The 104,255-nt window shown below is 35.6% G+C and overlaps 1 protein-coding gene across 2 annotated transcripts; it reads right to left on the bottom strand.

Annotated features, from left to right (window-relative positions):
* Positions 1-21,199: 21,199 nt before the first annotated feature.
* Positions 21,200-93,552, bottom strand: Alg-2 (Apoptosis-linked gene-2). 2 transcript variants are annotated; one of them, XM_090401180.1, is made up of 6 exons: positions 93,316-93,547; positions 85,156-85,217; positions 71,264-71,308; positions 57,796-57,954; positions 49,649-49,758; positions 21,200-22,994 (listed from the first exon to the last, which is right to left on the bottom strand). In XM_090401180.1, the coding sequence occupies exons 1-6, from the start codon at positions 93,372-93,374 to the stop codon at positions 22,893-22,895; spliced, it is 537 nt and encodes a 178-aa protein (XP_090257306.1). In that variant the 5' UTR covers positions 93,375-93,547; the 3' UTR covers positions 21,200-22,892. The 2 variants fall into 2 exon arrangements, with proteins under 2 accessions (XP_090257306.1, XP_090257307.1); XM_090401181.1 differs by lacking the exon at positions 49,649-49,758 and having other exon boundaries at positions 93,316-93,552.
* Positions 93,553-104,255: the final 10,703 nt, after the last annotated feature.

Here is a 104,255-nt window from a genome sequence, read left to right as displayed (position 1 = left end):
AGAAGAATGCCGTTTCATTCTCCAGAGGTAACAAGCGGGGCCAACAAAATTGGAAACATGAAAAATAAATTCAAAATTTTGCAGGAGAATAAAAAAAAATGATTTTTTTTTCTCATAAATGGTGTAATTTGAATAATTCATATTTCCCTGACAAGCTAAACTCAAAAGTCAATATAGCCAACATCAATGAAGTCCAAGTTGCAATTGGGTAACAATTATTATTATGATATAATAAAATAATAATTTAAAATTTCAATTGCCGTTCACCTTTCCATATGATGATAATATTTTGAGGAAGCATAACTATATTATTCTTCCTCAAAACCATTATAGGGTCGATTCTAATTAACGACTGGAGGGACGACCGTTTCTAGTATTTTATTTTATTTTTTGCAGCCAATTCCGAGGTAGTAGAACGGTCAAGTAGAAAAATCAACCGTAGAATTTACGCTCTTCAAAAATATGAGTTACAGTTTAGAATCAAGAAATGGCTATAATTGTCATTCGTACTCCCAGATGTCTTTAAAATCACTGGTTAGCCTTTGGTTAAACTATCGATCACGGCTAATGATGGATAGCTGCGATCTATCGATTTACAAACACTAATTAGGGCTAGGTGAGATGACATTTCTCCTTGTAACGAGACTAAGTGGAGGCGAGATCCGCCTAATCCCTTCGTAGAATAAAGAGGCACTACAAGAATTACATTATAGAGAATGTGCACATAACATTTTAGTATATGCAATATGGGTGACATGAATATATAATAATGTTCTAGGAAGAGAAGAGAAGAAAAAAAAAACTGAAACGATTCCTACCCCCCCCCCTTTTTTTTAACATTAGTTCCAGTGGCATGATACCGATAAGTAACTTCAATAAGCCTATTTTTGGTTAATGAGAGAACAATCGCCCTATGTTTGCTGTTTGGTGTCTCATTATGTAGGATAATGATGGATAAAAAACATAACATATAATAATAATAACTTGAGCTTCTGTACTCAATGTTGCCAAATAATCGTAATAGACTCTTAAGCGAAGTAGCATAGCCAGTCTCTGAGCATTCTAAAAATAAACGAATAAATCATCCAATGATTTTTTTTGTGTTAATGATTCTCATACAAGAATTACTAAAACAAAAATAAGACCTACCTTAATGTAAAATTGAATATTATCCATCCATCATACTTATTTAAGAGGGGTATTTTAATAATTAAATACTTAAAAATAGCGGTCCTTCTATCCATAAAAAACGTCCTGTTTTTTCTTTCTTCTGAATCTGGAGATTATATCGATCAACTGATTTCTACAAAAATTTTGAATAGTTATTTTATGTTCATCGCTGGTAAATTTATCACATTCTAACTAACAAAAAGGGGGATAGTGAGGATAGTCACTACTTCTGGGGACGCTGCTATAGATAGCATCATTCTATCGTTTCTTACCAAATTTGACAAATAATTGTTTGCTACACTGTTCACATTTCCCTGAAAATTTCAGGGAACTGTGAACAAACAAAACATGCCCGGACCAAAATGAAGATTGAGATTAGAAAGGAAAACATAAAATTATTATTATTATTTGATACCTCCAAAGAGTCCAAAGACTCATCGAGGGAGAGTGTGCCAACAGCATCGAACGATTGATCTCCTTCCAACTACTAACAGCGTTCAAACTTGATTAACTTTTTGCAAGCCATAAGTAGCAGAGGCTCTACCAATCGACCAACAAAATGTGACATAATCCTTTGCTGACTGTGTACACTCTATTTCTCTACTACATGCGATAAAACTCCAAGATCTTATTGCATGTAGAACAGAAAGAGAGTAAATGTAGGTGAAGACCATCGTGAACTTCTATTCTATCAAACCACAGTCCTGTGTTATAAAGAATGATATTACTACACGATGCTTAGATCTCCAAGCATGACCAGTGTTCTCTACTTGTGATGACGTATAATACTGGCATTTCCTGGAAAGGGAAAAAAACAGGCTCCAAACCCTTAGCATACTATACTTATCCACTTAAACATTACTTCTCACCTGATCAGCTGCTTGCCTGATATAAATTTCATATTCAACCAACCTTAGAGTACTGTTTTCACTTTTGATGTAGTGTATCAAAAACCTTCATGAAAAATGATTAATACTCTTCGGTTATGACATGATCGACACGCTCTCTCTCTCTCTCACTCACACACACAGACACACACACGCGCGCGCGCGCGCGCGCGCAATTACTTTTTAACGGGCCTTCTATCTTATCTATAGGTATTTTCACTGACACTCTTTTGCTGAATTTCAACAAAACTCCTCAGTATCATGACACTCCGAGCAAGCAATTTTATTTCAGCCTTTTATTTCAAAATTTAAAGAAAAAAATAACCGGAAAGTTATCCAAGGTATCCTTTGTTGGTACCATGGACGTCTGGACAGACATATATAATATTAATTTGGAGGAAACCCGTTAATAGAACGTAGTACTATCTTAATATTCTGTACAACCCCTGAGAGTATATTCCGGAATTTGATGATGATGATCAAAATAGAAATTGTGTAATTCATGACATAAAAACTTTCCTATCAATGTGTTAATTTAATTTTAATATAATACAGTTACAAAATTGCAGATTTCAAATGAGAAAAAAATCTTTTACTACACTGGTTTCCATAAATTAAGGAAATTAATGAACGAAGAGAAAAATCACGATAACTTGAAAACTATATGATGAAATTTTACTCAAATTCGATGAAAAGCAGTTAAATCAACAACAAATGTTCTGGAAAGTGAAGACAATGGTCAAAAAAGAGACGTCAAAATGAGATTGTCAAAGGGCTTTAATAAAGGACGCAGTCATCTCTCATAGCAATACAACGCTCATAACGGTGTTTCACATTGTTTGTAATGTTGTCCAGAGGGCCCAGTGCTAATGTCAATTATTGCTCCTGCAAAGTTCTCCTAAGTGCCTCAACGTTTTGGAATGAGAGTAGCAACCCATCTACCTAAAGCATGCAAGCCATGTTCAAAATAAGATTATGGTCATGAAACCCAGCTAACCAGTTTATACATACCATAGTCTCTACGAGCTTCGCTCGATGAGGACGAGCATTATCGTCATTTGGGATAAAAACGTTTTTCTATTACACTCGCATAGGGATGAATACATGTTCAGGACTTCATCTCTTTAAGCTGCAGCATTCATGTTTCCACTAGGAAGTGCAAATAAGTCTGTGTATCCACTCAAGGAGATGTGCTTCCTACAATCATTACACCATAAGTGTCGTTTTCGTAGATATTAAAGCTAATCAGGACTTGTCTATAAAAAAAAAACCGCCTCGCTAGGTCTTGGGTCCAGTTGACGAGGATCCAGGTCCATTTCAGACGTTCCATCCTGTGGTTATGGAGATATAAGCATGCAGACTAGCATTCGCCAAAGATACAAACCACCGTTGTGAAGTCTTCTGCACAGAGAAACTAGATACCAATATCACTGTAGCCGACACAAGACTACTGTACCTCGAATCAGAACATAGCCGATTCAGGATAGTACTCCTGTTTTGGCAGGCAGATAATCAGAAAGTTTGGTCATCCACTCTTGAGCCAGTGGCCTTCCGTCTTTGTATATCTGGGAAACTATTTGTGACTGCTGAAATTGGTTCCATTCTGTAAGCTACGGAATGACTGATATGCAACCATCGTGCTACCTCTGCCTTATTTTGGTCAGCCACTAGTCTTACCATGGCTCGTCACCTGAATTCATAGGTTAAATGATGTTTTGCAGCTATATATCCATGAATTCTACTATTACGAAATAAATTGTTCTCACTGCTTAGACAAAATTGCATTCTTCAAAATGCCCGCTTTTATGCTGTGGTTATTTGCATATAATGCTGAAAGCACCACTCATTTGAATAATATAACAAGCCTCACTTTGAACATAATGTTGCTGACTTGCATGTTTTTTTTTTCCTTTCTCCCTTGAGCTATCGCGGCTTTTCTTTTTGTTCCTTAATTTATGGAAACCAGTGTATATGGAATACTGCTCTTATTAATGAGTTTTCTTTTCTGATGCTATACGTAAAACTGATTTTGCACGCTCACTTACAGGTTGCTTCAATCGAATTTGTAACATCACTCTAACTTATACTTTCCTAAGAATTCTAGTTCACTGCGAAAATGAGAGAAGTACAGTTATATGGGATCAGAGGATCACTTATTTACGGATGGCTCTGCAAGTCAACAACAAATCTGAAAGTTGAACAACTTTCGATAAAATATAGATTATACTAGTTTCTTTCTTTTTTTTTTTTACTAGTTTCTTATGTTGCTTAATATCCCATGAGAAATGATTGCAGATTCAGATTAAAAATAGAGAGTAGTAGTAGGCCTCTATATGTTCCATTATTCAACCAATTTCGACTAAATTTTACACGGTTGTTTCCAACATTGCCAAGTCTTATTCCTACCATAGTTGGAATAATGGATTTTATGCTGTGGTCATTTGCCACAGCATAAAAACAGAAAAGAGTTTTGGGACAGAAAAAAGGCAATTTTTTTCTATGAATCATCTAAATTTTGATATTATGATGACTGCATTTATGCTTTGGAGGCCTGTGTAACTTAGTGGAAGTGACGCTTGCATCCTCTGTGGTAGGTCGCTCGGAAATAGACTTCATAAATTTAAGTCTAGTTGGCGAATGGAGGAACTTTTTCTAATCCTTTCTTCGACCGGTTCCCGGGTTAGTCGATTTCTGGCATGGTTAAGCAGCTTTTTCCTCCCAAAAACTTGGGTTTTTAGTTTGTAAACTCAAGAAAATCGACCGTAGAACCAACATTATTTCAGACAGTGACACATCCAGTTAGTGATAGGCACCAAGAGATGGCAGCACTTGTTTGCCAGTTTCTTCAGTTGCGGCTTATAATTACTGATAGTCATAGGCCAGCTATCTCTAATTGGCTACCATTGGAGACTGAACTGCCCACTCTGTCTCCAAAAGCTATAGAGTTAAAAGGCCTGTAAGAGAATAAAAAGCGTTAGCTGATTTTTTTATATTTTTACACTCAGTCAAAGTGGTGTTTACATTCCTCAGCGCTAAACGCCCGAAGAGAGTCGGGAATTCAATTCTAGTCGCCGATTAGAGGAACTATTATTATTCTTGATACCTCCAAGGAGTCCGAAGACTCATCGCGGGAGGACACCTACAACTGGCTCAACCACTACACCAAACCTCTACTACGAATCATCTCCATCAACGCAATCTACTGCCCACCGCCACCACCGCAACAGCTAGCATTTTTTTTTTTTTTGTCTTTAAATTGCGTGTGTTCTTTTTCTAAGCCTTTTTCGACAGGTTCTCAAATTAGTCGATCTCTGGCATGGGCAAGCGGATTTCTCCGGGGAAACTCCGGGTTTTCGTCCTGCATAAAATCGACCGTAGAACCCACACTATTTTCAAACATTAAAAATATTGTGTTAAGGTCAGGTACCATGAAATGGCAGAACTTGTTAGCCGTCTCTTCACTGCATGCTGCTTAATTAGTGATAGCCTTGAGCCAGCTATCTCTGATAGGCTGCCAAGGGAGACTGAACTGCCCCACTCAGTCTCCAAAAGTTAGATAGAGCTAAAATGGCCTTGTCAATTCCCTATACGAAAAAAAAAAGATAGATATAAAATGTATTTTTTGGAAACGTACAGGAAAACGAATTTTTTTTACACTTTTTTTTAAAGTAAATAATTTTAAATATGTTTTTTTAAGTGAATCATTTAAAAAATAGATGTCATTTTTTAAGTGAATCATTTAAAAAAATAGATATAAAATGTGTTTTTTGGAAACGTACAGGAAAATGAAATATACAAGGTGTCCCACAATAGAGATTGAACTGCCCACTCAGTCTCCAAAAGTTACATAGGACTAAAACGGCCTTGCCAATTCCCTATACAGAAAAAAAAAGCTAGATATAAAATGTATTTTTTGGAAACGTACAGGAAAAAGAATTTTTTTTACACTTTTTTTTAAGTGAATCATTTAAAAAAATAGATATTTTTAAAAAAAGTGAATCCTTTAAAAAAATTAGATATAAAATGTGTTTTTTGGAAAATGAAATACAAGGAAAATTGATATTTATCATGTTTAATGTGTTCTTCTTTATCTATGATCTCTTGTGCTTTTAAGCATCGAGATTTTGCCAAAGAGATTTCCATGCTCTCCTGTCCAAGGCTTGTTCTTTTGCTTCTTTCCAGTTAATTCTCTTCTTTTCCAATTTTTCTTTCATTTCCTTTTGCCAACCTTTCCTGAGCCTGCCTGTTTCTTTTTCCTATTTTCTGGCGTTCATATAGTTTTTTGCTATTCTTCCATTTGAATAAGATGTCCAACCCCTCATTTGGGTTTATGAATTGGTTCAGAGGTGCAACTTGAAGGTTGTCTCTTATAGTTTGATTTCCTATTCGGTCTATTTTTTTTTTTTTTTGTGCCACTTTCCTAAATATTTCCTTTCAATTTTTTGTAGTTTGTGTTTCCTGTTATTAAACAGCAAGGCTTGCAACTGTATGTTAATGTTGGTATAAACACTGAATGGTACACTGCCATTTTGGCATTCTGGGTAACCTCTTTATCTAGGAATGGGTCTTTCATTGCATAGAATAGCTTTATTCTCCCAGTTATCCTGTTGTTAATTTCTGTGTCTAGTCTACCATCTTTTTGCATATATGATCCCAAGTATTTAAAGGAGTGAACTAGTTCCAGTTGATGGTTCTCTATTCTTATTGTGTTTTGATTGGTTTCTAGATATGATCATTGTTTTAGTTTTATATTTATGATCACATTCCTTTCCTTTGTTTTTTCACACCAAATGTTAACGTTGTACTGCAAATCTTCAGCTGTATTTGCTAGAATCACTACATCATCTGCAAAAGCCATGTGTGAAATCCTGGAAATTTCTTTCAGTTTCCTATATCCTAGGTGGAACATTTTTGTTTCTGATGGCATTTCTCAAATTGTGCCTTTAAAATTTCATCCATTACTATAATGAAAAGAAGACTGAGGATACAGTCTTCTTTTCATATCTTGCCTCACTCCATTTGTTTCAAATTCTTTTGATCTATTATTACAGGTTCTTACATAATTTTTATTACTTTTGTAGAGGCTTTGTATGGCTACCCTTAAGTTATCTTGTACTTTGTTTTTCTTTAATGTTTGCAATATTAAATGTCTGGGAACTTGTTCAAAGGCCTTTTCGAAATCTATAAAACATGCATAGTTCTTTTCCATATTATAAATGTAAAGATTTCTAAATTATTTCATAATTTTATTTTCATCTCCTTTCAGAACATGTAAATCGCCATCACCAAATACAACTTTGAAGAGCTAAATACAGAAACTGCATCTCTTGCACAAAATTAGAAATTGTGCCTTCTAGTCCCCTTGCAAAGGCCATTAAACACAACTGTTATCCATTTGTGCTTCCACCTCTCTCATCCTGATGTCGCTCTGGCATCACAACTGCAACAATGCTTAAGATTTTAAAGCTTAGCTCTTGGCATCATTCTTCTTCAACTCCTGCACATGTGACCTCGAAAATTATAAGAAACAAAGCACATGCTTCCCTTGCCCATTTATCAGAAAGACATCAGAAGAACCAAAATATCAAAACATCTGGTCCTGATGGCATTTCTAAAATTGTGCTACAGAACTATCATCTGTTGCTGATCAGTTGGACAAGTGGTTAGCACATCCACTTTTCAACCAACAGGCTAGGTTCAAATCCTGCCATGAAATGTTTGTAACTGTCTTTAGGTGAGAGATGAATTTTTCATGTGCCCCACCTATTGGAGGATTATTGTGACTCCTGCTCATGAAAGGTAACTTTCATGAGCAGGAGTCACATTAAAAAAAAAAAAGGGAAAAAAAAAAGCAAGTCAATAACACAGTATGAAACTGGTTAATCTAACAGATGTCTTGACTGTATCCACTGCCTCTGGACATGTGCAATAAAATTTTTTGGAGAAACCTCTGCTGTTTGTTATTTCCAAGGCACTGACTAGTCCCTAGCACTTGGGACTGTGCAACAAATGTCTGCTCTTTGAAACGAGCAACCAGTCCCCCCACACATACACGTCTTTAATTGCATGTAGATGGCACATCTCTCTTCAGTCTTCTCTGCCAATGCAAGAGTGCCTGGAACTTTTGCTAGCCACAGAAATGAGGTCTCAGATTTCTACCCATCAAGCCCTAAACACTGATCTCAATGCAATTCTTCAATTAATGCAGTGATGTTAACTTTCACCTACAATGCTCCCAAACCACCATCCTGTCTTTTAAAAAAATGTAGTTTATCTCCCTTATGTTTGATAATACCTAGTTCACAACACTAAAAACTGTTTTGGACTGCCATTTACATTTTGAGACATTCAGCTAATTACTAATCCTTACATCACTATCTCAGTGGTTGTTCATTTTCATGAACTACTGAGATAGTGGTAGGGAAATACATTTGTGCCATGCTTAGAATAACTCAAGCCACTACCTAACATCCATGTACTGTCTAACTACTAGTTTGCCAACCCTGCTTCTCCCACTCCCCAATTCCATCTATCTCTTTGCTCTCTGGAACAGTTTCCTCATGGATTATTCCCCAAGGACAACAATGTTCAGCTATTTAATAAGAACAGAAATAGATGCCTTTTCTCTTAACTCTTGTTCATGCACTACACTAATTCACAACAGGGTTTGAAATCTATCACATATGGACTGATATATAACTCAATGAGCAACCACTTTTCCAAATATAAACTGTGGTCCAGGTTACTTTGCATATGCACAGTTAAAACTGAATTTGTAAGTTTCTTAAAATGCATAACAAATAAGTTGTTATAATTTTCAATTTATAAATTTTTATAAAATATATTACATAGATTTGTAAAATTTAAATTTGACATTTTTGAATTTTGAAGATAACTGTGTGTGAAAAATGTATCCTTCATATGGTTTTAAGATAAGTTTAATTATATAACTACAGTGATCTCTCAATACTCCATCTGTCAAATAGCCAATCTTTAAATGGGTCAGCACATTAACTGACTCCTAGAACAATCTTAAATGTACATTCAGTTATCCACTCTCAATTAGCTGGCCAAGGAATTGAAACATTTTAAGATCTTGAGCATTTGGTCATCAGAATAATCAACTCCTCCCAACTTGACCTCATCAGTAAAGAGAAATTTTAGATGATCTTAATACCTGAACCTCAATCCTTTATGAATATATTAGGCAACAAGGGTTTTTGATACCAAAGCCAGTGGTATCCCACTCCTAACAACTTTCCTGGTGTCTATCAATTAACTATTTTCTGACCGATCTCTCATTAAGTGATCATCAATACCTATTTCATGCATTTTGATCACTAGGCTCTTATGGTGGGAATGATATCAAAGCATTGCTAAAATTTCGACATTGTAAACACAAACTCTGAGTTGTGTTTACAATTTTTTGCTATATGACCCTTGAACTTCAACTTCCTGTCTACTGAAACTCCAACATCCCTTGCCTCATCAGTTTCTTTAAGCATAAGCAGAAATGACAGCTATTATCACATGCCCACAACAATTCCAGGGGTTCTGCATATTAGCACCACTCCTGATTACCCAACCTATCTTTGCATCATCAGCAAATAGCAGTATGTCACATGTCAAATCCTTCCCAATATCATTAATGTACAGACTGAATAACAGCGGACCAAGCACTGATCCTTATGGTACACCACTGGTTATTTTTTTTATTATTAATCTTTTTTACCGGTTATGGGCAGTACTACCCTTACATCAAGTCCAGACTTGATATAGGCCTTTACAAGTGTTTTACCCTATACCTGTTCTAGTTATCATTGTAGTTATTCTCTGGTAGAAATGCCATGTCACCAGTGTGCCCTGTAGGGCCCTCAAGGAAAGAACTTTTATATCCTTCTGCATAAGCCCAGTTGTTTAACTCCTTATAACTATCTGAGCTTCATACGGCATGTAAAGAGATGGTGGTGCTGGTAAAATTCGGAGTTACCTCATGCTCCTCCCGTATCTTACTAGCTAAATCTTGGTTATTCATATTTATATTTATAAATTTAGGGACACAAAAACACACGTTGAACAGATTATTTTATTAATTACTAATAAAATAAAACTTGACATTTCGACCCCTGTATTGAGGTCATCATCGGAAGAATACGAGTGTATAAGGAACCAAGCTACATGCTCATGCCCTGTATACCGATAAACTAAATCTACGTAGTTAATTAATCCTTTTCCCTAGCCTGACCTCTAGTGGAAAAATAATAATAATAATAGTAAAATTAAATAAATAAATACAACTACAATAAACTGCTAAAGTCCTCATGTATTAATATTCTTCTGGATTTCTACAGTTCTGATTGTTATATTTCTTTCAGTTGCTGTTGAATGTTACCGACACTTCACCAGGTTGTCTTCTTGTAGTGGGATTTAGTTTAGGTTGTAGATGGGTCCTCCACATTCTTGAAATGGTTAGGCCATCATTTTTGTTGAGATTTGGGTTGTGTTTGAGCATTTCACGACTTTAAATTTTCTCTCAAACCAGGTTTTGGTACGGTGTAGGGACTTGGTATTTTTCCAATCAATTCTGTGGTATGTTTGGAGTGCGTAGTCAGAAAGGCCGGTTTTTCCAAAATGGAGGTATTTAATGTGTCGTTTGTGTTCGTTTTGTCTGATTGGGATAGTTCGCCCTGTTTCCCCTGTGTATGATATGTTACATGTGCATTGTATTTTGTATACCTCTGGGTGAGCTAGGTGTGGAAGAGGATCTTTAGAAGAACTGAGTAGGTGTCTTAACTTATTTGGGGGTTTAAAGGTGGTTTTAATGTTGTATTTTCGTAGTGTTCTATTTTTTCAGAAATGCCTCTAACATAAGGAATGGCAATAGCATTCTTGAAATCTTTTTTGTTCTTAGTGGTATCTTTATGGAGGATCTTGTGAATAGTTTTTTTACTGTATCCATTTTTTATAAATGTTTGGTTGATGATCTCGTATTCCTGGTTTAGAGCTCTGTGTTCAAGGGTGCTTATGACACCTAGTTTTTGTGTTGGGTGGTGGTAAGAATTTTTGTGTATGTATTGGCCTGTGTGTGTAGGTTTGCGGTAAACTGAGAAGGAGAGACAGCCAGAGGGAAGACGTGTGACAAGTGTGTATAGGAAAGGAAGAAGTTGTTTTTTTCCATTTCAATGGTGAATTGGATATGTTTGTGTTGTTTAGGTGGCTAAGGAATGTATTTAGAGCTTCGCGGCTGTGGGGAGAAATGGCGAAAATATCGTCGACGTATCTGAGCCAAATTTTGGACTTTAGACATGCTGTCTCTAGAGCACGTTGCTCAAAGTCTTCCATATAAAAGTTAGCTATTGGGGGGGGGGAAGCGGTGAACCCATGGCTGTACCTTCTTTTTGAAGATAAAAATTGTTTTGCCATACGAAATATCCGGAGCGGAGTATGTGGGCAAAGAGGGCCGTGATGTCGTGTGGAAATATGTTCTGTAGGAGCAAGATAGTGTCACTGATTGGGACATTGGTGAAAAGGGAAGTTATGTCAAAGCTAATAAATCTTGGTCGTTGAGTGTAATGTTTTTAATTTTATTAATGAAATGTTGTGTATTTGTTATGTAGGAAGGGGACTGACCTACCAATTCCTTGAGTGTGGCGGCTAATTTTTTGGCTAAGTGATAATTTGGGCTGTCAATTCCTTCAACAATCGGACATAGTGGTGTGCCTGGTTTGTGTATTTTTGGCAGGCCATAAATTCTGGGCACACGGGCATAATAAGGTATTAATTTTTTTTGTTGTTTCTTCGGGCCATGTATGGACAGATTTGATTAATTCAGTTGTTTTCTTTTTGTTACGTTTTGTGGGGTTGTAGTTTACCATTCGGTAGGTGTTGTGATCCGATATCAAATGGCTCATTTTTTCAACGTATGTTGTACGGTCTAAAAGGACAGTGGCATTGCCTTTATTTGCTTTCGTGATTATAATGTCTAGGTTATTTTTTAAGGATTTAAGGGCTAGATTTTCGGTTTTGTTTAAGTTGGTGCTTAGTTTTTTGGCACACTTAAAAGAAATAAATCTTGGTTATTTTTATAGTAGTTCACTTTATTATTATGGCTATAGGCTAGTGGGCACCCTGTTCCCACCACCTGCACATCAACTACCCAAACGCCACCATCTCTTTTAATCACTAAGTCTGGCTTATGCAATCCTGCGGAGGTCCTATAATGTGGTTCCACCGCGGTGGAACCACATTATAGTTCCGCCGCGGTCACCCAACCTTTGTTCTTAAAGCAGTTGTTCAGACTGGAGACCACGGCATCATGCCCCTGCATGCGGATCCCATGGGTGTGGAAGCAACACTGGGCTATATGAGACAATGTCTCACTGTAGTGGCAGCGAGCCCTACAGTTGGAGTCGTCACTACCCCATCAAGCTGTGCGGGCTCAAGTAGGCAGGGCATTGATCCTCGTCCTGATAAGGTCAATATACTTGAACCAAGGGAGGAGTCTGGTGCCATCCCTTACCCAATCATGCTGGGGAGGCACCAGATATGACTCTTTTAAAGAAGCACCGTCTACAGAACAACAGAGATGCCCGCCTCTTGTGTTCTGCGGGTGATGACTCAATTAAGGTACCTGATAACGGGACTGGCCTTTAGCCCGCCTAAAGTCTTCTTGTATTAATGGGCTATAGAAAGCCTCTCTGCAGATAGGGGAAGAAGATAGTTCTAACTTCGCGATTCTTGACAGCTGCAGGTGTGGGATCAGCCATCTAAGTGATAGAACCCCCGAGCCCACCATCCTTCACCCTTGCATGGAAATATGGAGTAGGGGTGTCAGGTGGCAGTCGGAGCCATAATCACAAGGCTGAACAGATAGTCCTGTCCATTCGGGACAGTACCGAGATATATGTCCTACTAAGCACCAACTTGTGGTAAAAGCGGGGTGATAGTGGGAGAGGAGAAACAGTCTTTGCTGGGTTTCATTAAAAATTGTTCTAGATGAACTGGTTATGCTTAATGTTTTTATTATTGTTACCTCTTTTTACATATCTATAAAAGCTTTACAGATTAATCTTAGCATTCCTAGCTAGTTATAATTCAAATTTTGCTTTGTAATTTTTAATTAATATTTTAATTAATGCTAACTTTCTTTAAGAACTATTATTCATCCAAGCTGAACACCAGTTTATTATGACATTTATGCCTAGGGACAAATTTACTTCCTGATTACTGTCAGAGAAGGGTTCTCAGAGGTGATATCAAGTATACATAAAATGATTAATTAATATGCCTTTTGGAATATTAATTAATCTTACTGAATTTGTTTTTACTATTCTTGTCTTGTTTTCTGCTGTTGCTGAAATAAATAAACAAAATAGTAGTATGGTATGAATCTTGATTGAATTATAGTTTGGAGTTGCTTCTTAAATTATAACCAAGAGAGAATTTTTTTTTTTTTTTTTTTTTTGTAACAAACGTAAGACAATATGGAGAAATCCCTGATACAGAGGGAACATCCTGATCTTTTTTGTATCAGCTCACCCTCCTCTTCCCTATACACAACTCCCGGATCTCAAATCCCATCCATAATTTTACTAATGACAGTATTCTTCATTCCTTCATTTCATTTAACACCTTGTAATAATCAGATATTCAAAGCTCAATATCTTTCATAACCTTAAAACACTGATCTCCTTGCACTTCTACAAGTGGGGTGAGAACAATTTCAAAGTTACCACAAAGCAGTCTTATTTTCTTTCTCACATGAAAAACCTTACTTTATCTCTTACTTTTCGTAATATCAAGATCTCCAACCAAGACTGGATGATTATGTCAGCTCAGGAAGTACATTGCTAAAAGTGCTGGAACACTCCAGTATATATATATATAAACAACACAGACAGCATTCTATGATTTTAGAAATGTATAAAAGGGAATGTCACTAAGCAAGTTCACTTTGAATTTGTGGAAGAGATTAATGACAGAACAATAATCATGCAGTCATTAGAAACTAAGGCTATGAAACCAATGAATTATATCTGTTCTTCTGGTCAGTTTGGCTGTTTTGTGGGATGAAAAACAAAAGTATTCAGGAGAGCTTAAACTGCAAGCACTGGACTCTGGAGAACTTGGAAACAAGCATATTAAAGCAATGAATCTCACTGCAGTTGGTTTTCATCAGACAGTCATTGGATCTGGTAACAGCCAGTTGAATGTTAGGAGCCGGTGTAGCTCAGTGGATGTGGCGTTTGCACACCACGGCGCTTGACCGCACGAAGGAAGACTTGATTTCGAGTCAAGTCGGCAACTAGAAGAAATTTTTCTAAGCCTTTTTTCGACTGGTTCCCGAGTAAGTTGATCTCTGGCATGGACAAGCAGGTTTTTCGTTCCGTAAACTCAAGAAAATCGACCGTAGAACCCACACTATTTCAGACATTAAATATATATTGTGTTAGGGACCACGAGATGGCAGCACTTGTTGAGCCATTCTCTTCACTGCGTGCCGCTTAATTAGTGATAGCCTTGGGCCAGTTATCTCTGATTGGGTACCAGTGGAGATTGAACTGCCCACTCAGTCTCCAAAAGTTAGATAGGGCTAAAAATGGCCTCGCCTACTCCTTATATATATGGGAATAAAAAGGTGTTAGCTGATTTCTGATTTTGAATGTTAGAATTGCATTTATCTGGTTGTCAGAGACGGCGTGGGGAATTTTGGTGCCTATGTCCAGGAAAGAAAATTGCGGTATTCTAAAAAAAACTTGAAAAATCTCAATTTTTCACCCATGGCTGGGGCCACATTGGCCATAGCCTCACTATGCCTCTGCTGGTTGTATTGTCTTGACTTTGTAAAATATGGGGGGGGGAGGTGCGATTAAGTTCAACTAAACTATTTTCTCATTCTCCTCTTTCATTTTGTGGCAATCTGGAAGATTCTTCATATAGTGTTCCATGAATTACAACTGTCTCTCAAGAAAAACATCATTTCCAACTGCTTGTACATGCAATTAATATACAGTATATAATTCCACATAAGGTGCCAAGAGCAAAGCTACTCAATATGATCAATTATAAGGTATAAATGAGACATTATACAGCCTATAATTTAGCTCTAAGTCAGAAATTACAATTGAAGGATGCACAGGAAGATTGTTTAATGTAAAATCAGGTATATGATAAGGACACACACACACACAATCTTCACTGTTATTCGTCATCTACATTGGTGTTTTCCAAACTTTACACAGCAGAAGATTGGTTTGTTCAATTTTTTTTTTTTGTGGCCCATCATGTGTATGTATCACATGTTTGTATATATAACATGTCAGTTAAACACCGATATATAACATATCAGTTAAACACTGGACCCAAACTAATATGTATTTTCTGTATATGTATTCAGATTCTTTTAAAATTACTTCTTTATAGCTTGATTTTTCTTTATCGACCACTTACACTGCCATTGAATTTTCATGTTTTCAGAGGACCAGCAATTTTTTTTTTTTTTTTTTTCTATGACTGGTGCCCGGCTTCACACAATGGACAAAACATTAGACATACCTAACTGATAGCATGTCAGTCCTCCTCTAGTGCAAATAACAGCCTGTACTCTCCAAGGTATTGACTTCACAAGAGGCTGGAAGTAATTCCAGTCATGCCTGTTGCAGCACTGTCCACAACTGTACCTCAGATGTTGGTCCCAGATACATGGATCTGATGTCTTCCTCTACAGCATTCCAGAGAGAGAGAGAGAGAGATCAGATTTAAATCCAGGGACTTTGCGAACCACTGGATGGTCCCACACTCAGTTGAGTGTTCCTCTAGCCATGCCTGGGCGGTTGTGACCTGGTGGGGGTGGCATACTGTCCTTCTGAAACAGACTGGATTCTGCAGGATGAGCAAAGGCCATGAAAGTGTGTAGGTGATTAGCCAGCACATCTGGTAGCTTGCAGCATTTAAGATTTAAGGACCTCTTAAGACACACTAAGGCTCCCCAAACCATCACAGAGGCCACCACCTCCTTGAAAAGAGCTGACCTGGCATAATGTTTGGGGGGGGGGGGGAGGCATACTTGCACCTTCCTGTCAACTCAGTACAAATGATAACAGGATTCATCAGACCACATGACTCTGGTCCACTCTGCAGAAGTCCAGTTTTGATGGTCCCGACATCAGGCAAGGCACAACAACCAATGACAAGCTGTCAACAGTGGCACATGATTAGGGTGATGGCTATGAGGATATGGTATACCATTCACTAGATGCTGCTGCTTGGACCTCTGACAATGAAACTGGATATGATTTGTGCTGCTGTTGCCCTGAGGTTGGTCTGTACAAGCCTGAACAGTCTACATTGATCCTTGTCATCAATGCCGTGTGGTCAGCTCACTGAGTTCTGATACATCTATTGATGGTATACTCGCGGCAGACCCTTGATACAGTTGCCCTTGAGAATGACCCATCTGTCTTGCACTGATAATATGTCCACGATCAAAGTCACTAAGATTGCCAAATTTACCATGTTTACCAATTGTGATACACTGTTGGGAAGCCTGATGTTTGTCTATTTACCGCCTGCATTCAGTTTGGATAAGTTTCACCCTGCGCGGGGATTGCAGTGTTGACTTCCCATCATCCCTATCTCTAATGTTCTGCCCATTCAGCATACACCACAGTTTGGGAATGCTAATCTAAATGGATCACAAAGTAAATTATACTAGAAGAAATTATAGTTTTCTTTTATTCTTTTCTCAAGTATTAGCAAACAAGTTTCCATATGAAGATACCTTAAGTATAATTTACTTTCTAACCAAGCAAAAAAAATTTGTTACAACTATATCTCATCCATATTTTACCCCCCCCCCCAACCTGCCATGATGTCTATAGATGTCCAGCTAAATTGGGATACGATTCTGTAACACCTGTTGAATAACATGGATAAGAAGTGCAATTTGGTCTCACTATTTCATCCATCTCGGCCGGTAGGGAAGTTAATAATATAGCAATAATGCAACATTTTGATACCTGCATATAGAAAATATCACATCTCCATTAATTTAGCTGTCAGTATCTCCATAAGAATAGCGCCCACTGATAAGACTTCAATAAAGGCCAAAGTAGTCCAGGTAGTAATCCTTCCCATAATGCATAGCAATGTTTCCAAAAGGGAGAATGTTGGCATGCATTATGAGATAGTAATAAAGTCTCCCATATACTAACCATGTGTATCATGGGAGACTGAGGCAATACAGAAGTTATCACAACCCTTGTGATACACAGACATCCAGAATAAAATTTCTACTCTATTCCACACCACAAAGTAGTGACACAGTACAGAGGTTAAATTCACATTTCCCCATCTATTTGATTACTTGTTCGAGTAATAACATATAAAGCAATCTTAATGACTTGAAACACTCCAATTTTTGTTTCAAGTGAGTTCATACCAAACAATGGCACACTGCTGACAATGCATATAAATGATGCAGTTTTCAAATGGACATTAGGATGTTAGGATTAAACCATTTGTTTCCTCAGTCAAATCATTAAAGTACAAGATGAAAGGGAAAATGAAACAGAAGTTGAGAATGAATGCAGCCAAGAAAGAGGAGCAAGAGCTACATTTTTCTTTGAGTGGTGTGTGATTGGAATAGTTTGCTTTTAGACGGGGTGGTGAGTGTAAGTATTGTGAATGAATGTGGGTGATATGTAGCCTCCCTCAATGAGTTCTTGACTTCCAAGAGGTCTCTGATAACATCTTGCACAGTATGGATTCTCTAAAAGAATAGACAAATCGGAAACTTTTGCAAGAAACTAATTCAAATAGAATGAAATAAAATTTATATTTCATTTAATTAAATGCAAATTAAAGAAACTGTCATCATTTGGGTATTTGTAATCCTGATTCAATAATTCTGTTTTATATAACATTCCAACTTTCTCTTCTCCTGAAGAAATGATAGCTTAATTGATTCTTTACTTCACCATATTTTCTTGGTAACAGTCGTATCAGCTCTACACTTTAAGTGCTCTAATATAACAGCAATGTTTAGATTAGAAGTTTTTAGAATAGATCAGAACAAAATGTTTCTCATTAATATTTTATTTTTTAACAGTGTCTGTGAAGGCATTCTATTGATGCTCTGAATCTGCATGCTAGAATGCCTATTATATCAAATATTGATCTATCACTCAATAGGTCTGAACACACAATGCAGATTGTCATTGGTAAGTTATCATCTGAATTGTCGATAAGTCAGTATCTCCAAGATGACAATTCATGTGACAATATCACATGAATTGTCGTCTCAATATTATGGATGCAGTTTTAGGAGATAGGAACAATTACAAGAACTAGCCACGGTCACTTGAATGCAATATCAACCACTACAGGTTACTATCTGGCAAGATTGAACCTACAATGGGTATGAACTGTCTTTTGAGGTTGCTGTGGCCAGAGCAGAAAACATTTCCCACTGGACTATGGTAAGAAGGCTCAAATCAAACAGACTCTATGCAAGGAAGCTGTGGTGGTATGCATCCCATTAACCAAAAATCAACATAGACTTGTCAAAACTGATGCCATGAATGAGTGAATCGGAGCCCTGACAAATGTGGTACAGTTCTGTTCTCTGATGAGTCCTGTTTTAGCCTACAAACAGATTCTAAATAATGATTGATCTGGAGAGGATGGGTAATGCAGTACCAAATCTCCAGTATCAGAGAAAGGGACACTAAAGTTGAGGCAGTGGTGTTCTCATGTAGAGTGGAATAATGAGCAACAGTCCCATCCCTCTTCGTGTTTTTGATAAGGATACCATAATTGTGCAGAGGTATTGAGAACAGTGTACCCTATGTACAACTTTGTAAGGGTGCAGTTGTCCCAGATTATTTTCTTTTCATGAATGACAATGACACCGTTCAAGTACTGGAGTAATATCTTAAAATGGGAGATATTCAGTGGCTGTTGGCATGCAATGCATCACCCAAGGACATCAGTTTGAAGTTAGTGATTGTTCTGGCCATGGCAGTCATTGAATATCTCCCATTATGTTGCCACAGAAGCTCACAAACATCCTTATATCAAGCATGATCCACCATTTAGCTGTTAGAGGGATCATATGCTGTAATGATGCTATGTGACTGCATAACATATTGTGTCACTGTGTTGGCTTCAATGTGATATTTTTTTTATTTTTATTTTTTTAATTCTTACGAGGGTGGTCTGAAAAGTTCTCAGCCTAACAATGAAAAACAAATTTATAATTTCAAAATTATTTTTATTTTTCAACATAATCTCCCTTAAGACTAATACATTTATTTCAGCGATGCTCCACGCTATTATGCCATCCCTGTAGTGGTTCTCAGTAAGATCTGCAATATACCCCTCTACAGCTGCAATCACCTCTTGATTCTAGTCTCAGCAATTTCATGCACTTTGACTTGCACATCATCCAATACCATATCATGTACTTGATCAATGATTTCTAGTATTGTTACACTTTTTGGACGTCCTTCATGTGGATCATCTTCAAGGCTGGTACGGCCATGTTTAAACTCGGCAGCCCATTTCTTAATTGTTGAAAAATGAAGGAGAAGAGTGTCCATAAACTTTTATGAACTTAGAATGAATTTCTTTTGGCGTTAAACCTTCTTTTACAAAGAATTTTATAACCACACGATACTCAATTTTATCCATTGCAAGGGATACAGACAACACTTTTGCTTCAGACAGCTGTATAAAACAAACTACTTGATAGAATGACTTGCAATTTCGCATGGATGCTTATGACAGATGTACCAACTAAGAAAAAAAAATCTTGTCGATAGTGTTGCCATCTATGGTTGAGGCCAAGAGCTTTTCAGACCACCCTCATATATACTCTATGTAATGTGATGCGGAAATTTTTCAACGTTTTCCTTCCAAAAAGACTACCTTCTATGATAATGTCTATAAGTAAGGTATAATCATTGGCTTCATTCATTTGTTAAAAATATAAATTGGTTTCTGGAGCAAAATTGATGTAAATTTTTATGAATTGCTTAATCACCAGATATAAAACAAAGGCATTTGAAAAAAATGGTTTCTGCCTCTGTATCCACTGAGAACTGTATTTTCTGTCATACAAAAGGCAACAAACAGCATTTCAAACTCTTGATAAGTTCATATGTCATATCTAATAGTCCTGGCTACATGTGGGAGGTGTGTGTGTGTGTGTTCCCCCTTCTTAAAGGAGGAATCCAACATCATACAGTGCATTACATCCATGTTTTCACTGTTCTTGTAGAGATAAAAATGATAAGAACAATCAGTAAGTTTGTTTTTACTTTGTGCAAGAAGAAATTTTACAGTATTATCTATAAACAGATGTGGAACATTTTAGAAACAACAAGAAATTATCATTAAATAATAACGTACAATATTCAAAGAGAAAACTTTTCAAAACAGTACTTCAACATATCAAAAGTTGAATATCTTCAACAAGTTTTCATTACTGAATATCATTTTTTTCTGCAGGAAAACATCCAGATAAATGCATTTAGCATACATTAATAGGGAAGAACTGAATTCACATTTTCTTAGTCTATGAGATCTGATATTCATAAGAACAAGTACCAACATAAATTTAATAAAGCATCTGATACATACTGAAAAATTAAGAGGGACATGTCAAAATCTGAAAGAGTCAGATTATTTAAAGTGAGATATCTGATTTATTCCCTTGAAAATAATCAGAGTGAGTAAAACATTTTCAGAGATTCAGCAACATATTAAAAGAATAACTGCAGACACAATAATAATATATAAACTGTAAAGACAAGCTCAGATTACCATTCTGCAAGGATATATAAACTGTGTATTTTTGGGAAAATGGGAAATCATTATAATGCACCATCTTTAGAAGAATTTAGTAGTCCTCTAAATAGACCAGTGGCACTTCTCATTAGAAGTGAGCAAGTGAAAGCATATCATTAAGATGTCAGGACATACTGGGCCAAGTCACCAACTGCATTCATCATGAACTGTGTGATGGATTAAGAAGAGCTAAGAGGTGGATGGGGGAGGTGAGTGGTCCAACACTATACAGTGTATTACATCCACGTTTTCACTGTTCTTGTATTTATAGAGATAAAAATGAAGAGAACAAATCAGGGAGTTTGTTTTTACTTTGCGCAAGAAAAACATTTTACAGTATTATCTATAAACAGATATGCAATATTTCAGAAATAATAACATACAATATTCAAAGAGAACACTTTTCCAAACAGTACAGTATTCTCAAAAATTTGACATAATAGTTACTTGATTTTGAGTGCTATATAAGTCTATATTCTTAAAATGTGTTATGTGCAGATTTCACTAAACCTATCCTTTAAGACAAACCTAGCAGCCCATGAATGCAATACTGCACAGTACAGTCAATTCTCATTATAGCAAACTCATAAAAACTAACAGAATAATTTGTTATTTTGATTACAATGATGCTAGGCACTTTGGTTGGGGATTTTTGGTTGTTCGTTACAGCAAACAAGTTAACTAATAAGGTTTTTGCTATAGTGAGAGATGGCTATATGTGCTTTGCCTTCTGTATTTAGTTATAAATTACTTTCAAAATAACTTCATAATGGCAATTAAGATATTATTAACTCTTCAAAGGGGAAATAAGTTTGACAAAAATCAGTTATAATTTATGTTTTATAATGGAAAAAATATAAAACAATTTATGAAAGTGCTTTTAAATTTTTTAGACTTTTTTTTAGTCAAAGGACTGCTTGAATTTCTCAGTGTCATGCATTCATATGTTGAAAGATTTCTGCAATATTTGTGTAATGATTAAAAATAGAAAAGAAATGCAAGAAATTAGTGCAGGGATGCATGCAATCAGGATAAAGGCCAATGAATTTTAATGATCATCAATATAATTAAAGTATGTGTTATTATAATAAACTAAATTCAAGATATTGGAATAGAACAGAAGGAATGTAGTTCTGCACAGAGTATGAGTTAAAAAATATGCTCAATACAGAATCAAACTAAGTTACTGCACCATTTTCTTCCCAAACAGAAATAATTAATACAATAAAATAAAATAAAAAATCAAATTTAATTTGTAATAATCTTTCTTGCTCAGGCAATAAGCAAATTTATAACAGCCCCAACATCTTGATTTCTATTCCTTAATTCTCACGTTAAATGAAAATATGGAACCTTATATTCCTGATTAGCTGAGGTTCCATATTTTTATTTAACGTGAGAATTAAGGAATAGAAATCAAGATGTTGGGGCTGTTATAAATTTGCTTATTGCCTGAGCAAGAAAGATTATTACAAATTAAATTTGATTTTTTATTTTATTGTATTAATTATTTCTGTTGGGAAGAAAATGGTGCAGTAACTTAGTTTGATTCTGTATATAACTGATATCAATTATATCATTATATACATATATCTGTTGCTAGCCTATGTGTGTGCATATATTTTATGTTGTTAAAAAGAAAATTTCATTGAGATATCTTTACATAGAGTAGAAAATAAGATATACCTATTAATTTCATATGACAATCTTAAAGTACAAATCAGCTACAAAAACGAATGTAGCATTGTTTCTCTATAACAAGATTCAACAAAGTTTGATAAGTAACTTACTCATGAGTCACTATTAACAATAATATAAATCTTTAAGATTTAAATGTAACAAGGCATATTAAAACTGACAACTGTCAAGATTAGCAACTGTTGACTGTGACTATTGGCAATGAGCTGTGTCATCAGCAAATGTATATCATTTACTTTGGAAGGCAACAGAAGGAATGAGAAAGTAAAATTCAAGGTATGCTTATGCTTACATCCTTAAACTAAACACAAGAGTTAAAAATTCTTCATAAGATATTCGTATCCAGCCATCCTGATCTGTGTCATGATGCCTGAAAGCTGCTGTCAAGGTCTGAAAGAATATTATGTATAAAATTAATCCAATGCTTTTACAAAACTATCTTATATTATTATGCAGTAGTATATTCTCCATTATCCAAATGTGAATTATTCTTTAACTTACTGAGCATATGATTCATAACATTATGCACTATAAACATATACACAGAATATTTGCCTCATGAAAGCAGATATAGTCTTGTGTGGTTCATCCCCTGCAGCATAAACATGAGCACACAAGGAGCAGGATGTGTGAGAAGAGCACATTTTGAGGTCTTCTAGCTAAACGAAGAGTCTATACATTCCTGAGCACATCAATTTAGTGATTATATTAGTTTTTTCAGAGCATACACCTTAGGAAAATGTCTGAGAAATGGAAGAAAGTTGTGTTCATTATAAAACAAAAGCTTCAATTAATTGAAAATTTATAAAGGGAATCAGCAATAAAGCTTACAGAAAATATTGCAATGGGATCAAGCTGTTTACTACATAAACAAAATGTAAGTTGGAGGAATTCATAATACTGTAATAGTGGTAGGTTCTTCCAAATTAAAAAGTTCATAAAAATCATCTTATTAAAGCTTACATTTAGCTCTACTTCAATAGTTCAATTAAAAATGAGCAGAAGGAATACCTGTCTCTGGTCCAATGTATACATATAAAGTCATATTTCATAAAGCACTTAAACTAAAACACAACTTCTCTGTGTTATTTGGGCTCACCAGATTTAAGCAACAATAGGGTACTTGCAAACTTTCTGCATAAGGGAAATGGCTCAATGCTTGTGTAACAGAAGCTGATGTATTTTCCTTAAAATTTCAGAAACGTTTTGGAAGAAAATCTGCATTCTGATCAAATCTATAATGCAGATAAGATTATTCTTTAATATCGATCTTCCAATATAGGTATATTGGAAATTCTTGTCTACAAAAACTCTTTCACAAAAGAAAATCTACTCCAAGACAATAATTTAACATGTTCAGATTGGGACATGAAGAAATGTCTTGGACTGACTTTGTGGTGAGATGAGATGTTTCCTCTTGGATATCCTGTTTGCATATCAGCAGATGCACCACATATCATGATGAGTTCCTCAATTATAACCAACTGCGCTTGGGAGGAGAAGGAATGTGTTTGTTTCAGGATATATCAGAAAACGAAATTCCATATATGTTTGGTATATTTGAATCCATTATGGAAAAGGAACTGGAAGATAGAAACAACAAAGTGGTGTCTGCAATTGAGAAGACAGTGGGACAAACAGTCCCAGAGACCGAAAAGCCACAAGAAGAGGTGGATTTCACAAGAGACATTAAAGATAATTCACGAAGAAAGAGATTAGCAAAGATGCAATGTACAAAGTCAAGGGAGATGAGAGGTGGAAGAATCATCTGATCTCGCAATAGTATAAAACATGATGAAAGAGTTGGATTTCTTCTAAGTAAAAGAAGAAGAGAAGCATTGTTAAGATACAAACCAGTTAAGATACAAATACAGACAGAATAATAATGGCAAGATTTTCAGCAAGACCATTTAAATTCATGGCAATTCAGGTCTGTTCCTACTTCAGAAAGTACTGAAGATGAATACAGTTATTCTATAGCAACTTGAAAATAGCCTTGAAATCAGTACCAAAGAAAGATATACTGATTTTTAGATATAAGATATACTAATATTTTTTTTTATGTTTCGTAAATGAGTGTAAGGAATGCGAGTTGTGTCGGGAGTGAAAGAATGAAGAGACTGGGTGTTATGAATATAAGGCAGGATTGTGAAAGTGTAGTCTTAGCAGAAGCTTTGAATGATAGTGCCCAAAATATGAATGTGAGTTTGAAAGAAGTAACTGAAAGTAATAATGTGGATGATGAGATGCCAGTGTGGAAAGAAATTGCATGCTTACGTGGACTCCTTCACAAGACAAAATGTGACTCGAGTGACTGGAGAAATGATTGATGTGTGATACAGAAGGATAGAGAATGAAAGAAAGAGTGAATGGGAAAAGCAGAAAAGTGCAAGAAACTAGGAGAAAAGAGATATTATTATATGGTGATTCAATGACAAGAGGTATACTTAATGAGAAAGTGACAAAAGCATGTTTTCCACAGGTGAGAAGATGAAGGATGTTAGTGAAGCTATAACTATGCAGAAGAAAGAAGCGAACGAGTTAACTGTTTTGTCAGGTGCAAATGATTTGAAAGGTGAGAAATATGCAATGAGAAAAGATATGAAAGAGTTGTTAGAAGAAGCAAAAATGAAGAGTAAGAAAGTAAAGATTATGAGTCTGTTGCCTTGGTATGATATGACAAAACTCAGAAGAAGGGCCATGATTGCCAATGAGAAGAATGTGCAGGAGGAATGGTGTGCAGTTTATTGATGTACTGGGTGAGTTGGGTGGATGAAAGGCCTTATATATATTCCCAATGGTCTACATTTGAATGGTTGTGGAATTAGATGTTTGGAGAAAGTGTTGTTTAGTGAAAGTGTAGTAGTAGTGCAAAACCAAAAAATTAGAGATATTAGGGAGGATTAAATCAAGCACATGTCAGGCCACCCCTGTGATAAATGAGCGCATGCACAGTAATGATTATGCAATGGCAAATGGGATTTCATAGGTTTCCAATTTGAATGGGTTGGTAATGACATTACACACAGGGATGTTGAAATGCATGTACACGAATGCAAGAAGTATAAGGACAAAATAAACTTCAGGAGTTTTTGGCATTGGTCAGCTCAACTTGGCCAAAAATTAAAGGCATCAGTGAGACTTGGTTGAATGAAAGATAGAATGTAAGGGGTATTGCATTTTCAGGGAGGATAAAGGGAATAGGACAGGAGGTGAGATATTGTTAATGATAGCTGAAGAATTACAACCAACAAAATTAGAAGTTAAAGAAGATTTTAGGTCTGGGGAGATGGTTCATTTAAGGCTGTCTGGTGTGAGAGAGGCAAATAGGACAAAATATATTGTTGGGGTGCTGCTATAGACCGGGGGGGGGTCCACAGAAAGATCTAGATGCGTGTATCAGCAGATTAGCACAAGGAGTGTAGGCCAAACAATTATTATGGGAGACTTTAAGTAGGGAACATTGATTGGAGGGAGGAAAGGGGGCAATCAAGATGTAACTGGGATTCATACAGTAGCTAATGGATAATTACATGAAACAACATGTTACAGGGGAGATAAGGGGTTCCTGAGTGTTGGATGTTAACAGCATCAGAAGATATATCCATAACCAAGGTAGACACTCTACCTCCAATTGGAGAGAGTGACTATGTGGTCTTTCTTCTTCTGGGAAGTTGCCAAACATGTGGAATTATCTGTCAAGAAGATGTTTATGTTCAACTATAAGGCTAGTGATTATGAGAGACTCAGGAGTCATCTTGGAACAGTACTGTGGCTTGAGAAGATACAAAAAAAGAATGTCAGTAGAGCATGGCAAGTGGTCAGAGACTGCGTAAGAGTAGCAGTATCAAACTGCATACTCAAGGTCAAGAGGATAAACCAAGTTGGAATTAAGTGGACGAGTAGGGATATAAAGCAAGAGCTGCAAAAAAAGAAAACATTGTGGAGGGAATATAAAGAAAAAAAGCAACCAGCATACTCATGAGCAGTACAAAGTGCAAGCAAGATGTGTGACTAGTATAGTAAGAAAGGCCAAATCAAACTATAAGAGAGAATTAGCTAAACAGATCAAAGTAAACCCAAAAGATATTTTTTTGCTATGTAACAAGTAAGAGCAAAAATGATTATGGCAGGATGACTTTAAACAATACTCATGGTAGGAAGGTGACTAAGCCAAAAGAAATAGTTGAGTTTTTGAGTGATCATTTTGCAAAGGTATATCATCCAGGTGGAGATTTTACAGTTGCTGAGACACATATCAAAATAGGTAGATGGACAGGAGGTTTTCAGCATATTAAAAAAAATATTAATGCAAACACAGCAGTGGGACAGGATAGCATATCAGCCCATGTACTATGTGAACGTGCAAGAGAACTGGCATCGCCTCTGACGAAGTTGTTCAATCTAAGTCTCAGCTCTGGTAGGGTTCCAAGGGAGTAAAAAAAATGGAACTATCTTAAAGTAAGATAGTTCCTTTGCATAAAGGTGATTAAGATAGTTCCATTGCACAATTCCACATAGGCATAAAGGTGGCTCCAAGACAAAGGTAGCAAACTGCAGACCAATTAATATATCAAGAGTGGCTATTAAAGTATTGGAAAAGTTGGTGAAAGGTAAAATACAACAGTGGGTGGATAGGGATGTGATACTCTAATATTGGGCTGCATGGCTTAGTAAAAGGTAGGTCCTGTCTTAGTAATGTATTCACATTTTATAATAAAGTGCCAGCAGAATTGGATACAGGTAATGCTACACCATGATACTGCTCGACTTCGCTAAGGCATTTGACAGAATACCACATAGAAAACTATTACAAAAGCTTCAGCAAATGGGAATGGATATGAGACTAGCAGCATGGATAGGAGTGGCTGACAGACACCAGTGAGTAGTATATAGGGTGAAGTGGAATCTAAGAGAATGATGGTGACTAGTGGAATACCTCAGGATTTGGTACTAGGGCCACTACTCTTTAATTTGTACATCAATGACATAGGGAAAGATTTAAGAGAGGATATTCAGTTGTTTGCTGATGATGCAAAACTGGGTCGAGCAATAGTAGTTGATAAAGGTGATTTAAATATCCTGCAGGATGATTTAAATAAATTGGTATTGTGGGCAAAAGATAATATTGATTGTCAATTTAATGTTGCAAAATGTAAGGTTATGCATTCAGGTTAGAAAGGTTGCATATAGTGTATCAAAGGATTACTTGGATGTTGAAAAACATGCTAACAAGTAGAGATTGGAAAGTTATTACTCCTCTTTATAAGGCTATGATTCAGCAACATCTTGCCTACTGTGCACAGATTTGGTCACCCGGGGTTCTTGGGGGACCAGGAGGTGGTGAGAGGATTCAGAGACAAGTGACCTAGATGGTGACAGGTCTGTGGAATATTCCCCATGAGGATAGGTTGAAGATTTGTGGATTACAAAGTTTAGCTGATAGGCAGAAAAGAAGGGCATGATAGAAATTTGCAAGATATTAAAGAAATTTTATAAAATTGATGCAAGCGAAATTTCTCAATATATGACAAATAGTCAGAGAACTAGAGGCCATCCATGGAAGTTGTGTACAAATGTGGTTAGTAGGGGGTGTGCAGACCATTTTTTGCATGAAGAGTGGTGAGTAAGTGGAATAGACTGCCAGAATTAGCTGTGTGTTCCCTGATGGTGAATGGATTCAAGGAGAGGTATGATAGGATTTGTGTGTATAATGGTTAATTTGGGTCTCCCATGACGAGTCTCCAGACTCCATGGAGATGCCGTAAAATAATAATAATAATAATTATTATTATTGGAGGAGATTGAAATGTGAAGATTGGAAAGGACAATGAAGGATGGGAAAGAATGATGTGCAAATATGGATATGGAGAAAACAATCGAAGAGGAGAAAGAATGCTTGAATTTGCTATGAAGCATGACAAGGTAATTTGTAACACACATTTCCAGCAAAAAGACTACAGGAAGTGAACATGGCAGTAACCAGATGGAAGAATTACGAACATGCTAGACATGATACTCAGAAACAGAGATGGGCCACATCAGTTCAACAATGTTGAACATTTCAAAGAGCAGACATGGAATCGAATCATAGTGATTGTCAATATCAAGTTGAAACTCAAGTGAAGCGACAAGTAAAGGCATAGTTTCAAAATCAGAGAGATATGAAGACACTGAGTGAGGAAATTACAGGGAAAGTGTATAGGAAAAAGCTCAAGGAAGAACTAAAATCCATTATGGAAAAGGAACTGGATTACAGAAATAAAGTGACATCTGCAATCAAGAAAGCAGTGGAACAAACAGTCCCAGAGACAGAAAAAGCCAGAGAGATGGATCTTACAGGGATATGTTAAAGATAATTCAAAAAGCTCTAAAGATTAGGAGAGAGATCTCTGTGGAAATGGAAGAAGAATATACAGCAAAATGCAAGGGAATGAAGAAGGCATTAAGAGAGACAAATTAAAATGGCTTGAGGAACAGTGTAAGGATATCAATAAATATTTGGGTGAATAACACATAACAAGATAAGGATATAAGATGATCAGAAATGAAGTCCAAAGCAAAGAGCCAAAAATAAGCGGTCAAATCTTGATGAATATAGAAGAAATAGGAGAGAGAGATGAACAAGATACTGCTCAGAGTTATATAAGACACAGGGAGATGTTGAGGTCCACAAGAAGTTAATTGATGAATTGGGGGAAATATCCCCACCAAGCACAGATTAGAGAAAGAAAAATACTGAGGGACGAGGTTGTCAAGGCAGAAAACATCTGAAAAACTATAAAGCCCTGGGAATGATGAGATCATTGGAGAGATGTTGAAACTTGGTGATGAGGTGATAACAGACAAACTGTACCAGTTATTTAGCATGACATGAGAGGAAGACAAAACACCAAAAGAATGGACAAGATCAATCCTAATACCTATTCACAAAAAAAGGAAGTAAAATGAACTGCAAAAATTACAGACCAGTAGCTCTAACAGTGCTTATGATGATATTAACAGAAAGAAGAAAAAAAACTAATCAAAGAAAATCTAGAAGATGAGCAAGTAGGATTTAGAAGAGACAGAAGTACTGTGTGCCAAATACTACTGTTAAGATTAATAGTGGAAAAAGCTCTACGTAAAAATAAAAATGTTTATACTTGTTTTGTTGACTTTCAGAAAGCATTTGATAGTATAGATTAGAAAGTGGCATGGAGTGAACTCGAATCTTATGGGGTGGACAAGAATGTCATATGTCTTTTGCAGAACATCGATGACAATGCAGAGGCTGCTGTGAGAAAAACTGTGGAAAAATAGGAAGATGTTCCGGACAACAAGAGGCATGAGACAAGGAGACCCAATAGCCCCAAGCATCTTTATCTTGCTTTTAGAAAGAACAATGTATGTCATAAAGGATACATAAAGGGAATGTCAATACAAGGTACTAAAATAAACAACTTGCGATTAGCAGATGACAGTCATTATTGAAGAAGATGAGGAGGAGGAACTAGAAAGAACAGTGCTGAAGTTAAGAAGAAGGAAAGAGATATGGGCTGATAATGAATATGGATAAAACAAAAATAAACAAATATCAGGAGAGAAGAGGATGAAAAAAAGCAATTAAAAGTCTATGGACAAGAGCTGGAAGGGGTTAGAAACTTCAATACCTAGGGAACAACATAATGCATGATTTAGACTGTAAGAAAGAAATAAGATCCCAGATAACAAAAGCTAAAGTAAATCTACAGGCAATGGACAAGTAAATTAGTGAGTCTTCCCATAAAGCTGAGACTGCTAGAAAAATGCATATTCTCAAGTCTCTATGGTTGTGAGACAAGGGTAACAGTCAAAGACTATGAGATGAACATTGGTTTTCGAAAGAACATGTTATAGAAATATTCTTCAAATTGGATGGATACAAAAGGAAAAACTGTATCGCAAAGTAAACTGCAAAGAAAATCTAATGCAGAAAATAATTCAAAGGAAACCAAAGTTTTTTGGACATATCTGCAGAATGGATAACAGCAGAAAGATTAAAACCTTGGTGCTTGGTACACAAATGGTATAAATAGAAGATGGCACACAAGGCAGGAGTGTGTTGATGTTAAAGAGTGGTGTGGAAAGAGTTTGTAGGATTTGAGTCATCTTGCAGTAAACAGAGAAAAGTAGCAAAGGATGGTGAAACAGGCATTGGACCCATGGGAAATGATGATGATATTTACATTATTAAAAGGTGTAAATATGTGAATTAACATTAATGAGCATTAAGGAAATGATTAACAAATAAAGACGATTCTCATTATATGTGGGGGGTATGTTCTCGAGAATTGCCACATATATCAAAAACACAGAAAATGGAAGATAAGTCTTGCATGGGATAATAGAGGTTGCATTCCCAAAGGAGCGCAATTCCTATCTTTCAAGATTAATTTAACTGAAAATCCACTTATTTTTCATACATATTAAGTCAGAGTATTAAATAAAATATTTTCAGTATGTATAAAACAAATAGGGGTGGTGGTAGACAGACAGTTAAAGTTTAGAGGACATATTACTAAGGTAGCCCATAAGACTACTTTGGCTATTGAAGAACACATTAACAAGCACAGATAAGGAAATTGTTATTCCTCTTCATAAGGCCCTGATACACTCGCATCTGAATTACTGTGCTTAAGTCTGGTCCCCCCTAAGTTTCATGGGCTGAGGAAGAAGTGGAGAAGATTCAGAGGAGCGTGACCATGATGGTGAGTAGATTGAGGGTGTGTGTGAATTGCAGAAGTTGGTTGATAGGAGAAAAAGAAGGGGATATGATGGACACATTTAAGTTGCTTAAAACGTTTTATAGGATAGATGCAGGGGAAACATTTTGGCACTTGGCTAGAGGGACCAGAACAGGGGGTCATCCCTGGAAGTTGAATAAAGGTGTAGTTAGTAGGGGTTTGAGAACTAGATTTTTTGTTTGGAAAGTTGTCAATGAGTGGAATGGTTGCCAGAGTCAATTGTGAGTGCTTTGTCTGTTAATGGGTTCAAGGAGAAGTATGATAGATTGAGTCTCCCGTGATGAATCTTCGCACTCCAGGGAGGTGGCTGTATAATAATAATAATTATTAAAGGAGTTCTTTATTTTCAAGTTTAATAAATCATGCAACTCTTCCAAAAATATTCACTGAAAATCTGCAATGCTTTCCAAACAACAGGCAATCTTGCCCTTATGTAAGCGACTGCAGCTTTTCTGAGTGGTACACCATGATAGGTCATATTTTGTAGTTCCCAGAGGCATTAATTCCTACTACCAAAAGCAATGTAGCAGTCTTTCAATGTAGGTTAAACATGTGCTTTGATGTGTAACCTCCTTCTGCTATCTTTGCTCTGACAAGATCATTAAATTCTTCAGCAGCAACGTGATCTGCAGCTGCAGTATTGCCAATCATATTGAGATTGTGGAATGCACAATAACTCATAAGAGTCGCTATGCATCCACAGCAGTCAAACCACCTGCAACTTACAGCAGCAAGTGCCAGTTGCTTTTCATCTTTCATCAAATCTTCATGAAGGTAGTGTCCAATGTGTGTTGGTGTGCAGTAGACTGTTAGTTTGATATGTCCATCTGCTAGTTTCTTGATTAGGGTATCCAAAAATGGTAGTTGATTATCTTTTTCCAGTTTCCAGTTTTTGAAACTGGAAAAAGATAATCAACTGCCATTTTTGGATACCCTAATCAAGAAACTAGCAGCAAAAAAGCAGGAAGCTTGCAAGAGACCAAAAGGCATGGCTGCCATTTGGACAGACTGTTACGGCCAAGGCAATTGGCCATAACTCTTGCCCTACACTATTCCCACCTCTATCATACCCAGATGGCTCAATTGCAACATCACCCACAGAAAAAGCTAACCTCCTGGCTTCACACTTTGCCTCCAATGCACACATAACTGACAATGGCAAATGCCCTCCAGTCATTCCAACTGCCCAACATACAATGCCCCATGTATCCTTTTGCCAAAAAGATATCACAAACCTGTTGTCTAAATTAAACACAAAAAAGTCTCCTGGCCCTGATGGCATTCCTCCAATTATCCTGAAGGTCTGTGCACCAGAACTGACTCCTATCCTATGCCATCTGTACACACTCTCTCTTACTCCACTGGTGTGTGTGTGTGTATATATATATATATATATATATATATATATATATATATATATATATATATCCCAAAGCCTGGAAACTGGCCTATATTCAACCCCATTCCTAAAAAGGGTGACAAATCACTGCCATCTAACTACTGCCCTATCTCACTCACTTCAGTCCTATCTAAAGTAATGGAGAAAACCATCAATTTTCAACTCCAAATCTACCCTGAAGGTACTGGGCTATTAAGCGACTACCAGTATGGATTCATTCAACAGGAGATCTACTCCCATACATCACCCATCACTGGACAAACGCCATGGAGAAATTCAGTGAATCCCAAGTAGTTGCACTTGATATCTCTAAAGCCTTTGACCGAGTCTGGCTCAAAGGCTTACTAAGCAAACTCCCATCATTTGGACTGCCTCAGGACTCCTGCGGATGGATTGCAGCTTCCTGTCTAGACGCACACTATGTGTGATGGTAGATGGCTCCCTATCCTCTCACCATCCAACTAATGCTGGGGTCCCACAAGGTTCAGTTCTCTCACCGACCCTCTTCCTTCTATATATCAATGACCTACCTTAACCTCTAACCAAATACACAGTCTTGCAGATGACAGCACATTACATTCCTCCCTTTCCTTTGACAAACCCTACTCTACACAACTCACTTCAACCCACAGAACATCAACCACCACTGCCCTCAATTCCGACCTCCAAGCCATCTGCCAACGGGACTCAGATAACCTCGTCAACTTCAACGCTAGCAAAACCCAGTTCTGTCTTATTTCTCACAAAAAAGAACCATTTTCCCCTAGCATTGTTTTCAATAATGCTCAAATTCCCAGACAAGATGAAATTTCTCTTCTCGGAATTACCCTGACATCAAGCCTCTCCTGGCATAAACACATCACAATCATTGCATCCTCAGTTTGCAAAAAACTGGGTTTTCTCTTTCACTCAAGACGCTACTTCACCTCTAAACAGCTGTTAACATTATACAAGTCACAAATCCACCCAGCTATTGAATACTGCTCTCAAATCTGGAGTGAGGCTCCTAAAAGCTCCATTAAAATGCTTGACTCAATACAGAGGAGAGCAATTAGACTAATAAATGACCCATCACTCACCAACTCGCTTCCCCACTCTGTACTAAGCCCATTGAAACATGTACAGCTGCTGCCCAACATTCTTTCACAGTACACCTTGAAACCTACAGAACAAGTTTCTTTTCCTCCAAATCCATCCCTGCTACTGCGGTACTGTGGAACAGAAGAAAAAGAACTCTATGATGAACTTACTCATATATCAGAGACATTAATAAAAAATGGCTATCCAAGGAATTTAATCAACAAGATTCTTCATAGCAACCCCCACACAACAACAACAATCTACCATCACTCAATACAGATCATCCATAGTTATTCCTTATGCAGGTACAGTGTCAAAAAAGATCGCAGAACTTTTTAAGCCTTTCAACATCAGAGTTGCGTTCAAACTGGTTAGGACTGTCTGTCATGTTTTAAGATCGCCAAAAGACATTAATGCTTTTTTCAAACACCCTGGAGTGTACAACAACCCGTGTGTTTGTGGTCTAAACTATATAGGACAGACGTCAAGAAGCTTCGAAATCCGAAAAAAGAACATTTAGGAGATGTTAATAACAACAGAACAGAAATTCAGGTCTAGCCCATCATTTCACGATTACAAACCATACCATTGATTGAGACAGCAGCTCCATACCTTATCTAGAAGAAGACTTTCGTTGTAGAAATTTCAAGGAAGCCATAGTAATCCTCCGTTCTGGAGAAAATCTTAACAGAAACCAGGGAATGATAATGGCTGACATATGGAAAACCTTAATAAGATCGCTCAGTCTGCCAGAATTTAATTTCGTCAAAACTACAGAGCGTGCTCTAACAACAGTGACTAACACAACATGTTTCATGCGTGTAATGTTACGCATTCTGTTTTAATTTTTAATTTATATGATAATGTTACTCCATTTTCTCTTTACTAGCCACTTTCTCTTACCGTTTATAAGCCCTGAAGAAGCCGAACAGCCCCATTGGCGAAACTGGCATTAGATGTTTATAAATCAATGGTCAATTAAAGATCAATATATATTTCATTTTAATTATATTGTTTGAATGATCAAATATAATCTCAACAATAAACAGTGACTTTATACATTGGTAGCATCCAATGAACTAATAATGTCGATCAGGTGATTCATTCATCTAGGCATGGTAGGAATCTGTGTGGGTTGATGGAGCAGCTAATCATCTCATGCAATTTGTTGTGCTTGTTATTTGTATCTATTTTTTTTTTTTATTTATATTTCACTTTGTTTTCTAAGAATTTTCTTTTATCTACTAACAATCAGTATGACTTTATTTTTTTTTTTTACATAGTAATATATATATATAAATAATTTTTAATCATCAACAGAATTATCCGCTTGTTCATGAATTCTACCTTTGTCATGAGTCCTCCCCCCCCCACCTTTCTTTTTATCAGCAGCTCTATATGTTCAATGATAGATATCCTACATACGCTAGTATTTTGTTGGAGATCATCAGATGCAGTCCTCTCCTTATAAAATATAGGATTCAATATCAAAAAATAGCAAAACTTATCGGGTGAGAAAGCTGCCCTGCTTACCAACCAAAGGCTAAACAAGATCTAATGCAAATTTTAATTTATATTAAAAAAGTAATTAAGAAGACATGGCTGGTTGTGTATTTTTAGAAAGTAGACATGACAAGATATTCGTAGCCAAACTTGAATGAATGAATGACAGCGCCAAAACATAAGATAAGAGAAAGGTGTTGAAAAATGAAGCTCAGCTATGTACACTTAAATATGTATATTCAATAACAAAAAATGAAACTTGAATAAAACTGGTAAACAAAGGAGATGATCAAATCAAATCATTTCAGCACAGAAATATATGACTTCTGTATTAATTCAACATTAGTATCTTCCTGGGTCCAGCTTCCACTGACAAGACTTAATAAAAGTCAAAACCAGTCTGGGTAGTGACTTTTACAGACTTCACCATAACGCATGGCTGAAAGAAGTGTTTTTTTACATTTTGAGATACTAAGGCATTTCTTCATCATCATCATCAAATTCCTGCTATATACCCTCAAGGGGTGTACAGGATATGATAGTACTACATGAAAAATTTACATCATTACTAACTTCCTATCTACAATTTTCCTCCAAATCAGTCTGTTAAATGTCAAGACTCCAATATTATCAGGTCTTATATTTCTGTCTTCTAACACACTTTTTACTGTATCAATCAACCTATATCTTAGTCTTCCTCTGGGTCTTTTTCCTGCCAACTTGGTAGAACACTTGTTTTGCTAATCTTTCCTCTCCCATTCTGTGTAAGTGACCATATCACCTCAGATCAGCTCTGCTAATGCATTACTGGATGCTGACATTGTCAGCATCCAGTAATGCTCTCATGATATCCTCATTTTTAACATGATATTGCCATTGATGCCATCTGTTCATGCCCCTAATCTTTCTCAGGGCTCTCATATCTGCAGTCTCTAGTCTTTGGTCAAGTATTTTAGTTCTGAACCAGCTCTCAGATCCATAAGTTAAAATTGATTTGAACACTGTCTTGTATACACCTAATTTAGTGTTTTCACTAATTTCTCTCTTATTCCATATAAATTTATTCAGTTGACTTCCATACTAGCTTGGTTGATTCTGTTATCTATTTCCATATTTAATTTACCATCTTCACTAAAAATCGTGCCTAAGTATCTGAAATGTTTTATTTGTTCTATAATTTCTCCATTCACAATGCATTTGATATTTTCAATGTTTCTGCCTATTTTCATTGTCTTTTTAATGCTGACGCTCATACCATATCTATTACAACAGTTACTCAATTTAGTAATGGAATCTTGCAGACTTGTAGCGGATTTATTTATAAGTATAACATCTGCATAAAGCAAAGGGCTGACATTAACATCTCCAATTTTGATATCAGGTTTAATACCACTTTCCTTCATAATGCGATCATATAGATAATGAATAAGAGAGGGGATAATGTACATCCTTGTCTCACACCAGATTTAACATTAACGAAGGAAGTAACATTAACATTATTTCCTTCAATTCTAACTGCTGACTTACAACTCAAAGACTAAATATTACTTGATATTATTATTATTACACCTCTAGGGAGTCCAGACTCATCGAGGGAGAGCACCTAAACCACAACTCTCCATCTCCACCACATTCACCAACTACTTTCATCATCTATAACAGGAGTATCAAACTCAATTGGACCATGGGCCATTTGCTATAAACGTGTATCTCAAGTGGGCCACAAAAAATTTTTGACTAAAAAAACCTTCACTAATTAGAATCGAAAGGAAGTGAAAGAATAAGTATAAATAAATTGAAAAATTAATAATAAAAATTGTTTAAGTTAAGGGATATTACATCCCATATAGTTTCTTAGCCGAATAAGAAACTCAAAGAGTTTCATGCCGAATATAGTAAAAACTATATATATATAAAGTTCGGCGATTCCAAGCGTAAGCAAATACCTGGATACTGCAGCACTGATCCCAAAGGGTAGTGCAAGCTGGGGCAACTCGTGGTAGAGGTGGAGCAAGCTCCGATCACTATTCTTGATATTTGCCCATAATGTGAACTTAGCTCCTAGGAACTGTATTTTTGTTCACATTATGAGAGAAGGTCACTACCCAGACCGGTTTCGACCTTCATTGAGGTCTCATCAGTGAGTAGCCAGACCTAGTTAATATCAAGTTTGTAGCGAACAGAACTTGTACCCCTACTATGAGTATTGCCGTGAGGTGCTCTAATAAATTATTAGATATGTGAAGAGCCAAAGGCTTCAATTCGGCGACATATAACTTGTTTAAGTTAAGGGATATTACATCCCATATAGTTTCTTAGCCGAATAAGAAACTCAAAGAGCTTTGAGTTTCTTATTATATAATAATTTTTTAATTATTATATAATAAGATATATAAATATATATTTAAAATTATTAGATATAATAATTTTTTATATCTAATAATTTATTAGAGCACCTCACGGCAATACTCGTAGTAGGGGTACAAGTTCTGTTCGCTACAAACTTGATATTAACTAGGTCTGGCTACTCACTGATGAGACCTCAATAAAGGTCGAAACCGGTCTGGGTAGTGACCTTCTCTCATAATGTGAACAAAAATACAGTTCCTAGGAGCTAAGTTCACATTATGGGCAAATATCAAGAATAGTGATCGGAGCTCGCACCACCTCTACCACGAGTTGCCCCAGCTTGCACTACCCTTTGGGATCAGTGCTGCAGTATCCAGGTATTTGCTTACGCGTGGAATCGCCGAACTTTATATATATATAGTTTTTACTATATTCGGCATGAAACTCTTTGAGTTTCTTATTCGGCTAAGAAACTATATGGGATGTAATATCCCTTAACTTAAACAAGTTATATGTCGCCGAATTGAAGCCTTTGGCTCTTCACATATCTAATAATAAAAATTTTATTTATTCTAAGTTATTACAAGACATAAAAAATAGTTTAATGATTATGACAACTAAAAAAAATAAAGAATATTTTTATTATATTTATATTACGAGAATAAAAGGCGTTAGCTGGATTTTTAATTAATATTTACAATAGATGGCATTTAAACCAAATTAAACCAAAATTAATTTTATTGTTGCTTTGCATTTGAGTTAGTGGGCGCACTCACACACATCTAACTAAAAACAATAGTTTTTAGTTAGATACTGTGTTTGCCGGTGCAACATATGGTTTTGCTTGAGTCTAAACAGCATGGTTAATGTGGGATCACGCATGTGTGATCCCACATTAACCATGTGTGAATCCACATGGTTAATGTGGGATTGCACATGCGATTCATTAGTCAGTGCCGTGTTTATCCCAGTTGTTTCTAATTGCACTAAAGAAATTACACATGTTGAGAAATATATTACACAGACAGCAAATGTCTCTGTACTTTATTCAGTGGTACAATAAACTATGTGTTTTCTTGCATCTTCAATATAGTTGGGGAGGGCATGCTGTTTATCGCAGGGAGCAAGTTATCGTCCCAACTTGAAAGTGGTTAAACTTTATTTTAGTGTGATGTATATACAAAACCTTTTAATTTCTTTTTTTTTTCTCATAAAGTAAAATCAGGGGTGCGAGCGATACACGAGGGCAGGTTATATTCCAGTAAATACGGTATTTTTGTTTTATTATAAAAAGCAACCATCCTTTATTTTTCATCTTTCCTTGAGGTGTCGTAGGCCGCAAGAAATTGTCAAACAGGCTGCCAGTTTGACACCCCTGATCTATACCAATGCCATCTACCACCGACCACCACAAGTATTTTCACAGACAATCATAAACATCCATGCCCACAGCAGGATTCGAACTCGCAGCCTTTTTGGCTGGAGAGCGGATACGCTAACCATTCGGCCAACCAGGCAGGCAATATGCCCCATTAACACCATATAATTGCAGCGTTTGGAATAGCTTCTCTCTTGGCACCTTGTCATATGCCTTTTACAGATCAACAAAACTTAAATCCAGATCTTTGTTATATTACCATGATTTCTCAACTATCTGTCATAAAGTGAAAATCTGATCCTGACAGCCTCTATTTGGCCTGAATCCAGCTTGTTCTTCATCAATCTTCTTTTCCACAATCCTTCTCAACCGTTTCTCAAGTATGCTTACATATATCTTATCAGGAACACTCAGTAATGAAATGCCTCTGTAATTCTCACATTCAGTTTTATTTCCCTTTTAATATATGGGTATTATGAGAGCTCTACTCCAATCATCTGGAATTCGTCTCTCTGTCCAGGCCTTCTGAACAATGCAGTGCAGCCACAGTACAACTTTTATACCTCCATACTTCAGCATTTCTGGTTGAATATCATCTCTACTCCTGCTGCCTTTCCACATTTCAGGCTTTTGATGGCTTTTTCTACTTCAGGTATGGATATGTATTTCTGACTGCATGACTGGTCAGTGTTTTTTACCACTGTGCTGTCATCACTGCTTGTTTCATTTGGCAGTTTTTCAAAGTAATTACTCCATACTTCAAGGATATCTTTTTCTCCCGTTTTCATGTCACCTTTATCATCTCTAACTCCTTTTACAGCACTCTTTCCTCCATTTCTAAGCTTCTTCAACAAACTCCAGAATATTTTGCCACCTTCTTGATATTTATTTTCTATGTTCTTGCTAAAGTCCTCCCATGACTTTTGTTTAGCTAGTTTTGCACAGTGTTTAACTTTCTTACATGTCTCTGTATTCTCTATGAGCACAAGTTGACTTATTTGTCAGGAACTTTTGATATGCTTTCTTCTTTTCCTTCACTGTTTCTTTAACTTTCTGTGTCCACCATGGAGTTCTGATTTTTCTATCATTGCACACAACCTCACCACATGCCTCTTTGGTAGAATCAATCAGTGTGTTCTTCAGAGCTTGCCACCAAATCTCCAAAGTTTGGTTCCTGCTCACAAACTCTCATTTTTTCATGAATAATATTTGTGTATTTTAGTCTAGAGTTCACACCTGAGAGCTGCTCAACTTTTATTCTCTTTAAACCTTTCTTACATGTTCTTCTTTTTAATATGAAATTCAATTTTATCCTGCTCAAGACTAAATGGTGATCACTTCCAATTTCAAATCCTCTGTACACTCTGGTGTTCTGCACCAGTGAGGAAACATCACTATCAACAATAACATAGTCAATGAGACTTTTCTTATTCCTTGCCTCTTCGCTCTCCTTGTGAATTTGTGCACATTTTCATGTTGGAACATTGTGTTAGTAATAACCAGTCCATGTCCTGAGCAGAAATGCAACAGGTATTTGCCATTATTATTAGCTCTGCTCTTTTCTCCAAATTTTCCCAAAATATTTTTGTATATCTGACAATCATTTCCTACTCTGCTATTTAGATCCCCAACAAGGACCTTTTTGTTTTTCATTGTGTCTGTTGCTTTCTCTAAAGCCTCAAAAAATTCCTCCACTTCTACCTTAGTAGAACCTTCTGTGAGGCCATAGGAACAAATAAGTCTCATTGTCCAGTTCCCCATTCTCATATTTGTCCATATTACTCTACTTGAGACTGCCTGCCATTCTAGAAGATTAGCCTCGTATTTTGTGTTGAATACTATGGCTACTCCTTCTTTTCATTGACTGTCATTGCCTGAATATAACATTTTGTATTTATTGCTCAGAAAGATCTCACTAGTTTTTGTCTTTTTCGTTTTAGTCACGCCTATTATGTCAATCTGGTACATATCTAATTCCTCAGCTAGATCCATTTCTTTGCCATTCAGGCTTCTTATGTTGATAGCATCAATCTTGAACTTTGGTGATGCTGAGTTGGGGTAAGTTTTAGGATTTGTTCCAGTAGCTAACTTTTTGCTGTTTTCCCTGGTTCCCTGGTGAAATCAACAGGGACCTTGTTTAACTGGGCAACGCCCCAGCAGGTATGAAATTCTGTCATGTTGTACCATCATTTGAAAATTTGGTTTAAGCCAATAAGAATACAATTTGGTTGGCTAAATCCCAAATTGCCAGCCCATCCTCGTCCGTTCAGGATCCAGGTAGAGGCATTTCTTTCAATAATGAAATACTGCAAATTGCCATAATCAAAAGAATTCTAAAAATAGAGGAAAACTCAGGTAAAAAACTTTATTCTTGTTTTCATCAAAAGCTCATTTGATAAAAGAATCCTTGAAACCATTAGATAAAAAGGTGGAATTAATATGCTAAAAGGGTAATAACATTTCACATAGACCTACACAATGGTACATATTTGTGGATGATATTTTTGCAATTTGGAATGGCTATCTCTGAGTTACAGTAGTTTCTTTCCAAATTCAATTGCACTTTATCCCAGGAACCAAATCACTTTAGAAGTAGTAAATATCTAATTAGTCTTTTAGGCTTATAGATTTATATCTTCTAATTCTTTGTCGACTAGATGGTAGCTTACATTTTTCAGAAGACCCATTATATCCATGCTGAATCTCATTACCATTCCAAAAGACTGGAACTATTAAGACTTTAGCACATCATGCTCATTCTTTATGTTCTTCAGACAAACTTTTACAGAAAGAATTACAATTATTTCCACTTTTTTCTTTTTTTCATCTAATGGTTTTAAAGGATTCTTTCATCAAAAACCTTTTAACATTTATGATATCTCTACCTCGTCCAGTACAAAAGAAATAACTCTCTCATTCTTATTCCTTGTGCTTGGCATTACTGAATGCATAGTGAAAGTTTTAAAACCACTGAATACTTTTGTTGCCTTTCACCCCATCAGAAAAATCTTCTCCTAAGGAGAAGCTCTCACCTCTCAGTTATCCAGCCACACACCAGATTCCTTGCTCTTGTGGGTTATAATAATTTGGACAAACCAAAAGATCTGCTTTTATTCATCTAGAAGAACACGAGTCTTATATTAAATATAAATACTATTATTCTGAATAGTCTGGACTAGCAGAGCATACTATCGACACTAAACATAGTTTTTTGGAACAAGATAAGAGTCCTTCATTATAGTCATTTCTTCACAGAACATCTTCATAATGAAAAATGTGAAACTTTACTTCACTGTCCTAACTTAAATAGAGCCAATGGTCTACATTTATCCCCTTTATGGGAGATAATATTTTTTAAATCTGCTAATCTTTCCTAACTCTATTTTGTTTATGTATGTACTTATATAAGTTATTCTATTTTTAATAAGTTAGGAAATTATTGACCTTATTTAGTTATCTTACATTAGCTGCTAGGTTGGCGCTGCTTATAATTATCTGTTATTGTTTAATTACCATTTTATGTTTCAGTGCTGCCGATGCCTATGATAATAGTTTTTTTTATGTGAATATTTCTCTGTTTTTAGAATTCTGTAAGAGAAATATGTGACTTCTGCATTAATTCAGCCTTTGTATTTTCTTGGGTCTGGCTAATGCTTATGAGACCACAAACAGGTGGAAACATTCAAGCTACTTGCACACATACCATCCAATGGCAATTCATTCCAATCACGCACCACTCTTCTTCTCCATTCTACATGTTAGGCCTATTGGCCTGTTACAGAGCTATTTTCAGCCCTTATAAGTTGTACCCGTTCCAAGGATAAAGTGACTAGCCTTATGCCTCCCGGTATATTATATGACTGTAGCTGCGTGTGCTCATGGGGGCTGGTTTGCCTGCTCGCAGGAGGAAAAACTCCAGGTAAAGTGGTGAGGAAAAACCCTGCTGTCCATGCCCAAGACCAGTTAACTTGGCTATGTCTGAGAAAAATCCTTAAGCTTCTGATGTCAGCGACAGGAATCGAACCTAGGACACTTCTTTCCCAAGCATATGGTTGCGAAGCACATAGCCACTAGGCTAACCACGTGAATGCACCACTCTATGAAGGAAAAATCTAGCCTTAACCAGCTTCTTGATAGCATTCATTCTCAACTTCCATGGATGTCCTAGTGTCCTTTCCTCACCCTAAAGAAAATAAAAAATTCCATCTACTCAAATTCTGTATAACCCTTTCAGAAGTTTGTGAGTCTCAATCATATAACTCCTCTTGCTCTGGTTTGCTAGTTTCTGCAGCCTACAAATTCTGAATCTGTCTTCATAATCAGTATTCCACAATCCTGATATCATTTTTGACACTCTCTTTTGCACTCTCTCCATTGAATCAAAATCACCACAGAAACCAGGAAACCAGACCCGCATTCAATAGTCCAAGTGAGGTCTTATTAAGGCCTTGTAAAGAGGCGAAATGACTTCCTTATCTTTACATGTCAAGGTTTGTTTCAGCATTGTCTTTATTCTCTGAGTTGTACTTTTTTTCAATTTTTACTATATGATCCCTTGAACTTTGACTTCCTATCTAGTAAAACTGCAACACCCTAGCCTGATTAGTTTCTTCTAGCATAATCCCACATTAAATTACTAAATTTAATGTCAGATTAATATGGGATTAATTAATACATTAAATTAAGAAATATAAACCCGTTAGCACAGGAATATTTTAATATTTGCCAAATATTTCGGTCTGAAATTAACAGACTTATCCTCAGTGGCTTGATAGGAACAGTTTTCACAAGGTGGAATATAACAAATTGTCCATTCAAAAGTAGAATGAGCCGTGTGATGCTACATTGCTAAGCACTAAAGAGAGGTAAATTTCATCAGTGATGAATAAATTATAGGTATTAATTCATAATTACATATAATAATCTTAATTTATAAATTCAATTAAAGTTAACATTAGACTAATGTAGGAATTAGAAGGTCTCAATTAATTAAAAAAAAAACATTTGGAACATCTAGAAGATCCTTTTTTCATCTATATACCCTCAACCATCCTTTTGGGTTAGATATATAGATGACATTTTTTCAGTGGGGCCTCTCAACAGAGATTCCTTACCTTCCTTTTTTTAGCCAAAATCAATTCTCTACACCCTCGTATTAAGTTTACCATGGAGATTGAAAAAGACAACAAGTTATCCTTTTCAGACATCCTTCTCATCCACTCACATTCAGGTATTCTGACAACAACAATTTATAGAAAACATACTTTTACTAAACGTTACATTCTAAAACAATTTGCCCATCATCCTTATCAAAAAACAGGAATTATAAAATGTTTAATTTGACGAGCTAGAACTAATTGCTCAACTTCCTACAAATTACAGAAAGAACTTTCACAATATCAAACATCACATGAAATTAAATGGCTTCTCCAAAAAGACTACACAACATCTGTTCGATTCCTACAATCCTATCCAGAACAACAAAGAATCAATACATCGAGTTCCAATTCATATATTTCTGGAATCTCAGAACCAATTTCAAGAATTCTGAAGAAATATGATTTAACAGCCACTTATATGCCTATTAACAAAATATCCACATATTTCCCATCTTCTAAAGACAAACGCTCAACTATGTCGCTGCCTGGTGTATATCAAGTTCCTTGTAACTGCAATCTGTCGTACTTTGAACAAACCGGACGCTCTATAGAAAAAAGTATACAAGAACATCAACTGTACATTCTTCACAACAAATCCGATAAGTCTGGATTGGCACAGCATGGGATAGAGACAAGCCACAACATTTTCTGGTCTAGGAGACTCGTCTTCTACACAGATGTCGCTATAAATTCAAACGCCTATTCAAAGAGAGTGCTGAGGCCTTACTTTAACGCCCTAATTTGAATCGAAATGATTGCCTATCCTTGTCAAAAATATGGGAAAGTTTAATCCAGATAACACACTAGTTTTTTGTTGTTTTTTTAATTAATTGAGACCTTCTAATTCCTACATTAGTCTAATGCTATCTTTAATTGAATTTATAAATTAAGATTATTATATGAAATTGTGAATTAATACCTATAATTTATTCATCACTCTGATGAAATACCTCTCTTCTTTTTTTTTTTTTTGGTTTCTTTTTGTATTTTCTTATTATCTATTAATACCTCATTCTTGTGTTAATCGATTTACTTTAATTCTGACTTAGACTGACTACCCTGAAAATCCAATCTTAACACAAGCTATGGTGCTTGACTCAGAAGGCTATCTATCTACTTGGCTGAATACTAAGAGCAACCAAGTGTATTGAACTCTCGGACAAAGGGCCTATCTCCTTGTTGGAGACAAATCCTTTGTGATTACTGTCTGGAGTTGTTTCCCCATCAGATACTGGAAAATTAATTTGTTCCACTGTGCCAGCCAGTCTAAGTCAGAATTAAAGTAAATCGTTATTATCCTTACACTTATCCTTCAACACTTAATTATCTAAACTAATTATATTCAATGATGTTTGCATGGCCTATATATTCAAATATACTCCGCATTAGGTTCCGAATTTTATGAGCGATGAGTTGAATTTAGGCACAGGCTATTTTCAGGTTAAAACATAAAGAACGTTTTATTAAGATCATTAAATTGTAGATAGTTACATTCATTCTCACTATTAGATTAAAGTTATACTCAGGTGAGGAGCTATTATTGATATTTAGAACCTAATTGGAAATCTAACATAAGCTCCCTTTAAGACTCCACTCATTTGACAGTACACAATACATTTTTCAAAATTCTAATCTTCCCAATTTATCCTATCAAGATATGTTAAAAGCTACAAATCATGATTATCACACTATCTAATTCACAATCCGTGAAAAAGTTACCAATAGAGTTAAACCTTTACAGTTAACGCTAATCACATAAAGTTCCTTACTAGAATGTTCGTTCACACTTAAAACTTAACTGCAATTCACACTTATTTCACAGCATGCTTCTCTTTTAACATAAAGGTGAATAAAACATTACTTTACCAAGATAGTCCACGTTCTGCATACAGTGCTGGGTTCTCCTTCCTTGAAACTGGGTCTGGAACATCATAGAATTACCTTTACACATGTGGTCATACATGCCGTTCGTCTTGTCTGCCCCTTCAGCACGGCTGGTGATCTGTCCACGCTGGTCTGGTTCTGTTGCCGGTTGTCCTATTCCACATTGCTGTGTCAGCGGTCACGTATATGGGAACTACGGCTGCCAATGTTGAACATCTACGGGCTATCCTGGATCCATCACAAGGCGAGATAGAACCGCTCGTCCGAGAAGAGCAGGTCAATAATCCAAACAGTCAAGACACGAGTAAGGACAAAAAGACGACGATCAAAAAGCCTTCTGCAAGGGGGGCAAACCCTTTTTATTTCGCACCTTTAGCGCCCTCTTTTCTCTTACGAATCTTCGCCCGACACTCATCTTCCTTTCCCGCTAGTCCATCTGGGTCACCGCGTCTCCTTAGGTTTGTGTCTTCTGCGAATTCGAGCTTGAGCTGCTTTCTGATAATTTACATTGCTGCAAGCGTAACGCTTGCCCAAGCACCTTGAACCTTAGATTACATATGTTTCACATAGAACATATTATGGTCGTTACAACTTACTAAAACATAATTCTTCACACAGAATAATTGACATATCTGATTCGTGCTTTGTATCTTTACATAAATTATTCATTCTATATATTCTTTTCACAATCGGTTTCTACACTAAAGCTCAAGTATCTCTTAATCGTTTTCTTATTCTTGTTGAATTCTGAATAAATCAAATTAAAATTTAAAATTTTCCATTCAAGATTCAACACTTTAGTGCTTAGCAATGTAACATTACACAGCTCGTTCTATTTTTGAATGATCAATTGTTTGTATTCCACCTTGCAAAAACTGTTCCTATCAAGCCACTGTTATTAATGGTTTATACTCTAATCGTTTAGATTAACTTCTATTGTTTTATATCTTTCTCTTATCCTGCCGGCTGCGCCATTTGTTATAATGTTTCCTTATATCCTATCCTCGTTCTTATAGCAAGCTCACCACTAATCTTTACTTATTTTTCCTTTCTCTCTCACACATGTACATAACTCTTTTGTCCCTTATCAAACTAATATATTTCTTAGGATCTCTGCAGTCTTATTGGCCTCTCTATGCTCTAAACGTGAATTTATCACACAACAATCTGATGGAGTTCACCCTATAAGTATTAACACATTTATTTCTTTTGCTGCGCCAGCTAATACCTAGGATAGAAAGGATTCTTGCTCAGGGTGACCCCTTCAGAGAGATAACGATAATTTGATCAAGATTAATCTTATTCCTCCGCTTGCTTATTTCTTTCTCACAGTCGTGGCTCGCTTAATATATTTATTCTCATAGGTTTATCCCGCTTAGTTCATTGATGATTTTATGAGCGGTAGTTTTGAATTCATATAACATAAGCAGATCAGGCAAGTACATGAATGAAATAATTTAATGAGCTTCAAGGTGATACACAATAATACAATTTAAGCAGGTTAATATGGTAGCACTCAATTTAGTTCAAAGGCTCTAATTAATTTGTACTAATCACACATACTAAATTGCAAATAACACTCATACAATCATAAAGTATAAAATTCATAGGTCATCATCATGCCATTCTGATACACGTGGCCATCAGTTAACACAATAGCACAATTTACACATTAAGTTTAACATAATCAGATATCTACTCGGCCTCGTGGGCTAACAAATCTTAACACTGTTTCGGACCTATGCCTAGTTGTAGGCTACTCTTACAGTCCGTTAAGTTCAGTCCAATACATTCCTCACAAGGAATTCACACTCTTCTATAACTGGAATTAGTATTTTAAAAGTCTACATTACCATGTCTGTCCTTGAATTCTTAAAAGCTTGTTCCTGCCTTGTCTGGTCATCAAGGCCTTCAATATAGTCGCTTTAGAGGATATCTTCCATAGATCTGTGCGAGTGGAATCTCCGCGAGAAACCGGGGGGGTTTGGCAAGGTGACATTGCCTTGATTGGAACGGCATCAATTTGGTTTGTCCATCGCACGTCGCTCAGCTATCCAGTGCATGGATATAGCTTGGCCCAATACCAACGCTATGACAGACGATCCAAATGCCTTCCGCGATAAGCCAGGAACTTCCCCCGACGACAACGAGCTCGACCGCTCTCCGAGAGATCAGGAACCAGGAATCAAGGAAAAAAAGATTTGGAATCGTGCTTGCAAGGCCTTTTTGTTTAATTCTTTCCTCTCGGCAAATCTCGAACTTCGCGATTCGCGCCAACGCAGTCACATGTGCTAACATCGATACCCTTAGCTCCATCTATTTTTTTTCGCACGTGTCTGCCTTCCTTTCTTGGAAGACGCTTAGGTTTCCTTTTCCAATACTTCTCTCCCTCCCTTCTTTTCCATAATGCAGGATGGCAAAAGTGACCCTTGAACCCTGACTCATAGGCCTTGCTAATTTAGTACTAGAGACTGGCTTTATCAAATGGATTTGCCAGCTTACAAGGATCTCTATAACTGGTTCACACTTAATACAGATTATATATAAAATATAAAAGCTTATTATACAAATTTATGAAATTCCTAAATTTTAAGTGTTTTGTACTTGTAAACAGCTTACACTTATCCTATTGCCAACGTTCCCTATTCTCTGCCTTAGTTGTATTTAAGGTTGTGCCCTGAATATTTTATAATAAACATTTCATAGCTTATTCAGGACACAACACCACTGAGGATAGTCTGTTAATTTCAGACTGAAATATTTGGCATATTAAAATATTCTTGTGCTAACATGTTTTTTCTGGATATCTAATCACACCAAAGTGCATGACCTTACATTTATTAACATTGAAATGACAGCCATATATGTTTATATAACATTATAAACATCAATATGTAGACTATATTTAAGCAGTAATTCAGCAGGTAAAAATTGAAAGAGGAACATGATGGTTTGATGTAAAATCAGTATCAGCATCAGTAAATTAATAATAAGAGTGGATACTATCTCCACTCTTATTATTTATTATCTGTATTATGGATTGCATTAAGAAGGAAATGCAGCATTAAATGGAGATAATATTATACTCTTAAATAAATCCAACGCATAGTTTGATGTAGTCAGAAGTGTTCTAGAAGACCAAAATATAAGATCTGGCAATATTGTAGTCTGATACATAGCATAATTTAAAGAAAAATTGTCGATAGGCTAATAATAATAGTGAAAACTGAATGATTTAGTACGTTGTATAGGATACTATCATATTATCCTAATACATCTCTTGAAGGTACATATCAGGAATTTGATCAGGAGATAAATATTACAATTGCTAAAATCTTTGGGAAACTTTTTCAGAGATGATTAAATCAGTTCGATTATTTATATATTGCCGTTTATTTCCATTAATTCACATGATGAACGATAATAAACTATGTATATGTTTAAAATGAGTTCTTTGCAAATTTTGAAATGCTAAAAGTAATCGATATTACTGCATATATTTTTCCTATGTATTCATAGGATCTTACCTGAAGAACCACACAGCATTGAATAAAATCATCAAAATTAATAGATGCTTTTCCATCCCTATCAAACTTCCTGATAAGAAGACTATAAAAGTTGTCTGAAAGTCTGTACCCTGTAAGAGGAAGGAAAATAAATAAATAAACACACACACACACACACACACTGCTTGGAAAGAAGTCAATGGACACCTCCACATGAGCAAGGTGAATTGTGCCATCTAATGAGTCACTTGTTCATAGCCAGTATAAATTGGAGGAATATGATGTTCCCAATTCATATTCCTCCACAGCTGTGTCTGGATGCTGCAAGAAGGGCACTGATGGAGTATGAAAGAGTAGGATAGGACATGTTGCAGGCCTATCTGTTTGGCAAATTGTTGACAAATTGGTCCATTCCAGGTCAACAATCAGTGATAGCAAACTGAGAATGAAGTGCAGGAAATCACCTGCAAGTGTTACCCGCAGTGGATGACCCAAAACACTCATGAACATAACCATAGGACGCTAAGATTTCATTCATTCATTGGCCATTCATCACATTGAATGAGGAATTTTGGGCATAGACTGGGGCATGAATCTGCACAAAAACATTCGGAATTGAAGTTCACAACATGGAAGTCCATGGTAGGACTGAAAGATGCAAGTCCCACATTACCAGAACCAACGTGCAGCATCGTCTTCAGTGGAGCAAAGGACATGTACAATGGTACGAAGAAGCTTGGAAAGTTGTGTTATGGAGCAGTGAATCAAGCTACACTCTCTACCGAGCAGATGGATGGGTGTTGGTGTGTTGGATGCCTGGTGAATGTCTCTTACTAGAATATATAAAACTATGAAATTCAGAAGTGGCAGTATACTTGTTATGGTCCTATTTGTCATGATTTGGCCTTGGTCCTTTCTTTGTGGTGCCACAAACACTGAATTCTGATAAGCATCTGAACATTCTGGAAAATGCAATGTTCCTACTTTGTGATGTTTCTAAGGAACTGACCAATGTCTCTTTCAGCAAAACCCCTGTGCCATAAGGCTGCTGATGCAATGCATGGTTTGTGGACATCAATGTCACCACACTTGACTGGCCTCCACAGAGCACTGATGTCAACCCTATTAAACATCTATGGGAAAAACTGGAGCATTGTATGAGTTCAATGAACACCCACTCCACAACAGTCCAGGACCTCATTACATGCCTACAGGAAGAATGGTCCAAAATTCCCATTGATTGCTATTGCAAGCTTGTTGAAAGTATACTCTATAGGGGGCATACTTTCAACAAGTGTACAATTGCGATGACGGTACAGTTGTTTTATTACAAGCGTACAGTCATCACAGCAAAAGGAGGTCTTATATCTTATTAAGGTGGGTGCCATAGCTCTTTGTTACTCACTATGGTGTCCGCTGACTTTTATCCATGCAGTGTGTGTGTACATATATGTACACACACACACACAACAAATGATGTGTATTATCGAGTACATCAATACAATAATATTCAAATGGCTCATGAAACTTCACCTTTGGAAATAATTTGAAAGGGATTTTTGCCATCTCATTACAAGCAATGATAAACAAGTTTAGCGAATACTTCTGCCACACCACAATATATCATGTTGAAATTTTATTTTTCACTTGGTTAGAGTATAATAAAATTAGTTTAATCCTTTATCCAAGTGCAAGCAAACAAAGTTTGCGCCTGAAAGTATCTTCAGGACTGGGGTAAGGTGGTACAACACCAGCGCAACGCGTTGCAAAGGTGGAGCAAGCTACCAACACTCCTATCTCAGTATCTCCTATAATGCAAAACACATCTCCTTGCGGATATGTCTAATGTTATGCATTAAGGGAAGGGTCACTACCCAGACTAGTTTCGACCTTTATTGAGGTCTCTTCAGTGGGAGCCAGGCCCAAGGTGTTGTACTGGTGGTGTACCACCTTACCCCAGTCCTGAAGATACTTTCAGGCACAAACTTTGTTTGCTCACACTTGGATAAAGGATTAAACTAATTTTATTATACTCTAACCAAATGAAAAATAAAATTTCAACATCTTTCTCTAAATCCAGAGTTATTTATTAAAAAAAGGGTGGCACACCATTTGGCAATTCCTATAGGTGGAGATGACCTGCTAATGCTTCTGCCTGGTATCTCACCTTGGGCCTGGCTCCCACTGAAGAGACCTCAATAAAGGTCGAAACTAGTCTGGGTAGTGGCCCTTCCCTTAATGCATAACATTAGACATATCCGCAAGGAGATGTGTTTTGCATTATAGGAGATACTGAGATAGGAGTGTTGGTATCTTGCTCCACCTTTGCAACGAGTTTTCCTGGTGTTGTACCACCTTACCCCAGTCCTGAAGATACTTTCAGGCGCAAACTTTGTTTGCTCACACTTGGATAAAGGATTAAACTAATTTTATTACACAATATATCATGTTGAATATCTAATAAAAAGGAATACCATGACATTAATTTAAAAAAAAAATAGTAAAAAAAATTTACTTTGAATTACATTACAATGAGTACTAAAATATGGCAACTAATAAGTACTTTTGGTTAAATTGCAAAATTAAGACACTGACACTATTATTATGAAACAGTAAGTTTCTACAAAAACACACACAAAAAAATCTACAACACTTTAAAGTATGTTGTTCATATGCAAAAGAATTATATGAAATATGTGCTGTTAATGTTGGTTATACTTTTTACATTAACTGATTAACTGTTACACTGTTTTAGCTGCGAAGTTCATTTTTTAGTTTTTAAAATGAACAGAACTTCTAATTTGGAATTTTAAAATACTGTGCAGAGTCATCTAACATAAAATGCTTTGAGGATGGTTGAGTGATAATGTGTGTATGTGTGCTGTGGCATGTTTACACAGACACCAGCAACTATAAAAAGTGCTACATTTATTTTGAATGTCAAAAAACAAGTTTTGATCAAGTATTTTTATTCAGTTCTTATTTTAAAGATTATGATATACTGTTTTAACCTCTCAAATAGCAATATGAAAATAGCTGTCTTGTCTATCATCATGAAGATATTTTTAGGCTTTTATTTGTTGGTGTTAAGGTGAGAGAGAGAGAGAGGAGAAAAGAAAAGAAGTAAAAGTATACAGAAATAATGCATTCAGTTGTAAAAGTGAAAAATAACTTTCATTATTTCTTTGCATTTTTTAAAATTATCATCTGCATAAATAAATACACAGAACACTTTGCTTGCTGCAGTAAATTATTTTATGGCTGATGAATTTGTAGTGAAAACTCTATGCATATAACAATGGACTGAATAATTTAAATCATATTCTTATGCAAAGTATGGAGATAAGACTGACAAGACAAATGAAAATGTTTTTGGCCAACAAAAAATTATCTGGCATTGTATTAACGTAAAGTGTATTTGTAAGCAAATAGTCTAACATGTAATGAAAACTTTCTTCATAATTATGAAAGCTGCCATCCAGGTGTAAAACAGGATATAAACAAAATTTCTTCAGTTGGAGTATGCATGTTTTATTTACGATGTTAAAAAAAAAAGGGGGAAAAATTATTTTTTAAAAGAGACAGGCAATATACTACCACATTGTTCGGATTAGAATTATCAAGAAAAGACATTTTGCACATTACCAAGAATGAATTTAATTTAGCAGCACAATATTTGAGAGATTAGTGCTAAAGACAAAGTCAAACAAGATCATAGAAAAAAAAAATTCTCACCAACTTTTATTTCTATACATACTGAATAGCATACTTGAAACCAAAATGAGAGTAAATGAGGAGTGTAGTATTTAAACTTGTATAGTTTAAATGGAAAGGGCTAGTCAGGTTTTTGTCAAATGTTTGCCAACTTCAAGACTGTAAGCCTTGAAAACAAAACTGCAGGATTTGAAAAGGGATGCAATGCACTCTCACAGTAATTGATAAAGAAACAAAAAAACAGGATAGCTCTAGGCAGGGTGTCTCATGTTTGAATTATCAATGATATAAAGATTTAGGCATGTGAAAATTAAAGTTGCTTAGTTTTGTTTAATAAGTTTCAACTCGAAAGAGTTCGTTTTTGTAACTAAATTAGAATTCTGTGTGGTGTATTTTATTTCTAAGAATTCTAAGTGGATAACATTCATAGTGTGTGCACAACTGAATGAAAAGTGGAACTGACTATTTTTATCTACCTTCTGGAATGACATGAAAATTAAATAATTTGTAATGAAGTCAAGATTGGTAGATTTTTATGTTCCTTCAAATAAGGCAGGACAATATTTTATTTATTAGAATCTGAATTGTTTGAAGTGTGATGAATCAGTGTGAATGTTTATGGTTCTAACTGGAATTATGATTAAAAAAAAAATCTTTCAGTTATCAGGATTGTGTTGGAAATTCAGCTTACCAGCTAATTACTGAGAGTCTAGTTAACTGAAAGTATGGTTATTTCTAAAAGTACAATATGGTTATACCTAAAAGATTATGCTGTGCAAATTCAAAGTTATACTGGGAGCATTATACTGTGTAAAAATAATTTTTATTCTTTTTAGGTACCAGACTAGGTAATGAATGATTGATTTCTCTTACTATTAAAAGTATCTTTTTATTAGCAAAACAATTTGAAATAATAATTCCTCCTTGTCTTGAAAAAATTTAATGAATTTGGTATTTAAAATCTAAAAATTGGAGTAATTTCGATAGTGGATTCAACTGGACCATTTTAATGAAAAAATTATGCAAAACATTATCCCCATGACTGCTGTGATAATGAATGGTATCCATACAAGAATACTATTACCAAATGTACCATTCCATTATTGTCAAATATCATAACCATTTCCTTAATTTATTATATATATCTGCTAATAGGTTTTGGAAATCTAAGAACTCGAACTAAGTTTTGAGACTATCATTGCTTATCCTACTGTAGATATAGAGATGCATGTCAGTATAGACAGTGGAATATCAGGTAGTTTGTTATCATTCCTGTGCGTTAGAAGAAAAAACATCACTTCCCCAGCACATTAGGGCTGTGGAGTCGTACATAAAACCTTCGACTCCTCAATTTATGGTGGCTTTGACTCCGACTCCTTTATTTATATATCAATATAGGAAATAAATAATAAATATACTAATTATTCATTTCCTATATCGATTGAAAGCACTCAACATACAAGGCATTTCACCATTGCCAACATGAATCATCAGGCTACTTTTTAGAACTCTAACCTGTTAAAGTTTGGGTCTAAAGGCTATAGCTATGCCATTGTGGCTTTTTAATTCTATTATTACAGAAATTACAAACATTAAGTAACCTTAAATTTTAAACAAAAGACAAAACTTAGAAAATGAAAACAGTGGTCAATTCAGGTTATATTTTTATCAAAAGGCTATAAATAATAAAGTAACAGGAATATAGGATATAAAACAAAAAACTATAAAAGAAAATAAGGAACCTCTTTCTCTATCAATTATCTTCCTTTTCAAGATTAAAGTACTGTTTGGATATAAAATTTAAGTGAATGGACATGAAATAAAAAATAAAACATTTTTAAAGAAACTTAGCATCTAGCTGAAGAATAGGGGTTAAATCAAAAATGAAATCCAAAATTTACTAACAAATCATTCTTAGAAACAGAATACTTCTGTCAGATCCTCTCTCATGGAAACCCTTAAATCTGATTTGACTATTTTCAGTGCAGAAAACAGTCTTTCAACACTGACTTGGGTGGGTGGCATTGCTGTTACAATTCTAATTCTTGTAGATAAATAACTGTCAATTTTTAGGGAAAGAAAAAGACTATTTGGCAGCATAGCTTGGACACACTCCACAACTTCTTATCACACTTAAACAATCAACAGCCCAAGATCCAGTTTACCTTGGAAAAAGAAAACAATAACAATCTCCCTTTCCTAGACACTCTGATTACATGCCAGCCTGATAGATTCCCTGGCTTTCTCTGTTTACAGAAAACCTACACATACAGGTAGATACATTCACCAGCAATCACCATCCCCTCCTCCTCCTCCCAACAATATGGGATTATAAAAACCTTATATAACAGGGCAAAATTAATCAGTTCATCAGTTCAATAACAATGCCCTTACTACTGAACTTAACCATATTCTTGTAGCCAATGGCTACAATCCCCATAAAATCCAAAAAATATTAAGACCAATTAACCTCCCCCTCCATAACAGGGACTACTCTAAATCTATCACCATTCCTTATATTCAGGATACTTTTGAAAAGCTAACAAAAATATGACTTGACAACTTGTTACAAATCATATAAAAATTGGCATCTCTTATCTGCTCCCCCAAAGACCAGCCACTTCCCCTAGACCTACTCCAGGTAGGTCTAGGGAAAATGGCTGGTCCTTTTTTGCAACTACAAGGGACCTGGTAGTTGCAAACTGTCTTACTATGGCCAAACAGGCAGGACAGCTAATATCAGGATATTTGAACATAAGGATCATATCCGGTTCCAAAAATACAGCCACTCAGGACTTGCTGACCATGCTTTGGATGTCCGCCACTAAATACGCTGGAAGAAAGCTACCTTACTACACTGCAGCAAATATAAATATGAGAGATTATTCTTGGAATCAGCCTCAGCTCTAAAAAAAACTCCCCAAACCTCAACAAATTTGGATGCATGAGACTGCCCCAAATATGGGAAGCTTGCATTCTTAGAACATCAGTCCAACAGCCAAAACTATTACCCAATTTAGCCCACTAGGTGGCAATTTTTAGGACTCTAGGACTGACTTCAGTTGTTGTCTTCAGCCATATTTGTTCAGTGTTAGTGCCTGCATGCACTTATTACTTAATGCTAGGTAATAGAAGATTTTGATGCATGTGAGTGAACATGTACAATAATCTCATTTTGTTAGATACAAAAAAAAGAGGATATTATATCAATGGTAAAATTAAAAAATAATTTGAATTTAAAGAATTAAATCTTTAAATTAAGCAATGCATTATATAAATTGCATATTGCTTGCTTAATGATAATTAATGAAGCAAGTATAACAATGATTCTTAGGAATGGAATTTTTTTTTCATTTTACAAATAAACTAAATTACTATGAATTTTTCATAAAATTTAGTCCTTAAGTAAAATAAATCAGAAGTTACAAACTAAGTTACTATATCAAATTTTTTAAATATTTATTCATATTTGTCATTTTATTTCAAGTGAAGTAAGCAACTCACGATCAATTTTTTTTTAAATTAATTATTTTTTTTTTTAGAGCAGATAGTTTTAAATAAGCCAAACACTAAAAATCTGATATAAATCACTCACTAATTCAATTCACAATGCAGATTCTGTGAAGAACTGAGAAAACTATCTGCACATGTTACAATTTCTGCCAGACACAATTAATGTGCTGGTTAGATTAAGTCAAAAAAAAATATATCTGTTCAATGTAAAACATATTTTCTGTCATATGTTAGCAAGTTCAGTTTGCAAACAGTGAAATTTTGTTTTAAACTCATTTGCAATAACAAGCTTAAAATGGCTTTGTTCAGAACTTGGTGAGGAAATAAAGTACCATATTGCTAGAATTTGCTAATGGTTTTCATTATAGTCTGGACTGAATGTATTACAAATGTAAAGTGTTGAAAGCTAGAATTTTACACTGGAAATCCTATGGTCTTTACACACAGCCAACCAATAACTACAACTTCAGTAATCAGATTTTTCTGGAGTTTTCAATTTTCAAAAAAGTTTCTTCTTGGGAAAATGGATTTGAATTTGATCAATGGAATTCAAATCAGTCCAGTCTGCATCAGACTATTTGAAATTATGACTGAAGAAACTGAGACTATGAGACCTGTGCATTACATCTATTAACCGTCTTTCTGGCTAGTTTGCTTGTTTTGCAAGATAGGGAGAAAATAAAAAACATACTACCTCATATGAGACCAGCTCATATGAGGTAGTATTAATATGTATGAGGTAATCATTAAGGTTTGAGTACTGTGTTTGCTACTGATATTTTAGTTGGATTTATTTCTGAAGATTAACCTATTTTTGATAAAACACAAATTCATAAATTAAAAGAATGGTTATCATATATTCAAACATATTCACGACACATTCAATACAAATTTGGCACAAGTTTTTGTAAACTGATTTCAAACTGGAAATTGTGACATACCAAAATTTGTGAGTGCCAGTTTCAGTTCCCTTTGATCAATATTTCCTGAGTTATCTGTATCAAAACCTCTGAAGCAATTCAACCAGTCTGTGATGTATTTCCAAAGTGCAGCAAACTCTTCAAAATTCATGGTCCCACTGTTATCTCTATCAAACATACCTAATTTAATGAAAGATTCAGAATCAGGTTTATAACAAATCTGTTGTACCATAAATTTTATCAGTTGTTCAATCTGTTAAATCTATCAAATGAATTGTACATTTAGTGTAATGCTGCTAATTAATCTATTCCTCTTATCTTCTATTCCTCACAGAGATGGATTTATTTATCCAGCCTGTAGGAACCTGTTTGGTTAAATAAATGACACTTATACCTATGATTGTACTATAACTATCAAAGATATTTTCATAAAACAGTGGGACTAAAAGAGGTCATTTCTGGAAGCTGTATAAGTAGGGTGTAAGCACATGAGTGAGAAGCAGGTTTTTTTGCATCGAAAGTTTGTGAATGATTGGAATGCATTGCCTGAGAGTGTGGTGTCTGGAAATTGCAGAGAATATGAATGCATTTAAGGCATGGTAATGAGCTGTATGTATGACAAAAGGATAACTTATTATTATTCCCAAGATCCCTATCAACTCCATAGGGATCTTGGGAATAATAATATTAACAACTATGCCACAAAATTCATCATCATCATCAAATTCCTGCCATGTACCCTCAAGGGATGTACAGGATATGATAGTACTACATGAAAAAATTACATCATTACTAACTTCCTATCTACAATTTTCCTCCAAATCAGTCAGTTACTTGTCAAGACTCCAACATTATCAGATCTTATATTTCTATCGTCTAAGGCACTTTGTACCGTATCAATCCACCTATATCTTGGTCTTCCTCTGGATCGTTTTCCTGCCAACCTGGCAGAGAACACTTGTTTTGCTAATCTTTTCTCTCCCATTCTATTTAAGTGACCATACCACCTGAGATTAGCTCTGCTAACACATTCCTGGATGCTGACAATGTCAAGTTCTTTCCTAATATCCCCATTTTTAATATGATATTGCCATTGATGCCATCTGTTCACACCTCTAATCTTTCTCAGGACTCTCATATCTGCAGTCTCTAGTCTTTGGTCAAGTGTTGTACTTCTGACCCAGCTCTCAGATCCATAAGTTAAAACCACAAAATTCAGTAACTTAATTTTTAAGGAAAAAATCGTAAAAATATTGAATACTGAAATGAATCATACTACTTATTTTACATACTTATCTTAAATTTCTGTTTAACCCAATATAAACTTTTTTATACAAATTGCTTTTATGATATTGTGTGTGTATATACTGTATATGCACTAAAATATCATACATTGTAGTCATGCAGACAACTTCTTTGCTAAGTTTTTAACACTCTGTCCTAATTTAGTTATTATTCGAGTTTCATAAAATTTCAACATAACATATTTATGTTTGGTTGCTTGAGTATTTTCCTTTTAGAACATAGGATACTGTGATAAAATGAAAAAAAAAAAAAAAAAAAGAATTTTCCTCTGAAAGTCAGAGAAGAAGTTAGAAGTTTTGAAAAAATAAAAACAAATAAAATTGAAGATTAAGACATTGGTCCAAATATGAGCCAATAAAATTTTGTTGTTTTCGGTTTTGATGTTCTCATCAACAGTACTACTTAACAAAATAAAATTTAGAATTTTTAAATTATTTACATACATGTTCATATTTTCTGGCCTGATTGGCTGAGAGAATGCAGTCTTCAAAGTTGAAAAATGAAGGAAAGAAGATATGCTAGAAACATACAAATTAATAAAGGGATCTTCCAGTATAGTAAAAGAGTTTTGCAGCTTATGATAGGTGGAGAATAGAATTTAGGATCATTCCTCAAAACTGACTAAAAGGTACCATGAGAAGAACATGAACCTCATATGTTAGGATTGGGTCTAGGTTCTTCTCATGGAATGTGGTGAGCATGTGAAATGAGTTACCGTTAGATGTTATGAGTGCATCATGGTAGTGTCTTCAAGAAAGGATAAGTGACAAAGTGGCTCTTCCTTGATGAATCAAACTCCCTGGGGAAGCCCACATAACAATATAAAAAATATTCTGAAAAAAAAATTGGCAAATATCAGCACGGAATCAGCTGCAAATTTCAACTGTATCCAGGTTTAGACTTAATATGATGTTAATGCTTTAATGACATAAAAGGTAGTATGTTATGACAATTCACAACTTAGCTGCAAATGAGCATTGAGAAGAGGGGGGGAGGAGTATCAAACATCAATATGCAAGTGTTATATAAGAAGAAATAGTGTTTCGCCTTATCTTCACTCCTAAGTTCGTGACTTTCACTGTTCCCGTTACATAGTCATTTCTCAGACGATCCTTTCTGGTCACACCACACATCCACCTAAGCATTCTCATCTTTGCTACCTCCATCCTGCTGATGTTATTTTTTCTCAGGACCACAGTTTCCATAGCATACATCATAATTGGTCTCGCCACTGTCTCTTCAGGTTGACCGGCATCCTCTTATCACATAGCATTTCAGCCATCTCTCTCCAGTTTCTCCATCTAGCTTGCATCCTGCATCCCACTTCCTTCTCAGCCTCTTTATTCTTTTTCACTGTTGAACCTAGTGCCTAAAATCACTAACCTTCCTGATGACATTTCTTTCCAGCTCCAGATCTGTCTCTTGGCTGCCATCCACTTTGCAACACATGTACTCTGTCTTACTTCTGCTCAGCCTCATACTTCTCTCTTCCAGTATTCTCCTCCATCTTTCCAGTCATGTAATGAGGAGAGAAGATGAGTATGTGAGAAGAAAGGTCATGCAGATGAATGTGCAAGGGAGGAGAAAGTGGGGACAGCCAAAAAAGAGATGAGGGAGCTGGTGGAGGAGAACCTGAGGATGAAGAACTTGGATATGGATACAGCCCAAGACAGGAGGATGTGGAGGAGATTCATTAGAACAGCAACCCTATTTAAGTGAGATAAGCTGCAGAAGAAGAGTGTTCCACCTTATAAAACTAAATGCACATTTCAAATCATTTCACGGGAGTTATCAACAGGATACTTAAGATGAACTTATGTTTATAAGAATGGAATGTAAATGTATCTCTCCCAAAATTACTGCTTGTACATGGCCAGTGATGACTTGAAAAAAGTATACATAACCTATAAGTTGAAAAGTCGAATACTACCAAAACAGCTTAACTGAATATATATGTGCAAATTATCTACAATTTTTCTGATATCATGAAAAAATATTTTAGAAGTACAGATTACTATTTGCTCTTTGTAAAAAAAATTCAGAGGGATTTTGTCAAATTTTACTTAGCTAACCAAGTTCGCTTTTTAAGTTATTTACTTCAATGAAATGGTAATTTACCTGCCAACCCTTGAGGACTTGAATGGAAGATTTTAATAGTTCCATGATAAACTATGAGGGTGGTCTGAAAAGTTCTCGGCCTCAACCATAGATCGCAACACTATCGGCATGATTTTTTTTTTTTTTTTCTAAGTTGGTACATCTATCATAAGCATCCATGTGAAATTGAAAGTCATTCTATCAAGTACCGTATTATTTGCCAGCGTAGAGGAAGTAACCCCTTTTTTGTACACATTTTTTAGGAAAAAAAACTTTATCATTGAATATTATAACGAATTTACAGTATTTCAAATATAAAGTAATAAGTAGGCTACTTTCAACAAACACCTAATCTAACTAGGAAAGAGTACCCACCTTTTAATCGTCAAAACCCAGAAATTCATCTCCAGAGCTAAATGAAGAGACACTTGAAACCTCTTCTAAATCGGAATCCCCATACAACAAATTGTCCCCTGTACCATCCAGTGCATTACTAATTCCACACTTCTTAAATGATTTAACCACTGTCTCAGTTTTCACAGCATCCCATGAAGCTCTGACCCACTCACAAACTTGCAAAATGCTAGGCCTCTTCCTTCTTCCTGATGGCATAACCTCAAAATCTGAAGAGTGCATCCAACTGTTCCACTTCTCCTTCATAAATCCCTTAAATGGTTTATTAATACAGACATCTAAAGGTTGAAACTGACTAGTTAGACTTCCTGGTATTACAGCTAACTGAGTTTTCAATTCCTTGAGTTTATTTGTAACATCGTCTGTTCTGTGAGAACGAAACTGATCCCATACTAGCATGGCAGGCTTCTTCAACAGTCCACCAGGGCGCCTAGACCAAATTATGTCTATCCATAATTTCATTCCTCCTCCATCCATCCAGCCTTTTGCGTGAACATGGACAAACACTCCTTTAAGCAGTTTTTCTTTGGGTAGCGCCTTCCTTTTAAAGATCAATAGTGGCAGCAATTTTGTCAGATCAGCACAGCAGAATAAAATAACCGTGTAGCGAGTTTTTTTGTGCCCCGAAGTTTTAATAGTAACTTAGTGCCCTTGGAATCTACAGTTTTGTTTGAGGGCACATCAAAAGTCAGCGGAACCTCGTCCATGCTTCCTATTTGCACAAGTTAAAAATTTTCTAGTTTCCTTGCGTTAATGACGAATTGATGAAATTCAATCATTTTTTCTTCATATTCAGCTGGCATCTTTTGTGATATTTTTGTTTTAGTCTGCATACATAGCTGGTTTCTCTTCATGAATCTTGAACACCATGATGTTGATCCAGTAAAGTAGGTGATCCCTCTGTTAGTGGCTATCGCTTGATGAATAATCATTTTTGTAGACACTGAAAGTCCTGCTTTTCTGTGGTCTAAAATCCAAGTATTCAGTTCTGCCTCAAGTTCTGGCCATTTTGCAGTTCCACTTCGTAGGTTATGTTTATTGTGAATTGCTTTTTTTAAATCCTCTTCCTGATTCCGCCAAGTTCTTATCATTTTCTCAGTTGGGGGTACTCTGAAATGCCTCCCTGCAGCCCTGTTTCCATGTTCTTTAGCACACAATCGCACATAGCTTGTATGCAATATTGTAATGCCAAAGTTTTTCAGCCATAATTTGCCAAGAAATTTAGAGAAAATTAAATGGCAGAAATTTATCACCGTTCACAACTGCGACAACAATTGGAAAGTTTAAACAAACAGGACACAGCTGTGATCGTCGATGACAGCGCATGCGCATCCACTGAACTCTACGTCAGTGTTTCTCAAAGTGTGGTACGCGTACCCCAAGGTACCTGAAAGGTCTTCAGGGGGTCCGTGGCATTTGGCTATGCATCATTAACGCATAGAATAAAATTCAATGTATCTGTGAAGTTCGAGATCGTAAAACATTCCAATTGTATCACTGAATAAGGTACAGAGACATCTGCAAGCTGTGCAATATGTTTCTCAACAAACAGTGCATTTAGAGACAACTGGGATAAAAACGGCACTAACTAATGAATCGCATGTTCCCCCCCTCCTACAGAAAATGCTGTATGAGTCAAGCAAAACCATATGTTGCGGTTCAACATATGGTTTTGTTTGAGTGAACGTGTTAAAACGAAGAAACATATAGTGAATGTGTTTCAGATATTATGGAATTCGGTTGAAGAGAATTAGCATTTCAACTCAACTGTCAGCTTGTCTTTGTCATTTAGTAGCACGATCTTTTGTTAATACCGCACCAATCATATGAACGAGGATGTCTGAAGTTTCAGAAACAATGCTCTATGTAACTGGAATGCTCTCACACACACCACAAGGAAGCAATAAAGAAATCACGTAACTCGGAACAAAGAAAATTTCCAGAAATGAAAATAATAAAAAACTGAGTATCGGCGTATAAGACACCCTGCTTTTCAGACCTATTTTAAAAAAGAAAAAAGTGCGTCTTATACGCCGGCAAATACGGTAGTTTGTTTTATACAGCTATCTGAAGCAAACGTTTTGTCTGTATTCCTTGAAATGGATAAAATTAAGTATCATGCTGTTATCAAATTCTTTGTAAAAGAAGATTTAACACCAAAAAGAAATTCATTCAAAGTTCATAAAAGTTTACGAGCACTCTTCTCCTCCATTTTCGACAATTAAGAAATGGGCTGCCGAGTTTAAATGTGGCAGTACCAGCCTTGAAGATGATCCATGTAAAGGACGTCCAAAAAGTATAACACCACCAGAAATCATTGATGAAGTGCATGATATGGTATTGGATGACTGGTGAGTCAAAGTGCATGAAATTGCTGAGACTATAGACATTTCAAAAGTACGTGTAGGATATAATTTGCATGAGGAATTGTAAATGAAAAAGCTTTGCGCAAGATGGATTTTTTGATCGAGCATGCTCAAAGCAGATCAAAAACGCACTCGCATGAAAATCTCTGAACAGTGCTTGGAGCGTTTTAACAAGATTAAAACTGATTTTGTGAGTCGATTTATTACTATGGATGAGACTTGGATTCACCATTACACACCAAAATCCAAACAGCAGTCTAAACAGTGGACAGAAGCTGGTTGTTCAGTGCCAAAGAAAACAAAGTCAGTTCCATCCGTAGGAAAGGTCATGGCATTGGTGTTTTGGGATGCTAAAGGCATTTTGTTTATTAATTATCTTGAAAAGGGTAAAACAATAACTGGAGAATTTTATTCCGATCTTTTAACCAGACTAGACGAAAAAATTCGTGAGAAAAGAGAAAAATCATCTTTCATCAGGACATTGCACCTTTTACAGCACTCTTTCCTGCATTTCTAAGCTTCTTCAACAACCTCCGGAATATTTTGCCACCTTCTTGATATCTATTTTCTATGTTCTTGCCAAAGTCCTCCCATGACTTTTGTTTAGCTAGTTTTACACAGTGTTTAGCTTTCTTACATGTCTCTGTATTCTCTAAGAGCACAAGTTGACTTATTTGCCAGGAACTTTTGATATGCTTTCTTCTTTTCCTTCACTGCCTCTTTAACTTCCTGTGTCCACCAGGGAGTTCTGATTTTTCTATCATTGCAGACAACTTCAACATATGCCTCTCTGGCTGAATCAATTAACGTTTTCTTCAAGGTCTGCACTGAATCTCCATCTCCAAGGTTTGGTTCCTGTTCTCAAACTCTTTCATTTTTTCTTTAATAATCTTTGTGTATTTTAGTCTACAGTTCACATCTGAGAGCTGCTCAACTTTGATTCACTTTAAACTTTCTTACATGTTATTCTTTTCAATATGAAATTCAATTTTATCCTGCTCAAGACTAAATAGTGATCACTTCCAATTTCAAATCCTCTGTCCTGCAACAGGAAGAAAACATCACTATCAACAATAATATAGTCAATGAGACTTTTCTTATTCCTTGCTTCTTCTCTCCATGTGAATTTTTGCACATTTTTATGTTGGAACATAGTGTAAGTAATAACTAGTCCATGTACTGAAGCAGAAATCCAACAGGTATTTGCCATTATTATTAGCTCTGCTCTTTTCTCCAAATTTTCCCAAAATATTTTTGTATGTCTGACAATCATTTCCTACTCTGCTATTTAGATCTGCAACAAGGACCAACTTTTCCTTTTTTTATTGTGTCAGTTGCTTTCTCTAAAGCCTTAACAAATTCCTCCACTTCTACCTTAGTAGAACCTTCTGTGGGACCATTGGCACAAATAAGTCTCATTGTCCAGTTACCCCATTCTGATATTTGCCCACATCGCTCTATTTGAGACTGCCTACCATTCAAGAAGATGAACCTCATATTTAGTGTTGAATAATATGGGTACTCCTTCTTTTCCTTGATTGTCATTGCCTGAATATAACATTTTGTATTTATTGCTCAGAAAGATCTCACCAGTTTTTGTCTTTTTTGTTTCAGTCACCCCTAATTACGTCGACCTGGTACTTATCTAATTCCTCAGCAAGCTCCATTTTTTTGCCATTCAGGCTTCTTATGTTGATAGTACCGATCTTTAACTCTGGTCATGTCGAGTTGGGGTGTGTTTTCAGATTTGTTCCAGTAGCTGACTTTTCGCTGTTTGCCCTGGCGAAAACAACGGGGGCCTTGTTTATCCGGGGCAACACCCCAGAAGGCATGAAATTTTGTCATGTTGTACCATCATTGTGTATTTTGGTTTAAGTCAATAAGAATACAATTTGGTCGGCTAAAACCCAAATTGCCAGCCCATCCTCGTTCGTTCAGTATCCAGGTAGATACCCAACAGGGTGCACCACGAGAAGGTGAGGATTGGACATTAGGACAGAAGCCCTGGTCGATTCTCCACATTCCTTTAAAGGTTATGTGGAGGTCTCCTCTCAGTTATATAGCTTTGACACTTAAGCATCCCCATAAATGTTCCCTAATAAAATTTAATGATAATTTTATTACATTTAAAATGGAGAATGTTATGATAGCCACATGTAGAAATAAACTTTCGAATATTTCTCCTTTAAGTATCTTGCTAATGGCAAATTGAAGCCTCTTAATGTTTGACAATTATATTTACAGAAAACAAAAATTTTATTTTCGCTTTTTATCAAAAAGAGCCTAAAAGTTTTCATTTTGGTGATATAAAATGATCCTTAATAAAAGAAATAGGAAATATTAAAGATCCATGCTTATTTCATAACCAAATATAAGCCAGCCTGTTAGCATATGCATTCTCCAACCAAGAGGCTGCAGGTTGGAAACCTACCTTGGACACAAGGATGTTTGTAATGTCTTTCATTCAGTCTTACACACTAATTAATACAAATATACACTCTTCCAAGACGGATTGGGTCACCATGGGAGACAGACTCACCCCTCCCTCATTATGGGAGAAGCCTTCACAACAGAGAGGATATACAGGCTGAATATCATCGCACAATAATTATATATTATTGTGGGCTACTTCAAAGAGTCCTTGTTTCATCGAGGAAGCCCTAAACATCACGTAAAGAACTATCCAACATTTGCACAGTCTCTATCATACTTTGTTTATACTCATTGACAGCCATGATCCCCACAACAAACTCTGACAAACCTATTCCTCTCATTCACCACTCTCCAAGCAAAAAACACCCTTACTCAGTTTCCATGGATGGCCCCTAGTTCTCCCACCACCAAACTAGTTCTGAAATATTGCTTCTGAATTAATTTTGTAAAAACCCCTCAGTAATTTGTATGTCTCAATCATATCACCCCTTTTACACCTATCAAACAGTTTCTGTAACCCAAAAATCTTCAAACTGTTCTTGTAAGGTTCATTCCAGAGACATGCTACCATCTCGGTCACTCGCCTCTCCACCTCCTCTTCATCAGCAAGAAACTCTGGCACCCAGTAGTCAAGATGGGTCTTATCAAGGCTCAATAAAGAGGAACAATAACTTGCTTGTTTTGCTCGTCAAAGTATTCTTCAGTAACGAAGTAATCTGATGAGCTGCTTTAGCCACTTTTGCTATATGCCCCTAAACTTTAACTTCCTATCCACTAACACTCCCAAGTCTCTGGCTTCGTCAATTTCATGGAGTACAGTTCCACCAATGTGGTATACAGCTGGTAATCTTTTCACTCCAAAACGCATAACCTTACACCTTGCCACATTAAATTGACATCCATTCTCCTTTGCCCAGTCTGCCAATCTATCCAAATCATCATGGAAATTTTGACATCATCTGTATTAATTATTGCTCTACCCAACTTTGCATCATCAACAAATAACCGAACTGTTCCCTCTCAGATCCTTTTCGATATTGTTAATGTACAAATCAAACAGTAGCAGTCCTAAAACAGAACCATGTGGCACACCACTAGTCACAGGCCTTCTTTTGGACTCTACTCCTAAATAAACTACTCTGTGATATCTCTCCATCAACCACCCTCCTATCCATCCCCATGTGTTGCAGTTTACTGATTAGAATTCCATGTGGTATCCTGTCAAAGGCCTTTGCAAAGTCCAGCAGTATCACTGTAAACCATTACCTTTATCCAACTTTATCCAATTTATAATACAGCTGTCACTGTATTATAAAACGTGAGCAAGTTACTGAGGCATGACCTACCTTTCACAAAACCATGCTTTCCCTATACAGTATCCCATTTTCATTTACCCATTCCTTTATTTTGCTCTTGGCCAACTTCTCCAATACTTGGACAACAACTCCTGATATGTTGATCAGTCAGTAATTTGCTGCATTATTCTTGGAGCCTTCTTTATGAAATGGAACTATTTTCCCCTCTTTCCACCAACACTCAGGACTAGCCCAGAATTGAGACTTGGATCAAAGGGCACTAACAATTCTCTTGCCGCTTCACGTAAAACTCATCACTAAAAACACACGTATAACCACAGTGATTAGTTTTAATACGTAAATATTTCATCCCAAATATCTTGGGACATAATCAGTATACAGTAATTCAAACAATACTAGGAATAATATACAGTTAGGGCACATGATTACAATGGAATCTCAATATGCATGCAGTAACATGTTATAGAAGTAAATTAAAATAACTGAAAAAAAAAAAAAAAAAAACATGTATAAAGAGACTATTTTACACAATTTTGTATGACAATTTCCCATACTTTAGGAATAGTAAGAACGTCGTTGCAGTTTAAATTTGGTCTGTGTGGTAGGGCTTCAGCACTTTCTTTATATAGATATTCATGTTTATAAAGATCTGTAAAAGTTTCGACTTTTCCCAATGGATCCTATGGTTTGGGTTTTCAACTCTGTGTTGAGAGCGACCAGATTTCTGCGGTTTGAAAAGACGAATGTGGTCTTGATGTTATGAGATCCGTTTCTAAACAAATCTACCTGTCTGTCCAAAGGAAGACAAAAAAACTGCAGGAGCATGGATCTCATAAACGCCAGGTAACATCCGAGGTGAGAGTTTGAATTCACCACAGTTTTCATGATATAAAAACTGTAAAACTCAAGCTGGTATACCATCTAGTCCCACAACTGTATTCCCAATAAGGCTGTGTAATATGGTATGCACACCCATTTAATTTACCTCAGTTCCTATATAAGCCTTTGGCTCTCTTGTTTCTGCAATATCACCAATGGGATGATATACTCTTGCAAAGTGTTCACTTAGTAATTCTACTATTTCGACTGATTCTGTTACCTCCCTACTATCAGCATTCATTAAAATCATTCTGCCATATACATTCTTTCTTTAACTTGCAGCATATTGAAAGAACTGTTTGGGAACAGCTTTCACCTACATTGCTAACTTCCTTTCATACGCTGCGTTTGCCTTTCTTAGCACACTAGTTACCCTTCTGGCCTGTGCCTTGTACTGTTTATGTGTCTGCTGGTCACCTTTCTCCTTAAATTTCCTCCACAATTGTTTCTTTTTTCTTTTTCTTTTTTTTTTTTTTTTTTTTTTTTTTACAGTTCCAGCTTAATGATATTCATCCATTTAACTCCCACTTGATTTAATCTCTTGACTGTAGGTATGTACTATCAACATCATCCAGCCCTTGCAGTTTTACATGCCATAGCACCAATCCAAGCAATCAAACTTAATCTCAAGCACTGAGAGAGGAGGGAGCTGATCTTTGGTAGAATAGATAAGGGTAGCAAGTTTATGGTGGGGGTTAAAAGTGCCCTGTTACTGCAAGCTGGCATACTTTGGACAGACAGGTAGATCAGCAATCATCCATTTAGAACACAAATCAATCAGATAGTTTTCCTTCCAGTAACAGTGATGTCTTATTTCTATTGTTACAATTGTTATTTTTGATTTAAAAAATTATTTATAAATTACAACATGAATAAACATTCTTTCTTACAGATTTTTTTCTTTAACAGTGATGTCCTATTTTTTAGAATTAAAGTTATTTTAGATTTAGGATCCTGGATTTTCTACAGTCCTATTTATAGTTGTTCTTAGAGAGGAAGATTTCGTGGGACGAATATATGCCTTCCATATGTATGGGATTTTTAGACCATCATTATTGTTTAGATTGGGGTGGTTGATAATGATCTCGCAGGCATCCTTAAATTTGCATTCATACCATGTTTTTGGTGTGATGTAGACAACTAGTGCTTTTCCAGTCAATTCTATGTAAGGTGTTCAGGGCATGACTAGAAAGGCCAGCTTTACCATAATTATTATATTTGATGCGTCGTTTATGTTCTTTTTGTCTGATTGGAATCGTGCGTCCTGTTTCTCCTATGTATGGTATGTTGCAGGTGCAGTAAATACGGTATACTCCAGGATAGGCCAGCGGAGGGAGTGGGTCTTGGGATGAGTTTTTAATTTTGCAGGAGGTTGTATTTTTGTAGTACTCTGTTTATTTTGTCTGATGTCCCTTTAATGTAGGGAATGGTTATAGTTTTATTGTAGACTGGTTTGTCTTTGTTTTTTATTGAGGTCTTGTGGAGAATTTTGTTAATAGTGTTTTGGCTGTATCCATTTTTTTTTGAAAATGTATTGCTGATCACTTTAAATTCGTCTTTCAGTGCCTATTCACTGGAGCAGATCTTCAGAGCCCTGTTTTTTAGGGTATTGATGACACCTAGTTTTTGTGTTGGGTGGTGGTAGAAGTTTATGTGTATATATATATTGGCAAATATGTGTCGGTTTCCGGTAAACAGTGAAGTAAAGATTGCCCGAGGGGAGACGTGTCACAAGTGTATCTAGAAACGACAGTGTGTTATATTTTTCAATTCAATTGTGAACTGTATATGTTTGTGTTGCTTATTTAGGTGGCTAAGGAACGTGTGTAGTGTCTGGCAGCCATGAGACCAGATCGTTAAAACATCGTCAATGTATCTAAGCCAGACTTTGGGTTTTAAAGGGGAGGAACCTAAAGCAAGTTGTTCAAAATGTTCCATATAAAAGTTAGCAATAAGGGGGGGGGGGGGTTATAATGCCGAGCCCATGGCTGTGCCTTGTTTTTGTAGGTAGAAAGCATTTTGCCATACAAAATAACCAGAACGTAATATATGCGCAAAGAGCCCCCGTGATATCTGGAGGAAATTTGTTCTGTAAAAGAAGGATTGTGTCATTGATTGGAACATTCGTAAAAGGGCAGAGATGTCAAAACCGACTAATAGATCATGTTTTTCTAATGTAATGTCTTTAATGATGTTTATGAAGTGTTGTGTGTTTTTGATATAGGAGGGAGAATGACTTACCAACTCATTGAGTGTTGCCACTAATTTTTTGGCTAAGTGATAAGTCAGGCTATCAATCCCTTCGACTATAGGCCTTAGCGGTGCGTTTTTCTTTGTGATTTTTGGTAGCCCGTAAATTCTAGGGGGACAAGCGTAGTGTGGAAATAGTTTTTTGACCGTATCTTCGGACCATGTGGTAATTGACTTAAGTAGATTCTCTGTTTTCTTTTTTATTCTATTAGTTGGGTTATAGTTATTTCAATCCTCATATCAAGATGATCTTGATACGAGGATCTAAACGTCGGGATAATAAAAAGAGTTATTTTAACACGGTTGTAGAATCCATAATTTCAAAAATGAACTTAAATTAAAGAAATTAAACAATGTTGATAAAAAGTCCAACACTAGATTTTATATTCGGTGATGATGTATCTCTTGTGCTGATTAGTGTAAACCTACCAATCATCATCCTTACAGTCTCAGGATTGAAAGGCTTCCATGTACCTGAAAAAAAAAAAAAGTTCTTAATATCAAAATATAATTATATTATATTATAAATATAATAAATGGAATCACTTCATTAATGTGAATAATTAATTAGAGTAATTATTTTGAAAGAACGTTAACCAAAACAAGCAGTGACAGAATAGTAGTAGAAAAAATTTTCAAGGGAAACAAATAGGTATATACATGTATATTAATACTTGAGGTAGACAAATCCATCAAAAACTTGAAACTTGAAAAACTTGAAAAGGCAGATCATATTCAACCTGGAATGCTTAAATATGGAGGTATAAAAGTTTTGCAGTGGCTATACCAGAGGATCTAGTTAGAAGGCTGAATTCCAGATGATTGCAGTAGAGGCATAACTCCCATCTATAAAAAAAAAGGAATAAAGCCAAATATGAGAATTACAGAAAAATTTCTTTACCAAATGTACCAGGTATAGTTCGCCCACCGATTAGAGATCCCTCTACACTTCTGCGCATGTCAGAAAAAGGAGAATCCATTCCGATAACAGGGTAATCAATCTGTCTTCTGGAATGAGTTTGTTTATTATTACAAGTCGGAAAATTTAGCGTTTCTTTTACGAACATTGATGTTTTTAAAGTGTAACTATTTTGCTTGTATAACAGTTGGAAAAATGTACGTAGAGTATTAACAAAATTAAAAAAGGTATAGCATAAAACAAAAATTTAACTAAGTTTATTTTTAAGAAAGTTTTCTATAAAATAAAAATAATTATACAGAAAAACAGAAATTTTTTCAAATGAACTTAGATATTCTAAACTTACAGTTGAGAGAACTGAGACACTTTAATGTCCTAAACCGATTAATTATTTATGATTTGTGACTCTTTTAACAAACCCATGCAAAAAAGATTAGAAAAAAATACCATTATCAAATCCTTTTAATCTTCATAGTCACCTGAATCAGTGTCTGAATCACCATCACTTTCACTTAAACTGATCACCTAAGGTTCGCATAATTCTTCGATAATTCCGTCTCTGTCCTAATACATATTTTCCAATGAGGTGACATGAGAGCAATATTTTCCCCAGTTTTGAACTGTAAAACTTTCAATCGCCTGTTCTGAAAGCTTAAAAAGTTTCGACATATCAATATCCCCAGTTACGTTGCGATGTGGAATGAAACTTTTCACTTCTGCCCAAACATACTCAATAGCATTAATATTGCAATGATATGGTGGTAGCCTCAAAGCTAGAAATCCATGCTCTTCGAGCATCGTGTCAAATTTAAATAGTTTAGTTGTGGGTGAGTTTCTTTTGACCAAATTAAGCAATTCAATTTTTTGCATATCTGGGGAATGAGATGTTATTTGCAGAGGGCCAATCCATAAGATCTTGCTTCTTATTAGATAAATTTGGAACTTTGTTTAATCGAATAGAGTGACATGAAGAGTTATCAATCATAACAACAGCATTTTTAGGAAGGTTTGGAATCAGTTTTTCTTCTGCCCACTTTTCAAAGATCGTAGAATTCATTTCCCCATGGTAATCTCCAGTAGTTGAATTGGCTTTGTATAGTAAGTTTGAATTCGGTAAAAAACCCATTTCTCCACCCGCACACAAAATTATTATGCACCGCGAGGCATTTCCAGTTTGTGGCACTCCACATTCTTTAGACTGCCAACATTTTCCATAAGTTAAATTACTATCAATCCAAGTTTCATCTAGATACACAATCGGTCTTTTCTCCTCCCTGAAACATCTTATCGCTCTCAAATACTGCGTTCTAGATAAAACAATGTCACTTTGCTCCATGATAAGTTTCCTTTTATTCTGGGACTTTTTAAAACAAAATCTGATTTCATGAAGTATTTTTCTTAAAGTTTCTATTTTCCAAGGAAAATTAATTTTTTCTTTAAGCACAGGAATCAATTTTGGAACAGTTGGCACTCTTTTCTCGACCATGTAAAAATTCGTGAATAGTTCTTATAACGTCTACATCAAAATCATTCAAAGCTACGGTTTCAATGGTTTTCTTTCTGTGGCGCTTTTTTTTTTTTTTTTTTTTTTTTTTTTTAGGAGATTTAAATTTTGGCTTACCTTCACCTTTTGATTCCCTACAAATTCTTTTAACAGTTGACCCCGATATGCCCGCAATTGCACTTGCCTGTTTTATGACTTGAGAAAGGGGAACAAGGAGACGGCCTTCTGACGATTCTTTTTCGCAGAATGTCAGCACATTATTCAATATTCTTTTGCAAGAGCTACTGAAACATTTAACAACAGAATTTGTTGACTGTACAGGATCCATCATACAAATTAATAATAAAAAAAATAATGCAAAACGCTTTGACAACAAAAATCAAGCTAGCACTAGTACAGCGACAGACAAGAAAGCACGTGATTTAGCATGTTGGTGACCAATTCGTACATCCTTCATTTCTTTCTCCCCTTCAGCATGAACGACTATTCTTGGCAAAATGCCAAGGAGAGACCTACAAATGGTGGGCGAACTATATATGCAAGCATACTTGAAAAGAGGTTGAGAAACGCTGTGAAAGAGAAACTCTGAGAACAAGCTGGTTCAGACCCAAAAAGAGGATGGCAAGATCAGATTTTCACATTACAACAAATACTTGAAAAATCATGGGATTATAGCAAAGATCTGTATGTAAGTTTTGTAGATATGGAAAAGGCATATGACAAGGTACCTCAGAGAAAAGCTTTTTTAAATAATACAACTAAATGGGATAAATGGAACATTATACACAGTAATATATAGTCTATATTTAAGTTGAAAGTCAGCAGTTAGATTTGGAGGAAATACAAGAATATGGTTATGAAGATGGTCAAGAAGACAGGGATGCAAGTTATCTCCACTCTTATTCATCTATATGGATCACATTATGAAATAAAATAGCATTAAATCTGATATTAGAATTGGAGATATCAAACTCAGCTATTTACTTTATGCAGATGAAGTACTCCTAAACACATCCAGTGTAAGTCTCCACCAACATCCACCAAAACCACCTCATCGTCCTCTTAAAAAACCAGGAGTCTGCAAAATCCATTGCTCTTGCGGGATTTGCTACGTAGGACAGACAGGAAGATCTGGAGAAATACGCATAGCTGAACACCAAAAAGACGCAATAAAAGAGAACAAAAAACGGCTCTTGCTTTCCATACCACTTCCACTGGACATGATGTACTCTGGCAAAAAACGATATCATACATAGAAAACAACAGTTATATAAGAAAATTTAAAGAAGCTGCTAATATGCTAAAAAACCCAACCCAATGCAATAAAAATCAAGGTTTAATTCTCCATCAAGTGTGGTCAGCTCTAATAAAAAAATCTACCTCAATCTGAGCTCGGACTGTATGAATGAGAACAAGCACACGTGACATCGTCCAGTATTGTTCAACGTCAATAACGTTATATATCTGCATTCTGTTATTTGAGTTGTTTTATGAATAGCCAGATGGTTATGATTTGTATTTATTAATTCTCTTGTTTAAACTTTAAGTTATACTATTTACCTCTGAAGATGTAAATTCTACGATTTACGAAACTTGTCGGGAACTATTATTTCAGTGTTTTATATAACTGAATAATAAAAAAATGTGGTGTAATCACCGAAATATGTCTTTTGAGCCAATTAGCCACAGAAGTTTACGCCTGCAGGTGCAACTCTTATTTTCTTTTTATCTCCACCTGAGTAAATTATTCTTACTTCATCACTATAAAAATCACCTATTCCTTCTCATCTGACTCCACAGAGCCCTTTTCCTTTGTCCATTTCTTGTTTGAAATTTTCTAATTTTCCACATCTGTTCATTGTTCTCACATTCCATGTTGCAATTTTGATTCTCTGACAATCTTTCATTTTCAGTTTGTTTACAGCTTGTTTTAAGTCACTTTTAAAGGTTTGATTGAGAGGAACATCAGCCCTTGAAGCATCCTTATTTCCTGATATTGTATCCATTCCAATGTGCACCTTCTTTTTCGTCTCTGTGCCAAGTTTTCATAAAGTTTTCATTTACCAGCCTATTCAGCTACCAGCCATTTTAATCACAATTACCTCTTTTTTCCATGTTTGCATTGCAGAAGACTCCAACAATGGAGCTTAGTAGTTCTACACCTTCTGTGAGATTGACATGCAGCACAATGCCGCCTTGCCAAAGCAGTGTGTGCATAAAGTCACGTAACCATGCACAGGGTGACTGCAAAATTGCTACCAGTTAAGATTTTTTAAATTAAGTCACTTTTTAAAATCGCCCTATAGTGAAAACACATAAAGTGAGATCACGTGTAAAGAGGGATACCTGTATATTGATAAACTATGTGTGAGGAGTAATAACGAAGAGTAGATTTGTTTGATTTTGACTTGAAAAATTTTGTGTGATGCAATGCTGTGTAGAATATTTTACATTAACAGATGTGAACAGCTTATGGGAAAAGGAGACAATGGTGCTAGAATTTGCCAGAAATATGTAATAATTAAGCAGAGGGAGGAGCACAAAATGCTGAATGCGAATGGAAATTCAATCATCATCGTCATCAAATTCCTGACATGTACCCTCAAGGGGGTGTACAGGATATGATAGTACTACATGAAAAATTTACATCATTACTAACTTCCTATCTACAATTTTCCTCCAAATCAGCCTGTTACTTGTCAAGACTCCAACATTATCAGATCTTATGTTTCCATCGTCTAAGGCACTTTGTACCGTATCAATCCACCTATATCTTGGTCTTCCTCTGGTCGTTTTCCTGCCAATCTGGCAGAGAACACTTGTTTTGCTAATCTTTCTTCGCCCATTCTGTTTAAGTGACCATACCACCTGAGATTAGCTCTGCTAATGCATTCTTGGATGCTGACAATGTCAAGTTCTTTCCTAATATCCTTGTTTTTAATATGATATTGCCATTAATGCCATCTGTTCACGCCTATAATCTTTCTCAGGACTCTTATATCTGTGGTTTCTAGTCTTTGGTCAAGTGTTTTACTTCTGACCCAGCTCTCAGATCCATAAGTTAAAACTGGTTTGAACACTGTCTTGTATACAGCTAATTTAGTGTTCCGACTAATTCCTCTCTTATTCCATATGAATTTATTCAATTGACTTCCTACCATACCAGCTTTGTTGATTCTTTGTCTATTTCCATATTTAATTTACCATCTTCACTAAAAATCGTGCCTAAGTAGCTGAAATGTTTTACTTGTTTCACAGGTTCCCCGTTCACAACACAGTTGACATTTTCAACAATTCTACCTATTTTCATTGTCTTTATCTTTTTAATGCTGACCTTCATACCATATCTATTACAACAGTTATTCAATTTAGTCAGGGAATCTTGCAAAATTGTAGCAGATTTATTTAGAAGTATAACATCGTCTGCATAAAGCAAAGAGCTGACATTAACATCTCCAATTTTGATATCATGTTCAATACCACTTTCCTTCATAATGTGATCCATATAGATAATGAATAACAGAGGGAATAATGGACATCCTTATCTCACACCAGATTTAACATTAAACCATCTTCCTGTACTTCCTTCAATTCTAACTGCTGACTTACAACTCAAATAAAGACTAAGTATTGCTTGATATAATGCCCCATTGACACCATATAACTGTAGCGTATTGAATAGCTTCTCTCTTGGCACCTTGTCATATGCCTTTTCCAGATCAACAAAATTTAAACACTTAAAAATAGAGGGTGCTTAAGGGTCAAAGCTGTATAACTGAGAGGAGACCTCCACATAGCCTTTAAAGGAATGCAGAGAACCGACCAGGGCGTCTGACCTAACGTCCAATCCTCACCTTCTCGTGGTGCACCCTATTGGGTATCTACCTGGATACTAAACGAATGAGGATGGGCTGGCAATTTGGGATTTAGCTGACCAAATTATATTCTTATTGGCTTAAACCAATATACAAAATGATGGTACAACATGACAAACTTAAAAACTGAAATATGGAAATTCAAATGGGTGCAAATTAGATGATGTATGATACGTGATAAACATATCACGCCTGCATAACAGAATGCAAGTAACAATGGAAATATTAGAATGCAAGGAACTGATGCCGTGAAAGAGGTGAGAGTATGTGAGAAAGGAGATATGAAAGAAATAGGAAAAAAGAATAAATGCAACCTATTCCTAAAATGGAGAGAGAAACATTCATCATCAAACTGCAAACCCATTGCTCTCACCTTGTTCTAAAATAGTGGAGGTGCAGTTACAAGCCACTTCTTTACTACCCAGAAATTCAGTCATTCAATGATCAAATGGATTCTGTCATGATCCACAGAAAAATTCAGAAAAAACTCATGGACTTGATCTTGACATTTCCAATATTATTATTCCATCATCCATCCTGGATTGCCAGTCACTACATGTGAGAAAGAGTTCAGGCTTCAATATTAATCTGGAAGTGTCTCAGTGATGTGCTCTTTCAACTACCATCTTTTCTAGGATCTTCTCTCATTGACACATCTATCCATCACTAGCATTGACCAACTAATCCATGGTTTTGCTGATAACACATTCTATTCCACCTCATCCAGCTATCTTTTCATGAAGACAGAATGCATCTACCTTTGTCTTATACTCAATGTTACATGAAACATTTTCTGGTACATCCTTCACTTCTAACAGCTAACTTAAGTATGAACTATGTACTGCTCTATTTATCCCAATATAAATGTACCATTTTGAACAGCTTTTCTCTTAGCACATTTTCATACCTTTTCCAGATCTGTAAAACTTAAACACTGATCATTGTTATTTTCCTATGATCTCTTGATTATTTGTCTTAAAGTAAGAATCTGATCTGCAATTCCCATGTAGCATGAACCAGTTTGTTATTCCTCAAGTTTTTCTTATACAATGTTTTACCCTCTCTTCACTGTTGTATAACTTACACTCAATAGAGAAATTTCTTTGTAATTCTTTTACTCAGATCTATTACCCTTTCCACAGATGGAGTTATAATAAATCTATCCCAATCATCTGAAATTTGACTTTCTGAATTATGCAGTGGAGAATTTCCATATTTGAGCATTCTAGTTAAAAATTTACTCCAGCAGCATTTTCATATTTCAGGTTTCTGATAGCTTTTTCTATCTCAAATATTGACATGCAGTCTTGATTGCATTCCTCTTGAATATTTTCTGACAGTGTTCTGTCAATGCTAGTTTTATTTAACAATCTTTCAAACTCCAGATACCTAGAATACTTTTACTTTGTTTCTGTACGATCTTTATCATCTCTGATTCCTTTTACAATACTGTTTTCTCTATTTCTTAGCATGGTGGAAAATATTCTGGTGGCTATTTAAGAAGATACATTTTAAAAGATTTAATTAAAATATTATTATTAATATTTGTGACACCTCCAAGGAGTCCGAAGACTCATCGCGGGAGGACACCTATTGAACAACTCTCTGTCTCCACTACTACACAGAACCTCTACTACCAATCACCTAGATCAATGCCATCCACTGCCTACAACCACCATCACCACCACCGCTAGTATTTTTTGTCTGTAAATTGCGTGTGTTCTGAAGGGCCGATTTTTCTGTATGCAGGATAAAAAAACTGAGTTTCCGGGAGAAAAATCCCTGCTACCTCCGTATTAGATCAGCTAACTCACCTTCAATTGAAAAAGTCCATATAAAGATTCCTCCCGTCATGACGAGAATCGAACTTAGGCCTTTTCTAATCGAAGGGCACAACGTACAGTCGTTCTTCCAATTGCACTATGGCAGTGCTAATAAATATCCATTTATCTTCTATCTTATTTAAAAAATATCCATTTATCTTCTATCTTATCAAAGTCTTCTCATGAATTTTTTAACTACAGGTAACCCTCGTATAACGCAGTACTTATACAATGCAGTTTCAATATAATGCAGTCTAAATTGTAGTATCCCTTGTTGAACGGGGTACTTATGCAACGTGGTTTCGATATAAGACAGTCTACAAACTGTAGTAACCCTTCATCTTTTCATATATTTTTCAACGTTCAAATCAAATTTAAAAAACAAATTTTATCTTCGTTAAATTTGCATCTGCCTGTATCGCGCATGTAGTTATAAGTAGCAAATTTATATTAGGGGAAATACCCTTTAGCATGCATGTACATCAATTGTTTGCCGTATAAAAGTGTTTACTGTTGAAAATTGTCTTCGTTTTTTGCCAGGAAAGCAAATTAAAAATCATAAATGTGTTAATCTCAAGCTGAGGACTTCATTTTTTGATCAGTTACATACAATATGAAATGCTTTTTTTTTATGTAAAAAATTTATTTTTATAGTAACAGCCACTTAGGGTGCTTTTGAGATATGATTGAAAATGAAATTAGTGAATTAATTGATGGGGAAATAGATTTAAATGAGGAGGAACTGGTACAATTAATAGATGACATTGAACCAAATGGCAGGGAAAGTTCTGCCGAAGATTGTGATTGATCCGTTAAAGAAATTAGCAGAAGGATTGAACTTGGCAAGAAAGTTATTTTATGGATAATGATCCCTCAATGGAGCGCTCCGGAAAATTCACGAGACAATTGGATATTTGTTTAGTTCTGTATTATGAACTCAATAAAAAAATTGCAGTATAGTGGTAAGCAAGATCTTATTACTGACTTCTTGATAACTAAATCAGCTTAAGCATGCGATGAGAATTATACAGGTGATGTCCAAGAGATTTCAAGTGATGACGACGTCCGGCCACTCGTAAAGAAAGAACATCTATGAAATGTTCGTTTTAAGGACAGTGATGACGATTAAATTATGCACTTTATTTTATTTTGCCTAAAACATTGTTGCATTATGGGCTATGAAGTTTACGTACAATTTATAATTTTATACTATGTATTTGTTTCATAGTTTATATGTTTTCTTAACTTATATGAATTACTTGAATTAAATAAAAATATATTTTTGTTGGATATGCCATTGTTTATATAATCTTAAAAAAAAAAAAAAACGATTTCAGAACCTAACCCTACTTTTTCTATGTGATCTGAGTCTCGCATAATGCAATTTATATAACGCAGCATTTCTATGGAACCTAACATCTGCATTATACGAGGGTTATTTGTACTATTACATACAGCTGAGTTTTCCTAGTTTTTCTGCGGTCTCTGAGGCCACCTGCCAATTTATATGCCAGAAACTTTCAATATGACTTTTTTTTTTTTTTTTATCCTTGCATACAACACTACATGCCTGGCTGAACAATGTTTTCTTTAGATTTTCCAGCGAGCCTCAAAATTCCAAAATTCAGTTCTACTATATCCTGAACTAGATATAGTGCAAAGATATCGTTATCAATGATAACATAGTGAATAAGACTTTCTTTTTACATGCCAGCCTGGCTGGCCGAATGGTTAGTATATCCGCACTACAGCCAAAAGGCTGTGGGTTCGAATCCCGCCGTGGGCACGGATGTTTGTGATTGTCTTTGGAAATACTAGTGGTGGTCGGCAGTAGATGGAGTTCGTGTAGTTATGGTCAATTGGTGTATTGAGTAGCGGAGATAGAGCAGGTGCCCTCCCTCGATGAGTCTTTGGACTCCCTAGAGATGTCTAATAATAATGTTTTGTGGCAGGACAAGCTTTTCCATGTCATGTCAGCTGCCTTCTCTACTGACTTGAAAAACTCCTACTTCTACCTTTGTAGAACCCTCTGTGGGAACACAAACACAAATAATTCTCATTATTCAATTTCCTATTTTAAAATCTGCCCACATAATTTCACTTGAGATCAGCTGTTAGTCAAGAAATTTATCTTCATGACGAATATACAGCTGTTCATTCCTGTCCCTTTTTACTACTGCCTGAGTATAACATCTTAGTTATTATTTAGCAGCATCTTACCTGTTTTAGATATCTTCATTTCAGAAACACCAATTATGTCAACATGAATGACACTTCCCTAATTCTTCTAATTTCCATTTTTTCACTCCCCTCCCTCCAGTGATAGTTATTATTATACAGGCAGCTCCATTGAGTCTGAAAGCTCATTGCAGGAGACCCAATCTATCCACACAATCTATTATAACTTTCCTTGAACCCATTAACAGACAAAGCACTCACAACTAACTCAAGCAACCCATTCCACTCATTCACCACTCTCCAAGCAAAAAATTAAAAATTCCTCACACCCCTAATAACCACACCTTTATTCAACTGCCAGGGTTAACCCCCTTGTACTGGTCTCTATAGCCAAGTGCTGAAACATTTCCCCCTGCATCAATCCTATAAAACTGTTTAAGCAACTTAAATGTTTCTATCATACACCTCTTTTTCTCCTATCAACCAACTTCTGCAATCTGCACATCCTCAATCTATCCTCACAAGGAAACATTCCACAGATCACTCACCATCTCGGTCTCTTGCCGTTGAATCTTCTCCACCACTTTCTCATCCCCAAGAAAGCCAGGACACAAGACCTAATCACAGTAATCCACAAGTGAATGCATCAAGAGTAATAACAATTTCCTTATCTCTACTTGTGAGTTCTTCAATAGCCAAATAATCTCATGAATGACCTGAGCAATTTGTCTTATAAACTTTTAACTTTTTAGGGTTGGTGTCTACCACCAACCCTAAATCTCTACCTTCAACTATTTCCTGGAGTACAGTATCAATGTGATACACAGCTTGTAATCTATTTTTCCCAAAATGCATAACTTTACATTGCTCCACATTAAACTGACACCCATTATCTTTTGCTCGTACTGATAGACTATTTAAATCGTCCTGCAAGCTCTCAACACACCTTGAATAACTATTACTCTACCTAATTTCACATCATCATCATCAAAGTAACTGAATATTTCCTCTCAGGTTATTTTCTATATCATTTATGTACAAATTAAACAGCAATGATCCCAGCACTAAACCTTGTGGCACACCACTAGTCACCTGTTTTCACCTTGATTCTGCCCCTTTAATATCTGTCCAGCAGCCACCCTCTTAACCACTTATGTTTTCATAGTTCTCGTGTGATGTTTATCTCCAATTCTGCTGTAGGTGCATTTGTCCTAGTAGCTGACCTAAGAGTTTGCTCCAATTCCCTGACAAAAACAATGGGTAAATTATTTAATTGGACAATGCTTCAGCTGGCATGACATTATTTTTGTTTGTGGTTTAAATTAATACAGAATTACTGCCAGCTCATGCTCCTCACTGGTTAATTATCCCAGTGGATATCTTATAATGAGATGCACCATGAGAGGAGGACTGGACACTGGGATAGAAGCCCTAGTTGGTACTCTCATTTCTTTCAAACTTCATGGATGTCTTCTCCCAATCATCAAACTTTGATCCTTAACTCATCATCATCATCATCATACGTATCAAGGATTTAGGCCTAGCATGGCCTGTTCCGGCTTAGAAGTCATCGTTGAATTGTTTAAAAGGACGTCCTGGTTTTCTTTTTCCTAGTGGCTTGTACTTTAAGGCTTGTTTTGGTAATCATTCTGTTTTCATTCTTTGAACGTGTTCCATCCATTTATGTTTATATTTTTTAATTTTTTCTATTACTGGTTCTTGGTTTAATTCTTTCATAATATCTTCGTTTCTTTTGTGATCAAATAGGGTATACTTTGCAGTTTTTCTCATAAACTTCATTTCTGCTGTTGTTAATCTTTGTTTGTCTTTTTTTTTTTTATTGTCCAGATTTCACTTCCATACATTAAGACCAGTAAGGCTAATGTATTATATACCTTTAGCCTGGTTTCTTTTTGAACTAGGTTTGGTTTAAATATAGAGTTAATTACACCTGTTATTTTTAAATATTTTGCAATTTTTACGTTTATATCTTTTTCATTTTCATATGTGATCATACATCCTAGGTAGTTAAATGAATTCACCTGTTCTAAGATCTTGTTATCTATTACTATTTTAGTTCTTGCTGGATCTTATCCTTTAAAGGCCATAGTTTTTGATTTTTCCATTGATATTATCATACCATTATCTTTGGATATCTCATTTAGATTTAAAATTGCTTTCTGTAAGTTATCTTCAAAATTCGTAATTATTATTTGGTCATCTGCAAAGAGGAGAGTGTTTAAGTTAACTGTAGGTGAAAGTTTAATTCCTTGATGTAAATTTTTATTCCATTTTATTATTATTTCATTTAAGTAGATATTAAAAAGAGTTGCTGAGAGGGGACATCCCTGTCGGACCCCTTGGTTTATCTCTCTTGTATATGATAGCTCGTGATTTAAACTTATTTGTATTTGATTATTTTCATATATACTTGTGATAGCTTTTAGGATATTATTTGGTATTTGTCTTTCTTTTAATATGTTAAATAATATGTTTCTTTTAACTTTGTCAAATGCTTTTTCAAAGTCAATAAATGCAATATGTGTTTCTAAATTATATTCTCTTCTTTTCTCTATTATTAATTTTAGGCAAAAGGCTGGGTCTATACATGATCATCCTTTTCTAAATCCATTCTGTACCTCTAGAATAAAGTTTTCGGAATATTTCATTAGTTTGTTATTTAAGATTCTGCTATATATTTTGTAACAGGAATTTAGTATACTGATACCTCTATAGTTTTTAGGGTCATCTCTATTACCTTTCTTAAAGATAGGCATCACAATTGAATTTTTCCATTCTATTGGGGGGGGGGGGATACCAGTTGAGTAAATTTTATTTAAAAATAATAAGAGTCTTTCTTTGAATCTTGTTCCTGCATATTTATATAGTTCTGAACCTAGTTTATCTTCTCCAGGTGATTTTCCGTTTCTTGTTTCTTTCAGGCTGATTTCTAATTCTTCTTCAGTTATTTCCTTTTCATTTTCGTTAATTGTTTGCCAGTTGTCTTTTTTAAAATATTTGTCTGTCCACAGTTCTGTGTAGTAATTTAGAAATTCTTCTAATTTCAATTCAGTGTTTAATTTTATGTTTTCTTTGGTATCTGCATTTAGGTGTTTCAAAATCTTATATACATTGGGTCTTATTTTATATAAATCATGTTCTAAATTAGAAACAAATTTATTCCATGATTCTCTCGTCTTTTTCTGACTTCTCTTTTGATCCTTAACTGACCCACTTAAAACATATGACACGGTTCTGTATTTGCATATATCTCTATTTGACATTACTTCTTAAAGCAATTCTGCTGAGGAAGTGCTTTTGAAGACCACATTAATATCAATATTTTGTCAGGGGAACCTCTGTACTAAACCTGAGAAATGAAAACTGCTCAAACATTAGAACAATTTAATTCGATCATCTCATAACAGAAAACTATTTTTTTGCTGTTTATTTATGTTTCCAATCTTGGAATATATACTCATATATGAAAAATAGTCCGTGCAGTTAGCCTAATGGCTGTGCGCTTCACAACCATATGCCTGGGAAGGAGTGTCCTAGATTCGATTCCTATCGGTGACAAGAGGAGCTGAAGGATCTTTTTCAGCCATAGCCAAGTTAGCCGGTCTTGGGTGTGGACAGTAGAGTTTTTCCCCCAGTTTATCCTGGGTTTTTCATCCTGCAAAGCAGGCAAACCGACCTTGAGAACTCAGACACATCTCAAGGCAAACCGGCCTTGAGACATAGGATACACTGGGGCGTAGGGCTGACCACCTTATCGTGTGAACGGTTTGAGGTCCGATGATTAATAAACCCTCGACACCACAAGGTAAAAGTGGGAAGAAAAAGGAAGATGAGATGAGATATGAAAAATAAAATTCTCAGTTATATGCCAAATACAGTTTTACAGTGCAAATATCTAATCAATAATTTGGTCAAATTTTTATAAGTATCAACTAACTGCCTTCCATCATAACAGCCATATATTTGTATACACACAGACTTAATATATTTATATTTCCTACCATTGGAAAGTGCAAACTGAAGTTCTTTTGTTGATATAGAACCACTTCTGTCTGTGTCAACCCTGCAAATAAGAAATCAATTAAAACTACCACTTTAAATCACACCATCAACAGAACAGGTTTGCTTAAAAATCAGGCATTCCTAGATAAAGGAATATATAGCAAATGGTATAAATTTATTCCAGGTGTTCCACAATGTAACAACATAATGACAATGTATAAGTTATTGTAAGTTATCTGTTTCACTTTATTAATCAAATTCCATATACCATCAATACCATAATTAAGTTTACAGTATTACGATCCTTCTATGAACAATTATTACTATTTGACACTTCCAAGGAGTTCCAGGACTCATCTGGGAGGGTCATTTCCCCAACTCCATATAGCCCACTATATAACACTACTTAATTCTCTTTCCACACACATATCATCCACACACACACACACACACACACACACACACACACACACACACACACACACACACACACACACCATCTATCACCCACTAAGAGTATTTTTGTTTGTAAATTGTGTAAATTGATTTGACTGTGTGAGATGAAAAACCAGAATTTCTGGTAGAAAATCCTGCTACCTCACCTTCAAATGAAAAAAGCCTACATAAAGATTTCTCTCATTAGGACTAGAGGTGAACTCTGATCTTTTCCAACTGAGAGGTGCAATGTTCCATTATTCCAAATGCACAATGAAGGCACTTTTCTTCCAGATTAGTTTTATTTATCAGGACTCCAATACTGTCAAAAGTAACTTTAATAAATGCAAAATTCATACAGATTCATAAGGGATATATTTGTGAACATTTTTCAACCACAATCCAGTATACTTGGATAGGTTTTTAGCAAATTATAACTTAAAAATACTAGTATTATTCTTTCACATCAAGATATATTATCTCAGTCTAGCATGAAAGCGAAAGCACAGTACCAACAGAATTAGACAATTTGTAATCATTATGCACCAGATTATGTAATTAATACACCACTTGCAGAACTAATGTGCTATAAGTTTACAATCTTTCATAAGTGGAAGTGTCACGAATAAAATAAGCAGAAAGGCCTATTATTAGCAGCACTACACTTTGCTTTGTGGGCTGCTATTACATGACACCTCAGGACTCACTGCAGTAGGACACTCTAGACTACAAAACACTAAATGATCCAGCATTTGCATTGCACCATTTACTACACACATTACACCATATCTTGTTAAATGCATAATCTAACCAATATGCCTGTTTTGTGGGAAGAAAAACTCTGCTACCTCCATGAGAGATGAGTCTTTGACTCCATGAGGTCTTGGGGTAATAATAATAATGGCTAACTCACCTTTAATTGAAAAGGCCCATATAAAGATTCCTCATTCGTGACAAGAATTGAACCTGGATCTGTTCTAACTAAAAGAAAAGTGTCCAGCTGTTTTTCCAATGATATATAAAGAGTAGGGCTATATGCTGATTTTATTTATATATTCATCATTCATTAAATAATAACTGTTCAGAAATGCTGACTAGTTAAGTCATGTGATAGTTTTGGCAGGGAGGATCGAGTTTTGGATTTGGTTATAGCAGTACAGGATCTGATTGCAACTCAAATGTCATACTTGCTCCCACTTGGTCTTGGTTAGAGTGACCATGTACTCCTGATTTGGAGAATGAATAGGCATGCATAAGTATCAAGAAGGAAGGAAGAAATTTATGTAAATTATAAGACAGGTGACTATAACAGACTTCCAAACTCGAATGGAGCACTCTAACATATGTAAGAATTTGAAGGAAGAAAGGTTTGTACATGGAGCAAGTTAAGAAATATTTTTTAATAACAATGGTGGATTGCATACCTATGAAGAGAAAGTGATCTGAAGTAAATAGATGACTAGGGAAATTAAACAAGAATTGCAGATGCTGAAAAAAAAAAAAAAAAAGAGAGAGAGAGAGAGAGAGAGAGATAGGAAAAGCATTTAAAGAAAGGTGGGAAAAAAGTTCAATTAAGAACAGAAGATTCATAAGTAAAAATTTACACGTATATCACAGTAGTTACATTTTAATAATAGTAGATATTTCGTCTTAAGTATCTTAAGACATCATCAGTGCAGTTATTACAAACAATACTAGGAATTATACTCAAAGGAACCAAGGTTCCCTTGAACGCATGTGTACATGTGTCAATTTTTAGTTATGAATACTCCACAGGTTTCACTATATAATAGAACAGAAGATTCAAGCTAGGATGATGACAAAGATGACAAGATGACTAGTATAGTAGGGAGAGAAAGAATATGAAAGGAGACTAGCACTGGGATTCATGGAGAATCCTAAGAAGTTGTTTTACTATATGGCCAGTACGAAGAGAAATTATCATGGATGTTGACCATGCTGGATTGAGATGGTAGCAGGGTGACTAATGATGATGATGTAGACTAATGATCACTTGATTTGAGTGTTTCATGCCGATTTTCATAGTTTCATTGGACAAATTTTCATCACTGAGAAGTGCAGTTACAGTACAGCATCAGACGCTGTACTGTCACTGCACTTCTCAGTCATGCATCGCAAAAATCCTTGCCATGTGGTCCTGGCAAGGATTTTTCTCATACGCTTTTCTGCAGGCATGAACTCTGAAGATGAATCATTCCGAACACCAACTCCATGTCATTGATAGCCTACCACTACCTAATTTTCCAGGAACGTTATGAGAGATTTCTTCTGTCGATGCTCTTTAAAAGTTCTCCCAATTCTTTCTAGCACCATCTAGAGAGAGAGAGAGAGAGAGAGAGAATGAAGAATAGAGGATTACAAGAATGAAGAGGACGTATTCTGAATACGGAGTCCTCTAGAAGTAAGGCAGTGGAACCAGATGAGATTATGCCAAGTGTTTTAAGAGAATGTGCTAAGGAAATGGCTGTGGCAATGACCTGGTTGTGTAACAAAAGTCTTGAAATGGAGGTGAGTTCCTGAGGAGTGGAAAAAGAGTAAGATAGTGTCATAGCATAAATGAATTGGAAATTGGCTTTCTGACAGATACCACACACACTTGCTAACCTGGTTGGCTGAGTGGCTAGCATATCTGCTCTAGAGCAGAGAGGCTGCAGGTTCAAATCCTGCCAAGGGCATGGATGTTTGTGACTGTCCTACTAACCAATTACCATATGTACTGCTATGATCTGTGTCCTAGCATGGGGGGAGGGGGGGAGAGTGAGAGTTGTATATGGATGAGCAGCATCAGACAGTAGGTGGATTATAAATGGAGTTCCCCAGGGTTCAGTACTGAGACCACTCATATTTATGTTTAGTGGAGAACACACACATCTAGAGATAATAGTTACCAACTAAATTTACTTAGCAAATAAGTTACTAAGTCAACATTTTGTCTTGGTTACCTAGGCATCTTCGTGGACACAAAGAATTACAACTAAGCACAGGCACATTAGTAAGAAGGCAAACATAGGCAAAGCATGAAAGGTTGGATCCTACAGTCCTAATTGGCACCCTCTGTGGTTTCAGGAATGGAATCTTGCCGAAGATCTCCAGATTTTGGGATAATAGGCAGTTGAATTTATTCAGATTTGGTGAATGTTGAAATCTGAACAAATTTGGTTGCCTCATTTTGCCAAAAATCTAGGAGACCATTACACTAAGACCCCCACCCACAGAGGGTGCCAGTTAGAACTGGAGGATCCCACTTTCCATACTTAGCCTGTGTACCTTCCTTTCTTCCTGCTAGTGTGCCTATGTTACATTACAACACATGCTGTGTTGTAATTCTTTGTGTCAATGAAAATACTTTGGTGACCAAGAGGAAAAAAATTGGTTTAATAACTTCAGCTAATATATTTATTTAGTTTTTAAATATCCATACCAAAGTACTGTTCAATCCGTCAGTGATATTGTCAATGGATTACAGGGAGATATTCAGTTGTTTGCAGATGATGCAAAGCTTAGGAGGGCTATTAGTAATAGTGCTTATGCTGCAGTTCTTCAAGAGGATTTGAATAAAATGGAAAGGTGGATGGAGATGTCAATTTAATGAAATTAAATGTAAGGTTTTCAAATTTGGGATCCACAAGTGGGATACTTGATACTCACTTGGAGTTATGTTGGAGGAAGTGAAGGAAGCGAAGATTTGGGGTGACTAGTTTGAAATTTCAAGTTCAGAAGACATATTGCAAAGCATGTAAACAAAACTCAATACTAGCAGAGATAAAAAGGTAGTGGTCCCACCATATACAGCCCAATAGACCACATCTGGATTAATGCATTCAGATTTAGTCATTTAAATTTCAATATAGATGAAATTATCCAGGAGAGAGTAGAGAGGTAGATAACAAAAATGATATTAGGGGTGTACAATGTTGGTTAAGAGACCAGACTGATGAGAGCATGCAAATTGCAGTGTGGTAGACAGGATATGTACGGAAGGAGGGGATATGATTGGGACAATTAACAGGCGAGAGGTATTATTATTATTACATGACACCTCCAGGGAGTCTGTAGACTCATTGAGGGAGAGCACCTATTCTACAACTCTCCATTTCTACCACTAAATCACCAACCACAATGAACTGCCATTACTATCATAATCTACACCAACACCATCTACTGCCCACTGCCACTAGAATTTTTTATCTGTAAATTGAGGAGATCGACTAACTCACCTTCAATTGAAAAAAAACTGATATAAAGATTCCTTTCATTACAATGAAAGAATCGAACTTCTTTCCAATCGAAGGGCACAATAAACCGTCATTCTTCCAATTGCACTACAGAGGTGCATTGGGAACGGAACGGATTTACCAGAAGATTTTTTTATATGGCAGAAGGACTATCCCTGGAGGCTATAAAAAGGAAGTAGTGAATAAGAAGGTAAGAAGTGTGTTTTTTGCAAGAAGAGTGGCTATCTACATTTTCACTACCCTCTCGTGGAACATATTGCATGAGAGGACGGTGAAAGTACATATAGTTAATGAATAAAGGAGAGGTTTGAAAGACTTATCTAAAGCAGATCTTCAAATGATGAGTCTAGAGACTCCATGGAAATCTGGAATAATGATGATGATAATTATTAATAAGAAATCAACCTATCATACTGAACTTTAAATTCATTCCCACTTCTAGCAATCGCAACACATCCTGGCAGTGCACTCCACACACCATTCTCTCCATGTAAAACGCCCACTCTTTTCACCCTTTACCATACCTTTACACAACATCTCCTGCGCAAATTTGTTCATGCTTTACTTGCACTAACAAGACAAAAAATTACTACAATAAAGAGCCAAGAGGCTATTTTTTTCGGCAACGTAAATTAAATTAAGGGGATAATAAATCCTTCATTATTTCAAAGCCGAATAAGAAACATGAAGATCGAAATCTAAGCGTTTCATGCCGAAGAACTTCCGGCGAGTCCAAGCGTAAGTCAACACCTGGTAGTACAACACTAGAGCAACTCAGAGCAAAGATGGAGCAAGTTCTGATCACTGTCCTTAATATTTTCTCATAATGTAAAACGCAGCTCCTAGGAGATGTATTACTGTTTTACATTATGAGGAAAGGTCACTAACCAGACCGGTTTCGACCTTTATTGAGGTCTCATTAGTGAGTAGGTAGACCTGGATAATACCAAGGTATTATCCTTGGCATTATTCGGCTTTGAAATAATGAAGGATTTATTATCCCCTTAACTTAAGACAAAAAATTATTTACTTTAAGAAAGAATTAAAGAGCCTAAGTTCAATTATCATTATGAGAGGAATCTTTATATGGGCTTTTTCATTAGAAATTCAGTAAGCTGATCTCATATTTAAATAGGTTTTTTTTTCCCTCTTGGAAATTCAGGTTTTTCATCCCGCATACAGGCAAATTGGCCTTCAGAACACACACAATTTGCAGACAAAAAAAACAAAAAGGTGATGATGGGCAGTAGATGGCATGGTGGTGATGATGGGCAATATGATGGTAGTTGTGTTTAGTAGTAAAGGAGACATGTAGCAGAGTGGAGTAGACTGCCCTCCAGCAATGAGCCCTTGGCTACCTGGAGGTGTCACATAATAATAATAATAATAATATGCAACTATTATTAAGAGCCTGTGCAGCTCAGTAGAAGTGGCGTTTGCACCCTACAGCACTTGACCGCACGAAGAAAGGATTTGGTGGTTCAAATCTAGTCACCGACTAGAGGAAATTTTTCTAAGCCTTTTTTCGACCGGTTCCCGAGTTAGTCGATCTCTGGCATGGGCTAGCAGGTTTTTTCTCCCAGAAACTCTGGTTTTTCGTCCCGTAAACTCAAGAAAATCAACCGCCGAACCCACACTATTTTCAGACATTAAAATTATTGTGTTAGGGACCACGAGACGGCACTAGCTTGCCGCCTTCTTCACTGCATACCAATGAATCAGTGATAGCCTTGGGCCAGCTATCTCTCTGATTGGCTACCAGTGGAGATTGAACTGCCCACTCAGTCTCCAAACGTTAGATAGGGTAAACGGCCTCGCCTACTCCCTATACGGGAACAAATAGGCGTTAGCTGATTTTTTTTTTGCTGATTACAACTATTATTTTAAACTCTAAAAAACAATGGTCTGAAAATCTTGTGTTGCTACTCAATTAGATTTTATAAAACAGCTGTACATTTATTTTCAAAATAATTAATAAAAAATACACTTTACTAATGAATGCTAGATATATCCTTTTTATCTATCTGATTTTTATGCACTATAATCAAAACATATATACCAGAGCTCTTTCTGGTAATTTTAAATGCTGTTTAAAGTTATAAGATACTTTGTTCTGAAGGCAGAAAAAAATGAAATATTAATTTTTATTTTCATGTCTAATCTCATTCTCTTCTTCAGAACAAAGTATCTTGTCATTTTAAAAGAAAGTTACCATAAAATATATGTAACTTTTATATGGCATATGTATAAATGTCAGTTAATTATGTCATTTTAGACTGGTCTATAAATATTGCAAAAGTGAAATGAAGTATTATTCTGAGGTTTTTTTTTTTTGTTTGTTTGTTTTTAATTTATAATGGTAATATATTGATATATTTATTTTCATTTTAGAAATATTACTTATGCAAAATGAAAATGCCCAACAATATGGAAATGTTTATTTCTATCCAGATATTTAAATTTTACTTCTCTCATTTGTATCTGAACAAGTGAATTTTTAAAATGTGTGAAAAATGAGAGAGAGAGAAGGGGGGGGGGCAATAAAATAGTTGTATTTCTAGTTTCTGGAACATTATGCAACAAATGTACATAATGCTTGTCAACAACACAAACAACAACAAAAAAAACTGTAGGGGGGGGACATAAAAGAAATACTATACCATACTATCTCAAGTTTCTGTATTGGTAGTTGTGTAATACTTTGTTTTGCCTTTAAATTTCCAGATATGTCTATTTTTATAACTTCAATAATTAATTATAATAGTACCCAGATCCCAGATGACCATATTTTAAAATCTTAAGATAAAGGATTATGAATTGAATTTATATATTCTGCAACTGTCCAGTCAAAATATTTTTATGGGTTTTTTTTTTTTTTATAATTCTTAAAATATGTTAGGTGTTGTGTTGCTAATATGAAAATCTGAAAAATCAAATGCTTTTATGAAAATATTTCTGCATCTCTCTGGTATGAGATTTTAGATTTAACAAATCCCACTATCAAAGTAACACTTTCCAGAACCTTCTCACTCCGTTTTCACAAAAATGTACAGCTGTTTTATAAAATCTGAACAACTGGCATAATTGTACCACATCCTCTCTCTTCCTCCTATCAACCTTTGCGCTATCCTAATTGGGTTATAATTTCCTTGAAGTCATCCCCTAATTGTTTACTGAATTAGAAATCTATATTTATGTCTGCTTCCAGCTCCTTGGGGATTTTGCTTACCAGGCTGTTTTTATGTTTTTAAACGTCAATCGACCTGCACTGTTAATATTCTACCTAGGGTGTATGGTTGGGTTCTATTTCTAAATGTTATCCCAATTACATCGCACTCATTCTGAAGTCCTGTTTAGTTTATATCCAACCTCGAATTTTTGCAAAGGATTTTTTTTGTTTGGAACACAGATATGTACAAAAATTAACACAATACAGTAAATGTTGGAAACAAATGATAAATTTCTCACCTTGAAAATAAATCCCATAGAAAACCTCTGTCGACCATATTAACAGGCGGTGCTGCCATATTTTATGATAGTTGTTTTCCAAATCGTTTGTAAAAAAAACCTATACTCGATACCTAAAAACGGGTGAGAGTACCGACTTACAACAAACAAACGTCAACTTAATAACATGGACTGACTCAACCGCCACACGTCATGATTCATGAGTTGATTCAGGAAAGAGGAATTATCACATTTACGTCATCCCTTTTCCCCTACAGATCGGTTTTAGATAATTAGAGTGGCATGTTCAGGGAGAGGAAATTATTTCCTCTCCGACTCCACTTAACCAGAATATTAAAAAAATTAAGATTTTTTTTCTACTTAATTCCATTAGATTTGTTATACAGTGTATATTTTTTTTATACTGTAGACATAGCGCAATTGGAAGAACAAACGCACATTAGATTCTGCGATTAGAAAGACTTGAGTTCAATTCTCATCATGACGCAAGAAACCTTTTTTCAATTGAGTCAGCCGATTTCCTACGGGTTAGCAGGGATTTCATCCCTCATACAGGAAAATCGGCCAAGAGTAAACGCAATTTACAGACAAAAAAAAAATTCCTGATGGTGGCGTTGGTGAGCAGTAGAGAGGGTTGTGTGTAGTTAGAGCAGTGTTTCCCAAATTGTGGTCCGCGAACCCCGGGGATAAGCGAGTAATTCAAAGGGGGTTCGCGGGATAGTTTATTTTCATTAAACTTTATCTTATCATGTTGCTCACATCTGTTGTTCACACCTGGCCTAATTGATATGTTCATGTTATTCTTCCAAATATCTCCATTTATAACAGTATTGCATTGTCATAAAGGACACATTTAGTGTTGTAAAATTGTAATTTATTACTTCTTCTTTATGATATGCAAAATATAAAAAAAATTTCCATTTTGGATTTTATGGGGGTCGCGGTGAATTACCCTTCGCTACAGGGGGTCCGCGACATATCAACATTCGCTGAAGGGGGTTCGCGACATCAAAAAGGTTGGGAAAGACTGAGTTAGAGGATTAAGTAGCGGAGGGGATGAGTGTGTGTGTGTGTGTGTGTGTGTGTGTGTGTGTGTGTGTGTGTGTGTGTGTGTGTGTGTAGTGGAATAAAATGCCCTCCTACAATTCTGATAGCCGTCACATAATAATAATATACAAGAAATATCAAAACTTATTTCTTCTTATTATTATTATGTGACACCTCCAGGGAGTCCAAAGACTCATGGAGGGAGAGTGTGGCAACAGAATCGAACGAAATACCCCGTCCAACTACTAACCACGCTCAAACTTCCTTAACTTTTTGCATGAGCCATTAGTAGCAGAGGTCCTACCAATCGACCATAGCAATATATTTTATTTCGGAATAATTAATTCATTACAAAATCTTTAATTTTCTATTTCATCGACTTCTCTAAAATTATCTGCTTTTAATTTTGTTTCTTTTTTTCTTTCCATCTCTTTTTCTCAATCCTCTAAAATTCTCTCAGCAACTAGATCCTCTTTCTCGCACTGACCAATCCATCAGCTATTGGAGTGGGGATAATAGTAGAATACTTTTTTGTGACGAAATATTCCAAACCAAATAGCTTCTCTTATTATTATTATTATTATTATTATTATTATTATTATTATTATTATTATTTGACATCTTCAGGGAGTCCAAAGACTCACTGAGGGTGCCAACTGCATGGAACGATTGGTCCCCTTCCAACTACTAACCGCGCTCAAACTTATTTAACTGAGCCATTAGTAGCAGAGACTCTACCAATCGACCAACCTTTTATCATCATCACCATACGTTTCAAGGATTCAGGCCTAGCATGGCCTGTTCCGGTCTTAGAAGTCATCGTTGAATCGTTTAAGAGGACGTCCTGGTTTTCTTTTTCCTAATGGCTTGTACTTTAAGGCTTGTTTTGGTAATCTTTCTGTTTTCATTCTTTGAACGTGTTCCATCCATTTATGTTTATATTTTTTAATTTTTTCTATTACTGGTTCTTGGTTTAATTCTTTCATAATATCTTCGTTTCTTTTGTGATCAAATAGGGTACACTTTGCAGTTTTTCTCATAAACTTCATTTCTGCTGTTGTTAATCTTTGTTTTTCTTTTTGTTTTATTGTCCAGATTTCGCTTCCATACATTAAGACCGGTAAGGCTAATGTATTGTATACTTTTAGCCTGGTTTGTTTTTGAACTAGGTTTGGTTTAAATATAGAGTTAATTACACCTGTTATTTATAAATATTTTGCAATTTTTACGTTTATATATTTTTCATTTTCATATGTGATCATACATCCTAGGTAGTTAAATGAATTCACCTGTTCTAAGATCTTATTATCTATTACTATTTTAGTTCTTACTGGATCTTGTCCTTTAAAGGCCATAGTTTTTGATTTTTCTGTTGATATTACCACACCATAATCTTTAGATATCTCATTTAGATTTAAAATAGCTTTCTGTAAGTTATCTTCAGAATTTGTCATTATTATTTGGTCAACTGCAAAGAGGAGAGTGTTTAAGTTAACTGTAGGTGAAAGTTTAATTCCTGGGTGTAAATTTTTACTCCATTTTATTATTATTTCATTTCAGTAGATATTAAAAAGAGTTGCTGAGAGGGGACATCACTGTCGGACCCCTTGGTTTATATCTCTTTAATATGATAGCTCGTGATTTAAACTTATTTGCATTTGATTATTTTCATATATACTTGTGATAGCTTTTAGGATATTATTTGGTATTTGTCTTTCTTTTAATATGTTAAATAATATGTTTCTTTTAACTTTATCAAATGCTTTTTCAAAGTCAATAAATGCAATATGTGTTTCTAAATAATATTCTCTTCTTTTCTCTATTATTAATTTTAGGCAAAAGGCTGGGTCTATACATGATCGTCCTTTTCTAAATTTATTCTGTACCTCTAGAATAAAGTTTTCGGAATATTTCATTAGTTTGTTATTTAAGATTTTGCTATATATTTTGTAACAGGAATTTAGTATACTGATACCTCTATAGTTTTTAGGGTCATCTCTATTACCTTTCTTAAAGATAGGAATCACAATTGCTTTTTTCCATTCTATTGGGGGGATACCAGTTGAGTAAATTTTATTTAAAAATAATAAGAGTCTTTCTTTGAATCTTGTTCCTACGTATTTATATAGTTTGAACCTAGCTTATCTTCTCCAGGTGATTTTCCGTTTCTTGTTTCTTTCAGGCTGATTTCTAATTCTTCTTCAATTATTTCCTTTTCATTTTCGTTAATTGTTTGCCAGTTGTCTTTTGAAAATATTTGTCTGTCCACAGTTCTGTGTAGTAATATAGAAATTCTTCTAATTTTAATTCAGCGTTTAATTTTATGTTTTCTTTGGTATCTGCATTTAGGTGTTTCAAAATCTTATATACATTGGGTCTTATTTTATATAAATCATGTTCTAAATTAGAAACAAATTTATTCCATGATTCTCTATATCTTTTTCTGACTTCTCTTTTAGCTATGACTCTTATTCTTTTATACTCTATTTCATCTTCTAATCTTTTACTGCTTAACCATTTGTGATAGGCTTCTTTTTTCTTTTTGATTATTTCTTTGATTGTATCATCCCAGATCTTCAGTTTTTTTCTTTTATTGAATTTTTTGGTCTTTCCTAAGCTATCATTTGCTGCTGCATTTAGTATCGTTTTTATATTAAGCCATTCTATTTCTATTTCTTCATTTTGTTTTATTTTATCTAGATATTGGTTAATTCTTTGTTCATATAGCCATTGTACATTTGTGTCATTCAATAGTCTAGTTTTGTAAGCAAATGTTTTAATTTTTCTTTCTGTTCTTGTTACTTGTAGCCATTTAGGTGGTAATCTTAATTTTATTTTAACAAGGAAGTGGTCACTGCTTATTTCGTATTCTCTGTGAACTGTAACATCTAGTGAAAATTTTGATGTCTTTTCATTTAATATGAAGTAATCTACTATTGATTTCCAACCTCTTGCTGCCCAAGTATATTTATGCATGTCTTTATGTTTATAGAAGGAATTCATTATTTTTAGGTTATTATAAATTACAAAGTTAACCAATTTTTTACCATTTCTGTTTAGAGTGTGTTTTCCATGTATTCCTATATTATTGTTAATTTTCGTGTTTCCAATTCTTGCATTTAAGTCTCCTGCTAAAATTATGTAGTCGTTTTTATTTATTTTATTATATATGTTTTGTAGCTGATTATAAAAATCAATATTTTCCTGTTCTCTTCCTTCTTCTGGGGCATATAAACCAATTATTGTTAAATAGCCTCTATCTATTTTTATTCTAGCATCTATTATTCTTTTATTCCATAATTTATAATGTTTTAACTGTTTTGAAAGGGAATTATGAATCCAAATCATGACTCCTGCTTATGAATCCAAATCATGACCAACCTTTGCCAAATTAAATCCGTGAAACTTTAGGTACTTGTATAAGATAGATGCCGACATCAAGTTTGAGCACCTAATAAACATATACCTCAGTGGTGTAGCTGGAGTTTTTGCTCCCTGGGGTGGAGCAAAAGCTCTAGCTACTCCAAAGTTGGCCGCCCCTCTCAATACACACCAAAAATACTACGAAAAGTCAAAGCGACGTATAGGGAAATAAATTGAATCACTATTTATGTTTGAAGTAAAACTTTAATTTCAACATTCTAAGATTTATTTTTCTTCTTTTTCTGTTAGCAATGTCATCGATTACATTGGCGAAGTCTATTTCATAGTAATATAGGTAATTCTTAATTAATTTTATTTAGAAAAACACCTCTCACAACTAGCAACACTTACAGCAATTGTGAGGAAAATAAGCAGTAGTGTTACAATATTTAGGAATCGAGTATTTATCTAAAATACTCGAGACTGTATTTTAGAATTAACTGCAAAAGTTCAAAAAGATTCAAAGTACAGCCCAGGGCGAACCTCCCCTCTGCCCCTCCCTAGCTATGCCTCGGATATACCTTTTAATTTAATTTTGCAAATCTGAGGCTTTTAATTTTAACTTTTAACATTTAACTTTGTGGCATGGGACATTTGCTAGACATTTTCATCTGCAGCTCCGACCATAAACCTATACTGCACTTGCACCTCCATACCGTAGATGGACCAGTGGTTGCATAACACATTGTGAGATTTTCCGTGAACAAAATGTAATTTGTCGTTTCTCCGAAATATCAAAATACTCCGGGTTGGGACATGTTCATTTTTAATATAAACTGACTATAAACCCGAGAATTATAACAAATTGAGATTTATTTGCAAACGCAACATGTTTCATCGAGATTGACTTCATCAGGCGTTAAGAACATAGAAAGATATTAAAAGACACTGAAACAAACATTGAGACACTCTAAAGCTATACAATTATAAAGTTATGATATTCGACTGTAAATTACAGTTATTATAAACTTGTGTTATAGTCCGTGTTAAAGTTCTATTGTTGTACACTTGTGCGTGTGTGGAACCACGCGATCTCCAGCATCTGATAGTAGAGCTGAAAGAGTCAGGCAAATTATAGCTAAGATTATTGTTCATATGAAGAGGGTCCAAGGTGATTTCTTTTGACTCTACAATGCGGCGTTCTACATCATCATGGCAAATGTGTAGGTTTGAAGTTGTTGTCCAATTTACTTCATGTTGGCGGCTTTCGTTGGCCGTGTTTATTGAAAACAGGACATGGCTTGATAGGGCAGTAGCTCTGGTTCTCTTGTAAGCAATGTCTCTCTGGTGTTCCTCGAGACGTAGGAGGATAGATATCTCCGTTTGGCCATAGTAAGGTTTTCCGCACTCACATGTGACCTTGTATACACCTGGAAATTGTAGAAGGTTGTGAGATTGTTTATAGTTTCTGAAACTTGATCTTATTTTTGGATGAGTCGAGAAGCACGTTTGTATGTTGAATTTCTTTAAAATTCTACTCAGTTTTTTGGATAGTGTGCTGATTTATGGCAAAGAGATATAACCTTTGGAGTCGTTCTGTGTCTCTACGTTGCTACGTTGACGGTGAGATAATTGTTTGTTGATACTTTTTAAAGAGTAGCCATTGCTTTTAAAGGTCCATTTAAGATATTGTAGTTCTTTTTTTAGTTCTTCTTCATCTGACAGTACAGATCTTGCACGATTCGCAAGAGTTGATATAATACCCAACTTTTGCGCTGGATGGTGATGTGAGGACGCATGCAAATATTTGTCCGTGTATGTTGGCTTTCTAAATATAGAGACTTTTATTGATTCAGGCGTCTTGGTGAGTTTAACATCAAGGAAACAGAGTGGACTATTTTCTTCAATCTCAATGGTCAATTTTATATCCTGATGGAGGTTGTTTAAATGGTTGAGAAACCTGTGAAGATTCTCAATGCCCTGCTCCCATATGAGGAATATATTGTCCACATATCTAAGCCAAATTCGTAGCTTTAAACTAAAAGAGGAGATTGCCTTTTGTTCAAAATCCTCGAAAAAAATGTTGGCTAGTATAGGAGAGAGGGGGCTTCCCATAGCTAATCCTTTCACCTGTTTATATAGTTTACCTTCGAATTCAAAACAGCCAGAGTTTACACAGTGAGATAGTAGAGAGAACATTTTATTTGAAATTTTGTTCTTTAAAATATGGAGAACTTCTTGTGTCAGAATGTTGGTAATGAGTGCTACCATGTCAAAGCTCACCAAGATGTCAGAAGATTTGAGTTTAAAGTCCTTGATTTTAGAGACAAAATCTGTTGAGTTTTTAATATAAGAAGAAGATTTTCCCGCATAAGCTTTTAACGATGACGCGAGAGATTTAGATAATCTGTAGGTGGGTGAGTCTATGCTGTCTACTATAGGTCTCAGTGGATAGTTTTCTTTATGAACTTGCCTTGGAATCAGTGGGTGTAAAGAACGGATGGAAAGCCGTGTATTTCTTGGAATTTCTGTGGTCTTTTGTAGGAGATTATTGGTTCTATTCTGTATTTCTCTTGTTGGATCCCTTTCAATTTCCAAATAACTATCTGACTTTAACAATGTTAAGATTTTTTCTCGTAGTCTGTTTTATCTAGAACTAAGTTGCATTCCCCTTATCAGCTTTTAAGATGACGATATCCTTGTTAATCCGTAGATTTTTAATTCCAATTCTCTCACCAGGGGATATATTATCATAAGGAGGTTTTGCGTTGTTGATTGCAAGAATTGCTTCTATGCGAAGTAAACTCGCGTCTGCGGTAGGCAGTAGCGAAGCTGCTTTCTGCATCTTAGTTAAAAGTAGTTCTTCAGGAATGCATTTTGGTGTCAACACAAAATTTAGACCTTTTTCGAGAATTTTCTCTTCATCGGGACTTAGCACGATTTATTAATCACCAAATTTTTAAGTCTATTATGACAATTATTTAGAGCAGACCTTTCTTGTCTTGACTTCAGTAAGTTGAACTTTCTGATTAGCTTGTGTTTATTTAAGTTTTGATATCGTAATGCGCGGTGTGTATTTAATTCTTTAATATAATTCCAAGAATCAAGGTCTAAGCAGGCTGCTAATTGAATATATATATATATATATATATATATATATATATATATATAGCAAGCATTTATGAACGAAAAAATGAGTATTAATTGGATTTTGTCTGTCAATGGATGATAACGAAATAATGCCGTGCAGGCAAGTTCTGAATAATTAATATGGCTGAATTACAGATCATGGTTGAACAATTAACATGAGGGCATCCGTAGAGGATTTGCTGAACACAATGCACTTTATTTACAGTCGGTTGGAGTGCTTTTCAAGGATGTTTTAGGGACACCTATTCCAAAAATGTGAACAATATTCACAGATGGGTACATGTGTCTACAATTTTAATAAATTAGCAGTTGATTCAAGTGACCGACGGTTTGGAGCGTAAGATAATATAGACTTTTGGGAGAAGGGATTAGACTGTTAAACAGAGTTATTCAAAACAGTCGAAACATTAAGATAAAAAAATGTCCTCTTGATTGAAGAAAGTTCTTATGTTAATCATTTTCTAGGATGCCAGTGTCGCCTTGTAGAAAAGACGTTCGCTTCCATATCACTAAACTACCCGAAACTAATACCATTGTACGTTCGATTCGATTTTAGTCCTAGCTAGAAGAAATAGAATATCTAGAAGGGGGAAAAATTTTTCTCTGGGAAACTCGGCTTTTTCACCCTACATCTAAAAAAATAAAAAATAAAATAAATAAAAAATATCCACACTATAACAGAAAATAATATGATTATTAGGGTTTAGGTCAGTGAGTTGGCATCAACTGTCGGTTTATCTATTTATTTATTCGTATATACGAACATGCAGTGCAATACACTGTCAAATACACTGTACATTGCGCCCTTCGATTGGAATAGGCCTAAGTTCGATTCTCGTCGCGACGGGAGGAATCTTTATCTGGTCGATTTCAATCGAAGGTGAGTTAGCCGATCTCATATGGAGGTAGCAGGGTTTTTTCTCCCGGAAACTCGGGTTTTTCATCCCGCATACATACAAATCGGCCCATCAGAACACACGCAATTTACAGACAAAAATTACTAGTTGTGGTGGTGTTGGAAGTGGGCGGTAGATGGCGTTGATGGAGATGATTCGTAGTAGAGGTTAGGTGTAGAGAGAATTGTAGATGTCCTCCCACGATGAGTCTTCGGATTCCTTGGAGGTATCAGGAATAATAATAATAATAATAATAATAATAATAATAATAATAATAATAATAATTTTAAAAGCAAATAAAGTTAAAATTCATTTTAAAAACCAATGAAATTAAAAAGTTATATCTATATTAGTCAAATAGTTCATAGAGTAGCACTTGAAAAGTCTGATTTGTCTCCTGAATATGCTCTAATATAACATTGGGTCACAATATGGTCCACAGTTTGTCGTTCAACTCCAAAATCACAATGTGGAGACTGTCGTTTACTCCATTTAAAAAGCATATCCGAACATACATGACTAGTTCGTATTCTATTAAGCTGAGCCCAGAATTTTCGGGGAAGGTTAGAGCAAGCAGTAAAACTTCCTTGTAATTTGTTGAGACAAAATTTCGTAATATCATCTGCCTCGCTCTCCCACTGTTCTTGCCATTTTTTCTTGAGGTCGAAGACAGATTGTAATAATTGTTTGGCTAATTGTAGTGGTGGTTGTTTCGATCTCAGTCGTTGTATATGTTAATCTGGGAGATCTAAGTGTATTCGTAGGGCTGTGTTCTCCAGGATTTTCTTATACTTCTGTAAGAGAGCTATGGCCCCCCGCAGACTTGATGGAACAATGTTGATTTGATTGTTCCCGAAATCAGTCTCATTGTACGATTTAGTTGGTTATCAACAAGTTTAGCATCTATGCTATTTAGCCACACTGGTGAGCAATATTCGGCAACAGAGACAACTAGACCGAGAGCTGTAATCCGTAGATTATCGGCTGTTGCTCTCCATATCGTGTTCATTAGTTTTTGTATGATATTGTTATGGGTTCTTAACTTAGCAGCAACATTTGTTTGGTGTTGCTTATAAGAGAGCATGCGGTCCAGTGTCATGCCCCAATACTTTGGAAACTTATTATCTCTTATTCCAAATATTCCCTTTGGGGAAAAAATGTTAGTTTTTAAGGGATTAAAATAAACAAAACATCAAGGTCCGGTTGGCCCTGTAGATATGGCAATTTCTGCTATAGCGCTTGACAAGCCAGCCAAAAGAATATCACGATAGTTTCGATTTGATTCTTGTCAACGATTAGAAGATTTTTTCCCATTCCTAAAGTTGGTTGATTTCTGGCATGGGAAACAGGGTGTTTTTAACTTGAAACTTGGAATTTTAATTCGGCATCTCAAAATTCTCTACCATAGAAGCCGCTATTGCATACATTAACATGCATGCAGGTACTAGATGGTGGTACTTTTCTCTTGCATTCTACAGAAAGCCGAGGCTAATTCAGAGCTTGTCCTCATTATCACTGAAAGCAGAGGGGAGGTGATACTGACTTCCAAGCTATATTTAAAAATGTTTGCTAGGACTAAAACCACTCAGACTACTCCTATCTGAAAACAAAAGGCGATAGAAAATTAATGTTCTTCATTCTTCTTCCTTTGAGAAATGACAATGTGGAGCAACATTTAAAGATTTCTGAAACCAAATTTCTGATCGTATTTGTTTGTTTCCTTGAATATTGCAAGCTTTCCAAAATACAAAATATCGTTTGCGCGTGATTAGAATACTCGACCCATTGAGTAGAGTGCTGTCAAAATGCACCCCGTTTTGCGGGTCGTGAAAACCATTATTGAGAATAATAGGAATGTAAATAATCATTTCATTGAACATAATAAATAGCTACCTTGTAACTTATGTAACAATTTTTATTAGCACGAAATTTCGCAAAGTATTAAGGGCATCATTAGTATTAAATTCAAAATAAACAAACAGAAGTGCGAAATGAAGTTTCACCAATCAGAAGAGAGGCATAGTAGCTCACGCTGTCTCACGGTCGAGTCTTTATTTTGTCTTGTGGTAGTTTGATTAGAATTTCGTACTGACGGTACCTTTCCTACTGACGAAAATTAATTGATATAAATACCTCACGCAAGTTCTCTCGTTATTAATTTTTGTGTAAAAGTAAACACGAGTATTTCAAGTCCACGTATAGAGATCCAAAGAGTTGTCTGTAAAACTATTATCATTATTATTATTATTGCACGGGCAGCTCCATGGAGTCTGAAGACTTATCCCGGGAGACCCAAACTATCCACACAATCTATCTTACCTCTACTTGAACTCATTAACAGACAAAGCACTTACAACTAACTCTGGAGACCCATTCCACTCACTCACAACTCTCCAAGCACATCTAGTTTCAGTCTTCACACCCCTACTAACCACACCTTTATTCAACTTCCAGGGATGGCACCTTGTTTTGGTCTCTCTAGCC

The sequence above is a fragment of the Typopeltis vanoorti genome, chromosome 12 (genome assembly GCF_054136105.1).
Source record: "Typopeltis vanoorti isolate ZY-2024b chromosome 12, IOZ_Tvanoo_1.0, whole genome shotgun sequence".
Taxonomy (NCBI): Eukaryota; Metazoa; Arthropoda; class Arachnida; order Uropygi; family Thelyphonidae; genus Typopeltis; species Typopeltis vanoorti.
This window is presented reverse-complemented; position numbering and strand designations above follow the sequence as displayed.

Excerpts from the sequence above, each read along its gene's own strand:
- Alg-2 (XM_090401180.1), bottom strand. The coding sequence starts at position 93,374 with ATGGCAGCACCGCCTGTTAATATGGTCGACAGAGGTTTTCTATGGGAT. Across the intron at positions 71,309-85,155 it reads TCAGTTTGCACTTTCCAATG|GTACATGGAAGCCTTTCAAT; the intron begins GTAGGAAATATA and ends TTTTTTTTTCAG. Across the intron at positions 49,759-57,795 it reads ACTGGCACTCACAAATTTTG|GGTACAGACTTTCAGACAAC; the intron begins GTATGTCACAAT and ends TTCCTCTTACAG.